Genomic DNA, 133,774 nt, shown 5'->3' with positions numbered 1-133,774 from the left:
TAAACGAAGTACAATGTTTTCAGATTATTGAATCATTACTGTCACTAGAACAAGCAGCTCAAGCAGGCTGCCAAGGCAGGAGATGAAAGAAATCATTAATTTTACGTTACTGGTTCATGCACAAATTTCTGAGCGGGGGTGATTAACTGCTGGAACAAGCCACCAAGGGGAGCAGGGGATTCTCCAGTTCCTGCTGTCTCCAGATGAAGGCTGGCTGCCGTTCTGCAAGGGATCCTTTTGCCAAAGTTGTTGGACACCATGCAAGTGCAACCGGCTGAACCATGGCAGGAGCCCACCATGTGCAGGGGGCCAGTGGAGACAATCTAATCATCTCAGCCACACTTAACAGTTGGGACATGCTCTTAAAAAAGGTCTTGCTATTAACGCAAGTTCTGGATATCGGTGGATCAGTTCATTCTGACCCTTTAAAGAAATGCCTTTCAGCTGGCACCAGCCACTGGGCTAGCGATGCTGTCCCCTGTGCCTCTGGGGATCCTGCAATATGCTGCCGGCCTCCATCCCCTGCAGTGCTCAGCGGGCTGCTGTGCAGGGGCCACTCTGTGCACGCCGTACAGCCTTCCCTGGCAGGGAAATGCAGGTGCAGAGAGGTGCAGCACCTTGTTTTGTGGATTGGAAAGGCCCCAGGGTGGGAGGGAGGCTGCTCTGAGGGTCACAGCGTGGTAAAGCTGCCTTTGGTCAGAGTCAACTGCAAAAATGAGCTCTCCTGCACTGCAAGCGGTTGATCATTTTATATATTGCTTGTGTGCAGCAGGTCACAACAGAGGACATGGGTCCTCATTGCCCTTCATCCCCATCTCTGACCCTGGCAGCACCCATCTTCCTCGCAGACCTTGTGCGGGGCTTGGACGCACCCCCTGCACTTGCACACAGCTCCATAGCTCTGATCCTGGAAAATGGCTCTGATTAATTCTCAGGGCTGCTAATTAAGCAGGATGCAGCTTGGATTTCTGTGACCAAAGGATTAGGGTATGACTCGTTTGTTTTGCTTTTACTCATGGTTAACCTGGCTCTTCAAGGGAGGGCTCAGCATCCAGGGGAGCAAAGAAGATGCAGCCAGGACAAGAGGGGACACTTCTAGTACATCTCGAGAGTGACTTGCTTGGTGAGACCTCAGAGAAGAGCCTACTTCTCAGGTCCCCAACGCCAAGGATGCTCCCTGCCATAGGCTGTTATGTGAGAAAGAGTTTGCTGCTACTCATGGGGCTGAATATTCGATGGTTCCTTCACCTGCCAAGCAGCAGAGATGCCTGGGCATCACATCACATCCCAGCCTTCTCTCTTCCCACGGCTGTTGCTAGGACCTCTGCACTCAGGGGAAAGTCTCCCCCTCCCCAGCCCCATCTGAGCTCCAGGGTGGAGGTCTGAGCTCAGAAGTGCTGAGCATCACATGCGGGGTCCTTCAGCTGGCAGGCAGCGGAGAGGATGAGCTGTTACTGGCACATTATTTACCTGAAGCTATAATGGACCCGCTCTTTCCAGTGTAGTCATGCTTTTGGCCTTAGAATAAGTGCAAAGATAAAAACCAACAAAAACCCAAACCACAAAACTACAGGAGAAAAAAAAAAACATTTATTCAAAGGATTTTTATGTGCTGGCCAGGTTCTGCTTGGTATTCAGAACTGGAAGAAAGTAGGAACCTTAATGTTTACATCCGTACCAATTTAGGCTTTAATTTAGGCAATATAATGCAATCTATCTTTCTCTGGATTTTAATAGCTTTTCTATTATTTTGCTCCACGGATACTTGGAAATGTGAGCTCCTTTACTACGTGACTACTTAGACCAATAAAAGGGCTATTTGCTTAACACATTAGTTTGCAGGCAGGCTTCTATGAGGCTGCTTGTGGAGGCTGCCTGCTGTCCATGGCTGTGGGTATGAATATGCATAATTAATAACCGTTATTTGCTGGACATCTATTCCTGAGTGTCTCAGCTCTCCTTGACCGAGAAATTCTTTCTTTCTCAGATCTAATGAAAGGTTTAGACTTTTTAATTTATTTTCTTAGATTAGACTCAGAAAATAACCTTATTATTCTAATAGGTAGATTAGTCCCTGAGGAAGATATGAATAAATTAAAAAGTGATAGGTGAAAAATAGGCCAGGGCTGCTATTACAGAAGAATCTTTCTGACCTTTCAATTTTTGGTTCAAAAGCACGAGAAATCAGAATCTGTGAGCATGCAAAATGCAGCCAGCCGATCGTGCAGCCCCAATAGCTGTTTTTCTGTGCAAAATGATAGAATCTCTACTAGAGCAAACATTTTCTCTGGAAATACATTTTAAGGGACTGTTGTATTAAATCTATTTTAGATTGCGTCAAGTGCATAAAATTCAATATGTGTATTAAATCTCATTTTGGACTCTACACACTAGAGGGAGCTATGGAAAAACCAATTCCCAGGCTGCTGCCAAGCTCCTGCCCTTCTCCCCAAAGCCCTGGCCCCTGCCAGCTCCTGCTCTCTCCCCTGAGAAAACGGGTGTCTTTGAGGAGCAAATCCTGAAAATAGCTGTTTGGGGATGTTGGAGGAGCAGTTTTGTTGAAAGTAAAGTGTATTGCTTGGATATGCCGATATTTGTCAACGTTTTAGATGGGAAAAAGGCTTTTATTTCCATCACATCAAAATGTTGCATTTTGAGAATGTCCTTGGTTAGGTGATGTTGGTCCTTTTGGACGTTTACTCTGTATTTCTGCTCCACACTGAAACTTTGTGTATACAGCCAGGAGAAGCTTTTACACAGTATACTGCTCTCAGCAGGACAAATTGCCACTGTTGAAGGTATCCAGGACCCAATTCAAATGTTTCAGGGGACTGGAAATTATTTTTGCAGCCTTGTTTCGTCTGAAATTCCAGCTTTTTCTCCTGCTTCCAGCATCTTTGCTATCCTGCACAGGAGCAGGAGTGGACCGCTGTGGTCCCATCACCCGCAAATTTGCCTAATCTCTTCTTAAAATCCACTGCGCTTCCAATATCTGCAGCTTCCCATGGAGGGGAGTCCTGGGGGCTGGGGGAGAGGGAGCTCCTTTGCTTTTCTTCTGCCTGATCACTCTTTGTGTTGGGAAACAGGGAATGGGATTTCCCAGCTCACCAGCAAAATCCCAGCTTCCAACCACTTCCCTGGCCCTGTTTTCCTCAGCTGAATGATGCTCGTTTATAAAGGCTGACTTACGACAACAGAAATGCAGATAATCTTTTTTTTCCTCCTCTGGGAGCTAATATTAGGATCTGGTGATATAATCCCCATGCACTGATGGAGCCTTGAGGAGGTTTATGCACTGCAAGGCCAGGATGTGCCATACAGCTGCTCCGAGGGCTGTATTTTCACAGTGACAACTTGCACCCATGGCTTTACGGAAAAGAGGGGGCTGTTAGTGGAACAAGACTGAAATCAGTGCAGAGGTATGAGAATTTAGCCCATGCTGTTATTAATGGTTGTTACAGTGCTGCATATGTGAGGCCTGAGTGATAACAGGCACAGTCTGTTTGCTTTGCTGTGTTACAGTACAACAGCATCTTTGTTGCAGCTTTCATGAGCTGTCTACACCGCAGCTCGGTTAAGGGCTGCTTTTCTGTCTGTAAGGAAACATCATCTCTGTTAAGGCAGAAATATTTCCCTCTGAACGACAAGAAAAGAAAAGCCGAGCAGTGGTCTTGTCAAGTGCTGTTCCACTGATAAAACAGAAAACAGGACAAAAGTTTCCTCCCATCAAACATGGTTATTCTCGGCAAAGAGCAGACATCTCCTATTTACTTATTTCCTCTCGCTCCTGTGCTTTTTTTGTGCCACCAGCTGTGTAAAGTTTCAAAGGGGCTCTGGGTCTGATGATGCAGTTCCCCAAAAGTCTTGTCACTGGGAATAAAGAAATCCAGCAGAAATCCAGGCTGGGAGAGAGCAGCAGACACTAGCTAACTAGTCAGGAAGGCTTTCCAGGATTTCAGCTGAACCTGGCACACCGGCGGATGCACGGCTCGGCAGGTGGGATACGCACACGGTTGCGTTTTGAGGACCACGGGTTTGAGCCGCAGTGGTGCGAGGAGTGGCAATCCTTCCCGTCCTCTCCCGCTCTCCCACGGTGATTAGTGCACCTTCTGTAAATCACGGGAAAAAAAATGTTAGCTGAGTAATGCTTAAACAAAGCATCTGTGTGTTTTGGTACAGTGGGGAGTATGCAGGCTGAGCTGCCCAGCCTGGCCCAAGATCAAATCTAGAGCAGCTTTTAGCTTCTGATGAAGCCTGGCACATGGTTCTGCTTGGGGCAGTGACGCTGGAGGAAGGAATGGAGACTCATTTGGGAAAGGGAGATACCTCCTTAGCATCAGTCACCTCCTGAGTCCACCAATGACCCAGGGAGGTTTATTTAAATCGGTGATGGAGACAGTATTCCAACACGATCTGAAATGCACACCAGACACAGTATCTGTCAGTGCTGTGATCTGCAGGGAAAGGTCTCCAGGGGGATGGAGCTGGTTGTGTTGGGAGGTGATGCCGCGATACAGAGGGACACACCAGGGACAGTGTATGTTAGGGTTCCCCTGCATGCTGGGCATTTTTGGGAAACAATTTTTCTCCTTCTCAGGTGCACCTCCGGCTCTCCAAAGGCACAGCTGAGCGCTGAGGGACAGAGTTGTGCCCTTTGTGTTGTTCCCCACTGCTGTACCTAGTTCAGTTAGAAAAAAGGCAGCAAGGCTGGCAGAAGCTGCTCTTTGCGGTTTCAGTATGATGCAGGAACTGAAAGTAGAAACTCTGCTTTTTACGGCTCTCATAGCAAGGCTTCCCATTTAGCCCAGGAGTAGCAGCTGTTCTCCCAGTTTACAACACACAAACAGACTGCATTGTTTTTTGATTTGCCTTTTTTATTACAGCAGATATTGGATGGGTAGCTCGTGAAAAAAAGCAGGGGAAGACCAGCCCAGCTGGTTTCCTTTCTGGCATTTGGGAACTGTAGGAGTTCAGCACATGCTCTTCCAGGCAAACACCTCCCAGGCAACCCTGCGGACCGTGCTGCTTTCTCCAGGTGTGTGGGAAGGGGGTCTTCTTTGAGGCAGAGCGTGCAGGCAGGTGGGTTAGCGAGCTGGCGGTCCCAGGGCAGCCTCATGTATACAGGATGTGTGCAAGCGCTGGGAGATGCCCCAAGAGCCAGGCAAGAACCAGCCTGCAAGGTTGGCTCTGCATGGCTGGCGGAAGCACTGCAATCAAAAGGGACTTTTTTCCCTCAAGTCGTCAAACACGACTGCATTAATGCGAGGGAGCAGACAGCTGAGTAGGCAGGGGCCATTTTAACAACATGGTAACGCCTTTTTTTTTTTTTTTTTTTTTTTTTTTAACCAAGATCACACCTGCAAATGGCTGAACTGATTTCTGTAACTCAGGGTCCTCTGTGTCAGGTGCTCAGGGGCGACTGCTTACTTGGCTGAGCCTTCTGCAATAGGCACGGGATTTTCTGAGAGCTTCCTCCAGCTAATCTACCCTCCTGGCTGCTCTCATGGTGCAGCAAAGCAAAGGGGCTTCTGCCAGGGCTTGTCAGGCAGGCCGCTCTGCGGGGCTCTCCTCTGCCTTTCGGGTGACTGGAACGCTTGTGAACTGGAGGCAGGTTACCGGCCCTTGCCGGGGGCAGAGGCTGTGCCAACACGCTGGTTCCTTCAGCTCATCGCTCTGGTGATTACAGCTCCACTCAGCCTTGCAGCGCTGCTGCTCTTCCCTCTCCTGGGGTTTCGGCAGGCACTTCTCCGCTGTAAGGTAGTGTCACTGGGGACTGGGATTCATTTACCAGAACTGTTTCGTGTGCACCCAGATTGGGCGCAGGCTCCGGCCATCGAGGGAGAGGAGCGAATGCCAGCAGCCAGTGAGTCAGCGCGCTCCCTCGGTGTTTGCTAGGCTTGGGTGGGGTTCCTCAGAAATGCCAGTTCACTTCCAGAGAGACATAAATCACTACGTTTATACAAGCTTCAATTCTGCAGATCCCTGTTTAACAGCCAGGATGGGGTTTACAGTTAATTAAAAAAAAAAGAAGAGGGCATGTGAAAGCAAAACCCAAATGTCTTTAATAATTATCCCAAGAGCAAAAAACTTTCACTCTTCCTTCAGATGATGACAAACACTGGGGAGCAGCTGCCCCCGGAAACTTGGGCCCCTCCTGCCTCCCCTCCCTTTGAAGCTGGGTTTCCTTCCCCTCGGCGGTGCGGCGACGTGACCGGGGACAGCGTGTTCATCACGTGCTGGCACTCTCGCTCTCTGCGGGGCTGTGCCCGGCTGCTCCTACAGCCGCCCGTGTCCTCCCTGCAGAGCGGCTCCTCCGTGGCTGCTTAGGAGAGGGGCAAACGGGGCGGCCGCAGCCATTCGCAGGCTGCAGAGAAGGAGCGAGCCCTCCTTCCCCATCTTGCCTGGCTCTGCACATCTCGGCGTGGGTGGCGCAGGGGGGAGAGGAACACTCTTTTGCTGGAGGAAGGAACCAAGCGTTGTCCTGTGGGTTTCCCACCACATCAGTCAGCAAAGAAAAACTCCCAAAGCCTTAGTTTAACACATCTGGGCCTCCCTTATCTGCTCCCACAAATTAACTGGGAGCATCTTTTCCTGCCCTTTCTTTGCTGGTCCAAGTCATCTCATTTAAAAGCCTGACTACCCGATGTTTGGGGTCTTCTCTCCTGCCTGCACCTGATGCTCACAACCACCCATGGCCCATTGCCTCCCTTGTAAGTCCTTGTTCCCCTCCAGTGTTTCTACCTTTGATGTTACGTTCCTTCCCTTGTTAAGTCCAAAGAACAAAGCTGTCCTCCCCACGCACTCAGGTGCTCCTTCTTTTCCTAACTGAGCTCTGCAGTGCAGAGTTATTAATAAAAAATCACAACGTCACCTACAGCCCGCACCATCACATCTGTTAATGTCACCACCATGCGAGATTGTGTGGTTTTTCCACTTTTTAGTGTCTCTTTGCTGCAGCAGTTGTTTAAAAAGAGGAGGAAAGCTGAAAAATCCCTCCCCACCTGCTAGAAGAATTGAGTGATTATTTCAGTTTGCGGTGTGGCGGTTTGATATCATCATTCATGGGTATTAAAAACTGTTATTTGCCAACATTCAGCTGCTAAAAAGAAAAGATTTCTAATAGTCTACCGGGATTTATCTTATTGAAGGTGTCAAACTGATCCTGGCCTGTCAGCCTTTTATGTAAGATGTTGTTTTCTAAGCTGAGCTCATGGCCTGCGTCTCTGCTTACCCCTCGATAATGCATGTAAAGTTAATATTCAATTATGACCATTAAAAGCAGCTTCTGCTTGAGTGGGGTTAGGTGTTGCAGACGCATTTCCCATAGTCAGCATAGTCAGTAGGAGAGTGCAGGAATGCGGTGCAGGACCCTCTCACAGCAAATGCTGGGTTTCACTGCCGTGAGGGTGAGCAATGTGCAGAGCGACTGTGGACCCAGAGCCCCTCTGCCCTGGCTTATCGAGGAATTCAGGACAAAACCTTCTGAAGAAAGCTTTGCAGCAAGAAAATGCAACACAACAGCAAGTTAGAGACCAGGGCAGGACTTTATGGTGGGTGTGAGGGTGGATCTTCTTCTCCACACACTTTCTTTCTGTGTTTTTCTTGGGGTTTGTCGCAGCGGGGATGGGAGCTGTAATGAGTTACCTCCCTGGTGCTCCCCATAGCAGTGTCTGTCTCGCTCTATTGATAGTTTTGCAGCCATTAGCGGCAAGAATGGGAATTAGCTTGTGGCTCACTTCTTAGTACCTCGGAGGATTCATGGTACCAAAAGAATGTGGGACAGGGGAGGGGATCACAGCATCATCCTGAAGCACCAGGTCCCTCCAGCATGGGTTGCAGAGCAGCGCCGAGTCTCACGGCCCTGCAAGGGGATCTGCAAGCAGGTGTGAAGGTGATGCTGGGCCAGGGAACAATCTCAGCCTTCATTACCTCTCTTGGGCCAAATGATTCTGAAATACAGTCTCTTTCTATATATGTGGTGGACTTGGCAGTGTTAGGTTAATGGTTGGACCTGATGACATTAAGAGCCTTTTTCAACCTAAATGATTCTATGATTCTATATATACATTGTCACCGGGGCACAGGTCTGCAGCCTTATTTCTGCTCCGCCTGTGGATTTGTTCATGTTTTGCATCTGCAGGCAGCCCACGGGCACATTAGCAGGGCTTTGCAGAGGGCAAGCAGGGCCATTGCCATGGCTGGCCCCCGAGGAGACGGCAGGGACAGGCGAGAGTTGGCGGCAGCCTGCGTTTCGGGGAGCTGCCGGCGTGGGCGATGCGGCGGGTGCCCTTCTGTGCTGCAGCCACCGCTCATGAAAGTGGGACCCAAATGGGTTTGTTGGGAGCAAGCCAAAGCTGGAATTAGAGCGTGACTGTTGTGTCCGTGGGGAGAGTAACAGCAGCCCCAGACCAGCTCACTGTGTAGGCAAAGAGCTGCCAGGAGGGTTTGGTGGAGCCAGGGGGACAGGGCGATGGAGACGGGGCTGCGATGGGACTGGAGGCTCCATCCAGTCCTCCTCATTCACTGCTACCTGAGGCTACCTGAGAATCTCATCACTTAAAGGGGTTTAAAATCTCGTGGACCTTGGGGGACAAAGGGGAAACTGCTGGGGGCTAGGCAGGAGGTAGGAGATCTCTTCCAACTGTGAAAATCCCCGACTGCCTTGTGCTGCCTTGTGTGAGTGGTCATTTACTTCCCAGCTGGAGAGCTGCTCGGTGAGTGCAGTGGCAGGAAATCCCGCTCCATGCTGGAATTGCTCTGGGTCACAGGGTTTGCAGATGCTAATTTCTCCGGTGCCCTGACAGCCATGCCGGCCTGGTGCTGCCAGTCCTGCCCTCCTGCATGCGTGTGCTTGGCAGCCCTGTGCAGTGCGGAGTATCAGGGATATTTCTTCCTCCATCATTACGACTAGCTTACACCACGTGCTATTTTCTGCTGTTTTATTTAGCAGTAAAGAGCAGAAGGCCGCTTGCTCGCTGCAGCCTGATGGGGTGAGCATGCCGTGGTGCATAATGCAGGAAGGACATCGAATCTATGTGCTCCTTCTGCTGTCCATGTTCGCAAAACCACAATAATATCGCTTCCCTCCAGACATCTGCCAAAGACACAAACCTCTCCTGCTTTGTAATTCTTGCCCAGGAGGTTTTGGGACACAGATGAGAAGCTGGAGACTAAGAGGCCCCAGTCAGGTCCTCTCTGGCTTCCAGCCCCAAGCACAGAGGTCCGGGATATTCCCGTTTCTCCTCTCTGCAGCAGGATTTAAGGTTCACCCAGCTGGTCCTCTGCCTCTTCACAGCGTTGCGTGCACAACCCAGCTGAGCATCCGGCCTCGAATATAGGCCCTTTAAAACCACCAGCTAAACAACCTGCTGAAGCGCTGCAGTTTTGTGCAAATCCCAGCCCAAGTTACCCAAGCATGGGCATGGCCAGGCTGCCTCGAATGGATGCTGTGAGCAGATCATGCGCTTCCAAAGCACGTAGCCAGCTGGAGATGTAAAGCGCCTATACGTCCACCCACAGAGAGGAGCCTGCCTCTCAGCCTGCCCCGCGCCAAATATGGGATGTAGCGTGAGTCAAAATGAGGGACACCAGAAAATAATAGACTTCACATGAAGAAGAGCAGTAATTTGCAGCTGTAAATCACCTTTCATCTACAGATCACAGAGGCGTCTCAAGCACTAATTAACGCAGCCTTGCAGCATCCCTGCCCCATAACTAGCGCGGGGCGATGGTTATTCCATCCACTGGCACGCGGCCACGTGTCCTTGCAGGCACCTGCAAGAGGGAACTGGCTTGCAAGGTTGGTCCTGTTCCACTTCTCATGGCCACACTGGAGGTGCCCAGGCACCCGTGCCAAAATGCTGGTGTGTGTCCCAAACGTGTGCAGGAGGTTTGGTGTCTGCTTCCACAGCAGGCAGGTGAAGATGGGCCAGGGCTTTGCACCAGTGAATGGACAGGGGGAGCAGAACCCACTCTGAATCCAGTCCATTGATGCCTTGGTTTTCCCTTGGTGTTTTCTATGTGGAAATCACTATGTAGGACAAAGAAAACTTGAGCAAGGAAGGTAAGACCCTCGAGCAGGAAAGAGCCCTAGCAGGGTTGTAAATAAATTACGGCAGGAAAGTTTCCAATCTCCTAAAGTTTTCAGAAATTTGTGTGGGTGTATATATATATATATATATATAAAATATTTTCAAAAAAGCTAGGGTTCTTTAACCTTAGTAGATTTCTATGTAAAGTTGGACACACCCAAAGCACTTGTTACCTTGGGCATGGAGCAGAGAAGGCAGGTTTGCAAGGATCTGTATGTGGGGTTGTTCATATTTCTCAGGCAGCGTGTGGAAACCTGGCCAGTCCCAAGTCCCCTGCTTCCCTGAGTTGAGGGATCTTTCCTGGGGAAAATGAAATATGCTTTTCTGGGAAGAATGTAAGTGTGAGATAAGAAGTGGCATAATCAGGAAATTTCCCAGTTAGCTGTTAGTGTACCAGACTCATCTTCCCTCCCTCTGGGCTGGGTACAACAGACACCCTGCAGCACGCCGGTGCCTGAAGGATGTAACAGGAGACTCTGGGCTACAAAACTTGTCTATTTTGAGTTTTCAGTGAGAAAAATGAAGCAGAAGTTACTGGGCATGTGGGAATTCCAGCATGTGGGAATTGAAATGTAAGACTGTGAAATATGGGAGAGTGGAATCAGACTGGGTAGTCTCTCTCTGCATTCAAAACGTTTATGAACACTGTTGAAATACTGCGTGTGAGCATTTTGCATGGCTGAAAATAGCTCTGCAAGGTGCCGGGCGACAGTGCAAGCCAGCCCCTGGCATCGTGCGGCTCCCGGCACTGCTTTACTGTCACGCCAGGAGCTTTGCTGTACAAAGAAAGCACAACTGGAGCCTGCTGCTTTGTCCATGTTACGAGCAGGTAAATTAAAGGTTAGAGAGATTGTAATTTGCTTCAGGACATAGAGAATATTGGGGCAGGAGTGAGACCTGCAAGCCCTAGCTGACAGTCCCTTGCTCCAGCCTGCATGGTGTGGGATTTGTTTCCTTCGTTAAAAATAACCTTGTTTATAACCTCTGTTTCATGATTCAGCTTTTCTGCAGTCAGCAACTGATTGCCATCTGTCCTGGTTTCAGCTGGGATAGAGTTAATTTTCTTTCTAGTCGCTGGTATAGTGTTATGTTTTGGGTTCAGTATGAGAAGAATGTTGATAACACACTGATGTTTTCAGTTGTTGCTAAATAGTGTTTATACTAAGTCAAGGGTTTTCGAGCTTCTCATGCCCAGCCAGCAAGAAGGCTGGAGGGGCACAAGAAGCTGGGAGCGGACACAGCCAGGACACTGGCCAAAGGAATATTCCATACCATGTGACATCATGCCTACCATATAAACTGGGGGCAGTTGGCCTGGGAGGGGGGAGAACACTGCTCAGGAGCTAACTGGGCATCGGCCAGCGAGTGGTGAGCAATTGCATTGTGCATCACTTGTTTTGTATATGCCAATTCTTTTATTATTATTATTGTCATTTTATTATTGTTATTATCTTCATTATTATTGTCTTCCTTTCTGTTCTATTAAACTGTTCTTATCTCAACCCATGAGTTTTACTTCTTTTTTTGCGATTCTCTCCCCCATCCCACTGGGTAGAGGGAGGTAGCATCAGATTTCAGGAGGAAGGTGCAATAGGCTGTTGCAGCTCAGGGATGCTCCTTGCAAAGGGCAGTTCAGCTGAGGAAATGAGGGTTACCTTGTCAAAGGGCTGCTCTTTTTGGAGAGGAGTTCTTTCTGAGATCGCTGTGCCAAATCCTAAACTGCCTGGAGCTCTTGTTGTGCAAATCCCCACCCATGGCTTCTGCCCTGCCAGAAACACCGGTGCCTCATCACCATGAATGTGGCCCTGTGCAGGCCCAAAGGTACAGACAAACGTGGTTTTCCTGGTTCCTCTCCTCCTTCTTGCCTGTAGGTCAGAGCATCAGACATGCGTTGCTCTACATACGGCGACCCGGAGCCCTACCAGTGGCACAGCTACCAGTTTTACGTCTAAAGCGAGACTTAATGCCAAGAAAAACCTCCTAGAAAGTCCCACACACCCGCTTTTATTCCTCACGCTGTGGTGTGATGTGAGTCTCTCCCAAGCAGCACAGCTCTCCTGGCTTTTAAGAATCATGTTGCCAGGATTTGCTCGCTGCTGTATTATCTCGCCTACAAAAATCAGGCTATGCAGCTGCAATCCACATCCCTTTTAGCAGACTTGGAAGCGGAGGCACAAAATGACCAGGACCAGCATTTTCCAAAAGTGTCTTGTGATTTTGGGCTAGTTCTGGATTAAGTTGCCACCTTCAGGTGGGTCAGCAACTGCTGGCCCAAGTGATGTGCCCATGGCCATACAGATAATCGGTAGCAGAGACATAAACAGAGGCCAAACCCCTGAGACACAATCCTGTGATGCGAATTTGAGCTCGTCCTTCCTTTTTAGGAGCTAATCCTTTGTCCTTGCAGGAAGAGAAATTTTCCATAAATGTGATTTTTTTTTTTTTTTTACACATCATTGTGTGTTTAATGTTTAACAGTGGGATCATTACGGTTTTATTAGCAGTATGGAATGCTTTTTCATCTTCAACTGACTTTGCAAACATTAACTAATTGATCTCAGCTATGAATCAGTGATGGTAACTAGGAAGAGAGGCGAAGCGATCTGCTCCTGGTCACTGGGGAAGTGGTTGTCAGAACAGGGTGCAGACATCAGGGCTCCCGCTTTGCTGCTCAGACCACGAACACCGGCGGTTTTATTACAGTCATTTCCATTAGTGCTGCTCTCAGGGAGGGCCACTCTGTGTGCAATAAACAACCCTCGGCTGCTTCTTTCTGCTTCTGGTTGAGATCACGCTTGACAAAATGTAGCAAATGTCGCCGAACCTCATAAAATGATGATTTTTCTTAAAAAAAAGTGATTGACTTCTTTGTTTTCTTCGGTGATCCGGTAGCTGCTGGGTGTTTTCAGTTCACCCTAACAAAATGCATAATTAAATTATATTTGTGGGAATCAGATGCTAAAGTCAGAAATGAGTGGTGTTGCTCGCAGCCAAAGTCTGCGAGGTTTTTAAGGGCCACATTGGCGAAGACTGACTTGAAGCATCCTGAAGACGGCTGCCAGGAAATTAGCTCCTCGTTTGCAGTATGCAGAACATGTACGACGGTTTTATGATTTACTCTCTCATCTGCTTCACATTGCGCCTATTTTCCCTCGCGACTGTCCTGGTGTACGCAATTTTCTGTTGCAAAACAGGAGTGAAAATGAGCACTGCAGTGTGGAAGAGCTGTGCCACTACCCAGGTAAGGGTGGCCAAGCCTGGCAGGGACACGGCCCCTCTGGGGGGGGGGCTGACAATAGCTTTGGGGACAGAGGGGACCCAGCGGGGGGATGTGACGGTGGCTTTGAGGACAGATGAGATGCGGTTGGGGGGGTTGCGATGGTTGTTTGGGGGACAGAGAGGATACAGCTCCTCAGTGAGGGATGCGATGGTGACTTTGGAGACAAGGGTGGGCGCAGTAGGGGAATGTGATGGTGGCTCTGGGGGCACTGGGGACACAGTTGGGGGATGTGGTGGTGGCTTTGGGGACAGCAGGGACAGAGCAGGAAGGTGGGATGGTGGCTTTGGGGACAGGGTGGAGGTGTGACAGTGGCTTTGGGGACAGAGGGGACACAGCAGGGATGTATGATGGTGGCTTTGGGGACAGTGGTGATACAGCCCCTCAGCAGGTGGATGTGGTGGTGGTTTTGGGGACAACGGGGACACAGAGAGGAGGTGTGATGGTGGCTTTGGGGACAGAGGGGACATGGCTGGGATGTGTGATGGTGGCTTTGGGGACAGAGGGGACACGGCAGGCATGTGTGATGGTGGCTTTGGGGACAGGGTGGAGGTGTGATGGTGGCTTTGGGAACAACAGGGACACAGCGAGGAGGTGTGACAGTGGCTTTGGGGACAGGGTGGAGGTGTGATGGTGGCTTTGGGGACAACAGGGACAGAGCAGGAAGGTGTGATGGTGGCTTTGGGGACAGGGTGGAGGTGTGATGGTGGCTTTGGGGACGGAGGGGACACAGTGAGGAGGTGTGATGGTGGCTTTGGGGACAGAGGGGACACGACAGGGATATGTGATGGTGTCTTTGGGGACAGAGGGGACACGGCAGGGATGTGTGATGGTGGCTTTGGGGACAGGGTGGAGGTGCGACGGTGGCTTTGGGGACGGCGGGGATGCAGCCCCTAGGCAGGTGCCTGTGGTGGCGCCTTTGGGGACAGGGCGGACTCGGTGTGCGTGGGGGGGCGCGGCGGCGGTGGTTTCGGGTCCTGCGGCCGGGAAGAGGTGCTGGGCCCGGCTCCCCCCCTCCGGTGCGCCGGCCGGTGCCCGTGTCACGCCGCTGCAGGCGGCGGGCGGCAGCGGCGACCCCGCAGCTGCGGGAGAAGGTGTCCGGGGAGCCCGGAGGGGGCAACGCCGATCGGGAGACCCTCCCGCGGGGCCCGGGAGCGCCGCCGCACGGGTGGGCCGCCGCTCGGCCCGCACCGGCGCCGGGTCGGGCCGGGCCTGCTCGGCGCGGCCGGCCGGTTGCCATGGCAGCAGCCAGGCGGCGCGGTGGCGCGCGCGGCCGGCGGGGCGCGGCGCGGCGCGGCCCCGGAGCGTACCATGTGCGCCCGGCGGCGGGAGGCGGCGGAGGGGCCACGACGGCGGCGGCTGCTGCTGCTGCCCTGCTAGCTCCGCCACGGCGGGCCCGGCGACCAGGAGCCGCTGCGTCAATGTAACGGCGGCGGCGGGGCGGGTGGGGGGCAGGGGTGGGGTGGGCGCCGCCGCTGCTGAGTGGCATTTCCACGCCGCGCGTGGCCGCCCGCCGCGGGGAAGGGGGGGAAGGGGGGGGGCGGAGGGCGGGCGGGAGGCGTTAAAATGGCGGCGCGCAGCCGGCCCCCGCGCTAAACCGGCCCCCGTGGCTCGCCCCGTGCCGCCGCGCGTGGCACGGTGCGGCCGCCCGCTGCCTGCTAGCGCCGCCGCTGAGGTAAGGCCGGGCCCGGGCCCGGGTGCCGGGCGGGGGGGGGACGGACGGCCGCCCTCCGCCGAGCCGCGGGGCGCCCGGGGTCGGGTCTGACGCGCTCCGGTGTGGTGATGATGGGGGGGGTGTTGGAGAGCATGTCTGTGGCGGCGGCGGGGGGTCGTCCCGCGGCCGGGGCTCGGCGGCCGCTGGCGGTTGTCCCGGGAGCGGCGGCGGGCTGGCCCGGGGGTGCCGGCGCGGCTCCTTGGCGGCGCTTCGCTCCTTTGTCTGCCGGCGGGCGGGCTGGCCGGGCGGCCGGCCGCGGCCCCGCTCCGCCGGCGGCGGCGGCGGCGGGAGCGTCTGCGGAGGGCGGCTGGCGCGTCGCGGTGCGTTGCTAGGGTGTCGTTTCGTTCGTAAGAAAAAAAAAAAAATTAAAAAAAACCCGCACCAAAACTAATTTTTGCAGCCGAAAGTGTTCCAGGCGCTGTCTTAACCCGCGAACGCCTCGTAGCGTAGCGAAATGCCTGCTCAGAGGAGGGTGGAAGTGGACTTTTACTTCTGAAAAAGCAGCACAAACTATCTGGAGGGCTCCCCTACTGCTACAGCAATGAGAGAGGGGCCTGAGGGGAGGGGGGATTTTTTTTTTCCTTTTTCTTTTTTTTTTTATTGGATTCGTATGAAGACATGCGCATTTGTTCATTCTTGCCACCGCACTGGAGTCTGCCTAGAAACAAAGAACACAGCCTGGCGAAGTTGATGCTGGCTCTGAAAGTGTCTGGCTTTTTTTTTTTTTTTTTTTGCCTCATTTACTTGTGCCATAGTTAAAAGCCTCGAGATAGTTCCTTAAATTATTTCCATGTGCCTGCTGATGGAGCCCCCCCCCGCCCCCGCCTTTGCCCCCCTCGACCCTACCAGGCCAGGTCTACGCATTTCAGAAAGTGCAGCCATGATAGATAGAGAACTTCTCCCATTTTCACCCAGCCCCGTGGTATGACAGTTCGCAGTAGGTGTGCCTTCCGACGGGGAGCCACCCCCTTGCTGAATCATCGTGGAGCGATGGCCGGACAGCTCGTCCGCTCGGGGAACAAAATATTCCCCTGTAGAGCATGAGGCGGTGGCGAGGCGAAACGCAAGTAAGAGACCTGTTAGCATTCGGCTCAGACGCGGGCGAACGGTTGAAGGGAGAAAACCTTTCCCTTTCACGGCAGCGGGAGCTGCAGATGCGGTTTTGAGCTAAAAGGCAAGATGTGCGATGCAGTAAGGAACGTCCCCTGCCTTTGAGGTAGTGAAACTCTGAGGGCCTGATCCTGCACCTCTTGTTTCTCTGAAAACTCCTTTCTTGCACGGATAGGCTCCGTGCAAGATCAACACCTGGCTTGGGGAGCGACATGCAAATTCGTGGTATTGTGCAGTGGTGGTTATTAGCAGTAATTCTGTAACGTGTTTGCACAGACAACCGTGTGAGCAGTAGTGTTGTGTCTGTGCTATTTGCCTGAAACTAGTTTGTTCTGCACTGGTAAAAGTTGTCGCCTTTGTTACTGCAAGGAAATAATGACTTTACCTTTTGGGGGCTTGGGGTGCGCGCGTGTCAGATGCTGAAGTGTTGCTAGGTATTCCTGCCTTTATTCAAAGGATGCCAAAAGTATCCTTTTGAGGCTACTTCTTTGGAGTGAGAGGTGGGATGAGCAATTTTGAGCTGGGATGTATCAGGCAAGACTAAATTGCAGCAGTTGTTGGACATGTAACATGATCCTGTAATTAGAGCGAGGTAATAGTCTATACCATGTTGAAACTATCGAGTGTCTTGAGTTGGAGCAGTCTGAATTAAGCTAGTTCTTCTGGGATTATGCAGAAGCAGAAGTAATGCAGTTAAAGTTTCCATACGGCAGCTTCCATGAGGTTGCAGAGATGTTTTCCCCCTATGGGTCCTCCTTGCGGGTATTTTGCTTTTAAGGTAGTACGTGGAGGCTGCAATGGTGCTGCTCTCAGGTTGGAGAAACGCCTTACGTGGCACAGTCCTGCTCCTGCGAGCTTTATTTACTAATGAAGGTCCAAATCATGTATCTCAGCCCTGGGGCGGGGGAAGCTCCTGAAGGAAGGACTTAAAGGTTCAGCTTTGGGCAGAACTGAAGGATCTAAAGGACTCTCTAATTTGGTCTTAAAACTTCCCTGCCCCCACCATTCTCTATACCCCCAAAAAGATGTGTGTTAGCAAGTGGTCTGGTGGACAGCCTGCAAGCTGTGGTCTTTCCAGTGCTCCTGCCAATGGGGCAGGATCCTCAAGGGGCTCTCGAGCGGCTCTGGTTTGCTGTAGAGTTGTACTAGTGTGGAGCTGTGGGGGTACAGTCATGCACAGGCAGACCTGGGAGGCTGTGCAGAGTTACGGTGTGTGGGCACCAGCCCTTCTCACGGATGCTAATTTCCCTTGGCGTGTGCGCGCGTGTGTGTATATATATATATATAGACATGGTACATATTTAAATGAAGTCATTTTAAAGTAGTGATGGCCCAGAAAAGTTTGAGAGCTATTTCAGTGTTTGAGTGTTTCTCTTTGAAAGACAATGGACTGTGCAGAAGCTTCTAGGTATTATGGGATACCCTTATAGCAGGAGAAGGTGCAGTCTGCTCTCGGGCGTAGTCAGCCTTCCCAGAAGCGGCTGAGTTTTATGTATGCACCTGGTTCAGCCTGTATACAGCTGTATGTCTGTTGCAGGTCTGGTGCTATCCTCCAGGTGGTTTGGGATATACTGGCAGGGGTCCAAAGTAGACCTGGTGGTCAGTGAGGAAACAAGCCCCTTGGTGCTGTAACCTCTGTGCTGCTCAACCTCCTGCAGCATCTGGCCAGATCTGGAGAAGTCAGGGTGTCATCACTGTGGGGGAGTGAGCAATCCTCATGGAGAAAGAGCAAGCAGATCTGGGGCTGCCATTCTTCCCTCCCAGTGCTGGCCCATGTGCCGCAGGAAGGTTACTGACAAGTAGGGATGCTGGGCAGTTGTCCTTCTGAGGTGCTGGGGTGTTGCATCCACATAGAGGATTTTCTGATGGGTTTTGTGCCCAGTTCCACTTCACAAGCAGTAGTGGCCTGCTCTGCCTCCTCCTTCTCTGTTGGAGAATGGCTGGCCTGAGGCTTAAATCTTATTCTTAGATTTTTACAGACCTAGAAGTTTTCTCCTGGGCTTGCCCCATCTTAGCAAGATGAATACATGGACCTTAGAGTTTTGCACTTGCACTGCCACAAGAAGTGAGGTTTTGAGAGGCTGTTCTGCATGTTTAAGGGGATCTCAAAGTGGGACTTAAAAACTTGTGACTGCAAAGAAGGGGAGGTTGGCTTTCTTACCTTTTGCAGTGTAGCTTGCAAATCAGTTTTGAAGCTGGTGCTGTGGTGGACAAAGTGGTCCTGCTTCCAGCCCTTCCCTCCAGTCTCTTCACCATCCTTGTGGATTAAGAATAACCTTGCAGAACAAGAAGAAAGAAAGTGATGCTCATTTTAGCCGCCACTGTTTCTTTGGTTTGCTTCTCCATGTGGCCACAGAAACTGTTGTGTTGGCGCAAGGACCTGGGGTGCACAGGTAGGACTGCTGCTTTTATTAGCAGCACTGGCTTATGCCGAGTTAAACTGATGGCAAAACTGCATCGCTAGTGTCTTGCAAATGGGTCTTTCTTCATGCACAATTCAAACCACGGCTTTTCTAGTCACCAGTGCCTGCAGCTTAGTCAGGAGCCTGAAAGCAAATGAAGATTTTCTTTGTGGCTAATGCAGGCACAGGTGATGATGATGAATCTGCAGTCAGTATTTGGTGACTGATGCCTGTAGCAGGACACCCCTGCCGTGCCGGTCGTGAAAGCTTGGCTTTGGCAATGGAGCAAACCATTGTGTGACTCAGACGTGTTGGGAAAGAGTACGCAGCCTTCATAGGAGCAGGCTTTTCTGACCATGAACATACTAGAAGTCATGTGTGGAAACTAAAATGAGTACTAGAAACACGAGGCTGCTGATTGAGAGGAAGGCTGCGCGCTGAAAAGCAGGAGTTTGCTTAGATCTCAGTTTCCAAAGGTAGTCATAGGAGCTGTGGCTCTCTTGCTGTGCTCTGAAAAGAAGAGTGCAAACATCCAACCAAAGGAGAACTGCTATCGCAGACAGACATAGCATCCTGCATTTGGGTTACCCAGGTCCAGCCTCCAAGCACCCAGAAGGAAAAATGTGAGGAAAAAATTGTTTGCAACATGATAGAAACGGTTGGGGAGTGATCACAGCCTGCAAGCAGGGGGGAAAGGATGTCTTTATTGAACAGTGTGTGTTTGCTCTTAAAATCCCTTAAAAGCTCTGAAGCTCAAGCTTGCTTGATTTGCTGTGTTTGCTATTTCAGTGAGAAGTTTCAATTCAGTGTGGACGAGTTGATGCAGGAGTTGTTCCCTTTTAGGTGATAGGGAACCAGTTACCCATGTGTAATGCACTGGTTTGCTTGTTGGACTGAGTTTTTTGTGAGTTTCTTTCTAATTGGTGTAGTCCAGACCTCTGGGCAGTGCATGCATCCTTCTCTAGGGCAATGCTCAGGTCCTAATTTGTCATATGATTTAAGCACATACTTGTCTCTCTTGCTGAAGCACAGTTTTTAAGCCGGAGCATTTGTAACAAGATAACATTTTGTAATTCTCTGTTCACCTTTAATGCAGCATCACAGGTACCCCAGACTTAGTACATGTGTCTGCTCCTGGAATGGAGTTCCTCACTGTGCCCCCTAAGTATAGAAACAGTATAAATTGATACTTTTAGTTTGTTTTCTGTAGGTTCCTGTGTGTGTGCAAATTGCTGACCCTGGTTTACCTGAGTTTGTGCTTGCGATGCTTTTGCAGTTGGGCACCTCTTGCCTGCTAAGCTGTGGCAGTGTGTGTTGTTCTTTTAAAAGGTGTGTATCCTCCCCTTTTTCCATGCCATCTTCCAGGAAGGATTGTCTACCCAGAGCGATGTTATCTTCCCCCATTTTAAATGGTGTCAGCAGATACTTATTTTTTCCCTTCTCCCGTTCCAGTGCTAAGTACCCACCATGGGAATGAGTCGTCTTGTATTACTCACATGGAGCAAATCTGTGGCTTGGCCTCCAAATTATATGGCCCTGTTCAGCAAGGGTGAGGTCCTCTGGAGCCCAAGTAAAGGTGCCAGGATCTCTTTGCCTGCGTTTTTTGATGGTTTTTTTTTTTTTTTTTTTGTAAAAGCACGTAGGCTGATAGCGAGCTGAAAAACCGGTGGCCTTCAGAGCTGGGTATTTTATGTCTGAGGGCTTCTGAATGCATAAAATCAGAGAGAATGTGTCTGTGTAATCCGATCTGCTCTTGAAAGCCTTGCGGAGGGCTGCACGCTGCAGACATAAGCTGTGTCAATAAGAACTCTATTCACCCTCGGAAAACAGCCTCGTGATCAGGTTTGACTGGCAGGCTTCCTAAGGGAGGGCCTTTTTTTGAGAAAGAGCTCTGATTTTTTGGCGGCACTTCTGACTGCCTTTTCGGACTCCCACTTATTGTTCTTTCCTTGGTGTGATAAACTTGGATATTTTTTTTTTTTAATTTTTTTTTTTGCTCCGAGGTTGCTGGGGCAGAGGGAGGATTTCATGCAGTGTGATAACAGAGGTGTGGGGGGAGTTTTCTTCCTTGCAGTGCAACCCCTCTGCCAAAGCAGCATTTAGGAGTGCGAAGGTGATGGATTTAAAAGAATATGAGGTAGGACTGGAGGTGGCTGCGAGCTGGAAAACGTACTCATGGGCATGCGTGGGGTACCTTCTTGCAAAACAGTGGCACAAAATACCTGTTCTTGTAAAAGTCTTAGATGGTAATGCACAAAATATGTGGTTGTGCATGTTTATGTGCTTTTTTCACTCAGTTCTGCAGATGTCTGTATTACCCAGAAGTGTTGTTGGGTGAAATTTTGCTTTCGGTAATGCTGGCATAAATCTGCTGCGAAGGCAGTGTTGTACTAATGACTGTAATTTGCTAGTTGCTATTATTTTTTAAAAAAATTCACACGAGTCAAAAATCCTATTCTGCTTTATGAAGTATTCTACACCTGGCATGTAATCTTTTAAAATCTTGTAGGAAAAATCTGCTTGAGCTAGTAAAAATGATGCTTATAAGATTTTCTGAAAGCAGAGTTTTAATCAAAATATCAGGTTCTGAGCTGCTGTTTAGTGTATAGTGTTTGTGTAAATGGCATTTTCTGTTGCATTATATGTGTCATATTCAGTATTTGCTCTGCTGAGGTCTTAAAGCCATTCTCTTTGGGATTGAGTTACCAGTTTTGACAAAAGAGATGCCGGACTGTCAGTTATGCATGTTTCTTTTTTCTTGCAGGTCCCTTGGTCTATCTGTCACTTTTTTCTAAAGCTCGAGCTCCTTACTCAAGTGATGATTTGAAAATTAGCTCATCTGTGTGTCTTTCTGGGTTATTCCTGTAGCTGCAAATGAGGGCTTGAAAACATAATTAGGATGTAATATGCACAAGCTCAAAAAGAAAAAAAAAAAGAAAAAAAAACCAACAAAAAAACAAAGTAATGCAAAGAAATGCAATTATGTTTTGAGCCAATTGAGGCTTGACTTAATTTCTCAGGGTTTTCTGGTGATGATGCAGTGAAACCAAAATTAACTCCTGAAATATGCCTGTCCTTAGTCAGGAATTTGGCTGGTGAAAATCGACAGTGCCACCGAAAGTAGGGGAATTCCCTCACAGGGGAGCCTGGCCCTGTGCAGTTCACAAATGGGTGCAGCATTTGGGGTTATTCCTGCTGTCTCCATTTCCCTGGCTCTCCCAGGCTAATTCATCTTTGATAAAGGCTGGATCTTGCCTGTGAGAGCTTTATTAACAAACTCTGACTGGTTTAGGTGGGACTGGCCCCCGGGCAAATGGCCTGCAGACCCGGGCGGCTGCAGGCGGGCGAGTGTGGGCAGGAAACGCTGGTTTCTCTGCTGCTGCTGCCGCTTGTAAGGCAGGGAGGCCGCAGCTGGGTAATTTGTTTTTACTTCCTGTTCTCAATCTGTTTGGGTCAAAAGTAGCGGTGTTTTTCCATATTAAGATGTTTGGCTTCATTCTGCAAGGCAGCAAGAAATTTCACGCTGTGCACAACGTGTTTCTTATATTGCAGAGACTCTTTATTGCTGCCTTTGACTTCTAATTTGGATGGCGAAACCTTTATTACTACCTTTTTTTGTTGCATAAACCTGCTTTTCAAGGAAAACAGAAAGTTGTTGGGTGTTTGGTTTTTTCTTTCTTTCTTTCTGTTTTGGAAAGAGCCTTTGAAATAGCTTGCAGGTCTGTAGCTGAGGAGAGGGAGGGAGCGAGCCAGCAGGTCTGGCTGCTATGGCTGGCTCCTCAGCAGGCTCATGGGGACATGGGGAGGCCTCAGCCTGCTTCTCTGCTCCTTGGTCACGAGGGGATAACGCTGCCAGAGTTAACTGGGATGCTGGAAGTTAATTCATTAATGTTTGTGAAGCATTTGGTGATCTTTTGGTGAAAGGTCCTGGACTGCGGAAGGGTGGTTGTACTGTGAAGGGCTGTAATGCCAGGAGGGATGTGCGTGGGTTGATGGACCGGTCGTTAAAGCGGTCCTAAAGGCTGGAATGGTGAGCTGCCAAACATCCCTGGCTCGCTGATGGGGAAACCTGCCCTGTAAAGGAAAACCGGCTCCTGCAAAAGAGCATCGCCTGCTCTGAACCATGGCTGGCTGCCGGGCTGCTGCTGGGAGTTGTTCTCCAAAGCGCTGGGTTAGTCCTCAGCATGCAAAGTGTTACCACAGGCCATAAGATACAAAACTGAAGGAGAAGAGAGGATTTGGGTCTTCCCTGGATGGGCTAGGCAGAAAAAGGGTGTCAGGTTTCTCTTTCCAAAATCTGGTCAAAACTTTGTTAATGCTGTTTGCTCTTCTTAAGCTGCTCAGTTGTAGGATCTCCTACCCTGTCTACAGCTAGAAAGTCAGGATGGATAGATCTCTTTATAGCCATACCAGGTATCCATGGGATCCTTTTAAATACAGTCTGAATGTTTTTAAATAAAAGGTAATGAGCACTGCTGGCCCCGGGGGGCTTATGTTGCATCTTCAGCTATGTTCCAGTAAAGTTATTTTTGAGGTACAAAAAAGAAACAGTAGCATGGAGCCATCAATAGGGTTACAGGTGGTCTGTCCTTCATTCTCTGAAGCCTCCAGGTGCTGGCATTGTATCTGACTAAGGAAGCCAGAGCACAGAGATGTCTTGTGAAGTGCCTCTGTGCCCTCAGACACAACGCCCAGGTTTTGGCACTGGCATCTCCACCTTGCCTTTGCACTCGACTCCTAGATGCGCAGCCAAATGCCTCCATCCCAGGTCCTCAGCTTGTTCCTCAGACCAAGTCCACCACCCATGAATTTGGCTTGACTAACTACTCAGTGAAACACTCAGTGTGACAACCACGGTGCCCTTCGTTGAGCATAGCCTTGGTAATGAGCTAATGTCGGCTCTGCCCGGAGTGCCCAGGCGTGGTCTGGCTAATGCAGCGGCACCTTTCACGCGGTGCTTGAGGAGGCTATGCTACAGGTCATGTAAATGAGGCCGACTAGAGTGGGCTGCTCTCCTGCAGGAGGAACAGCAAGGCCCTTCCCTCCTGCATATCTGCAGTGAGGTGACACCTCCCGTGCTGCTTCTGGATGCAACCAGCCTCTTCCACCTTGCTCAGAAGTGCAGGCAGGTTGTCCTCACTCTGCCCCTGCCTGCTCTGTGCACCCCCTTGGACCAGTGTGCCCAGGGCAGCTGGCCTGGGTGGCTCTCGCCTGGTACTGACCTCCTTCACTATTATTTTCAGGGTCTCCAGAGCAGTTGGTTGAATAGCTGTGATCCATGTTCCTTCTGAGAATGAGGAGATGAGTAGGGCATGCCTGGCGGATTCCACATGAGTTTGTATCAGCCCTGCTGAAGGGAGAGACCTGCTGGGTTGAGGACTTTCCAGCTCTGGTGACTGTGTTGTAATATGACGCATTCAGTAGCTGATGATCAGATACCAAGGTTGGAATGAGGATGCTGCTGCTGAAAGGCAAATTCATTCTGTGTCCTGTGTTAGGTGGAAGGTTAGCCTTCTGACAAGACCCTGAGATCCATTCATAAGGTACAGGGAAGTTTCTGGTGTGTCTAACAATGGATTTATTTATTTTCTGTATAGTGCCACCATCTTGTTCCTCTAGAGATACCAGGATTTGTAAATTCAGCGCAGCTGTAGAGTGTGTCCTAGATGCCCTTAGTTGGGCAATTACACCATTTTGCATGCCAGCTTACATGAGAAACAGTTTCTCCCCCAGGTCTTGGAACACGTCCACCTGCTCAGCCAACCCAGGGAATGCAGTACCTGGCGACTTCTGGAGGGGAAGAGCATTTGGTTGCACAATGCTGCGGGATTCATCCCTATCGTAGGGCCTGCATCCAGTTCCACCCGTGTGTTTGTAATGTATATCATTTTCCGCACACAGGAGAGAAGAAAACTTGTGGGGAATGTACGTATTTGGAGGAATTGTGGAAGCCTCTTGAGAGAGGGGCATTGCTGAGGCAGAGCCATTGGCTGCTCAAGCTCCTGGGCTGTGCCGAGTGCCCTTGGCCTCCATGGGTGCCACGAGGAGCTGAGCCTGCCATTTCATGCCCTTCAAATGGGCTTTGGCACTGAAAGATGCACTCTCTTTCCTCCCTGCTGCTGTCCTCATTCCTCTGCCTTGTGCTCGGTCTCATGAATGCTTGTCCTGGCTGAGGGAGAGGGCAGGAACAAGGCCTGGGCCCCGTGGGAGGGCAGAGCTGCCCTGGCTGATGCAGCCTATACTTGGGTCAGCTGGAAATGGTGGTGGAGCTGCAGTAGAGCATCTGCATGGGTGGGGCTGAGCTGGTCACTGATGGCCTTTTGCAAGGTGCTGTGTTTGGGGTTTTGTTTGTTTGTTTGTTTTTTGGTTTTTTTTTTCAATAAAATGTTAACTATTATAGTTGCATACTGATTAATAAGAGTAATGCTTAATACAGCCATTGTGTAAGGCTGTGGGCTAAGGCAGGTGCCTTTTACAAGCAGTAGCTCCCTTTTTGATACAAAAGGACTAGACCGTTGAGTTGGACTGATCCTGTGCAAGGGGAATTCACCACAAACTACATTTCAGATAACTGCCCACTGATTCCAGCTCTGTAGGCTTTGGGTTGTGTTGGCTTGCCTTCCCCATGTGCAGACCAGGAGAACAAATGGGGAGGGCTGGAGCTCGGGGCTGCAGCCACAGTCCAGTAAAGCACTCCAGATTTGGGGCTGACAGGCAGGAATTTGCAGTTTGTTTGCTGTGGAGTTCCCTTTCTTTCAGTAAAATGTAGATGCAAATGTGTGAGAAGCTTTTAGTGGGAACATTCATGATGTTCAGCAGCAGACAGGTAGCTGGTGATTTGCTTGACTGGTGGCTTTCTTCTAAGTGTTCTTAGATACTTGTTTGTCAATAGGATGTTTGGGGAGAGGGATCCTACAGTTGAACTGGAACTTTTAAGTTTCAAAAGGAGTTTTTCTTCCTGAGAGTAAATCTGTGGCTGACTTTGCTCCTATTACTGTGCTCCATCTTCAGTTTGCTGGTGCTGGCTTTAAAAATATTTAAAGTCTTTTTTAGGGGTAGTGCAGAGCACTGTCTTCAGTTTGAGTGTGAATGTTGGCAAGGAGCAACCTGAATTTAAAATCGGATTTTGATCACCAGTGGCAGACGTCTTTTGCTGGTCCCCTTTGCCTGCAATGTGTGCTGATGCTGTGGCATGGTCAGGCTGGAAAGTGCTGTCAGCTCCCTCTCCCTAGCAAGAGCCCTGGGCTGAGCATCACTCACTCCTTCTGCAGGAGTAACACTGCTGCTGCGTGGGTGAAACTTTCCCCTTGCCTGTTGATAGGCTAAAAAAGCCATTAGGACTGCAGAACTTGTTCACAGAGTTATGCAGCGGTTACCTAAAACAAAAAAAAAAAAAAAAAAAAGGAAGATAGGATGCCTGTTAAATTAACACTACAAATACTTTTTTTTTTTTTTTTTTAAGATACCTAGTACAACAAAACTGCTGAGGGGGAGAAGTCCATTATGGTGATTATAGTCCAAATATAACATCTTTGTGATAGGCAGAAAGTGAAGCTGACTACAAATGGGAGTGATACTGGGAAGAAGGTAAAAAACCTTAATATTCTGAATGATAGAAGAGTGAATTTAAATTCATTTAATGTCAGTAATCTTTGTATTATTAGCCATAATCTGCTTCTGAGAAGCACACAGGCTTGACTTTTTTTTTTCCTCTCCATATAACTGCATTAATAAGAACAGAGTGTTTCTCCTGACCTCTGCCTTTAGACTATGAGCTCCCAAGAGCACAAATTTTTCTTCTTACTTTTGGACAGCATCTGCAGGTAGGGAAAGCTGCCACAAATAAATAGCAGTGCTAGAAGCGTGTTACTGCAGTTCCAGATCACTTAGCAAGGGTCTGATCCTGTGTGATGATTACAGGAAGATGGAATTAGGGCTGGAGTCTGATATCGGGTGCATGGGTATTTTTAGGATGGTCTTAAACCTGTAAGTTGCTGAAGTGGTTCTCAGCAGGGTGATCTTGGGAGGAAGCCTGCTAGCTGGGAGAGTGGGGGGGGGGTGCAGGCTGCTGTATTTTTGGATGTACATCTTCCTGGGGGGGTGTACTGGAGGGAAGATTCAAATGCAACAGTATTGATGTACTTGATGCAGTAATGTTAGCTGGATTGTGGAGACAGAGGTGAGACTGGCCTTAGGATTGTTGTTTGAGTCTTTAATGTGGGGAGAGAGTGGCAAGGCACAGCAACAGCATCCAACACCTTTGGGTGGGAGGTTATCACGATTGACTTTGTGCATCTCCCTGTTCTGAGGGAGAGAGCTGGTGCATGCAAGTTTGCTTAGGTTTCTGCGAGAATGTGATGTTGCTTATCCTGGAGATTCAGGCAACCGAAACGAGAGAAAGAGAATTAAAGCATGAGATCTGCTTGCTCATGACCTGAATCCCCTAATCACAGCCTCGCGTAAGTGAAGGTCTTAGGCTGGGTTGAGTAGAGGGCATCTCCACACAAGAAAATGTACATCTGCCCTCCGCTTCCAGAATTAGAGCTTACTCTTGATGAAATGTAGTTGTAAGGGCCTTAAACCCTGCCTTAAACTGGACATGCTGTGTGTGACATTGCTTCCCCTGCAGCAGGCACGTAGTAGGTGCCTCGGTGAAGATAGGTGTGTGCTACCTGAGCTCCCCATCCCCAGGACAGCTCCTCTGGGTGCCAGAAGCATATCCTGGTGAGTCCGTGCCTTCTGGAACTGGTCCTTAATTTGATGGACTTAGATTAGAGTTTTAGTTGTATTTAATTTAAGCTTTGTGCTGTTACTTTCTGTTCTTTAATCTGGGAAGTAAGGTTGAGGCAGTTCATGCAACAGTGTGGCTACTTTCACTGACCCTGTAATTTGTGTTTGACCGTGGATGTTTCTGGTAGGGTGCCCCGCTAACGCCAAGCCAGTGGTAATCCCATGCTTTCAGCTTTGTGTTGGGTTTATTCCAGGTTGTAAGGCTGCAGCCAGCGATGTAAGCCTAGCTGTTTATTCAAGTAGATGGCTAAACTGAAAAATCAATTTAAAAAAAAGAAAAGGAATTTATTCTACTTTGGGTGGCTTCAGCAAAAAACCCTGAAAAAATCGTCAGCCCATTTTTGGCATGGAGGTGAAGGGAAGAGCATTTTTTTGGTGGAAAGATACGTAGTTTGTTTATAAGATGAGAGGTAGAGATGTTTCAGCTGAGGGGTGGAGGAAAAAAGAAAAGGAAAAACAAGGGGGGAAGAACCCTAGTTGCTCCTTGCCTTTTGTAAAGAAATGCTTCAGTTTTTCTTTTGAAGCAGTCTGGAAATTCAGGTTAGTCACTGTAAAACTGAATAAATAATTTCTCTGAAAAGCACTGCCTAGCTTGTACTCGTAGCAGATAGAAAGACAGATTAAAATATTTCATAAAAGGACTTTAAAAGCATCTTTGGCTCAAATCCATGGTATTGTAAACTGAGGGAGCATCTCTGATTTTTCTGTTACCTGAGGATCTGGCTTTTATCTTGTTTTTAATCTCTTTTCCTCTCCCTGCCCTCTGTCTCCCCTGATATGAAAAGGTGCATCTGTATGGAGGATTTCTTGCAGTACATGTTCAAGGACTGTTTTGGAGCCCAGAGAATTTGATCCAGAGACTCCTCCTAGCCTCAGTGGGGTTTTGTTTTTACAGCTCCTGTGAACCAGGAGAGTATTATTGGTTCAGCATCGTATCAGATACAGATAATTAGGATTTTGAACTTCCCCCACAAACACTTAAAGAAAACACCGTGCAAATGTCTTTGAGAGCCAGTAAACACCTGTGTTGCTGCCTGAAGGTTGAATCCACAGCTAGCTGCCTCTTGGAATAAGCTGATAACAGATTAGTTGCTAATATCTCATTCATGGGTTGATATTTCCACTCCTGCTATTGATACGTGACCAAGGTCAAGGTTTTTGAGTCACGAGGTGGAGTGCATGAGCCAGATCCCGCTCAGTCCTGATACCCTGTTTATATGATGTGTTTGGGCAAGACAGGACAAGCTGTTGTCCATCCACCTCCAGCCTGTGACTCCTGCATGTTGGCCACGCGGGGTGGGGACAGCAAGGAACAGGCCAAGTGTGACATATACCGGAATAGCCATAAGCTAGCTCTTACTTTGACCATACTGTTGCAGCAAGTCACTGGGCTCTGCTGGTAAGGTATTGTTGGACAGTGATGTGGTAGCTGGTTGAAGTCCTTTGTCTTCAATTAGTGTCCTGTATTGATGTCTTGTGTTTCTGCTGAAGGATGAATAAGTGCTCAAGGCCAGGTTGTATGGGGCTTTGAGCAGCCTGATTTAGTGGAAGGTGTCCCTGCCCATGGCAGGGGGTTTGGAACTAGATGATTCTTAAGGTCCCTTCCAACCCAAACTATTCTATTCTAACCTTTAGATGCGGCTGGATGTATCAACATGGCTATGGTTTTGGTGTGAGGCCAGGGCTGCATCTGAGGAAACTTTGGGGACTGTTGATGGAAGGTTCGTGTCCTGTTGGATGAGCTCTAGGGAAGGAGTTCACCCAGCAGAACATAAAGCGCGTGTTTCGCATTTGCTTTTTGGCTCTTGAACGTATGTGTGTTTTTGAAGAACACGCAGTTCTGAGGGAGCCTCACATCAATAATCGTTAGTGTTTGTGCAGCATGATCAAAAGAGTCTCTTGGCTCTGCAGGCTGAAGGGGAGACTGAGCGTAGACAGGCCCACATTGGAGTCCCTGTGTGTTTGCTGTGCCCTTAAGGTAAAGGATTAAGCTTGCAGAAGAGGAACGAGGTCAGGTCTAGACCAAGAAGTAGATTCTGGAATCCAGCCAAGAGTGTAAGTAAGGTTTTTCCTGTAACAGCATCCTAGATGTGGCAGTTGTGTTGACTTAGCCAAAATGAGGCTGACATCTGTAGGTCAGGCCTGATTAAAAGGGAAGGAGGGTGGAGAATAGCTCTGTAGAGTAAAGAGGATTTAAAGATAACAGCAGGGGGAGACGCGTGGCCCTTACTTGCAGAATTTGGTTTGGCCCTGGGAATCTCACTGTGCTTGGGAGCAGGTAGAACCTGGTCCCCAGGTTCTTTGTCTGCCCCCAGGGCACTGTGGCTGCTGCTCCCTTCTTCCCCAGTTCATGGATGTCTTCTGATGGATCCCTTCCCCCCCGAGTCTCACTTTTTGGATAGAAGTCTGACTTAAGCTTTCCTCTTCTGCTGTTCAAGGGAAGCCTTCCACACAAGCGTTTGGCTTGCTGTAACACCTTGCCATGAAGACAGCACCCACTCCTCACTTTGTTGTGTTACAGGGTTAAGTGTCTGGGTCTCTTGCTTGGTACAGATGAAAGGTGTATTGCTGAGCTGTGCTGTGCTGCTGAGCATTATGTGCCAGAAGCTGCTTCAGAAAACATCTCTGTGCTCCTTTTGACCTCTGTTGTGTCTTCCTGCCCACCTTCAGTTGTGCTGGCAGCTGAGGATGCTGGAGACTCTCTCCTTGCTGAGAGAGGAGGAAAGAGGAAGAGGATGGCACTTCAGAAGCAATAACCCCTGTGCTTTAGCAGAGCAGCATATTGTGTCCAAAACTGTAGTTCATAATCACTAGCTGCTGCTTAACTTACACATGGAGCATATTGCTCTCCTTTGTGCTTTGGCACCAAGGATCCCTATCATTTGGGATGGGTGACCTGAGGCACAGAGGGATGAGGTGACAGTGCAAACCGTAGTATGAAAGAGCATGCTATCGCCAGAGCCAGGAATGCAATTTAGCTATACTTCTTGCTTGGAGACCTTCAGGGGCTGGTCTCTATTCTGGTATTTCCACGATGATTCCTTTCAGTGGAAAAACGGCTTATTTGATTAGAAGAAAACTTCTGTGGTAAAAATCTGAAAGGAAAAGGGTGCTTGGCTTCTACTTGAAGCAGGGTTTTTAGTTTCTAAATGAAAAACTTTCTTAGCATGATAAAAATAGAGAATTACTTTATGGGGAAAGTACTCGCTTCCCTGCCGGCTCTGCTGGGCGGCCTTCAGCCACGAGGAAGTGGGGAAACAACCCTCAGCTCCCTTGGACTGCAACTGGCCCTGGTGGTTTTCCAGTGAAGTAACTAGAGTTACACTAGGGCTGTGTTATGCCCCTCTAAATTTAAGGGTTATATGAATCCGTATGAAAATTTAAATTTAAATCCTGCCAGGCATGTCTTCCCTCCTTGTAGGACATGCAGTCTGCACAGCACTGCATCATGAAGCACATACCATGTTGCATGGTGAGGTTCTTCATTTGGGTGCTAATTCCAGCTAAGCTGCTGCACTGATAGGTGTGATAACTGCTCACATCAATCCATTAATAACTTTTATACTTGGGGAAATAACAGCATAAGCACTAGTGCCCTTGCATAGAGTTCTGGGCCTGTCAGGAGACTGGCAATTATTTGATGATTTTGTAGAAAATAAATTATCTCGGCTCTCATTGTAGTCCCTAAATTCATTTTCAGCTGTGACAAGAGCCAGTATTTAAGGCTGTGTCCCCAAAAGTAAAATGCAGTTAATTAGCCCACTCCATCATGTAGCCGTTCTCAGTTAACAAAGGCAGTACGTTCAGCCAGACAGTTCTTGCTCACAAGTGATGCTAACCTTTTGAGCTGCATGTATGGCAGAGTGTGCTTGCTCAGAGCCTGAAGTCCTTGTTTGCATCCCTTTTCAGCAGTGCTTCTTAACCCCTCTGGCAGCCCCATTGTAATGCTGCCTGTCTCCAGTTGAGAGACTTCTGGCACCAGTATGTGTTTTAAGCTTTGAATGATGGTTTGTGTTACGGCAATGGCTGTGGGGTCCTACCAAGGTCAGAGTCTGCTGCAGAATAAAGGGAGAGAGGGTTTCTACCCTGAGGAGCTTGTAGCCCTCAGGGCAAATACTTGGGGTGATGTGACATTAATGTTATTAACTGTAACTTGTGAATGGGGTTCAAGCAATGTCAGAGGGGCAAAGTGAGACGTCAGAGGGGCAAAATGAGACTGCTGAAACGGCTTGATTTCTGGGCTGGAAGAAGAATGTGCGAGCCCTCATCTTGAGTGCTGGCTTGCTGTTCCCACCGGACCAGATCTCCTCGCTGGCTGGAAGCTTGTTTGCATCAGACACTGATAAGCAAGAGCTTGGCACCAAATGCTGCTGTGGTGGATCAGGTGTGGTGAGGTGTAGTTTAAAATAAACCAGCAAGAAAGAACTGCTGTCACTGGGGGACTCTGCTGCACTGCTCCTGGCAGATCAAGGGAGGTGTTGGACATTTTTGCTTGCCCTCTCCCCATTGGTTTGGTTTTAGAGGCTGGGGCAAGGCAGCATGTTTCCTGAGCAGGCCAGACTGTTGTGAAGTTTTCCTACCTGGCTACTGACCTCAGGTAGGTCACTTAACTCTGTTCTTCTGCAAAGGGACTGCTTGCGTCAGTTTCTTGACATTTGAGTCCTTTGCAGTAGCATGATGTTGTACAGTTTCAAAATGCTATTTTTCTTCCTTGTGCAAATATGTAAATTTGACTGTTGCCCTTGCAATGTCATAGGATTTAGTAAACTGGGGAGAGGGACAGTCCTTATTCTAGGTATAACCATTGGCTGTAGTCTGTAAGAATGTGTCTGCAGTTTGAAAAGCATGGGGCCTTATTTTCAGACCCTGTCATCTATTTAGATCCAGGCTGTTGAGTACTTGGCTGCTTCCTGAAATTTACACTCGCTGGTATTGTAATCCAGAGCTTGTGTGTGCAGGCAGTGACATTTGGTTGAATGCAATCCTTGCACAAAAAATCATCTGTATGTAGATACTAGAATGTGAACAGTGATGGCTGTGTGAGTGGATAGCGGGTCAAGACCCCCTGAAAATAGAAACATATTGATGTTGTTAGCAAAAGCTGTGGAGCATGTTTTCCTTGAAAATTGTTATTCAATATTGTCCTTGGTGTCCTTTGAATTAAACATACCGTAAGAGTTGGTTTGCTGGAATTTTGACTGTTCTGGAGCATTGGATATTGGGTAGTCATTATCAACAGCCAGAGAAGGTAGCATGACCTACTGAACAGACAGCAAGATGCATAGGCACTAGCAGCAGGGAAATCTAAGACAAGAGAACGCATGGAAAAAATATGTACAAGGTAAAACTTGCGCAGCCAGCCCTTATGCAGCAAATAAAGCAAGGTCTTACTGACCTTGGCAGCTGTACAGGGCAGCCTTTGCATAAGAATGACTTGTACTTAATATGCTAGAGAAATTATTCAGGGACAAATATTCCTGTTTTCTGTGGCGCTGGGGACGCTATCTTCTTCCATCTCCAGTTGCAACACAGAAACACAAATGCATTGCAGACAAGGGAAGAGGAGCAGCTCAGCCTCCTCAAGCACTTATAGTTCTGCTTCCCATGGCCTGGAGAAGGAACTGTCCTGGTGAAGCTGGACTGTTCCGGTGCCTTACAGCAGCCACCTTTGGGAGCTGGCAGTGGCTGGTTATAAAGGCAGTGTGATGGATGTCTTCCTTAATTAGTCTGTGCAGTTTGTGTCTGCTAATAAGAGATCTGCTAGACTCAGGGATCAGAGAAGTGCTTCGCTCTCCATGTTGTGCTGCGGTGAGGCAAGCAGAGGGACCTAGACCTGCAGGCTGGTTAAATGCCGGGAGATACTGAGCTGGTAAGGCTTTGCTTTCCCTGATAGACCCATCAGCATTTCCTGTGCCCGAGTGCTTGCCTGCAGCTCTTGGACAGGCCAAGCCCAGCTCACCTGCTGCTCAGCGTGGGCAGGAGTTACGATGGAGCCTATACATCGTGGCTCCCCCCATCAGAGCCCAGTCCCCTTCCAGCCAAGATGGAGCTGGGACAGATGGATGGCAAGCTGGCTGGAGTCTCCGCTCCCCATGACCTGGGGCCAGGCCAGTCCCTGTGGCACCACCGGGGCCAGGTCTGCGCCTGCGCATCTCTGCTGGTGGTGTTGCTTACTAAACCTTGCTACTTACTCAGTACCACTGTTTTTCATGGGTTTTTCTTTCTCTTCCTCTCCCATGGGAGAGATCAGTCCCATAAACATACATGTTCAAGAGCAAAGGTATCTCAAGAGTTTTGGCTGAGCAAGGTCTCCGAGGTCTCTCTATCGGGAGAGGGCCAGAGACGGTGTTTGTTGATATTGATCATGGGAAATGTAATTAATGTGGGTATAAAGTGTTAAATGTTAAATTAAAATGGGAGATTTAAAAGCAGTCAATAGATCAATTCCAAGGCTGGGATGAAATGCTCAGACGTTCAAACAATAATCAGATTTCCAATAAAATCTCCAGTGTGTGTAATTAAAGGGGTTGAAATATTAAATCAGGTGTTAAGGGAGTGATATTTAGATGATGTTGAAAAAAAAAGATCCAGGCAGAAAGAGCCCTCCTGTCTGCAGGCAAAGCCTCTGGCCGGGCAGAAATGGTGCGGAGCTTGGGGGAGGTACTGAACTAGCAACTAAAACCCCAAAAAGAGGAGAATGATGTGAAAATGGAAAAATCCATGCTGCAGTGCTGAACATCTGCCTGGATGAAGACGAGACCATTTGGACCTCATAGCTCCCTTGTAGCCTGATAGCACTTCTAAGACCTTGGTCCATCCATGTGTACAGACATCTACACTCAGGGTCCTCTTGCTGGCGAGTCAGCCTTCCAGAGCAGTGAGGACAGGATGTTAAAACCAACCCCAGCAGAAGTACTGCCATACAAAAGACTTCCCAAGAGTTAAAAATACTAATTACTGACTGCCACCATGTTTCAGTGATATCCCAGCTAGTCAGTAAGAGCAAAGGCATGCAATTGATGTTTTGTTAAGAGGTAGAGTAGCAATTAAGGAGGGGGGTAAAGTTAGACTCAGCACTACTGCCAGTGGGATATATGGGGTGTCCTAGGGCATGTGGCATTTCCAGGACATTTCTTTGAAGTTTGTGTTTTTCCGTTGCCTTATAATCCATAAAGAAATAAGCAGAAAAAGCTCCAGAGTAGCAACTCCCTACTTTAACTGGCCTATGAGTAATGATACCAAACAAGTTCCGCTTTAGGGGCAGCATCAGGCTTTGCTCTTCCAGCCAGCTTAATTTTCTGATGCTGCGAGCTGTGCAGGAGGCTGTAGGAAGCATCCATTCCCCGAATATGTATCTTTGCTGTCATCCCTAAAGGGATAATTCAGAATATGGGACAGACATAGTATTTACTGCAGGCACTGCACCTGTCAAGGTAGCATTACCATGGGATGTAGGGTAAAAAACACTTCTCTGCTAGCTGAGACGCATAAACTGGCTCATTAGCTCTGGGCACTTATTTGCTAACCTTGTCCTGTACCTGTGATGTGATTAGCTGTGAAGATGTAGCTGTAAGGCTCTCCAGAGCCTTGAAAGACACATGTTTTAAGAGTATGTTCTCATTTTGTTTTATAATCCCGGTGGCAGCCTCTGCTGTGTAGTTCCTGAGGTTTAAATGCTGATTAAGTTAATGGATTGTAATGTAACCCCACCCAGTTGGTCATCAGTCCCTTAAAAATGCCTTGTGATTGTGATCATTATTGCTTAATTGCAAGCCCTACCTTGCCCATGGATTGAGCCAGGCTCGAGTTTACCTTGCTCCTTGCAGAGTGGAGGGTGAAGACCTACTGAACAGGGAGGTGTCTGCAGAGGAGCACTCTCTTGGAGCTTTTATATAAAGGTCTCTAAAATTTCCACCGTGGCATAGCTGGGCAGAGGTAATCTGATCTTTGGAAAAGTGCCTTTGTGCTGTAGCTTACAGAAGAGCTTCTTTATTAACAAAGCCTGAATGCGGGTTAAACTGTAGCTCTTGTATTCAGGGTCACTGTTAATTTTTTTAATTGCAAGCTTTCTCCCAAGTCTGGGGTTGCAAATGAGACTTGCTGCGTCAAGCTCCCAGAAAGGGTTGGAAATTGTGGCATTTTATCCTGCAATTGCTGTGTCACCCTGACCCTCCCCTTTATCTAAAACAAGCTTTGTAAACTGTCACACATAGATTTTAACTTCATTGCTGATACTAGAAGTCCCTCAAAAGATGTGTCTGGGAAGAGACTGATGCTCATTCTGCAGCATATCATAAGACCAACCAGGGGGAAGGCAGGGAGATAGGGGCGTGATTGTGGCCAAGGCTGCCAAAGGAGATCTTCCTCCTTCACGGGAGGCATGGTAGAGCTGTGGAGGTCCTTACCAAAAGGTGTTGTGGGCACATGAAGCTTGTGCAAGTGTTGAGGAGATTGGGCAAGTACTAAGTGAGGAGTTCGTTGGGGATTAGTGAGCAGGCAAACTACAGCAGGCTCAGGAGGTCCTCAGAGTTAGAAATAGTGGGAGGCTGGAAAGCGTCAGGGTGGGAGATTGTGTATGTCTGCCTTGCTGTTACTCTTGGGCATCTGTGGGTGCTGCTAGCTCCTTGTCTCCAGCTGGAAGAAGGGTCATTCCTCCATTCTCCTGCTGCTTGTCAGGCTTGCCCTCTCTCCTTGCACCTGCCTGTGGATGGGAGCAGAGGAAGGACTCATAGGCAATGTACACTCTGAAAGGCTGTTTGAGGACTTGCGTGCTGGAGGGCAAGTCCAGCCTCCCATGACTGCCTGTCAAGGAGCATTTTCTTGTCCTCCCTGAACCATTCCTGTGGTTCTGGTTCCAGTCTGCTGGGTTGTTTCCACCTACATCTTCAGCACAAGCAGGAGACCTGCAGCTCTGGGCAGCACAAGAAAGGTGAAAGGGTGCTTTACACCTAGTCCTGCACACTTTCCTCTTACTTAGCCTTCCCTTACTCCTTTCCTAGAGATAATATCAAGGAGCAGAGCAGAAATGCTAGTGTCCAGTCTTCTTGGATGCCTTGATGCTCCCTAAACTATATCCCCACCAGATATGCTGCTGGGTTAACTCTGTCCTTGCAGATTTTAAGGTGAAGCTCCTTGCAGTCTCATTCCTAATGGGCAGAGTTGGCTGCTCCTGCACTTTAGGCTCTGGTGATCCTGGCAGAGCAATGTGTGTATGGTGCCTGTGTCAAGTCCCAGTTCTGTTTTTCCTGACCTGAATGCATGGAACAGCTTGTTCTTTGCTGTCTGTTAACCCTTACAAAGATGCTTCATCTTGTTCTCCTTTGCTCTGTGTTGGCTATGCTGGGCAGGGTCAGCTCTGTGCTTTGGGTTTAGGGGCAGAGCCTGTGAGGGAGTTAATTGCTGAGTGATGATGGCTCTCCCCAGCTGAAGATCTGCTCCCATGAGCTATTTAAGCCTCTGTTTCTTGTATCTCTGTGCCAATCAGATTAGCTGGTGCCAGGAAACAGACCATGGCCTGCTTGCTCTTGAATGCACTCTTTTTCCTCCTTACCTGTTTATCCCAGTCAAGCCACTTCCCGCTCCGTCAGGGTTCTTTTATTTAGCTTTGTTCCTTTTCATTTTCACAGCCTTACTCTGGCCCATCTCTTCTCTCCCGGAGGCAGTCTTGCTGGGTTTTGACACCCAGCCTTAACAACAGAGTAAATCCTGTTCCCTGTCGTACTGCTGGCTGCTCCCTTTGCAGTGCTGTGTGCCCCCATGCGCTGCTGCATCAGGCTTTTCTTGCTCTTGATTCCCTCCACAATGCTTACCCTGTTGTAACTTGGATTCCCTTTAATGTGCAGAATTAGAGAGATCTCCAGTTCAGCAGAGCCGCTGAAGGCACTCTTCCCAGGAAAGAAAGGGAAACAGGCTAAGAGCTGCTCAGCTGCAACCAGTCCCTGAGCCTGCTTCTGCCCCGGCTGTCCGTGTGCCCCCAGGCATTGCTCTGCTCTTCTCCCAGTCGGACCCTTCCACTGTCTTGTTGCTGATTTTTGGCAAGGGATTCGCTGTTGCAAAAATAAGCTCGAAAGCCCCTCAAGCTCACAGGACCAAGAGTTCCAGCCTGGCCATGTGTGCCAAAACAGGCCCATCCCCTGCCTATTGCAAGGCCCCACCTTTATCCTTATTCTAAAAATAAAATGCAAGGACATTCCTTCCTAGTTACTCTGTTCTGTTATTCTGACCTCATTAGACTTTCCCAATAGAAAATTTCATTGAAGTGCTCTATTAGCGGTGAAAACAAACAAGACCATTGGACTTCCTCTGGAAAAAATGCATCTACATCACAGGGAATTGCAGGGAGCCAAATTTCCACTGCTAAGTTTGTGCTGTATGCATGTGTTCCCTCATACACATTTAGTAAACAAAGTTGTCTTCACACTTAGAAGAATTTAAAACAATTTATCTTTTATATCTGAACTGATTTCCCTCCCCAATATGAAATAAATTGCTTCTGTAATGTTATAAGGAGCAAAGTGCTGTTAGCTGGGGTTGCAAGAACAGCTGCTTTTTTCCAGACCCCCCGAGTTAAATATATTTTGAGGCTTATGTATGTGCATGTACATAGGAATGATAGCCAGGTGATGGATTGCTAAGCCACATCATAAATTCAGTTCGTCAGACACCTTTGATTACCTCCTCTGCACTCTGCCCGTAATCATTCTCCTTCAAACATCCTTCTAATGCTCTTAACAGCAGCCAATTAAAACAAAGACTCCAGCTTCCATCTATCCCCTCTGCCATCACCCAAGCTCCTTCCCTTGGGTGGGGGGAAATAAGTGCATTGATATATGGTGGCTCAGAGTCCGCACTCGAGGTTTGAGGGAATATATCCTTCTGGTTTTTTTGCTTGCTGCTTTAAAAGTCAGCCTGGACAGACACCCAACCAGGCAGGGGTGGGTGCTTGTGTGTTTGCATGTTGGTGACCATGAGTGGCTGGGGGCTGCAGCATGGTGGCAGGAAGGATGGGGCACATGGAAGACACTGTTCATCTGTACATCTGCCCTAGCTAGCTAGAGTCCATCTTCTCAGGCTCTTGGTTTTGATTCAGTAGTTTCATGCTGAGTCAGATGCTTTCTGGAAGAAAAGCTTACCATGGTCCTTAAGTGGGAAATTGGAAGTAATTCAGTTCACTAGGACTTCCACAGAGGAGAGAAGTTGGAGGCTGTTGTGTTGGAGATGCAGGAAGGTAAGGAGAGAATCGAAGATCTGAGGACTTCAGTTGGTGTCCATGACTCAGGCATCTCAGGGAAAACAGAGGATGTTCAGTCCCTGAAAAGTTGATTCATCCACCTGGCAGTGAGATGAAGAGCAATGAATAACAGATTTTGAGGTGTGTGGAAGGCAGGAGAGGCCAACGCACTAACTCTGAATGGCTTGGGAAGTGCCTCAAGGGTGACTTTGACTTCCTCTTGCCTTTTCCAGGACTTAGCTGTGTTGGCTCCTCTCCGCATGCATCCCCGACCCCTCTGTGTCCCACAGGCGCACAAGGCAGACAACCCCTGGCGACTAGCTGAGCGGGTAGCACTCCATGCCAAAGTACGCTGCCAAAACCAGCCCTTATGCCTTCCAGGTGCCTCTTGGCTCAGCTGCTCCCGTGCGTGTACTACAGCAGTGCTTCCTTTCCACGCTGGGAGGGTGCTTATTGCTGCGCAAGCAAGATTGGAGTTGTTGGACATGCCTTTCATCCTGTTGCAGCCTGCTGGATTAATAGGGCAGATATATGTGTGTGTGTGCATGCTTTCAGCTCCCCTTCCTGTTTCCTATATCATACTGTAATGGCTGTGGGGTCTGAGACAGAACTATTCATCTAGTACTTACAGAGCCTTTACCATAGTAGTTACTTGTGGTGCCCATGGCTGCAGCAGGGTTTGAGCCCCCGTTTCCAGGGTCCCAGTCTGGCACTGACAGACTAGAGCATCTTTCCTGTCTAAGAAGTGACCTGCAGTGACTACCTTTGGGCTTTAGGACTAGGCTGCTCTGGATTTTCACTAGCATATGGAAGTAGAAACTACAGTCTCAGTTGTCACTGTTTCCTGATTTCCTGCATGTTCTAACTTCTTTTAATCCTGAAAGAAATTATCCTAAATACATTGGATGCTTTTTCAGTCTCCTTCTGTCATCATGTATTTGATTTGCAACCTGAGGATGCTGTTAGAGGTCTGAGTTGAGGAATAAGTCAAGGCTTCCCCTTTCCCGAGTCCCGAGTTGTTTCACAAATGTTTCCTGAGTACCTTTATGCATGGTATGTCCTTCCGCGTAGCCCATAAATGATAGGTGTTTTCGTTATTGTGCGTAAGTGCTCGTTTTTAACACATCGTGTAATTCAGATGGACTTGAATGTAGCAGCATAAAGACTTTGGAGGCCTGCCCTGTGCGAAGGGGAAAATTACTGTCTGGCCCAGAGCGGTGGCTTTGTGATGACTGCATTGTGTTCTTGTGTTCTGTGTTTGTACCAAACTGGTTTGCTGCCAAGTTACTTATGGCTTATCCAAGTGCTCAGTACAAAGAATGTTAAAAGAAAAACTATTTTTGTTTTCTGTGAATTCTTCCAGCTGAGAAAGAATTCAAACCACTGTCCAAATGCTGTCTCCTCTTTCTGCAGGCCTGTGGTCACCAGGTAGGACAACTAACACATGAATGCATGAAACTACAGTGTGTGTGTAGGAGCACATATGTGCTTTGAGGAGATGCAGTATGGGACCCGAATGGAAAATGCCTTTCTGTTAGAGAAAATCTGTCTCCTCGAGCAGCAGGCTCTGTGACTGAGAAGTCTGGAGTAGGAATTTTCCAGGCACAAGTACATGCGCATGGGCAGAGGCACCTGTGAAGCACCAGACCTGGGCAGGTCTCCTCTGCCTATGCAGCAAGTCTGATACCTCCCAAAAGCCCCAGGCCTCCTCTGCAGCATGGTGAATGGCTGAGCTGGGCTCCTATTTCAGTATTTCTTCTGCTTAATGGAGTATATTGCCTGGCTTGAGGGCTATGGCCATGCTTGGAGCTTAGTAGAGGCCCGTGGGTCGTTCCTGCCAGCAGAATCCCACATAGGCCAGTTGGGTAAAGGCATTCCCTCCCCTCAGCTGTCCCCATCGGCCTGCCCAAACACACACAGACACTTATCTGATTGGCAAGGACCTTGGGGGTTTCTTGAACACTGAGTAGGATAATCAGATAGATTGTGGGATACATCTGCTTGATCCTATTTCTTACGATTATGTGGTGGGGAGCAAGCCTTAATGAGCCTTGGCCTTTCCTGTCTCCTCTGTAAATTTGTTTGACTCAATTGAGCTCTCTTTGTGTGAGACAGCTCGCTTTGTGGTTGGAGATGGAAGCATCCACCTCTGAAGCTGGCTGTGCTTTGAGACGGGGTTTGGATTAGCTGACCTCCAGAGATTGCTGCCAACTTTTTTTTTCTTTTTTTTTTTTTCTTTTGTGTTTGCAGCTGGTGTAATTGTGGTCCTAACCCCTCCCAAGCAGTGCTGGCACTGGAGGGGATTTTAGCACTGCTTCACAGCAGTGCAGTAGCTGCTTTTGCAACACAGGGGAAATGCTTCTTTTGGGTTAGCTACCCTGCTCTAACGTGGCTCCCTGGCCCTTGGCACCGGGAAGCTGCCTCCCGTAGGAGGCTAGAAGGGATTTGCTGGGTGGGTTCCAACAGAAAGGAGCATCCTTCTCCGTGTATCTGTGGCGGGGGAGCGATGGGCGCTGTGCTGGAGCCTGGCTCAAGCAAAACTCCCGCTTGGCTGCCTGATCAGCAGAGCATCCCCCAGGAATGCCCATATACCGCAGATGTGGGATCACAGTGCATCACCATCGCTTCTAGCGGAGAGCTGGAGTAGGAGAGGGGTCTTGTCCTCTAACTGGTCCCAAATAAGCTGACGGCAGGAATTCAAAAGCCCAAAAGAACAAAAAAGCGCACGTGTGGTTATTCTAACAACAAATCTATTCAGCGAAACAGAGGGAAGTTCCCTTTGAAGCACTGCACTGCATGCTGCCCTGGAACACCCTATGGAAAGGTATTTGTTCTGCTGAAGCACGTGTGTGGGTCCAGCACAGCAGCTTCTGTGACTTTGTTCAAAGACAAACAAATAAACAAAAAAGCTCCTTAAATTGCAATGTTTTTGTAATGCATTTTTGGCTTAGAAATCCCCAGCAGATAGTGGCAAATAGCTCCCCGCCCTTTGCCTGTGGAAGCGTTTTGGAGAAGAGCTAATCCCACAGGAGAGAAGGGGAGAGGAGTTCTTTGAACTTTGGTGGACAAGAGGTGGTGGAAGTTGATGAAGGAGGAAAACAGATTGTGAAGATTTCAGGTGGCTGAGGGAATAGGAGCACCACAGTCCACAGTGAAGAATGGTAGATTTCAGAAACAAAGGGATTTGGGTTTTTTTCCAAATATTTCCTTAAACTTAGCATTTATTTTTCCTGTGATTGTTTGCTGCAGGGTGTAAATGTGGAGAATTGTATGTACGCAAGGGAGGATAAAGTTCCCCAAGTTTATTTGTACTTTTTTTTTTCTCTGCAGTGAAGGGCTTCCTTCCCTCACAGTGCTTTATTTTATCGTTTTTATCTTTTTTCTTTTTTCCCCTTGGTTCCTCAGCTGCCACCTCTCCAGGTAAGAAAGGTGCCTAGGTCATGCCAGGGCAGTTAAGAGCAGTGGGGAGAGCCCAGAGATGAGTGATGGACGATCCATTTTCCCGAGGATGGCAGCACTGCTGTCCCTGCAGAGCACCACAGCTATCTTCTGGAGTGCCATAAATCCAGGAGCTTTAGCAAGCTTGGCAAGCTTCCTAAGAGGTAGGATGCAGTATGGGCAGCCTTCCCCACTGAGAAGCAGGAGGATTTTTCTTGTGCTGCTCTTCCCATAGAGGTCACGACCAGTAACCCACGCTCTGCGAAGTCACTCTAAGCCAGTGGCATGAGCAAGTGTGGGGGAAGAAGGACGAGCAGTAGTGGCTCCTTCAGTACAGAAGTGTGTGGTATTTGCATGCCCAAACATCTGCCTTGTGCATGCAGCCACTTCTGTAGTGGGCTTGTGTCCTGCCAGTGAGGCTTTTCGATTGCAGCGGTATCGGGGGGTTGTTCTATTTGCACGTGGGGCTTCTGGGTTCTGCCGTCCTCTTCTGAACAGATGGCACTCAGGGCTGAGTTGACTCTTTGGCACACGGTGTGATCCCTGGTGATTCACGGCCCCCAACATCTGTGATTAGACCTTGAACAGAAACTTTTCATGCATAGCCATGGTAGAGGAAACCTGCTCCTTTTCTGAGTAACTGGTAGAACAACAAAAGAAGGTTTATTTTCTTCTAGCTGTAAAGGTCTATCTTAAATTAACTGTTCCCCGAGGGACAAAGTGTCCAGGTACAGAATGTTCACAAAGGAAATATTCAAAGTGTCTACTGCATCCCCAAAGTGTTTGCTTTAGCGTATGAGGGCCAGAGCAAAAAATAGAATATTATTTTCTAATTTGAAAGCAAAAATACCTCTTGCAGGCAGCAGAAAATAAATTGACCTTCTTTGGGCTTGATATTGCAGCCCATTAAGTGCACAGGCGATGAGAAGCTATGGAGAAGCTGCCATTTACAGAGATGGCTCCTGTCCCAAGTGCACAGCCTGTATGAGCGTGGGGGGTGGGGGCTGGCCCATGTCGGAGGCAGCCCCGCTGCGTGCAAACTGTCGGTGTTGCAACAGCAGAGGAATTTGAGTCTATAGGACTCTGAGCACTGCTGGGTTTTATGTGATATAGGGTAAGAGCCTTCCTAATCGGGACTTCAGCAATGGAGGATCCAGGCCTTGACCTTATAGGTGTTATTTTTGTGGTTTCTTTTGCTGTTTTAGAGCACTTTTGAAGTAGAACCAAGCAAAACAGAGCTGCCCTGTGATCCTATCATGGCACCACCTAACTTGCCATGGGCTTTTCTGAGGCACAAAATGAGCTTCTCTAATGTCAGCTAGCTGAACTAATGTCGTTGTGTTCCTGGTTCGATGGGTCCTAGCTGAAGATTTTTTTATTTTTCTTTTTTTTCCCCTCCTCACTGACTCTGAAAGCTCCCCACAAGTATGGGTTATCTTATCTCATGCATCACTGCCAATAAATGTACCAGTATAGCACTCCCCAGTAAAATCTTGCCCTTGACTACACCTTTTCGGTTCCTTTGAATAGTAAAGGATGTAGCTTCATGTATTCTTCTTTATTACTCCTGTGAAAGTGGAGGAGAAAGAAAGGACAGGAGAAGATGCTCAGACTTGGTTTTCCATGGGCATGTGAAAATGCTATTGGATGGGTGGTGGTATTCTCTTAAAAACTTTTGTTTTGCTTTCAGAACAGAACAGTTCAATGTGCTGTTTTCATTGTTCCCGTTTCTCTTTGTCATGCAGTGTTTCCAGGAACACAGCATTTATTTGGATGATTGTTTGATAGTGGAAATATCTCTCTTCTGTTTGAGTGAGGAGTTCCCCATTCTGGCTTATCAAGGAGAAGGTGGTGGGTGCAACAAGCTTTTCCATACCCATTAAGGTGCAATGAAAAGCTGAGGTTACAGAATAGTCTCAGAGGTGCAAGGACTGATGAGTGAGAGTGTCTTTTGTGCTACCAGCTGAATTTAGCGCTTTGAGGAAAGGCCATTAAAAAAAAGGTATTTTTTTGGCTCCAACAGTATCTAAACACTCAGAGAACATTAATAGTTCAGGGGTGGGATGTAGTTGTAGTGGAATTGTTGAAAGATTTGAGGTCTGAAGTTTGCAAGCTTAAGAGCACAGTTTCTCTGTTGCTGTGCCTCCAGGGTGTCCATCCATCCACGTTGGCTGGGTCTGAGCTTTCACTGACCATAACTTGCAAAACTAGGTAAAGCATGCTGCAGCCTGGCAGTATAGGGCTGAGCTCGGGCTCAGGAGAGTGGGTCCTCGGTTCCTCTGTCACGTGCTGGTGGTTCATGTTGAGGAGAGGAGCATGAACAGCATCGCATATGCTAAAGAAAGGGCACAGCTGGAACTTGGCTTTGGGAAAGCTCCAGTGTCCCCTCGCTGTCAACACTGTCCCTGTTCCACTTCAGGTGAAGGGGAATAGCTGCTGTTCTCGCTCACCAGGACTGTCAGTTAGGACAACAGCACTTTTGCCTCTCATCTGAGCAGTCATGACCCAGAAATCCTTGAGGAACAATAAATAAGGAACCCACCTTGCTAGTTCTGAGTAATTTTTTTCTTCTCCAAAAAAAACCCCCAACTCTTTTAAATAGCATCATTTACATTTGGGAGCTGCTTGAATCCACCCTGTCACATAAATTACCATCTCTGAACTCGGCTGTCAGGAAGCATCCTCGTGAGTTGACATCCATGGGGGGTGTCAGTGGAAGGGGATCGGTTTCGTGGAAAGCAGGAGGAATTCAAGTGTCAAGTGAATACGCTTGTCCTCACGTTACCTCAAGCAGCGAGGGCATCTCACTCCTGCCAGAGGCAAGCCCCGGTGTGACCTTTGCTCCTCAGACTGCCCTTGTTCCCCTTCACTTCAGTAGCTGCAAGGCTGGGTCTGACATCTGGAGCAAGCCCCATCCTCCTGCATCTCAGGCAATTAGAACCTGGCCCAGCAAGTGGCCCTGGAGCAGGGGCTTCAGGGATGTTATAGTTTCCTTAGAGGGATAAAGGCCACAGGCTTCTCTCTCTGCTCTGCTGCTTTCACCAGCTTTGATGCTGCTGCTGTTGAAACAACATTGGCCCATCTGGTAGCGGAGGAGATGAGCTCTGCCAGACGATCTGGCTTGCTGGGAAGGGTTCAAAAGGCAGCACCTAGCCTTTGTTGTATTTCCTGCACGCTAACGAAGCCTGTGTTTTCTGGAACTGCTTTTTATCCTTGTTGTATGTTGTTTTTGGCGTGGATGCTTTTATTCCTCCCATTTGAAATAAGTGGGAGAACAAAGTGAATTAAATGCAGTTCCCCCTCCACCCCCTCCCCCAAAAAAAAGGGTAATACAAGGGAATCGTAAGGATGCATCATAGTGAGAATGGTTGCAGTTATTTGCTGCCAGGAGTTGAAACGTGGAGAACTGAAGCTTTATAGTGTCAGTGGCAGGTTCCTGTCTGATGTGTGTTATCCTTTGGTGGCGTGCACGGGAGCCTCGCTGCAGCAGTATACAGCACTCGGTGTGATGTCAGCCCTGCATGCACGTGTTTTCAGCTTTCCCTGTGGCCACATGGAGAGGGAATTTGCAGCAACCCAAACACTGACAGAACTGTATTTGTTGACTTGCAGAAAAGCATAACTCGTGCTCCTCTGGGCTGCGATCACGTAAGCCAAAATGCGATGACTGCTGCCTGTGCTTGCTGGCCTCCCAGTCCTGATAAACCTGTGAAGCAGATTCATTTATTTGGGCCCTGATTCAGCAAAGTACCTAAGTAAATGCTTCAGGTTTTCTTCTTGCCAGTAAGATTGTTGGCATGCTTAAAGTTAAGTGTGTGCTTAAGTGCTCTCCTGAGTGCACAGCAAACAAATGATGGGGGCAGTGTGTGCTGCTGCTGTGCTCTGCTGGTTGGCATGCAGGCTGCAGAATTGAGGCCCCCAATATTAAAAATTTATTTATTTATTTATTTGGCTCCCCCCAGTACAGGAGCCCTAGTCCCAGGGTCTGAGATGATAGTCTGTCCTTCTGCAGGAAGGTGGGTTGTGCCCGTAGCACAGAATATTCCCTGTGTCTCGCTCTTGCGCGTTGAATGGATGAGTGTGCCCTTCTGCAGGGTGTGGGGCAGGGGGTCTCAGTTGCCATCAGCAGGACATTGGCAGGTATTTCTTCAGAGTTTACTGTTTATTTTTTTCCCCCCTGAAGAGTTTTAAAAGCAAAAATGTCAACCATGTTACATGTATCTGAATGTCTTGATATTTGTAGTTTAATGTTTTGTAGGATTCATTTGACTTATCTTCCATTAACATGATTCCCTTCATCTTGAGGACTGAGCAGCTTAGTGCAGGCATGTACCTGTGTGTCTGTGTATCACGTGTGTGCTCCTGAGCTACATGGGTGAGAGCAAGATGAACATTTGGTTTGCTACATTCTTTGGAATTTCTCAAGGTAGAAGGGCTGGGAAGTGGCAGATGTTACTACACTGTGTACATCCTGGTGTGACTGTGTGTTAAGTTCAGACCCGCCATATTCGGGCCCCAGTGTTAACAGACCCTCACTTCCCTGGGAGTCTGAAGCTGTGGAATAGGTACTTAATCCACAAGATGGTTGTATTTCAGTCTGCTCAGAGGAGCTTCTGAGAGAGCATTCTTTCTAATCCCCACCCATATCTGACCTGTTCTAGCTCGTTTTTAAAAGCTGCACCCAGCCAGGCCCTAGATCCCTGCAGAAGGTTTCTGCACATCTTTTCCTGCTTGCTGAGCTCATTTGAACAGGGAACCCACACATCAGTGAATGGGATTCCTGTATAAATTTGCCTCGTTTGCAAAATTGGAATTGATTTAGAGCATCTCTGATCCTTACAAAACCCAGAAGACATGAGTGTGGCTACATGTGCTTTTTTTCCCCCCTTCCTTTTGAAGTTTAAAACATGCTTAGCAAATCTGATGTTTGCAGTCTCTGGTCCCCACCTGATGTGCAAAAATGCAAAGGTCCTTCCAGAAGCATGGGTCAGACTAACCTTTGTGCTGATGCTGCAAGGTGGATTGCAAGGATCTGGGCAGTTTTTGTTATGAACTTGACTCTACTTAGTCTAGAAAATACTTGCAATGTAGGTCTAACAAATGTTGGGGTTTTTTAATGTGAAATAATTCAATCTGTGAATCAAGCAGCCCCTGTGCCCCACCCCCTGCTGCTGCTGACAGCTTCTTCCCACACTTCTTCCTTGGTAGCATTGTTTGACTGTTCCAGCTCCAGTAGGTTTCAGTTACTGATCAGTGTAATTGCAATAACACACCAATAATAAAAGAGGAATTTAAGCTTCCTTTTCTTGTAGTTGAAGGCTCTTCTCCTGCGAAAGCTTGAAGTCTTAATAGCAGTCACACGAGCAACATCCCGCGCCTGTCAAGTGTTTGCAAAACTGGGCGGCCGTATTGCAGGAAGATAAAGGGCTGGATTTTGGGAACTTGGAAACAGCCCAATCCTATCAGGCAGCATTGGTACAGCTAATATTAGAATGGGAAACTCTGGGGACGGCTTAACATTTTAGTGGATGCCAAGGAAGCCTTGAATAGGAATGCATTGAAAGTTGCTTGTTGTATAACACGAGTTGCTGGAGTTGGAGTAATTCGAGTTGCCTTTAGTCTGGTGGAAAACTACAGCTGTGAGCAATGAGTTAATTTTTTCCGTGTGTGTGTGTGTGGCTTAGGTTTCCCTTTCGGGTTTGCTTTTAGTTTTGTAGGCTCTGAATCCATAGAGGAGTGACTGTGAACCAGTCGTTTGTCTTCCTGTGCTATGCCAGGCTGCTGCTGAACAGCTCTGCAGCTAGTGATGGGTTAAATAGAACACCTTAAAAATGCGAAGTGGTTATGGGGCTGAGCTGTAGCGGCTCCTTCTGCTTTGTATACAAGAAAGCCACCGGCTGTTCTTCCTGCCTGAACGTTTCCTACAGAAAGGGGGGGGGGGGCGGTTAATGAAGGAAAAAAAAATACTGAAAAGGACTAAAGAGCAAAATATACCTTCCCAGTCTGGGAGGGCTGCTTGGTCGATGCAGCCCACCCCGCGCTGCTGGCCCTGCGGGACGCCTTGCCGGGGTGGCCGGGGCATCGCCGGCCAGGCGCGGCGCGGCGCCGCACCAAGGCTGGGTGGAGGCTCGGCTCGGCTCGGCCCGGCCCGGCCCGGCCCGGCCCCGCCCGGGCGTTGCCGGGCGCCGCGCGGGGCCTCGGGCCGGCCCGTGGGGCTGAGGCTCTTTTCCGTGCGGCGGGCACAAAACCCAGCGTCTACCAGCCTGGGCCGCTATGAAACGGTCTCTTTTATTGGTCGGCTGCCCTGGCCTGCTGCTGCAAGGATAAACGCCATTGGACGCTTCCTCCTCCCATGCGCAGCTTGGTGCGGGAAATGCCCCTGGTACCGACAATGGCTGCCGGGGCCGCGCCGCACCGCCGGGGGCCGGGCAGCCTCCCGCCCGCCTGAGCGGGGGCGACCGTCGGCTCGTGGCTGATTCTATTTCTCTTTTTCCTGCAGGTTGCTGAAAAGTGCCTTTCCTGAAGCCACCGCTGCTTGGATTTCTGTCTAGGGCTGCCTCTCTCTGCCCCTCGCCCCCCTCTCTTTTTAATTCGGCGTTGCTTGCGGTTCGTGCCCTGACGGCAACTCCTCCAGCCTTGCCCCCCCCTTTTTTTTTGCTCCCCATTTACACGCAGTTCGCTCAGCCATTTTATTTTTTTTTTCTTCCCCCGAGTATGTAGCAAATATTTAAAAGAAAAGAAAGAAAGAGGAAAAAAAAATTCAGACGTCCTTTTGCTCGTTTTGATGCTCGCGAACCGTAATTTTTAGAAGCAAGAAATAGAAGGAAAAAAAAAACACCAAACCCGAAGTTTTCTCCCCAAGGACCGAGACCATTCCACAAACTGAAGTGCTGCCAGCAGCATATGCTTTTTGCAAGAATAATTGAAACCATTAACTGGAGAGCACAGAATTCTTTTGAAAGTCTGCCAGTTATTTGCAAGTAACTTCGGCAGTGGCACAAAATATAACACTTATATTTTAACTTCTACAATTGCACTTTTAGGAGCTGGCCTCTAATTTGATTTTCAGTTGTTCTGATAAGATTTCTATTTTATGATTGGCTTTATGTTTAATTCTTGTTTAAACAAACACGATTTGACTTAAATGAAAACCTAAGTGCTGATGAATAGGAGTTCTACCAAAGCAACAAGTTAGTTATTTCTTCACGTTTAACTTGAATTCACTTTTTTACCCTTTTTTTAAAAAAAAAAAGAAGAAAAAAAAAAGATCAGCAGTAAATATTGCCCTGAAGAAGGGTGCGATTGCTTGCATTTTAATTTTTGTTTTTTAATATGGCTGTAAACGTTTCCCTGGTTCGTGATACAAAATGGCTGACGTTAGAAGTGTGTCGAGAGTTTCAGAGAGGTACTTGTTCTCGGTCTGATGCAGAGTGCAAGTTCGCCCATCCGTCACGGAGTTGCCATGTGGAAAATGGTCGAGTTATTGCCTGCTTTGACTCCCTAAAGGTGAGGACTGTCTAACGCGTGCATTACCTAAGCTCACTTGCTTTTCCTTCTCTTCTGAATGGCTCGGTGTGCTGGGGTGTGGGATGTGCAGAACAACTGTTTATTGCTCTGTTTCTGCAGGGAGGATGCTGCTGGTGCGGGATGTAGCTCCTGAAATCTAGGCTGAGTCTGACATCAGGTGCAATTGCCTGGAGTGCCAGGCATTGCAGGGAGAGAGGATTTTATCCAGAGCATTTTCCGATGGTAGCTCAGGTCCGATATAGCTGTCCTCGAAATGGAGAATGCACGTTGTGGGCAGCAAATGAAACTGAAATGAGAAAAGTAGAGAACTGAAACCCAGTGCTTTAATTTGTGTCCAGAGCACATCGGCTGTGCATTCGGTGCAGGGATCTGAAATGTGCTTTTAATGAGCAGAAATGAAAGCAGCATTTTAAGATAATGAATCAGCTTTATGTGTGTTTCCTGGAGACAGAGTCGCAGATGCACTCTAACGCTGTCCTGTAGATGAGGAACAGCCAAAATATTTGAAGAGCAGCGCTCCCAGAAAAAAGGGCGTTGGGAAAACGCTTTCTGCAAGGGACATGCAAACATGATGGCTCTGCTAGGCCTGTCTGATTTACAGCTGAGCCTTTTTGCTAGTGCTTATCTTTGCAGAACAATTTTGCAGGCAGTAAATGGCTCTTGGTTGCTTGTCTCTATTGGAGCTCCAGGGGTGACTTTCAAAATTTACCAAATAGCTGGGGTCTGAGTTGGGGCGGGAGGATGGGGGGCTTACAGGAGGGAGAGGTGAGCATCTCTGTTTGGGGTTGCTTCACCATGGTTCTTGGGAAAGGAATGTCCACTTTTTTCTTCTTTTTTCCCAAAAGTGTGTCTCCTAAAAGGTGTTTTAAATAGGGTGGTAAAAACCCTGAGACAATATGGGTAACTGATTGCTTTTGAGAGCTCTTGACGTTGTATTTTATGTTTTGATCAGAGTAATTAACCTGTTTGAGTTCCTAGAAGGAATCTGGTAAATTTTACAAGCTTAAAAGTTTTCCCTTGAACTTCAACTGTTGCTTGAAAAGATTTGGATTTATTTTTATGAACATAACGAGTAACAGAACTGGTGGAATTATGTATGCACAGGTTCAGACTGGGGCTGGATCCAGTCTAACATGGATTTACCCATTTTATTACTGTTTGTGGCTTCTTCATATTTTGACTTCTCTTCCCTTTTACCAAGAAGCTCAAGCTTCCTATTTGCATTCGGTTTTGTTCTTTTTAATCTGATTATATGCAATGAGTCTTAGTTATACAGTGACTTTCAAATGTTCATTTGCATTGCTGGTTTGCTGACAGTGAGAGACAAAAATATTTTTATCGGAGGGAAAATAACTCATGTTCTTTATGCCCTTGAAACTTTTGAATTGTAGCCAGTGGCAGTGCAGATACTTCGAATGAAGAGATTAATATGTTTACATTTTATAGCATTTATTTGTGAAACGAAAGGAGTGCTCTCATGCTGTGTAGGGTAGTACCATGCCCCTTGCAGAACTCGCCTAATGTTTGCAGCGTCCTGGGGAGATGTCCCCTGTGCAGCCACCCAGCTTGGCTCAGCTCTGAGCTGCGCTGTAGTCCAGTGTCACCTGGTGGGTGACACTTCCCCATGGGAAATGTCTGTTTGTGGCGCAGTGTCTGCAGCATGCTCAGGCTCTCTGTGCCGACCCTCCTCCGCACAGCTGCGGCTACGAGATGTGCAGGACCAGGTCTATGGGTAGCTGGGGTTCAAATCCTACCTACTGGCACAAACAAGCACTTCTCCCGCTTCAGCAGCGGGCAATGAGATGGGGAACACAGTGTTGAGAATGCAAAAGAAATGCCAAAGGAGTAGGTTATGATCTTCTACAGCTCAGCGTGTTTCCCATGTAACTGGCTGTTAAATAATGTTCTTGTTGCAGTTTCCTCTTGACACAGTAGCAGATGCCCAGTATGTGCTAGTTAAGTGGCCTGAATTTTCCAGGGAACAGATTTTCTAGATTTTTCAGGCTTAGGAAAGCCTTGTGGAGGGCCGACAGCTCTGCCTTTGGGAAGTAGACCAGGAGGAGAGGTTGGACTGTGCAGAGCACTTGGCCAAGGGTTGATGATGGGACTGTTTCTGCACCCCACTTCTCAGACAAGAAGGGGGTCTCGGAGTACTTCCTTCCTCCAGACCCACGGATCAGGTAGCTGTCACTGGGCATAGCCCCAGTTCTGCTGTGCCATGGAGAGGTGTGGTCTCCAACGCTGCAGTCTGTGTGTGTGCGTACACCATGTGTTTTGCAGTGGAGATAACCGCCCTGGTGACTAAACTCTCGAACAATGGTCTTTCTGTTTTTGAACTGGAGCTGGGCTTGCAAAGCCCTGTGCGCAATAGTGTCGAGGGAATCGTGGTCATAACGGTGGCCTCCCTTACTGGTGACGAGAGAGATGTTACATTCTCAGACCTGTTAAGAAGAGGCTTTACTTGCCCGTCCTGTGGATGTCTTTGTGCGCACAGCCGCTGTTTCCCTCCGACAGCTGTTGAACACTGACCCTCTCTCCTGTGAAGGGCTCGATAGCTGCTTAGTGCTCTTTTCATCTTTTCACGCCCTGCATTAGCAGAACATCTGTGTTGCTTTATTGGAGACAGGATATAGGATGCTTGCAGCTAATAAGTTTTCCCGTTGTCTTGCAGTCGCCCAGGGCTTTGTTCAGAGGTTGCTTATCTGCATCCATTGTGTAGTGCAGTTGCTTGTGTTTTTTTCTCACAGACCTCTTAAGCCTGAACAATGCCTTCATACAGGAACTTCTGATAACCCAGCATACAATGGTTTCACCTCGCTGGTCAGGTCATGCACAGCATCTATATGCTTACCGCATCTCACTTTTTTCTTTTTTTTTTCCCCTCAATCTCATGTAGCGGTTCTGCCTCTGTTGCAGTGGTAAGAGCAGTAATGCTTTCAGAAGCAGTCAGACTGCCTCAGTGTGGGTTGTTTCACCGGTGAATGTGTGCTACCTGTAAGCTTGTGAAGAACACGCAGGACTCCTGAAGGTAATGGGGGGGGCTTCGCTGGTGCTCGGGTGGGGTTCACCAGGGCATGCTCTGCAGGAGTGTTGTGTCGTTGTGCAACGCTTTGGTCGTGAAATACTGGGTCGTAATTAGGTTGGAAGTGCAGGACTGGATCTTGCTGTCTTGAGCTGTGGTTCTTCGAAGGGGGAGGTTGCACATTTGTAGGCAGCAGAAGGAACCTTTCTCAAGCAGATTGATAGGAAACTTAAAAATAGTTCCTTGTGAGAAGCTGTTCACAGATTTGAATCAGATGCCAAGAGAACTCTCATTCTCTACTCGCGCTTCCCCCCTCATTATTCTGAAAGAACAGTGTTGTCTGAATTAATTTGTGTGAATGGGAGGGCAAGCTGCACTGCTTTGTGGAGGGCAGTGCAGAGGCACAAGAGCCAGCTGCTGCTGGGCCACCCGCCTTCCAGAAGTCACCACAAGGGCTGCTGGGCAGCAGCCGATGCTCTGTGGTACCTCCTAGGCAGGTCCCATGGCACCTCTGAGATGCTTTGAGCAAAGGAGAGAAGTGTACTGTCATTGCTGTAAACCCACATGGCCTTTGGATACATTCATCAGCTGCTCTCCTGGGCTTGGTTGGTGTGTTCCGTCCCGTGCATAGCTGGTGCTTTTTGCAAGGGTCAGGAAACAGTTTGCTGGCTCGTGGCAATTCATACAAAGACTTGTCGTGGTACTGTGGTGGGCTGTCTGCAAGTGCTCATCAAGTCATTAACCTTCCTATTCAGGCTGGATCAGGCAGACTGGGTAGGAGGCTGTATGATTCTTAGTTCCCTGGCCAGCAAATCGTTAGTTGTGTTCTTAAGTTTCTAAAGATGTCAGCAAGGAGAAAAGCATCATCTTTGGTCACTAGAACCACTAATGGAGCAGTAAGCTGAGAGATGGGGCATTAGGACGTAGTGACGTATTATATAAAAATATGTAGGTAATGCACACCAGGTGTTCACAGAGGCTTTGATTTATATTTCTCACAGTTTGGGTATCTGCACTATGGACTCATGGATTAAAAAAAAATTTACAAGCCCAACTTTGTGACGTGTGGTGCGGTTTTTGTTTTTTTTTTTTTTAAATTTGCTTTATGAATGTAGATGTTTCCATATGCAAATCAAAGTTTTGAGGAGCGTTTTGAAAGACAGAAAATAGTGTGGTGAAAATTTCAGGGGTATGATTTTGACTTCGGGAGGTCTAATTTAAAAAACATTGTTAAGCTATTGCATGTTTCAAAGCAGTTCTGTATTTGAAAAAAAAAAGGCGAGTTGTCTGTGAACAGGCATAAAATCAAGAGTTAAAAGTACAGTTTTGTCTAAATTGTCTGTTTTCTAAAAGAAGTGTTATTATCAGTAATAGTATGCAAAGTCCCATGGCAATCTAAAAAGTTCACTGTGCTTAGGCAATAAACGTACCATATGATCTTGAAACTGGTATACCTGAGGCTGTTCCTTATAGTTTTCATGCTAATTTGTACCTGTTTTATGCTGACTTCACTAGAATTATTTCTGACTGTTACTGGTTTGCAATCAAATCTATTTTTTTTTAATTTAAATAAACTCCAAACTAGGAAACAACTAAAAACACCCACTAAACTTAGCATATGGTTACGCTTTTACAGAGGAAGAAGAAAGCAAACAAAGCCATAGAGATATTTTTGGAGACACTCTGACTGCATGTCTCAGCTCAGTGTAATGGAGATGCAAATAAACCAGAAGAACAATGTTGAGCCAACTAACCTTTGTAAGAAATCTTCATTTTTCCATTGGTCATTGAGGCACTTAACCTGCATGGCAATAGCATTTGGCAATGAGAGGTAGATATGCAGCAGCTTTCTGCCTTGTCTGGATGCTCATGTGTCTTATGGCACATCATAAGTGCTTTTTTTAACTACTGAATCAAACACTGAAAGTCAAGGAAAATGTATTTAGACTCAATTTTATTTATAAGAACTGTTGCTATTGTATTTCTCAAAATAGAGTGGTACTTCAAGGGGAATAGGAGAGCTCATGAAAAAAAATAATATTGAGGCCTGATCCCTTCTTGTCTATGGGTTACAAGCAGCTCCACGTTTTCTCAGCTCAATTTAATTGGCCCACATGCTGTCTATACTCTCTGCAATGTCTCCAGAATTTTTTTGGCACAGCTGTGGGATGGAGACTACTGATGGAGGTGCTCACCTGGCAGTGCCTGTGGCTGAGCACCTTCCAGTGTCTGGACTGCAGATGCTTTCTGTTGGGGTCAGGCTGGTTACTTGGATGGTGCATAACCTCCCTAGACATATTCAGCTTTCCAGGGAAAAGATATACCTTGTTGCTTTAAACTGCCTAGCTGATCTTTCTGTAGGACAGAGGTCTGTGCAGAGCATGTTTGCTTTATTTAGCATTATCCATAGGTTTCTCTTGTGTCCCAGCAGTGTCACTTCATTTATCTGTGACTTGTTGACAGCTGAACCATGACAGATGAGCACTGGTGAATCTTGCTATTGTGGTTTAAAAGGTTGCTGCCCTGAGCTGTCCCCTTGCTTCTCTGTTGCAGGTTACTGCCTCTGCAACAGGGTTAGCAGGAGGACAGAGCGACTTAGATGCTGAATATGAAGTCCAGCGTCTGAGCTGAAGTCCCCTTGGTCCTTGCTCTGCGTGGAGGTGTTGGGTGATGAATGCATGTAACTGGAGACAGGCTGGTGTTACCTGGTGACTCTGCTGCAGGCACAGCAATAGACAGCAAGGGGCAGGAAGGTCTTACTCGTTGCCAGCCATTTGCAAAGATGTAAGGCAGAGTCCTTGGCAGGAATTCCTTGTCTGTGCTTTAAAGCAAGCAGGTGATTTTTGAGGCATGCTATGGAGGGAGAAGAGGTTGGCCCAGTCCTTATCTCTACTGGTTCTTTTTGCAGCTGAACAGCCTCAGTAGAGAACACTTTATCTTGGCCTTTACATTTCCAAGGATGTGTGCTTTGTAAAACCTGGTGTTGTCCAGGGGTAACATGGCAAGAAAGGTGGGATGTCCGTAGGTTTCCTGGTGCGTAGTCTAGTTCTGGTGCTACCCTGGAGGGATGCTCCCTTCTCGGCTCATGGCTGGAAGAGTGGAGGAAGTCCTGGGAGTACTGCGTAGCTCTGATGGAAACCGTGAGAAGTGAGCACGTCCCAGTATATAGGGCTTCTTGGGGACTCCTGGAGATATGAGCTGGAGGGGGCCACACTGTTAACTGGCAGTCAGTTGGTACAGAGTTTGCTGCCATCAGTGCAGAGGTGGGTATTAAGAGCCTGTGAGGAAGCTTGCAGGGAGTTGTCTGAAAGGAAATGCACTCTAAAGCTGTCGGTGTGACACTTATAGTAGTAGCAGTAGTTAAATACTTGGAATTTGCATTTTCTTAATTGATTAGGCTTGGACGAGTTCCTCCTGAAAGTTTTGGTCCCTCAAATGCCAGATTGGCCTACTTAACAGACCTCAGACTCTTACTCATGTGGAAGGTGGATATTGGATGACTTTGGGTATGATTCCATCAGGCTCAGGCTTCAGGTATTTGCTTTGCAGTGGATGCTCGGCAAATCTAAGCATCTGTGTTGCTTTCCCCTTCTAAAGCTGTAGGACTGTTGTACAGGCTTGGTCAATGTGAACACATTCATCAATTAATATAGATAACAGTGAAAGTCACTTCTGAACACTTTTCTCCCTGTCTGGTATGTTTTCCTGTGGAGAGGAATATGTCTCTTCCCACCATCCTCTCCCACCTCCAGCGGATCTGTTGCATTGTTCCACGTCTGACTCCTTTGATGGCATAAGGCAACGTGACTCGTCCCGTGCCCGTTGTGTGGCATTGCTGAAGCCAGGCCTGGGAGTGAGAGTCTCCAAGGCAGTCGTCTTGCCCTCGGGGTGACTTTGGCCTGATGAGTATCAAAGCATCGGTGGGGAGTGACCCTGGTGGGTCTTTGGCACCCATCTTGTGCTGCAAGGTGAAGTCATTGGGACTCTTCTGCCTTCCCATGGACACCCGTAAGCAGAGTCTCTTGGCAGCCCTCCTGGAGGGCCTGAGGGGTGCGCAGCCCCCGCTGGGGCAAGGCCGGGGTTTGACTCATCAGGGGGACACTGAACCGATCTCCTGGCTGTGGCAGTGCACCGTCACAGGGTAGCACCAGATCTGGCCTTGCATTTGTAGAAATGTCCTCTGAAGGTCTTTTCTTTCTGAACGTGGAGAGTACCTTCTGTGCCCCAGACCTCCTGACTCCATGTATCTCTTGAGGGCTTGCCTGCATAGGAGCAGATGCCTTTGCTGTTACCTGATGTTTGGGGGTCCCACTCTCATGCGTGGTGTCCCTGGGTCAGGTTCAAGAGGCTGGCAGAGGTGTGGGTACAGGCTGGCACGTTGGGAGGCACTGCCGGTGCAAGGGGCAAGCACAGGGCCACCGTCCTTTTCTTTATTCCTGCAGCTAATGAATTTATTACAGCTTTTCCTTAGGCCTCAGACTTTGTGTGCATTTTCCCTTGAACGTGTTGGAAAGCAGAATGTGGCCACAAATTTGTCCTGAGACCGCACTTGGGAGGCCAGCCTCTTCAGGAGACCGGCCAAGTAAATTCAGCAGTGGGGTTTTCCTGCCAGCCTCGCCTCGCCTCTCCTCACCAGCCAGCCCTGGCAGTGTAGGGCCTCTGCTCCTGTCTGCAGCTCCCGATGCCCTGGTCTTTTCCCTGTGGCGTGAGCAAACCACCATCCCCAAAGGATAAAGCCAGCAGCATTTGCATTATTAATATCAGCCAAGAGTAACGTTGGTTTTCTGGTTGGGAAGATGATGGTAAAGTGCTGACTGCTGCTCACACTTGCCTAAAAAAGCAGGAGAGAAATTCTTTTGGGATGTGACTCTAAACCCTTCTGAGCTGCTGTGTGCGCTTAAGCAGATACATTCTGAAACCTTTTATGGGCATATTGCAATGTTGCATGGGCCATGGCATGCCATCTCCTGCTCCTGAGGCTTACTTTCCCTTTTTTAAGGGCAAAGCCCTCCAGACTGAGGTTCCAGTTCTGCGAAATACTTAAGCCTGCTTTTAAGCACTGTAGAATTCCTGTGGGCAGCAAAGAGCTTCTTGTGCTGAAGTGAGCTGTTGCATCAGGTTTTGAGAGAGGGAAATGGCCTTCTTGGCCATTCTCCAAAGGGGGAGAACTGCCTGTGGTCATTTCCTCTGCCAGCTTTGGCTGTCCACCTCCACCTGGAGGTTGTGGTCCCACCAAGTCTGCTTGGATCTGCAAGCAGGAGCTCTGTGCCTGTGACCCAGTTCAAATGCAATGCAGTGCTCTGCAAGCCCCGGGGGTTTCCTCTGCACTGGGAGGAGGGAGATGGGGTGCTGAAGCCCAGCTAGCAAGCTGCGGCAGCGCTTGCATTTACCCTTGCATGGCTGTGAGTCAGAAGTTGGCCAGGGGAGCACGGAGGGGTATGTGTTTGTACGGTAAGCTCTGGCACCTCAGTGGGTGCCATGTTGGAAGCTGTGGCACTGCCAGATCCACCTGGGGAAGGAAATTCAAACTTTACATCTTCCAGGCCTGATCTACAGCAGTAGCTAACACTGGGATTCAAATAGATACCCCAAACCTACAAGTCCCTATCCCTGGAGAGAGTTTGGGGCAAAGAAGATTGTTGTAAACATGGAGCCACACTTGGCCATTGTCTTGCTGCAGTGTCAGTGAAGCTACCTAGCTACTTCTCTTGCTCATGATTGCATTAGCCCAGCGAAGCCAGCTGGGGAAAAGGTGGTGGAAGATGCCTTCGAGGAGAATGACTCTGAATGAGCATGTGGAGTTGGTGGATTTCTTCAGCGGCGTAGCATCAGTTTGATGTAATCCCTTTGCTGACAATAGCTTTCTGCCACTCGGTTCACCCATCTGAAGGAGGGTGCAGTAATGTGCACTTAAGTAATTGAGCTGTTTGGAAGCCTTAAATATAAACAAGATGTACCAGGCTTTCTGGAGACCCCATCATCTCACATGTCACGCGGAGCATTTAAATAAGTGGTTAGATTTCCAAGTGAGGAGCTGAGCTCTTTGAAAATCTGCCCCTATAAATATTGTTATGCTGATATTAAATGCTTTGAGGCACTTGGGTGAATGTTGCCCCATACAGGCACAGTTTTACTTATGGCTTATTAATGTTGTTTTATTGCTGTTCATAAAACAGCAGAGAATGAGGCACTGACCCCCTTCCTTGCCCTGTGTAGCCTCTCACGCTATGTCTGATGATGGCCTTTTGATTAGAGGAAAGGCCAAGGATTTGGAAAACCGGGTTTCAAAGCCGTGTGATGATACAGGCTGCTTTAAAGTGTTGTAATGTCAGTCTCTGTGCCTAATTGCACTTTTTGACCTCACAGGAGCAGTACAAAGAAAATGTCTTTGAAGGCTGAGTGGAGCTGAGCTACTGTAGTAACAAGACTCTGGGTGTTTTAGACAGATGTCCTAACTGAGTAAGCATTTCAAACCCTGGCTCCTTCTAAATGAGTAGCTATCAAACATAGTTAGTTCTAATGCAAGCTTACCTGTCTGTTATGAACGCTCCCTCTCCTGTAAAGGCAATGAAAATATTCAGATTAACCATAGCTAACGTGTTAGGATAGTAAAATCTTTCTGCTGTGCATGTGGTAGGAAGTACATGGCACAAAAGTAATGCTGAACTCTGCTCCCAGGAGCCTTGGTGCTTTACTTCTGACTCTCTGAACATCTGGTTAGTGTTTGGCCTTGGTTTTGGGTTTTAGTGACGTGGTTACTTGGTGTCCCCACCATCAGAGCAGTTGGAGGCTGTGATGCTGAAGTGGTGGGTTTTTCACCTCTAAATCTGTGTTTTTACCTCCTCTATCTGAAGCCAGCACCTGAGCATGGCTCTGTGTTGTCCTCTGCGTGCTTGAGCTTCAAGATGGAAAGCTGGGAGCTGGAGGTACCTTTCTGCAACATTTAGCTTAAAGCTGTGGGGAAGGTGCATATTCCTGAGAGGGGACAGTTGGCTTGCTGGGACATGATCATACTCAAACCAAGCAATTCCCCAAGTTTGTAGTGAAATGTTACGGCAGATGGCCCGCTTACAATGCGGGATATTATTAGAACTATGATCAGTGCTAATAAGGTCATTGGCAGCGGGGGAGGAGGTCTGTGTCTGACCTTGTTTGAAAGGTGGCAGCCTGTGCTCTGGGGGAGTTTTTCTCTTACAAGGGTGGAATGTGGACGTTTAAAACAAGCTACTTTGTTTATTAATCTGCCTGCACAGTAAAGAGAAAGACCCACTGCCCAGACCAGTGTGCCTCCTGCAAGGATGCTCGGGATGCTGCTGGCCCCCGCCCCTTGCTGGGGTGGCTGCGCAGAGAACCATTAAAAAGTGGAGACGAATTCTGCTTTAATTAACAGTCCTGAGAGTGGGAACCAGGAGCAGTTTAGCTAGTCTTGCAGAACGGGTATGGTGTCACAAGGCATTGCCCAGTCAGATGGCTGGTTAGTGGTGTGCATTGAGTCTTACCGTGCCTCTGAACATACTTAGCTGAACATACTCTGCATTAACACAGCACTTACTTTTAGCTGGTCTCTTCTACACAGGTATCAAAAAAAGCCCTAAAACAACCACTACAGACAGGAGTGTTGGGATCAGCTGAGTTGCATTAGTGATGCCAGCCTCTCTGCAACTGTGCTGCTTTAACTGTATTTGTCTCCTTACTTCTGCTTTGAGTGAACAGCTCTGGATGCTTATTGAGCGAAAACGGCTTTCAAACAGAGGGGCAGTTGGGAAAGCATGGAGTATCTAGCTGGGATGGAGGAGATGGCCAGGGGCAGCACAGACATGGCAGTGCTGCAGCCAGCCTGCCTGAGAGCGCAGCCGTCATTAGGCAGCGCTTCCTTAAGTCCTTATTATCCGCAGGGGCACGGCTGGTGCTGGGAACAGTCACACGGAGATTAGGTCCTTAAAGAGCCCTGCTACAGCCGAGCAAAGTTTGAAAACAAAACCTCAGCGTGTAATCCTAACCGTGCTGGCTGATCCCGCTGACTGGCGTTTCTTCCTCTTGCTGTCAGTTCCTGAAGGATCAGAGTGTGAGTAAAGCTTGCTTTCTCGCCGTTAAGTGATTCTTGATCCCGCACAGTCGTTTTGTGGTGTTGTGCTGTGTGCAGTGCTTGGGCTCTGCTCCTGGGGTCCCTTCCATGTGGTGCTGCAGATGCCAAGTGCCGAGTTTGGCAGGAGGAAGCAAGAGCCTCGCAGGGTTGGACATTTCAGCCCATGCAGTAGCACCTGAGTAGCCAGGGCAGTGGGGAGTTGAAACCCTGACATGTAGATGAGCCTGCAAGGAGGGCTTTGGCAGGCCATCCAGGTATGGCAGAGGTGATGGTGTTTGAGGTCAGCTGTTAGGAAGGAAAGCGCTTTCCTCCCCATGAGGGAGTCTTGTTTCATAAACCAGCGGATTTTGAAGACAGAGAGTTGTCTTTGGAGGGGATGTCGCTCCCTTGCAAATGCTGTAGGGGAAGGCATTGAAGATGCACCTGGTGCTTTCTGCAGGAGCCCTCCCAAATCTTGCTTCCCATGGTGCAAGACTTGCAGCCTTATGCCCTGTTTCTCCTTTCTGCTGTTTCCTCCTCCCTTCTGGGTTTATTTGTCCCCTAGCCCTCCTGCAGCTCCCCTGTCCTCTCCGTCCCTGTCGTTAGGTGTGGTGTCTGCAGGGACTGAACAAGGCAACCCAGGAAGTCTCTTGCCCTCTGCCTCTCCTGTTGCTTCAGCAGTCATTTTTATTTCTCAGTGCATCTGCAGATGAAGACGTAATCATCATGGTTACCTCCCAGCAGACTTTGGCTCCCCACTGTGTCAGTCGTGTTGCCTGTAAAGCCTCTGTGGCATGCTGCAGGGTGGGAGCTGGAGCAAGGCAAGCAGGCTGAGTGACTCAGAGGCATTTGGAGTAGGAGAGCAGTCAGGGTTGATAAAAGCAGGACAGGGATGTCTGAAACCTTCACCAAGCTGCAAGAGACGGACTGCGAGGGAAGGAGGTGGGGGTGACTCTGGGGAGGAGCAGAGCGGCTCCCGAGGGCACTCTCCCACGGGATGGGGGAGCTCAGGGATGTGGCAAGGACCCCTGCCACCCATCAGTGTCGGCTTTATCAGCTTCTGCTGGCTGGCGCAGCGCAGCAGGGCACGGATTACCCTGCAGCACCAGCACAGCCTCCCTGCCAGCTCCACGTCATGCTTCTGCCACCGGAGCCCTCTCAAACTGCTCCTGCGCCATAGTTGGGAGAGTTGAGGGGGGGGAAAGGTCCCTTGGGGGCTGAGAGGCAAATGGGCAGGGCAGGATTGCTTTTAGCTAGCGATGCAGAGATGGGAAGGGCAGGCTGCCTGCTGCCGGGAGGCAGGAGCTCAGAAAGCATCAAGGGCATCGCAGTTGCAGCTCCGCAGCTGCAGCAGTCCAGCACGGAGTGGCTGGCATGCAGTCTCGGTGTTGCTGAGGCTTCCCCTAGCCACCTGGGGTTTTTCCACCAACTCTGGTGTATTTAAACTGAAAACTCTTCAGGCTGGGACTGTCTCATTCTGTGTTTGGGTAGTAATTGGAGAAGGACCCTGAGCTGTAGCATCGATGAGTATTTGTATACCCACAGCCAAAAATCCCCTGCTGCGGCCTCGCACGATAAAGCACAGATTGAATTAAGAGGATTTTCGTTGTTGTTGTTTTGTGTTTCTCTGCATGGGTTTTTTGAAGAGTCCACAGTAATGTAAAATCTTTAGAAGTCTTTACTTGGAATAGAGCTCACATTAGCTAGAACAGAAGTGCCACTGAAATTTTTTTGTTGTTGTTTTGATTGTACTAATTCTCGGAGAATGATTTTAAGCATCCTGTCAGAGTTTAGCCAGCCAGAGGAAAAGTGTTAGCACTTTCCTTAATAGTCCTTCTTTCTTTGTATCAGAGGTACTTGCACAAAAGTTTGTGCAGGGATTTCCGCTGGGGCCCTATCAGAAGTCCATCTATCTTGGTTTAAGCGAGTGAGAGCATTTTTTCCAGCCGGGTGTTCGCTGACGTCGGCACCGGTCGTGCTGCATTCCAGACTCGCTAATGACACTGGAGCTTCTTTGCAGCTACTCCTCTCACGTGGATGGGGAGGCTGCAGATGTCCTCAGGAAAGGTCACTCTTCCTTGCAGAAAAAAATCTCTCCTAGCCCGATCTGGTATGGGCCCATCTCACCTAAAGCAAATGAATGCATTGCAGCTGACTCATCCTGCCAGCACCCGATCAGGGTAGTGAAAAGTCTATTTCTTGTTGCCCTTTTAGGAAGGGATTGTGCTGTGTCTGAAAGTATCTCTTGTCAGTGGCAGAAGCAGAATACATGGTCAGGTGTCTGCCTGCCTGCCTAAGGAACTCATGTTGTCAAGACTGCTTTCTAATAGAAAACAGACTTTAAAAGCTAATCCTTGCATTCCTCCTCGTCTACAAAAGGTTGAGCATCAGGCGGTCTGTACTGCACCAGTGACCGGGACATGGATAAGCAGCTCAGAGTAGAAGTTGAGGGCAGGAGTTTGGAAAGCAGAGCAGTAATATGGAAAGGGCAGAAAAAACCCACAGTAATTTGATCAGTTTGCTTTTTGTGACTGAAGCCTGAATAAGCAAGCACGTCCACATGGCTATGCTTTAGTTGCGTCTACCTCCCCCAGCTTTTCTCTTGTGCTCTCAAACCTAAATAAGTGAATCTGGCAGTTATTAAAAACACAAACTCCAGAAACTCAAGCAAATGAAACGAAAGCCCTGATCGGTTCCATTCCTGTTGGTCTGCTGGGACAGATGGACAGACGGACATGCATGCACGCACACACATGACACATTCCTTTCTTCAGCTGTTCTGGCACTTATACCAGTGCCACTCAGAGGAGAATTTAGGTCAGGATTTCTGGCAGGGCAAAAGTTGTATCCTGCAGGAGAAAGTGGATACATCCACCCAGTAAGGCTGTATAACCTTTTCAGTCTCCTGTCCTATAGCTCGTTACAGGACAGGGAACAGATCTAATTAGCAGCTACGTGGAATTAACCTTTCAGCATCTGAAATCATGGTTTCTACAAAATGCGTTCTCTGTTAATCCCCATTCCTGGCATTATATGGAGAAAACAGAACTCTGTTTCTAGATTTTGGGGTCTTCGGGCTCTACATCATGCAGTGACTCCGAATTCTGGGTTTGTAGGTCAGTGTGGAGTACAGGGTGAGCAGAAAACCTCCTTGAACAGGCTGCCTTGCAGCCTCCATGTTGACTCATGTCCTGGGAAGGGTTTATTACTTGACTGTGCGCCATTAGGAACAGGAGCGTGCTTTGGCTGGGTGCGGTAAGGAGCGTGAATCTGCACAGACCATCGTGAGACTTGATAACAGACTGGGGGGAACAGGGGTCTGCAATGAGTATTGTAATTAGGACAGGTAGAAGTTTTGCTCTGGCTGAGGCTGTTTTAATAAATCCATCATAATTTAACAGGTTTTCACATACTGGCACAGAATTTGGCATCCTGTCTGTTAAGGCTGGCTGCCTGTGTGGTACTTGTGACTAGTGCATGTGAACTGTGGTTAAATATGTCCCCCTGCTTGCAGTTTTAGCCCAGAACTGTGTTATTGTAAAATTCTTCTTTTGCCCATAGAGATGTCAGTGCATTATCTTTTGGCATTGCAAGCGCATCATGTTTACCTCTATGGAAAAAAGCCTGTCCTGTTGCAGCTGCAGCTTGCTGCACTGCTCGGTGGGCTCAAGTCCTAACGAACATTTACGCTGCCTTAACCTCCCTCTCACTTGAGATGGTAGCAAAGATCAGGCACATATCTGCTTTCTAGTGCCAGGCACTTCTTAAAGAGCACTTCTGACGGTGTTTTCTTAAAAGAAAAATCCCCTCTGTGACTTAAATGTGCATACGTTACTGGCTGTAATAACATGGTAAAATAGATCAGTCTGCAAAAGCTAACTGAGGTGGAATATTTGCCTAGGGCAAGGCAGGCTTTCTTTTTGTTTGTTTTTTTTTTTTCTTTGTTTGTCTTCCTTCCTTTCTCTTCAAGCCTTGCTGCGTCCTAGATGGAGGGCTGTGATTCAATGTCGCTTGGCCTGGATGCCCTCTTTGGAAGCCAGGGCCTGTGTGAGATGTGTGGTCCTTGCCTGCTGTGCTTAGCAGGCTGCAAGAGCTCTCTTGAAAGGTGCTTTTTGTATCTGCGCCTTTAATCCTCTGACCAGCAGCAAGTTCATTACACCATAGGTGTGAAATTTGAGGCCGGGCATGGACCAGAAAGATTTGGGGTCCTTGCTCAGAGGTGAGTGAGAGCATGTGGAGTTAGGGGCACACAGTCAGCCCTTCTCATGGTAGCCTGGTAGCTTCTCCACAAAGCCAGAGCGAAGGGGAGGCGGAGGGAGTGCTGTGCACAAACTTGCCCGGCACGTGTGGCTGAAACAGGAGCACGAGGACAAAGCTTGGTCTTTGGTGAACCTAGCTGTAGCCAGAGAGGCACTGCTATGGGAGAAGGTGGCTGGAGGGGTGGGCTTCGGTGTGCAACAGGGAAGAGATGAATGGGAAGCAGTGAAGGGAGCTGAGCAATGGGACGGAGGAGTAGAAGTAGGAGAGGAGCTGGTGACATCAGGGTGAGGAGCAGGGGTAGCTGGCTTTGCCTCTCTGCTGTTAGGCAGATCTCAGCCAAGAGGAGAAAGGTGTCCTGTACCTTGGAGCATCAGACCCCTGGGCTCTGATGGACGTCTGGGAGCAAATCTTGCGGTGGCAACTGAGGGTATCACCCTCCTGTATTGCTGCATCTGCTTGCTCCGCTGCAGTTGTTTCCTTTGGTGGCTTAAGCTAATGCACAGAGGGACTGTCGTGTCCTGTTCTGACATATCTTGGTGTTTCCAGCTGAAGGGTGGAAAGCCAGGGTGGCAGTGCCATGGCGTGCCCCAGCAGGAGTCATCAGCATGCTTGGCAGAGCCCAGCCAGCATCCTTCCCCGCTCAGGGCACTGCTGCGTTACCCCCTGGCAGCCCCTCAGTAGCTGAGGCTGAAGCACATCCTGCAGAGTTATTTTTTCCAGACTGAAGATTCTCCCTGGGAATTGTCAGCCCAGATGGAATTAATATTTTTTTTAAAGTTTTTTTCATTATTTTTTGAAAACCAGGAATCTGTTTGTGCCCATTAAGCTGTTGCTTTCTGAGCAAAGCAACAACACAAACAAAAATTGGGCTAATCCTTAGTTGGTAAATTGTTATATTCTGCCAAGTTCTAAAAAAAAAAAAAAAAAAAAAACAAACCCACAAAACAACACAGCAAACGCAGCCACCCACAAATCTTTTTATTTGCAACTTCATTTTGCTTTCCAAAACACAGCAAGAATGAGGTTTTCTGAGCATGGCTTTGCCCTCTGCAGGACAGGAGGGAGGGTTTGGGTTGGACACTTCGTTATCAATCTCTGCTCTTTGCTGTTTGCCATCTCCCTTGTGTAAACTCAAGGAGTGAGGCTGACGGAGGTGGTCACGCGTCCGATATTTGTATTCATGAACACAGTGCTTTAACATTTATTCTCCTGGGCTTTAATGTACTTTGCTTGCTTCTGTCTACGTGTGGTTTGCCTGCTGCAATTGTAATATTCAACAGACACTGTAGGTAGAGGAAGGTCAGAAGCATCAACTTTCCATATGACCTTGACAGATTCAATCAGCCGGTGAAAGTTGTAGAATTGAATTATGGGATTTGCAATGAAAAAGTAGTTTAAGGGACAAGAGAATCTTGTATACACTTGGTATTTTCAAAAGCTGGCCTGGTTTAATAGCAATTGGGAGGGACAGAACTGAGGGAGACAAAAGGTGGAAGACATATTAGAAGTTTTATTTTGTTTGTTTTTCTGTGGGGTTTTGTGGTGTTTTTTTTAATACACTACTTGTGCAATATTGTTCCAGAGACTGGTGTGGTTTTTTTTGTAATTTATTACAAAAGAAAAATCAATGACACGCCAGTGTTTCTATCTTCCAGGTAGAATTGATTTCTTTACAAATAGTCCCACTTTTAAACATTCACCCACAGGAATATTAACATTGCAAGATGTCATCTGCTTCGCATCCTACTTTAAATACGTGCAGTGATCCCAGGGCTAAACATGCTCCTAAAGGTGCTCTTTTTACCAGGTGCTAAATGCCGTCCTTCGTAATTGTTATTGATCAGTTCCTTGAGGAGGTCTGTGGCCAGGGATGTCTGTAAAAGCTTATTCCACTTGGAGAGAGACTGTATTTGATACTGTATTAAAGAAACTTATTTTATTGTGCTTTTAACATTCCTGAACCTGGGAGAGTAGTGGAATAATACTTGGAAGACATTAAAAATGATCAGTTCGGAACTCTAAATTGATGATACTTCTATTCTGTTTTAACCTCATTTCAAATATGTGGTGGTAACAGACTGATACGGTTCACAAAATGTAGCCTAATCAAAATGTATTGGCGAATACAAAAGAAAAGAGCTCGATGAAGTCTTTATTCCTCTCTTTTGTGGAAAGAGATTGCTGTTCATTGCAAGTAGTAATCTCCCAGATAAACGTGTTTTTCTGCACTGTGGCTCTACAGCTCATAAAAAATACACTTTGACAGTGCTGTACTCTTTTAATATATATTTCTTAGACTTGGTAAACACTGTCCATTGCTTGGAGCAAGCAAAAATGTTCCACAAACCAAAAATGTTAAAATCAATACACGTTTTTCATTGAGCATAACAGAGCATACCATTGGCCTGAATGAAGAGAGCTTGGCAGGAGAACAGAGCTGGAAAGAGTTGTCAAGATGTAAAAATATAATGAAGGAGCTACAGGGCTTTTCCCCAACAAAATAACTGCTCCGAGTTTGTAAGAACCTTCAAGTATAACAAACAACTTGGAATGAAAATCCTGCGTGAAAGCAGGAGGACAGCCACGACCTCTTTGTGCTGTCCTGGGGAAATTCAGCAGAACATTGCTGTATTCAGCAATGTGGAAAAGTAAAACTTCACTCAGAGCAGCTCTCGGTTTCCCTAATTGCCAGGTGAATGAGGATTTGGGAGTTTAGGCTGGTGCCTGTGGCTGCTTAGAGTCTACTGGAATACAGCAGTTGTATGTCCCCCCTGTTTCTAATTAAAGTAAATAATAAAAAAAAATGCCGGGGTGATGGTACTTGCATAAATACTTGAGCTCCATGCTAACGAGCCATCTTTTCTGTATGGAGCTGGATTTGCCTTCTGAGTTCAGTGGTTTGAAGTTATTGGCAAAGCTGTGAGTAACTGTCACTGGTTAAGGTGATACCAAAAAGGGAGACAAGGATGTAGAAATGCTGCTGTTTCTGCTTTGTTTTTCTCTTCTGCTCTGGTTTGAGCTGTGTAACAAAAACAAGCTTGACAAACATTTTGAGGCTGCAGAGTTTGTGAGAGAGTCCTAGATAAGCAAGTTTGAATCCTAGCAGAGTGCATCTGATCTTGAGAAACCTGTTGTCCAAGTGCTTTGCAGTTTTATACACACTGTTGGAACGGGCTGGCATCTGCAGTGGGATTTGTCCACGCTGTGCACCTGTTTGTTCCCAGAATTTGCATCTGATGACTGTCTCTTACCCTGGTGTGAGTGAAGCAATGTTATGTGCTCAGTATACTACTTTTATATATGTATATATATGTATATATACGTATACACTGGTGAAATTGTTCAGTTGCTAAACTGCCACGCAGTGGGAAGCATGTCCCCTGCTTGGGCAAAATGCTGCTGTTCCTCACATAATGCCTATTGATGGAGACCTGTCCATTTGTATGATAGGTAGATGACCAAAGCCCCGTCAGCTTGGCCATGTGCCACAGTGGGTGTGTGTCTGGTGGCAAGGGGCAGCTTGCTTTCCAGTCCTGTGATGGAGAAGAGGTTCAACACAGTGTATTCCCCTGAGCCAGTAGCACAGGGGCACAGCCTCTTCAGCCCTGGTTTGTGTCTGTGATAGAGGTTGGCTTTTATAGACAAAGGCCGGAATGACAAAGAGATGGAGGTGTTACAGGTCTCTAGCAGTGTTTGTTCAGCAGTCGCCTCAGCTGGCTGTTGGCAGCTTTTGTCTGGACTCGAATACATTTGCAAAAATGATGCTGACGTTTTCTTCCTCCTGTCCTTCCTTCCATCTCCTTGCAAAGCAAAAATATCCCAGCAGAGCGGTCACGGGTGAGATGGGGAGGCTGAAGAGCAGCACCGGTGTCCTAGAGCCAGGGATTTTTGTCTGTTTCCCACTCCGTCTGTGTTTTTCTAACTCACTGGACATAAAATGAGTTAGACCCTACCTGGACTGAAGTGGCTGTGTTTGACCTGCTTTTTTAAAGTTGCAGAGGGATATAACTTTTTTTTAAGCCTAAACACCTACAGTTACTTGGCCTGCCAGGGCACTGCCCCACAGCTGTAGGGAGAGAACTGGGCAGACTGGGACTGTGTAAAATGCACCAGCCTCGCTTCAGCAGGGTGAACACAGCGCGTCTGCTTGGTTTGCTCTAAGGGCTTTCTAGCTGCCTTGCACTTGCACGTGCCACTGAGCTTTGCTCTGAGCTCTCAGTTCAAAAGGACCCAAACCTCTTGTCATAGCTGCCCAACGTCACCTGCTTTCATTTGAAATCATGCAAAACATCAAGGTTCACTCATTTCAGTCAAAATCAAGTCTAGGCTTGCTCAGAAAGGGCTTGACCTGACATTCATTGAAGCTATGAAATTCAGTCACTGTTTCAGTGGCAAGCTGGGGCTGCCTTGAGAGTGCTGGGAGCGTTGGTAGCCCTGGGAGCTTGTGATAGATACTCAGGTTTTTCCACTGAAGCTGTGTGGAAAGGCAGGTCTGACTCTTGTCCGCTGTACCCCAACAAAAGACATGTCCCTGTTCACCTGAGCAGCCCCAGGTCAGAGCTGACACACTGCTGCCACAGCTTAGAGCATAGTTCAGAACAGCATAAAATCTGAAGAGGTTTCTTGAACAACTGCAGGGGAGCTCAGTGGGGCCAAAGTAACACCTGGGGTGTTTTTAGCAGTTTTCTTCTCAACTGTGTGCGCAGGCTCAGGGAGGTGGCTCTTTGGACCCAAAGGTGGGAAGTTGAAAGAAGTTAGGCAAAGCTCATCTTAGAGATGTTGCAAAATTGTGGTTTGTGCTTTTTATGGGCTGTTTGAATCCTATTTCCGGCAAATTATGTATTCATGAACTGTACTTATTCCTGGCTAGAACATGCATTTCACAGGGTCTATATCATCCATACCTGGAAGCTACCAGATTAACCTTAACTCTCGCGTTTTTATCCACATACATTGAAATTGAAACTTCTGCATGATAGGAAGTCTACATTGCTTCCCTTCCCTTCGAGGCTGATTGCCATCTGGTAATGCTAACTAGAAGATACGTTTTGCTTTTTGTTTTCAGCTATGATCTGTTCACAGCAGGATCCACACCATAACAGCAGTCTTTGGGCTCTCTCTAAATGGGTGTTACACCTGCATTTGAAAAATGTCAGCAACTAGCTGTGCTGTATTTTTTTTATTGCTGTTACAAGTAATTTCAGACCACCAGCTTCTTTGTACCCAACATTGTGTGCAAATGCATGCTTGATGGCAAGTAGAGATGCTGGCACAGGAGGGGTGCAGAACACTAACTCTCAAGCATCCCTACAGGTGTCCAGAGAGGAGCAGAAAAAGCGGTAGAACTGGAAAGCATTTGAGATGGGCTATTTCAGAGAGATAGGGAGGATGGAGTGCTGGCATTAGATTTGGGAGTCTCTGACATGGCACAAATCAGTTTCTAAACAAGACAGGGAACAAAGCATTGGAGAAACTTTTATGTGACAACCCACAACAGCTTGGAAAAGTGAGTTCAGTGGCCGTCTGAAAGGATGTGCTTGGCAAGACTTTTCAGTTTTGTTTTGTTTCGTTCTGATGACTTGAATGATGGAATAGAGAGAGAGTATGCTTGTTAAATTGGTAGGATGCTCTGAGCTGGGAGGAACTACAGCCACTTTAGAGAACCAGATGTGGAATTGCAGATAATCTTGACAGGTTGGAAAAATAGTCCATAAAAAAGGGATGCAAGTTCAATAAAAGCATACAAAATACTGCATTTAAGCGAATCAGCTGCATGACACAGGGTGCAGCATAGCTGGGTAGGCAGTAGTTCTGGAAAAGGCTTGTTGAGAGTGAATCAAAAATGTTACACTGTTAGAAGGAAAGAAAATGTCATGCAGGGCTGTATAACCAGCAGTGTTATCTGCAGGACATGTGAGAAAAACCTCCATACCTGCACAGCACTGGGAAGGGGTTAGCTGGAGCGCGGTGCCCCATGCATGCACACACATCAGCAGGGGTGCAGGCTGACTGGGGGAGCAGCCCAATGAAGGGCTTGGAGAACACGCTCACGAAGTTGAAAGAGTGTGGTTTGCATAGTCTAGAGCAGAGAGGTCTGAGGAAGGGGGATAGATGTGACTGCAGCCATTAAGTATGGGCCCTTCCTCAAAGAGGAAGGGAGTAATTCCTGTTCTGGCCCTCTGGGGTAAGACAAGTTTTAGGCTTTGGTTGCAGGAGGAGCAAAACTGCAGTTGAGAATCAGGAGGGGCTTTACAGCTGCAGGGAGAGTGATGTGCTGGAGTCCCTTGTCTGGGGAATACACAAGTAATAGGTACAAAGGAAATAGGTGAAGTTGATCTGTGTAGGCTTAGGGGTGATGTGTCACTTCTCTACATCCTTCTAGACCTGCTTTTTAGGATCCTTGTAGGTGGGCTAACAGCCTTGCATGAGAACACATCCGAGGAGTGCTTTGTACATAATTACACTTTAAAACCTCTCTGTAAAAGTGAGCTGCTCCAACACTGTGAGGAGAAAAGCATTGCTATTAAGCAGAAGTTATCTGATGTACTGTGCCAGGGTCAATGTTCAAGGGAGGTTGCAAGGTTATACTTCTCACTGACTCAGCTGGCAGCATAACTTTTAACATTTCATTAGCCTGTAGAAATGAATTGCAGATAAGGTATGTACAGAGCTAGGCTTTGAACCACAGTGAGTGACAGCTTGGCTGCATGAACACCTATCTGTGAGATGTAACACTAGCTAATGATCAGGCTGACTTGTTGGCTCCAGCGTCCTTTGTTTTCTAGTTGAAAACATGCTATTTCCATGCTATTTGATGTTGTTTGCTGAGCAGAAGCTGTTTGCTCCAGCAGCGAGAGGGACAGCCATCTCCCTTCCTCCCTCTGGCACAGCTCTCTACCTGTGTGGAAAGACGACTGCGATGCAGCATTGGAGATGGCAGGATGAGCCGTGCAATCCAGCCAGCATGCCAGTTGCTCAGCCTTGGAGCAAATTGCTAAGGACAAACCATACTGAGCATGAGGCACTTGAGTTGGGATGGTGGATGGACAGTGTTCCCAATACCATGGTGGTTTGCTTTCCTGGAAGGGTAGCTTTGAAGCTGCAAGTCCCTACAGGGTGGGCGAAGGACTTGGCGCTTGGGCATTACCAGATACCAAGTCTGCCTCCCAGTATCTCTCTTTTCTTAGAGAGCAGATGGCAGTAGGGGTAGACCTGGAGCAGCACATGCTGCTCAGTACATGTTCTTAGCTGTGCTGCATGGACACGGGGATGAAACCCAGAGCTCCCCCCTTTCTGCCTCCCACTGTTGCATGACAATTCACACTTTGCAGGCAGTTCTGCAGCCTGGTCTCTGTGTGCCCTCCAGATGTGGGGGCAGACACCATGGTGGCTGAGGTTGTATTGCATATGTGAAAGCCATGCAAGACTCTGGCAGGAGTGAGGACCCCTGGCCAGGAGAAGGCCTCTGTGTGCATGTGTTGAGTGGGATGGAAAGCAGACAGCATTTCATGCCTCAGCGCTGGAGCGACAGGCACTGAGTAAGCAGGGCCAGCACATCTCTGAATGTGCCTCCCCACTGAGTTACTCTTAGGGAGGTGGAAATCTGCTGCTTCATGCAGGGAAAAGTTATGTAGACAAGCTGTGTTTTGGTGCCTGGTTTTGTGCAAAACATGGAAATCCTTTCCTGCCTGGTCTCTTTTCATTCTTTTTGCTGTCAGTCATTGCACATGTCATCAGTGTCTGTGGAAAAGACAGCACAGTCAGGGCGCAAGCCTACTGCAGCCTCCAGTGTGTGAAAAGCAACATTAGCTTAGAGATTTTCACATGAGAACTGCTGATGATTGATGGGACATACAGTGCAGTCATTAAAACCAGAAACGTGTCTGCTCTGGAACCCCTTGCTGGCATCCAGGATTAAAGAGACCATAACAAACTGCATTACTGGTGCAAACGTGAGCAAGCCTTGGATTTGTGCTGGAAGCCTTGTTTCTGCAGCACAGTTCAGCTCGCCTCAGGAGCCACCAAGAAGAGAATTTGTGCAGCATGCTTAGAGTAGGTTCATCCAGCCTGGTGCAGTATCCAGCGTGCTCTTATTTGCACCCCTCTGAGCTAGGATGCAGATGACAAGGTGCAGCCCAGCAGACTCCAAACAGCCAGGTGTAATGCAGGTTCTTCTACTGGATTTAAGTCTGCTGCCATCAGTGCTGCACTCAAAACAGCTGGCTTTGTTGCACTGCAAGCTGCTGTCACGTTCACTAGTGTCAGATGCCAGCCATTTACAGTATGCGCCATCACAGCATGACTTAAGTTGGCAACACAGAGTCAATCACATGCCAGCAGCCTACTGTAAGGGTGGGGGAGTGTGTGGGAAGAAAGGGGGAGAAGATACTCTTACAAAATCTTTTAATGATTTATTTTTAATATCCATTTTTCAAGCCTTGGGAAGTGCAGTCCATATGCTTTTCCCTCCTGGTTGTAGTTGGCAAAGAAGCTGACGAATATGGTCCTTCAGACTCCTTCCATTTTGCGAGGAGCCAGAAAATACAGATATATTTAGCATGTTACCAAGGCCAGCAGCAGAGTCTGTTGCTGGGTGGTGATTCCCTGGCTGCAGGCTCGTGTGCCACCCCGGACAGGGTGGGAATGTGCCTTCCCTGGAGTCAATACTCATGCTAAATTAACACCAACAAACTCCTCCAGTTGTAACAGGATGGCTGCACTGGTCCCAGCAGGCTCAGCATGCCGCTCGCTGACACAGGTTCAGTCTCTGAGCACCATGCCCCTTCCCAACACATGCAGCAACCCACTCCAGGTGCTAGGATGGTGCTCTTTGGTGCAACGCTCAGCTTGGAGAGTGTCTCAGCAAGTCTCTGTGCAGGGCACTGGGACTGTCCTGTGCCCTCTGCTGAGCATTCAATGTGCTGGAGCCACAGCTAGTCACTGCAGCAAAACTGTGCCTTTTAGCATAAAGATGCTCATCTGAAACTTAGAGGCCTGACTCCTGTCATATTGTATTCCTAGGCCACCCAGGTATAAAATGGAGTTGTCCTTATTTGTCCCCAGCCCGATATCCACACAGCAGATTTGCTACCAGTTCCCTGTTGTTTTCCCTGCTGTGTTGCAGCTGGTACTGAGAAGTGAATAATGGCAGTTCTTTTGTCCTTCTGGTGGCTGTCGTAGAGCTGAAGTTGGTCTTGAAGAGTGTATGTGTTGCTGAGAAGTCCTGAGAGCTGTGGGCATTGCAACAGAAGGTAGAAGGGATCACCCCTACCAGTGTTGGAGTTCAGAGGATACTAGAGGTGTCCATCACTTTAGAGCGAGACTTCTTGAAAGTTGTTTCATACCTGGATGTCTAAACTGGGAACATTTTGTGTCACTCTATCACATCATCAGTTCCTAAAATTCGTTGTCTGAGAGACGAAGAGCCTACTGTGGTGTTGGGGAGGGCAACCCGACTCAGCTGTGACTTCTTATCCATCCTAGTGAAATGCAGTGGTTGATGATGCTCAGGATCAAAATGATGGCGAGGAGGAGCTAGACTGAAGGTGTGGTTTTGAATCCAAGTGCAGCGGTGATTCATTTAATTTTCCTGGAGCCCTAGAACGCCTGACTGACAGCCGTGCTGCACTTCACAGCCTTCACTCTGCAGCAGCATCTGCACAGCTCGCAGTTCCTTGTAAATACATGTCCTCATTGAAACCAGTAGCACTCTGTGTGGGCACTGGTTTCTGCTTACAGCTCTGCCTGCAGGATCAAGGCCTCGTGCTGTATGGGGTTTTTTTTCTGGTAATAAAAACGTTGTGTTTGTAAAACCCCCTGTTGGAATTAAACAAACAATGTTTTGAGAAAAAAAGTAGAACAAAGCTTCACACCAAGCTGGGGTGGCTGGTATCAATGACATGCAAAATTTCAGTTGGAATAGCAAAGTCCTTTTCAAGTTGAAGAAGGCCCTGTAAGTATTGTTCACAAAAATAGTAGCTCTTTTTTCATCTTCTCCATTCCTGCAGTGTAGAAACATCTACACAGATTTATTCCAAATTTGGTAGAAATTAGTGTTTTCCCAACCCAAAAGCACTTGTGCCAAGTTTCAACCAGGAGGAATTTCTAAGGCTGATGTGTAAGCCCTCGAAGGCTGGAGCTTAGAGTAGAGCAGCTGCCTAGCCATCAACAACCCACTGCTTTGCGGGGTCTGCTCTGGTCCGCAGCAGCCTGAGCAGCCTCGCAGAAGTTGTGGAGGTGGGATGCAGCAGGTATGCTCTGAGCCTGAATGCCGGACTCTTGTTGGGTCCCAGGTGATGGGAAGGGCTGTGGAGGGACCTGGTCTCATGCAGCTGGAAAGATGCCCTGAGAAGGATGACCCAAATCTGCCTAGTGCTGATAAGTTTCCTTCTCCTTCCAGATTAATGCCGTTATTTACCTTGTAGTAGTGCTGGGTTGTCTGAGCACCAGCCACATGTGTAGTGCCATTTTACCCTCACTTTACACAGATGTAAGAAAGTGTCTGGTAATGAAGATTCGTGTCCTCGGGGCCTGTGAGCAATTAACTTGCTGCTGGGGATCTGGGGCTGTTGGACTGCTGAGAAGCCAAAACAATAGCATTAAAAAGCCTCTTTCTTTTTGAGTTGGGTTGTTGGGAGCCACTGGGCCCTTCTAGGAGCAGGGCAGAGAGTTTCCTTCTGCAAAGGCAGCCTGCTGGAGTTTGGGAGTGGTTTATTTCCTGTCCCAGTGGGTTTAGCCCATCACTTCTTGCACTTAATTATTTGCCTCCAAATAATAACGGGGAGCCAGGGGTTTTAACTCTTATCTCCTTGGAGCAGGTAAGAGAGGAGCCTGTTTCTCACAGTACTCCATCATACAGCTCCTTTCACGCTGCAGTCAAGCTCTGCAGCCCTCTCCCCAGTGAAGACGTTATCCCCAGCAGGCAGGGGGGCAGAGGAAAGCACGCCTAAAGCTTTGCAAGTCTCAGGCTGCTCTACAGTGACCTGTCCCTCTCCTGGCACACCCAGGAGCCTGGCTGGGGGTTCAAAAACAGCTTCTGCAGTCGCTCACGGTGTAGGCTTTGTGCAGTGGTACTCAGACTGTCCAGTGATTCCACCTGTATGTTTGTACAAGTCTTAAAAATCCTCAGGGGAGCATCCTGGATGCAGGTAGGAGCCCATCCCAGGGGGTTTCTGTCCGTCTGAGCCCTGGGTGTGGTGGTGTGTAACCAGCAAACCCCTGTGGACCTGCTTATGGGTTACAGCTCTGCTGTGTGTGATCCTGCTAATGGGAGTGGGTACATGGGGTCACCTGGTGTGCCCCTTTTTGAAAGCAAACTTAATTATATTGAGGCTGAGAACTCGGTGTCCAGCCTTTGACAAGAGTGCCTGGGACAGGCTGGGTAATGGATGGTCCTGCTGCTTTGCTGGCTGCAGGAACGATTATTAGTTATCTGTCACGTAACAGCTCAGTGGCCCCAAGGTCTGGCCTTATTTTAATTGGCTCTGAATAGCTCCAAGGAATTACTTCCTAAAAAAGTTCACCATTTTTGCGTAAAAGTTATTTATGAAACTTAAGCATAAAGTTGCATAAAATGTTTCTTGCATTCTCTATGCCTGCTTCTTGAGGAGAGAATACACAGAGAAAGAGGGGGGAAAACCCCCTATTTTTCAAGAATTTTTTCATCTTAATGACAAAATTTGTTACTAGTTTTCTGTGTTCAGTAGACTATTACTATTTATCTTCCTATGCCTACTTGCAAACGCTATTAAAAGCAAGGCACAGTTTATAGATGTTTTTTAAAAGTGATGGTCTCACTTGATTTGAGGTAATCTGCAACATTAGTGATCCTTTGTTTTCTAGGAGCCACTGGCTTCCCCAATGCTTATGTTTATTGGGGGGGAGGGGGGGAAGTAGTCAGTGATGCAAGATACTGTGGCTTTTGACAAACGAAAGCATGAAGGGGGAAATTGTTTCAATTCTTCCTCCTGTGACTACCAGTTCTCGGCATCTCAGGGTACGTGCATGTTGAAGATCAGAGGTGCTGCTTTACACAGCTGTTGTCTTCATGTTTTACCTAGTACAGCTGGGGAAATGGTGGAGACAGTTTTGTTTCTTGCTGTCTGGTTGTCAGGGCCAGTTAAGTGGTCTGCTGTTGGGAGGGAGGGGAAAAACAACCCACACAAGAAAATGGGGAAATTTTGTTGTTTCTGGAACTGTTGGCACTAGCTTCTGAAAGTACTGGTATTTGTGTTAGATATTGGGTTTTTTTACAATTATCATTTTGGCATCAGGAAGCCTAGCTTTTGGGTTTAGATTGATAGTATTCAGTTAGTGTTACTGCGGAAGAAGTCATGTTGCTCTTCACCGAAGTATTGCATTGCTATAGAAAAATCACAAAAGAGGCACAGTAGTTACCAAACTGCTTCTGCCTAAATGATTGTGGTGTTACAGTAACCCAAACAATCCTCAATTAAATTCTCTGGCTGCCCTGAGTATTACATTTGCTGAAATGCTGTTTCATTTTGTGTTTTAGGGCCGGTGTACCCGAGAGAACTGCAAATATCTCCACCCTCCCCCACACTTAAAAACACAACTTGAAATAAACGGACGCAACAACCTGATCCAGCAGAAGACGGCCGCAGCCATGTTTGCTCAGCAAATGCAGTTTATGCTACCAGGCGCGCAGCTACAGCCAATTGTAAGTTACAGCAATGAATCAGGTTCACACTGCTCCACGTTTCTTTCCTGTTTGCTCACTGAGGCCCCAGCCCTGTGCTTGAGCTTGGGCAGTTGTGCTGCACGGAGTTGGGCAGCATCTTCTGTGGCTCTCCTTTCCTCTGATAACTTAAGGAGCTGCGAGATTCAGGGCATCAAGTGGAAGGGTCTTAGGCCAGGTGGATATTTGACCAGTTAATTCACATACCTCCTAGAAGTCTTGAGTGGCTCAATTCCAAGGGATCCTATTTTGGGTAGGTGTTTTACACTGGGGCGAGGATGCTGGAGTTCTTCCACACTGTGGCAAGAGGCCAGCTGACTCCCTTGGACTAGATTCATTGTATTGGTGGGCTAAAATTGGGGACGATGAATCCTACCCAGACCTTAATACTTTTTTATGTCTGGGAGTGAGACCCATTTCACTGCAGTTGTCCCAGCAAAGAGTTGTGCTAATGTCACAGCCCTGTTTTTCACAGTAATGCTGTTCTATACTCACAGCAGGAAAGATTTGCTTCTCTTCAGGTAGGGAGGGAAGCCTGTGGGATATAGGTGTTTGCAGAGCAGGTAGTTCAGAGAAGCCTTTGTTGCCGGTCCCTGCTTTTGCCTATTGGTTAAAACAGATTTTCAAGCTGGAGAACCCTGTTATGCCACGGAGAAGATGGCTCGTATCTGCTGGTTGGTGTATCTGGGAGGGGGTGACATTTGTCAGCTGAGTTTGAGTCTGTTGCTATGTATATTTTAAGAATTGTCAGAGGTCTTCAAGCAGCTCTTCAGTGCTGACATAAGTTGCACATTTTTAACCAAGAGCTTAATTAGGAGTTCTCCATTTAAAGTTGGGCTGAATATCTTTCCTGGGGCAATGTGTACTTGACGTGCAGTTGCTGGGTGAGGTTCCTTGTGCTGTGCCACACAGGAGGTCTCGCTGGATCCCTAGGACAAACTCTTCTAGCATTAAGGTGTACAAGTCTGTAAACCAGCCTACAGTGGCCTCCTGATGTCCCACCTACAATACCTGGCTTCTCTGCCCAAATGGGGCTTCAGACTCAGCATCTGTCACCCTGACTTTGAAAAGCTCGGGTGTCTCTGGTTTAGCCTTACAAGAGACCAGTGAAAGGTTCTTCCTTGTTGGAGGCTGTTGTGCTGTTTGGTGTACGAGCTCGTGACAGAGCTGTGTTTCAGCGGGGAAAGCTGGCCAGTGTCCCTTCATGATGGTGCTCTGCCACCGTGTCGGGGCATTTCCCCAGTCTGGCATGTTCCTCCTGTCTTGTGAAGGATTTTCCATGTTTGCTCTCACTCTGGTCATCATGTGTGCGTGTTAGCAGTTTTATCTTCACCCTGCTATGTAAGCTAGGAAAATGCTGTTTATTCCCATTTTGAAGATGGAAAAGTGAGGCAGAAGGGAAATTGTGCCACAGAAAAAGTCTTTAGTTGCTCTGCACATTAAGCTCTAATCTGCTATAATCTTTGCACCTCTTGTGGAGTTTGAAAGTACGTGCACATCAGAAGGAAATCCTGAATTCCCACAAAATGGTAGCACTGGTTTCCTAACCTTGTACCAAAAGCAAACCTTTCCTGTTTGGGGTTTTCCTCTGTGGGGAATTCAGAGTGGACACTCTTTGACTGGCTGTTCAAAACATCTCTGGGATTTCCTCTTTGGAAAGTTCCCATCTTCCCATTTTGCAATCTTGCAGGTCCAGTTCACTCCTGCAGTTTCGCTCCTGCCATTTAAATTGCCTCTGAGACTGAATCTGTCAGTTTGTCTGGTTAGTGCTCTCATTTCAGAGGTAACCTTATCTGATGAGAAAGGTCCCTGGTTTCTGAATTGTGCCATGAGGGAGACATGGACAAAGAAGAAAAATAAAAATTTGTTCTGCAATGACTGCTCCCTTTCTGCTTTCCCACACTTTGCACAGAGTAAACGAGCTCTTGGTCTAATTCCTGCTGCCCGACTTGCTCCACACCAATTTCAGGACAAACAAGAGATTGCTCTTTCAACTGCCTTTGATTTCCTGAAGATGCTGCCAGTGGAAGCAGGCTTTGAGATTTTTTTTTTTTCTTTCTAAATGAGAAGGGTGGGGCCTCCTTCTGGCTACACATGAAATTCTTCAAAGCAGAAAGTATTATATCAGATGCAGCAGCAGAACAAATCCCATGTGATCAGAAAGCTGATCAACGGGATGCCTGCTTAATTGGGATGCTTGCCAGAGATAAGATTTGGAACAGCGTGCTTAATAGCTCCAAACAATAGCTGAATGCTTAGACATTTTAAAGTGCATTTTTACCAGAAAAGCTACTGTGTTAAAAAAAAAAACACACCAAAAAACCACCAAAAAAATCACACGCAACACCAAACCAGCACTTGACATAGCAGCTTTTCACCATGCTTCCTGAAATGGCATTGAATGTGTCTGTCTGTGAGCTTGCACCTAAACATTCACTGCCCCATCTTCTTGCACCACCACTGACATCCACCAAGAGCTAATCATCCCATTGAGCCAAGAGCTAGGATCCTGATGGTGGCTGGTTAATGAAGGTGCTGCTTGGAGAAGAACCATGTCCCATGTGGGCTGCCTGCTGCACGCTGCTCACGGAAGCCTACTAGGTGTGAATTAATGGTTTCTAGTGTAAGCTTATTTCTCTGAAGTCTCTGGTTACTCTCTGATGTTGCTGCTAACCGTTCGTGCAAAGCTGAGAATCACATGAATGTTTGGTGGCCATGATGCAGTTTTAAACAGGCTGCTTTGTACAGCACTTTAAAACAAGTCAGGCAAGGAAACTGAGCAGAGTATTTGTTCAGCATGGTGTATTTGTCTGGGAGAGACCTTGGAGGGACCACATAGGTGCCAAGTAGGAAGACTCTAGCAAAGTTCTGACTTTTGAAAGTCCAAATTCACCATGACTGCTGGCTTTGGTTGAGCTGTGCTAGAAGCTCTCTGGGCTGGTTTTGCCTCTGTCTCTGTTAAGACTGCATAAAAGTCAGGTTGAAGGTGGATAGAGCTGGATCTGGCATCGATACAAAGAGCCATTTTGGTCAATGCTGTGTCTGGTTTCTCAGATATGGTCACTCTCAGCCCTGTGTGTGCCAAAGCAAGGCCACCCAAAAAGTGCTGCACCCTGGGCCTGATCCACACACTCTCTATTCTGCTTTATCCCTTTGCAGCAGTGAGAGACAGACTTTCGGAGCTGGCCGTGGAGGTGCTTCAGCACAGGCTCCAAATTGACCTGGTGGAGCGGGGCAGTGGCTTGCGTGGTGCTGCCCTGCTAGCTGTGTCTGAACAGGCAGTTGGATAGAGCATGGCCGTGTTGACACACCTGCCTCCACTCCTGCCCTGCAGCTGCCTCTGCTGCTGCTCTGGGAAATTGTTTCCCCTCTCTTTGTTTTCAAGCTCTTCATCTTTTCTTCCTGTCAAGGTATTTGTAGCCAGGACTGTCTTGACAGCTCTGAGTCACCCATGCCCCTGAAGACAACCCGGACTCTAACACAGCCGTGCATTCCCTCCTGGGGCAGCAGGACCCTGCTGCCACCCCTTGGTGCTGATGGAGGGGTTAAAGCACAGGGTGAGCAACTTGCTTGGCCAGTGATGCTTGGAACAAGTGCTGGAGCAGATTTCAACAGGTGTTTTGGGCATGCATTTGTTCCATGCAGCAAAAACCTGATCTATATCTTAGCCTCCAGTCAACAGCACACTAGGAATGAATAAACACATGTACCCTGGCCCACCCAGGAGCTGCTGTCTGCCAAGACACAGTGCTGTGGGGCATTAATACCTGACTTTTACACTACAGCAGCCCAAAAATGAGATATCCTTTCAGTGATGAGTGTGTCTTTGCAGTCTGATTGGGGAAACGAGCACCTGTGGTGGTGGGTAGCTGAATGCTTTGGCCGCTTGGACTCACTCCAGCATGCTCAGCCATCATGTTAGAGAGGTGGTTTTACAGCCAGCCCCATGCAGTTGCATTGGAGGGGAACACAGGTTTTTGCTTTTTCTGAGCAGCATCAATTATGTTTTCAATGTCAGGGTCTTCAGCCTTGTCAGTACAAGATCTTTATCTTCTACGTTTCTCTCACCAGACTGTAATAAAAGCTGCCACTGTTTTTTGTGTGCTTTCCATGTGTAGCTGCTTGGCAGTGACCTGTTTCCCCTCCTTCAGGCCATCAACACCTCTGTATTTTTGCTGGGGGTCTCATTTTCAGGCTTTCCCTTTTTAGGATCTGAGGTAACTCAGAATCAACACTTCCCGGCTGAGACAGCGCTTGTGTTCGACAAAACACCAGCCGCTCATCTGCCTTCCTCTTCACACCCACTCTGTGTTTCTTCTCTAGCTTTAGCACAATTTCTGCCAGGCAAATTGAATGCAACTTCTAGTTTGTTAACAAAATCAGCTGTTCCAGGTTCTGTCACCACCGGTGGTGACAAATGCCCCTCCCTGGGACAGTCCCTTCTCACTGCTCACACCTTCAATCCAACAGCTCCCATGCTTGGGGTCTGTGGGCAGCTCAGAGCTGTTGAAGTCCTTGGCAGCCCTCCTGTGAGATGTGTTCTCACAACAGCCATTTCAGCTGCTGCTTTTTTTTTTTATTATTTATTTATTCTCACAAAGATTTTAATACTCAGTAAACCAGTCTTGTGAGCTGCTACCAGTCTGAACCCCTCTGCTGCTGCACTGTAACCTGTTTTCCTCTGCTCAGGAGTAACTGGTAGTGTCTGCATATGCTACGGTCAATAAAAGTTAGTTTGCAAGGAAACCTGCCCCTGTATTTCCTGAATTTGCAAGAGCTTTAAGGGGGACAGCAGGGGTAATTAGTGATACTTTTAATCCCTCTGTTTTGCCCTAGAGCGCACCAGCAACTAAGTTGAGATTTTTTTTTTTTTAGGATACAGTCATAATATTGATCTGTCAGGTCTCCTGGCTGGGTGCAATCGCAAGAGGTGAATGGGAGGCATGTTGAGGAGAACAGTGCTGTTTGGAGTAAAAATTAGAGTTGGATTCTGGCTGCAAGGAAGAAACTCACTCAGATTCCCTCAGGACAGGCCTGGCATGGGGGACTTGCACAGACGTAAAGGGAGGAGAGATTTGGCTGGCAGCATCTTTATTACTGGTACTGATGCACAAGCCAGACTGGATTTCCCAATCCAAGACAGGCAGTCAGGGCTGGCAATGAGCGCAGCCCATCTTTTCCCCTCATCAGCCACAATAAATACAGAGCTCCCTGATGCCAGCTTACAAAGGAGCAGTTTTCAGTGCGCTTAGCACACTTCAGACTTCAAACCCCAGCACTTCCAGGTTTAATGTGTTGAGTGAGGTCTGCTTGTTCTCTGGCTGTGCATCTGCTGAAAACGCCTGCCTGGCTGCCTGAGTGTCAGTCCCCTGCCTGCGGGCAGGGTGTGGAGCAGAGCTGTCACTTTCAATCAGTGGCACCAGGCGCACAGTTCAGGCGGGCAGAAGAAGCAGTTGTGAAACCTCGGGAACACAGCAGCAGATGCTAGGGCATGCAAATGGGTGAACAACCAGTGGCAGCGATAAAACCCCATCCTGCTCCTTCACGTACCCCTCTGCAGGTCTCCAGGACTGCAAGTAGACTGTAGTCCTCAATTGTTCCTCATGGACATCTTTCCTCTGCTCTCTTCAGCTTGGGTTTGGATCCGTTAGCCCTTGCCGATTGCTCCCAGTGAGGAGAGGGGCTGCTTTTAAGGAATTGCCTTGTAGATGGAGACTGTTACAGGGAGCAGGACCTGCCTCCCAGTTTGTCGTGGCTTTGGTGGAGAGGCTGGTATATCATCTCTTCGTGAATGTTTTGCACCCCTTCCCACTGATTTCTGGTGAATTCACTCAGTGTGAGGTGTTGCAAGACTCCAGCCTTCCTCCCTGGCTGCACAAATGCTCTGGCATCCTCCGCTTGACCAGTGGGAGGAACATCTCCCCTCTGTCTCAGAAACCAGCTAGGTCCTTGGGCTGGCTCCTCGTTGTGTTTGAGCCCAGGCAGGGGAAGCCTGCTTTAAAGGATCTCCTGAAATTTTGGAACAATGTCTGTGTCACACCTGCTCTGTCAGGATACGCAGGACTCCTGCTGTATTAGGTGCTGGAAAAACATAGGGTGGATTTGCCCACGCATTTCTGCAAGCTGCATGTGCTGCAAGGTTTGGGCTACAATGGGTACGTAAAAAAAGTGCTGACAACATGTCAGGCCTCAGCATGACCCTGTGCAGACTGGTCAGGCTGGAGAAGCTCCTTAAAATAGCATTTACAGTGTGAGTAGTGATAGAAGTTCAGCAGATGCCACTGTAATTACTAGTGCTCACACAAAAGAAAACAGTCTAATGGATGCTGCCTTCTCACTAAAGTGTTCAGGGAGTCGCAGCATTTGAAGATCCTTAAAGAGCTTTTCTAGCAGCAAAAGGTGTAAAATGTCTAGGAGCCACAGAGAATTGAGAAAAGATAATGATTTAATAAAGGGCCATGGACTGGAGGATCTCTGGGTTTAATGGTTGAAGTCTCCCATCAGCTGAAGCAGGGCTTGACTCAGACTCAAAAGAAGGAAAATTGGAAATCCCTCCCAGAGAGGATTATTTGGTTCTGCTACACTTAAAGCACCCAGCGCTGCTGATTCAGGAGGCCGTGTCTCCTCGTTGAGGAGGAGAAAGCAGGACGTATGCTGGCAGCGACCTGTCATCCCCTTTCTCATCAGCTCAGGAGCTGCTTGCTGTCACTCTGACCTTAGGAAGGGGGCATCATTAAGCTAAAGATAGGTTAGGACAGCTTGGCTGGTGTTACTGCAGGCTAGCTTCTTCCAGATTGCAACAAGCAAAGTGTTTCCTAGTGTATGAAAGTCTTGGGATGAAGATGCTGTCAAGAAACACACTGTCCATGTGTAGTTTCTTTCAGAAACCCACATGACTAGAAGTACCAAAATAAAAGCAAGGAGGGAATGATGTGTGTGGCCAAAAAAAAACGCCCCAGGCCATTTTGTAAGCACACTTGCTACAGCCTCTGCTTGGCAATAAATGCAACTGAGGAGGGCATCACATATGCCTGCAAACATGACCAGCTGTAACTGTAACCCAGAGTTCCTAATGGAGCAGGTGACAGAAGGGAAAATAAAAATGGCTGCAAGTTGCAGGCTGCTCCCCTTGGGGGCTGCTCGAGCCCCTGCTACAGGAGCAGGAGTGCTGCCTTGCAGGCTCTGGTCTTTGGGGTGAGCAGAGGGGATATTTCAACAGCTGGAATTGGTTTAATTCCCAAATACAGCTCTGATTTGGTGCTTCAGTATCACAACCTCCCTGGCTGTAGGGGCTATTCACAGACTTTAAACTGAGCATCTGCTTAGGAGCTTTGTGTGATCTCACCTGCCTGGCACAACGGCAGCTCCTTTCCCAGACCAGCACTGCTGGAGCAGTTCAGGCCGGGGAAGTGGCTCTGGCCACCAGCACTGAAGCTCTGCTGCGCTTGGAGAGCCTGCTTAATGTGATTTAGGGATCTGAAGCTGTCAAGATCTTTAAGGCTCATTGTTCTGTCTCCTCATGGGAACGTTGCTTCTTGCAGCACAGGTGGGGTCCTAGACCTTGTACTGGCCCACCTGAGCCATCTCATCTGTGAACGCTCTTCCAAGCCCATGACCCACCTGCTTTTGCCAAAGCCACAAGGTCTGGCACATGTGACACTAGTGAGTTTGGTGTCCTCTTGCTGCCATTCACGTGGAGCATAGGCTTGGGATACTCCTGCAAAATGGCTTTTGTCCGGAGGTTGTTGATAGTCTTGAAACAAACCCCAGATGTGCAGAATGCTAGACCTTCAAGCGTGCCATAGCAGAGATGCCTGGCCTGACTCTAAATGATTGCTTTTGTCTACCTGAGCCACACTAGCCATGATAACATGAAGCTCAGTGCAGGCTGATAGTGAATTCAGCCATGTAGCTAATGGGGTTACCTGCTTCCAGGTCCTGAAGCTGCAGTTTACCTTGGGGGTCTCTGTATAGCATTGCGGTGTAGACATAGAGAAGCTGAGATGTTTATTTGGGAATGAGAAGTCTGTTTAATTTGGGCCTGCCCTAATTGCTGGCATGAAATCCTTAATTGTGTCATTAAACTATAAAGATCATCAATATGCTTTGATCTGACAAAGAAAGATGCCTTGTGTTCAGGATGAGTCACAAATCTGTGAGTCAGGAGAAGCAAATGGATCACAAGTAAACGGCGATAAATGAATAGATTGGAGAGCACAGCATTTTGATGTTGCTAATCAAATTGTCTAAAAGGATTGAAATGATGCAAGGCTTTGATGGGTAATCCAAGACAGCTTTTTAACTAATATTTTGTTTGTCCTCTTTCTATCCACAGACAACGTTTCCTGTGACTCCATCGCTTGCAACAAGTCCCACGATGGCTTTTAGTCCCTACCTGAGTCACGTTTCTCCTGGGATGGGCTTGGTTCCTGCAGAGCTTTTACCAAATACTCCTGTCCTGGTTTCCGGAAATCCTACTGTTACAGTACCAGGAGGCTCTGCTGGGCAGAAACTGATGCGTACGGATAAACTGGAGGTATTTGGACGTCTGATATGATACTGCTGACGGGAATGAACAGGACATGTGGTCCCAGCTGCTGCTCTCTGCTAGAATGACCTGGTGCACCACAGTGCAGAGTTTAACTTGCAGCTTTCCTAACATAGGGCTGCTGCTCTCTGCTTGAGCAGACTCTCCTGTGGGATCTGATCCCAAATCCTTGGAAGTCACTGGAAATTTGGGAGCACTCACTCTTCTGATTTCAGTGGGCCTTAGAGCAGGGCTGGGATTGTTGTTTTCTCTGTGTGATCTGCCACACTTAAAAAAAATGCAAGTAGATGGTCTACCTTTTCACTGAGTTGAGTGGGAGATGTTTTGGAAGTAACAGACACTTTCCTTGTCTAGTGATGGGCTTACTGAGCTTTTACAGAAAGCTTTAAGCATTACACTGTTGGGAGTGGTGAGTATGGGGCATTGGAAAGACGTCTCCTCCCCCCACGTTGGCTGGGCATGCTGGGACTTAGTGTTGGAGGAATTGTAAATGTCTTTCAAACCCTAAGTAGAGGCTCTGCAGGAGGTAAGGGCTGAGGACCTGAATTCAGAGGCCCCTGCAGGTGTAAATTATAACACAGGAAGGTAGTGGAGAAGGGTGTAATTTCAAAACACGTTGTTTTGTGTTATGTACTTTGTATTGCCTTGCTGACGTCTCACCTTTCCCCACACTCAGTCTGATAGTGCACTGGTACGTGATCTATACCACCAGCTATAGTCCTCAGCAATTTTTCTCAGTTCCTCAGACAAGGAAACCTTGCAGATCCATTTTGTAATACCTTTTTCTCTGCCTTTGATGCTTCGGTGGTCATAACTTAGGAAGATCTGCAAGATCTTCGTAAAGCTAGCCATTTTTGGCAACATCTTACGAACATGTTGCAGTGTAATCAAATGCACTGTCATGTAACCCCAGGGTTGGACTTTTATTGTGGAGGGCAGTGAGACTATTTATGTGAAAGAGGCTCCTCGTTTAAGAAAAGGTACTTGTTGCAAATAACAGTAGCATGCAACATTTAGAATTAAATGTCCTGCCCAAGTGTGTGCTCCATAACAAATACATAATCCAGGTGAGACACAAATGGCAGAGTTATTAACATTTAAGCTTTAGAGGCAGGGGAGGAATCCTGAGCTCCAAAAGTTTTGGCAAAACAACATTGACTTCCTGGGGTCACTTTGCATTCTGCACAAATTCTATACTTCACTTGCATTAGGTAATTGGCCTTGGTAATGTATTTTTTTTCATACCTTGAACCAGTTGTGAGTAGCACCAGTTGCCCCTGTGACTGTTGGTACATGTGCTACCCAAGATGAGTATGGATTTAGAATGCACACATGGTTTAATGTGGCCAACTGAACTGATATTCTGTGTTGAAAATACTGAATGAAGAATAACTTGATGTTTTGCTCAACAATGTGACTTTCTTTTAAGGTTTGTCGAGAGTTTCAGCGTGGAAATTGCACACGTGGTGAGAATGATTGCCGCTATGCTCACCCTATAGATATTGCAATGATAGACACAAATGAAAATACTGTTACAGTTTGCATGGATTACATCAAAGGTCGATGCTCTAGGGAGAAATGCAAGTACTTTCATCCCCCTGCACACCTGCAAGCCAAAATCAAGGCAGCTCAACACCAGGTGAACCAGACAGCTGCAGCTGCAATGGTAAGTAGAGCTCTTCTCAAGCTGTATTTCCATTGCTAAGAGATTTCATTTGTGTCACGTGTTGTTTGTGGAAAAGTAGAGTGCTTTGTAAATGGCTGACTAGAAACCTGAGAGCATGTGCAATATGGATCCCATCTTTTCATCCTTCCTATGTGCTCACCACAGCATGAATCCCTGAGTGGTGCTGCACATCTCGCCAGTTAGGGACATGGTGGCGAGTCCTGTGATTTTCTGACGTGTCATCATGACGTGACATGAATGCAAGTACAGCAGCACTTGGAACCAACACCGTTCCTGGCTAAGTCGCAGGTGTCAGTTTAGCTTCCTCAGTACACAACGAAAGGAAAGACTGCCTATCCCATAACACATCCTTTGCAGGAGATCCTGGCATGTTGAAGTCAGTAGCAAAATCTCTACTGACTTAAAAGCAGACGAGATACCAGTTGTTCGAGCTTAGCAAACTTGTGCCCGATACATTTGCCAAGGCTTAGTGAAACGGCGAGACTCAGATGAAGGGTGACTTCCTGACCTGTTCAATACTTTGGACCTGGCAGAGATGATCCCACCTGCATTTTAATTTGAATTGTGACTTTTAATACCTACAATTCTAAAAACGAGTCAAGGAAGACTTACCAGATAAAATTCCTAGCTGGAGTAAATGTTGCTATTCTGTTGAATTCGGTCTAATGGCACCTATTTATTCCAGAGATGAGAGTTGGGATGTTCAGCCTGGGGAGGGAAGAAGAGGCCCAGGGAGATCTTACCCATGTATATAAGTTCCTGATGGAAGAAGAAGACAGAGGCAGACTCTTCTCTGTGGTGCCCAGTGAAAGGACAAGAGGCAGTGGGCACAAATTGAAATTCAGGAAATTCCATTTAAACATAAGAAGAAACTTCCTTACCATGAAGGTGATCAAACACTGCAACAGGTTGCTCCATCCTTGGAGATACTCAGAACCTGCCTGGACACAGTCCTGAGCAAGCTGCTCTACCTGACCCTGCTTTCAGCAGGGTGTTGGTCTAGATATGATCTCCAGAGGTCCCTTCCAACCTCATCTGTTCTGTGATTTTTTCTTTTTTTTTTTTTTAACTAATATTAAAAAGGTTCTTGCCTCCTTTTTGATTTAGAAGTAAGGCTACTAAAATTTTTCTAAAACCTTTTTTTTTTTTAAGACAGTAAAAGAGGTTGCTTTTCATTCATGGTGAAACATAATCAAAACGAGGATGATTCTAGAAATTAAGCAACTGCCCTCCTTATACCATCAGTATTACCCAAATGTAATTTGAAGAACCAATTCATACTGCAGCATTTATTTGTCCTGCAGAGTTTATTTTTTAGATTTCTTACTGTTTTTATTACTGTTGAAAAAAGAGCCCAGGTCTGTTGAAAAAGAACCTTCTGAAATGAAACTCTTGTGTTTTTTACAATTGAATTTTTACTTTTTTACTAATTATCTAGGACACTGCTACTTAACCAAAGCCAGTGCATGTTTTATTCATGCTGCTGGCTTCTCTTAAAAATGTAATTAACCTTATTTGTATGCTGTTAACTAGAACCTTTAAAATATTTATTGATGGCTTGTTGCATCACCACTGCTACCAAAACAGCTTACATTATTCATTTACTTTTCAAGGCTTGATGCATTTACTGTACCTGTTGAGGACTAAGACTTTAATAAAGGGAAGAATGGTGCCCAGTTTTCTTGGATCAAAAAACATATGCCAGACAAATGGGTGTACCTTCTAAAATAGATTTGGAATGACTTCAAATCTAAATTCAGAAGATATTTCTGAGGGACCCACTCCTGCAGTTACTTGACATGCACAAGTAGTAGCTTTACTCACTCCTGCTTAGCTGAAATCAGTGCAGCACAGTCAGATGAACTGGGTCAGGCTCAGTCCCCAGTTCAGGATGGCACTTAAGCATGTGCTTGAACACCCCTTCTTTACTGGTGGTCCTTCCCTTGCCACAAGTGCTCTTGCTGACCTCTGCATGGCGTGTAGCTGCAGAATTAGGGCTGAAGCCCAGTGCAAGTCCACTTGCAGGTGCTAATCCCTGAGCGCTCCTGACCCGCTGTGCCAGCTGCAGTGAATATGCTCTAAAGCACGTGTCCCATGATGACATTTCTTTACTTTTAAAACTTACCGAGGCAAAATAGCTGACTAGCCGCTAGGCCAGGTAATTACTCAGCCACCCCACGTTGTGCATGCCTCGTCTTTTTATAATATATTGTATAATGCATTCACTTTTTTTTTTTTCTCTTCGCCTCCCCAAAATGTTGCTCTCTTGACATACCTCTGCTTGCTGTTTTTGTTACTGTGCTTGATCCCCCCTCCCTGGCCCATTGCCATCATGTGCTCGCTGCCTGCTAATTAAGACTCAGCCAGCTGTCAGATCACTGAAGCGACCGCTCGAGGCAACCTTTGACCTGGTACTTGGACCTTTCACCTTCTCGCTTTGCACGTAACCATCTTAGTCTGCATGAAAGCCTTCTGCACTTGGTCTGTTGTGTTTGTGCCTGGGGAGACTGCCCATCCCGGCCAGAAATGTTGCAGTGTGCGTTCAGACATGCCAATCCTGTGCCCCACACACCATCCATTAACTGTCTGAGCTTTGCCTCCTGAAGCCTGGATGTTTTGGAGGCAGTGCATAACCTTGGGGGGAGGCAGCTCTGGGTTTTGAAGTGTTTTTCCAAACAGTGGCAGCTCTGGAGTCATGAGATGCGATGTTTCGGTGAGAATTTAACTCATTAGGTCTGCAGTGTGCTTGGATATGCCAGGGGACTGGGTGGCGCAGGACGGATCCCGCAACTGTTCGTGGTATGCCCAAGAGCACAGCCTTGCCTGGCAGTGTTATGCTGGTACTGCCCTGCAGAAGGGTGGTCTGTGCTGTGGGCACAACTCAAATTTAGGAGGGAGAGAGCTAAGCAGCACCCTCAGAGATCTGTGCTGGGAGCTGAAGCAGGTGCAGTACAGGACTTTGGTGGCATGTTCAGTAAGTTGGGGAGATGGCTGCCACTGCAGCTCGCTCTGTCTCTGGTTCCTTCCCCCAAACCCCAGTGGGACAGGTGTCAGCAAAGGGACCTCGCTCTGGGTGCCTTTTGCTTCAGTTTCATGCACAGAAGCTGCTCCCCAGGCTTCTATCTGCAAGCTGTCCTCCTATAAGCTACCTTTGATTATTTTCTGAGTCTCAAATATGTTTTACCTGTTTTTGTGACACTCATAGCAAGGAAAAAGCCATCCTCCCAGTCTACTGTCAGTCCTGGCTCCATAGAAGCCAACTCCTTCCCATTCACCCCAAATAACAAGGGATCTAATACTTCATAAAAAAAACCATCTCCTGTCGCCCCACCTTAGCGGGGGAAAGGGAAGAGTGGACACAGAGGAGCCCTGAAACCTTCAAGCTAGTGTTTCTCCTCATTCCCAGAGCTAAGAAGCAGACTGATCCGTTCCCCTCTGAAGGGTTTTTTTAAGTAGTGAAGAGGCTTGTTTTAGGCAGCAGCAGTAGGAAACCTTGCTAGGGACCAGCTTCCACCAGCAGTCATGGAATTACACTGTAAATGACATAACAGCCTCTCACTCCCCGCTGCTCACGGCTGGCACGGACGCAGCCCCAAAGCCAGCGCAGGCAGTGACCAACACCGTGCCTCGCTGCCCTCTCCAAGAGCCACCTCTCTGAGGAGACGTGGTCTGGCAGAGAATAGGAAAAGCCCTTTAACTCCCCTACCCTCCTAACCTCCCCCACTGAACAAAACTCCATCAGATAAGTTACTTTTAATAGTCTTCCTGCTCTAAAACATCTGAACCAGATGCAACCACGTTGTTGAAATACGTCACCTCCTCTGAACCCTTTGGGAAGGCTGCAGCAGAGAAGGATTCACGGTGGTGATAAAAGCATGTATAATCTTCAGAGGAAACTGCTCAGATTGCTTCTGCTGCTTGTCAGAGAATGGGCGCTCCCTCTGCCCTCTCTCAGATCATTTTGTATTTGTCATGCCTTGGAGTGAAGCAGCAAGTCAGATGCAGACCCAGCCCCTCTTTGCTAAGTGGCAAAGGGGTGAAAGTGTGATCTGCTCCCAGGAGATAGCGATCTGAGGGGAACTTTGAGGTGCAGTTAAATTGTTTGTTGCAAAGACTTAATCCAGTTCTTGTCTTGCAAAAAATAACAAGAGAGTGTTGTTAACCAGCACGTGGGAAATTTTGACTTTGGCAGTGCATTTTTATCTGTCAGTCATGCTGAAAGATTGCTTTCCATGTCATGCAGAAAAGCGGCACAAACCTTTTTGTTCAGATGCTTGTGTTCCAGCAGGAATGTGGCTTTCCCAGCCCAAAAATGGGAAGCTGCCTAGCATTTTTATGGTGGGAATTGTTCATTGGGATCAGTGCAGACTAGCACATGGATGCTGAACTGAATTAACCCTTTCACCAGTGCAGGTGGTCTGATCATGTTGCATAGGTTGCATACCCATGTGTGCACACAAACACACAGGCAAAAAATATTTGGAAAAAGTTACTGTCAAAGGCTACCGCTACATCTGTGATGGTCAGAGCTTGTCCAGAGGGAAATCACAAACAGCAGGATGAGATAAACTCACCAAATAAGTTCTTTGCTACAAGGGTTTAGTCCAGCTCCCGTCCTGCAGTGGGGAGGCGCTTGCTACAGAATTCGGTAAGGTCAAAATGTGCTGAGATTATTGCCGTTTGTGGGTGCTGCAGGACACGCTTGGGGGACTCCTTCAGAATCAGGACATGGTGCAGGACAGAAAAGTTGTATCCCCACGAGCTGTTGTAATTCCTGGAGGTCCCAAGACCGATACAAAAATTCTGGCCTGTTTCAAATGAGACACAGTTGTTTGCTCCTGTGTCCCTACCAGATCCCTGCGCAGGAGCTGTATTGGTCCAACTTCATCACGTGCAATTTTAGACAGCTTTCCTGGGCATTTGTAGATCGACTTTTCAGTGAGTGTGCTCCTGGCTTGGGGCTCTTACCTCAACACAAGGACTGGAGAAGTGGTGAAGCCACATCCTTCTGTCCTCGTGGGCCTTCCTGCACCTCTCTATCTAAAATAAGATAGGTTGGCAACAGGAGGAGCGCCTCTTCAGGGCACGCTCCTGTACGAATGCTCCCCCAGCTGCTGGGATGGGAGAGGTGACCCAGAAGGCTGTGTCAAACCAGAAGCAGACCGAGACGGGCTCCTGGCTCCTGTGCCCAGACCCCACGTGGCAGAGCCGGCCTTCAGGCTGCACAGCAGCTGCTACAGTGTGCTTGTTCCTTTAGAGGACTCTGGAAATGTTACGTTTATTTGGGTTTCTCCACCCAGCTGCTGTTCAGGGAGCAGTAGCGGGACTGCCGTGGCTCCTTTCTCTCCCTTGCTCCCAAGGGGCTGTAGCAGGGTAGGAGGAAGAGTGATGTTAGAGAGCCGATGGGGCGGTCTGCTGTGCCTTGACATCCCCATGGCCTGTTGGTGTTTGTATGCTCCCTCTGACTGCAACGCTGGGCTCAGGAATCATCCTGTAAAGAGCCAGCACATCACCGCAAGGTCTCAAAGCCTTCAGCTGTTCTGCTTTTGGCACTGCCATTATGGGATAATGGGATTTTCGGGGTGGTGACAGCCTTTGGCCAAGAAGCAAGGAGTCAAAAGTCCATTATGTGCCTGGCACAGTTGCTTTGCTATAATTAGTAATTTTTTTTTTTTGAGGCAGATTTTGGAAGCATCCAAAAGAAGAATGTTTAGCAATCAGGCACAGTAAGGAATGTGAATTTAAGCAGCAAATTCTTCAGTCACTGCAAATCTGTAAAACACCTCTGATGTACGTGGAGCTACTCCAGTCTTTGCAAGCTGCAGATCTGTCCCGTGCCTGGAGGAACATTCGTATAGCTGTCATTAAATAGACGAGATGTAGATACAGTCAGATTTAACATAGATATCAATGAGGGCTTACCTGGAAATGGAAACTCTTAGATCTTTACCTAAAAGACCTCATAGTAAAATACTGATCTTAAGCAAAAGATTTTGGTGTCTGTTTCTGAGAGTGTTGTCCCATGTTTGATTGTTGTCTTTTGGTACTAGCCAGAAGAAACCTGGAATGATTAACTCCTAGTGCTGGCACTGGATGCCTGCTAGCATTAGCAGAGGATGTGTGCATGTCTGAGGGCAGTTTTGCAAATGCAATTTCTTCTTCTAATTTTCTTTTTTTAATATTAAAACCACCCAAAAGCCACCATGTGAATAGAGATAGGATGGACTAATGTTTTGCCTGGAAGTATCTTGCTTAACATTTCTCAGATGAGCAGTCTCCTATAGCAAGTTAAATTTAAAGTGAAACCTGTTTCTAGATGGTAACAAACTGTTGCAAGCTTTCATTTATATTCTGTTGTGTGTTGATCTTCATAATGCTTTAAAAATCTCTTTACTTGTGTCCTTTCTTCCGAGTACTGTGTGTTTGTAGCCTTAACCCTTCATTAGCTAAACCTCCTCCATTACCCACTCTTCACTGTCACCTATTAAAGAAAAAAAATAGGAGCGATAACCCTATTTTTAAGCCATTGCTTTGCTACATGGTAGACTAACAACTAGGCAGAAATGACCTGATTCTGCATGACTTCCACGTGCGTGAATCTCATTGACGTCAATGGGAGCATTACGTGCAAAAAGGACTGCAGGGCATAATTAAAAAGGACCCTTTTCTATCACAACGTGGAGAAAAAAATGTGGTTTCTTCTTGGGTACAATGAAAAGCTGTAAATCATTAGAAACATTCCTGTCTCCTACGAACCTGACATACTACTTTGCTGTTGAGACATGCTTGGGTGAATGATGAGTAACTCACTGAGAAAAGTTCCTGAGTTGGGTTAATGCTTTTTACCAAGTCTGATCATGAAACAGGTTTGACCGGCTGGAAGAAGCTCGGTGGTATGATAGAACAAAAAGAGGGGATTTGCCTGATAGCAAGGCCCACCCAAATCTTGTTCGAACACCAGATTTGTCAATGGCTTTTTCCACTGTTAATAATGAGTGAGCAGTATTTAACTGTTGGAGGCCACCTTCTAGAAATTGGGAGGAAGTCCAAATCTGCTGGTGGTGAGTTGTGCCGCCAGTGTGAGAGGCGGAGAATCAGGCCTGTTGTTGACCATGTTGCTCAGCCTCTCTACTAACAAGTGGAAATGCATTTTACTATGAATGTAACGTTATGCGTGTAATTGGCAACAGCTGCTGCTTTATCACCTGGACACATGGCTCGGCTGCACACAAGCGTGCACACTTCCACGTGTGCGCACATACATGTAGGCAGGTGTTGAAACAGGCAGAGGCAAGCATCCCTTTTTTCCTTGGCATTTGTTGCTTATGCTAATCTTTGTGTTTTTAAATAGTCATCTACTGTATTTCTTTTACCTGGTATTTTTTTTTTTAAATGCTTGTTGCCTGCAACTGTTCTTCGTAGTATCCTGTCCAGGTGATTACCTCTCCCCTTTCTTCTCCTTATGCTTTTTTTTTCCCCTGTGCCCAAGTCAGTCCTGCTGAAAAGCTCCCTTAGCATCCCTCCTCCTTCTGGACTCTGCCCCTTCTCTTGGTGCATTTACTAACTGCTTATCTAGTGAAGTTGTGGTTTCACCTACTACTTCTGCTGTGATTTAGCTGCTCTTCTCTTTCCTGTCTCGCTAAGTTGATACAATTGCAGGTGATTTGCAGCCAAGACCCCCTATTATTTATTGCATGCTTGATCTACATCTGGGCCCCTTTTTTTACTCCACTTGTCTTTAATGACTCCCTTATCCACAGGCCCTGCCGCCTGGTGCACTTCAACCTTTACCAAAGAGGCCAGCACTTGAAAAAAACAATGGTGCCACCACAGTCTTTAACCCAAGCGTTTTCCACTACCAACAGGCTCTAGCCAACATGCAGTTGCAACAGCCTACATTCATCCCTACAGGTAAGTGTCTTCTTGCTTTCCTCAGCATCATAGTTGTCTTTTTTTATGACCTAGGCATTGAGCTAATGAGCAGATTTGTAAGGGTCCTTAGCAAAAGAGTATCAGTGTGTAGTTTCGTGTTAAAAATGGATGAAAAGTTAACGTTTGTTGTTTGACTTTTTTTCCTTCACCTACTACAATTCAGAGCTTTTTACTTGTAAAGATCCCTTCTTAGCCTTTTTTGTTTGGTTTTGGGTTTTTTTAAGCGGTCAAACTAAGAAAAATGTCTGCATGTTTCTTGAATTCATACTTTCTGTTTCTCCTCCTTATGGTTCAACTGGTTAATCCCAAATTAATTCTTTGACTCTTACATAGCACTCTCACAGACTCATGTTAAAATGTCTTGTGGACCTCTGTGCCTGCTCGCTTGAAGCTGCAGGTATCTTTCTGAGCTTCTATCTCAGTGACCTACATATTCCAGCAGCCATGATGTTTATGGAGGGAATGGTTCATCTTTAGTAAATACAAATTACATAATCCTCTTTAAAGGCATATATTTCCCTCTTGTTTGTCTTTTGACCAGTACGATAGCCTAAGCTTTTTAAAAGCAATTTAACTCCCAGCTTTTATTGTACCTTTAAGGTCTCGGAGTAAAATTGAAAGATGCAGTTCAGTAATTCATACAGGACTCGAAATATTGATGTGGCAGAAGTGACTGCTGACTAGCCAATTAACCTCTATTCCTGCAGCCAAATGAAAAACAAAACCTGCTTAGAGTAGTAAGTATTATAAGTGGCTGAATTAGGAATATTCCAGAGCTGATAGGTTGTTTTTTAGTATCGTTATTATCATTGCAGAGCATCATAAGAAAACAAAACGCCCAATGTTTTTAATGTTTAATGCTGTATTCACTTGCCAGATGATATTTATGAAAACATACAAAGTGTTTCTCTGGGCTGGCCCCTCAAGGTGAACACATAGTGAACCTGGATCTTGGCCGTGCCATTCCTTGGGGTCAGGGGAAAAGCTTTAGAGACAGTCCTATACTGAGACCAGACTGCGTCAGGTGTGAGCATGGGTCCAGAGAGCTGGGACCTAAACCCTGTGCTCGTGTGGCGTTTCTGTTATGAGGGCACTTGGAGGCACTCAGAACTCAGCAGCCGCCAAGATGTTCTTCCAGGGAAGTGGAGTCTTGTACGGAGAGACGGAGGGAGGGACTCGAGTAGTAGCCGTCTGCTCTGCAAAGTGCTCTTGGAGGGGATCGGCTGAGCTGACCTTACCACAACTCTGTTAATGTGCCAACCGAAATACTTCTTCAGGAAACACTGACACCTTTGGGAATGCCAAGTCTCCCAGCTGGCTACACGCTCCTCTTCCTTGAGGTCGCAGTTGCCAAAGTTGACATAAGGACATGTATTTCTGATGCGAGCACCATAAATTAGCTTTTACCCAGCACTCTCATTGTGCTGTTGTGCCCTGTCTCATGGCAATGAAATTACGTGCAGGGCTGATGCGTAACAGGTCTATTTGCTGGCACCTGCTCTCGTCTGAGGACATTAATGCTGGTCAGAGCAGCAAATTTCCAGTCAGGGGACGGATCTCTGATGAATTTACGTTATGCATCCCTGTTTTCCCTTATGCATCAGACTGCAGATCTGGTCTCAGCCTTTGCAGTTGTCTGGAAAGCAAAGCAGAGAAGTGGCACGTAGTAGCTCACACTGTGGGGAGGGGAAGCGAGCTGTTGCTTTTCTTAGTTTCTTCTGTTCAGTTATTGAGAGATCAGCATTGTGGGTTGCCATGGGGGGGAAAGTCAGGATGTCTATTGAAAATGGCATCATCACTACAATTGTTTCAAGCCCAGAAAAAACTGCCTCTTTCAGCTTAAACTAGAGACTTTGAATCCTGGTCCCTGCTTGCAGGAGTAAATTGCTTTTGGAAAGTCGGTTTTAACATGAGTGTGACGTTCCTCTAAGGGCAATTTGTTTTCTGCTGACATGATCAGAAAGAAATCAACATAACCCAATACAAAAACAACCCTGATTTCTAGGATAGATCATATAATTTAATATCAGGGTGGTAGAAGAAATATATTCTCTACTACCCAAGAATTCAAGAATTAATTTGGTTTGCTATGATCTCTTAAAACTGAGTTTAAACTATTTATGTACCAATATGCAGAATCTGTTTGCATGTGCTTAAATACTGAATGCTGCAAAGAGAATACCTGCTTTTTAGTTAAAGTGATTTCTAACACTGAAGCTTCACTAATGAAATATCCCTTTTGTTCATCTTTCCACGCTTCAATGCATGGTGTGCAGGGTCAGTTCTGTGCATGACACCCACTGCAAGCGTTGGTAGGTTTTTCTACACAAACTTCTCAACTTTTCCTAATCTGAAAGAGACAGCAAGTTAGTATGCATCAGTGAGAACCTGGGTGGCTGAGTGGTGTGACTGTCTATCTGCTGTCTTCTTTGAGGCTTAAATGGTTGTATCCCTTCTAATTTCTGTGCAGTGCAGTGTTTCGTGTGACTAATAAGAGAATCCAAGGTGATGTGTTTCCACCCCTATTTAGTTCCGCTGCAGAGACAAAAATTTGTCACTTAAATGTCTTTACAATCCATTGAAGTTATCCAACAAAAGGAAATAGCAATGGTAGGATCCTGTTGGTTTATTTTTTTGTATCAGGCATCAGGTGGATTACAGCTTGGATTTTCAGTTGTCCTTCTGAGGACATTTTAGGAGACTGGTTTAATAAAGGCGCTAAGGAGGAACACATCTGGGGTCAGCCCCTCTGCCAGAGCAGGGCGCTGCTTGTACAGCGAGAGAAGCAGGGCTTAGACCATGGACTGGCTGAAGATTCATCACTTTAGTGAAGTGTCAGCTGTGCAGGTACAAGGGGCTGTAGGGAGGTACTGCTGCTGGTGCACATGGGATACAGTGAGGCGACAGGGCTGAGTACATGCTTGTTGCTGCTGCAGGGGTCCAGTATGTTCAGGCTCAGCATCTGGGTCTCACTGGGAACCTGTGCAGGTCTTTGAGGGACCTTCCCCTCTGCCTACAGCTGCTGGGCACAGCAGGGTGGGTGAAAGCTGAGCTTTCATCCTCCAACCAAGGTTATACAAGACTGTCAACATCCAGGTGTATGCCGGCTTCAGCCAGAGGGAGGAAGGTGGGAGCAGGAGCCCTGGGGAGGGTGCAAGGCTTTCAAGGAGCAGGTCTGAAAGCTTTGGCAGGAATGGCTAAGCACTCTGCTCTCGAACCTCCCCATCCCTATAGTGCAGGGAGGACACACCGCTTGCATGACGGGGAGCTGAGCCCTTCAAACACACCTCTGCCTGTAGGAAACCCCAACCCACACGCTCCAACGTCCTGTGGCTGAAGCGTGCCCAGCCCGGAGGCATGCACGCTCCCCGCTGGGGCCGGCCGTGTCTGCTGGGGTGGAGGGGAAGGCAAGCCTGCTTCCCTGCCGCATGTTTGCAGGGATGGCCGGGCCTTCTCACAGGCTCCCCAGCCCCGCAAACCCCCCCCCCGGGTTTGGGGGATGCCCATGTGCGCCCAGGAGCATCCCCTCCAGCACCGTGCTCTGCAGGATATGCAGCTTTAGGAGGCTGCCGAGCTCCCTGCTGCCGTGTTCTTTCGGATGCTCTTTCTGCAAATTGTAGCTGTTCAGATGCATTTGTGTATTTTTCCCTCTTGGCCCCCTCCCCTCTCCATCCCCCCACCCCCCGCAAGAGGGGAATTGTGCCAGATCCTCTAGAATTAGGGTGGAAAGGAAGCACGCTGAAATTGTATGGAGAGAGCTCAGGCTGCCAGCCGCTCGTATGCTGCGCCTCCAGCTCTGTCCCATGCCGAAACATCGTCCCTGCTAGAGAGAGGCAAGAAAACCCCGTGAAAGGGCTGCGGCAGCCGCTGCAAAGTGCATCATGTACCTCTGGTTGCTGGCGGGGACGGGGTGGGGAGGGAAGGGGACAAGCTTTCCCAGGCGGGTGGGAGGGTGCGCTTGCCAAAATGTCCCCACCCAAAGGAACGTGCACTGGCTGCGTCTAACTCCCCACGGGTGCGAGCTGACGTGGGCTTTTGCTAGCACACCCGCCCTCTCCCCCCTTCGGAAATTTGGCCCTTGGAGTCTAATACATCATTGTTCTGCTTATAAATGTACTAAGTGTTGAGAATGTTTTGGTTTTTTCCTTAATTATAATTGTAATTGGCTTTTCCCCTTCTCTCTTGTTTATTTTTTTTCCCAACGCTGTCTTGCTTTGCACTGTGATTGCATGCTGCGCCCCGATGTGTCCTTCATGACGATGTCACATGGCTTGTTGCTGTGATTCCTGCCACGCCCCCAAATCCACCACATGTTGCCATGGTTACATTTAAAAAAACCAAAAAAATATATATATACGCTCCACCCTCCCGTATGTCGCTTCCATGGTTCCCTTCCGAAAGTGCCCATGATGCACGGTGCTACGCCCACCACTGTGTCTGCAGCAACAACTCCTGCCACCAGCGTCCCCTTCGCTGCAACAGCTACCGCCAATCAGGTTTGGCCCTTTCAATGGCTTTCTTTCACGTGTTCAGATCTCGAGGACCGGGCGAGGGCCGGATCCTGCGCGGGGCCGAGCGCCTTCCCGACCCGCTCGGCTTGGCGTAGGCTCGGGCGCGCAGAGGCAGCGTGTGCGTGTGTGCGCGCGCGTGTGTGTGTGTACGTGTGCGTGTCCGGGGATCGGTGAGGGGGCACCGGCCGGTCCTGCCACGTGCGGGATGGGCGGCGAGCCTGGCCGGAGCGTAGGGATGGGCGATTGGCAGGGGTGCAGGCGCTTCTCCAAAAAACAACACCCTTCGTGGGTCCTGAAAAAATGGGCTGTGAAACTCCCAACCATACTGTCACACAAGACCTGCAGCACTTCTGCTTTCAGTCTCAAGCAGAAATACCACCCCAAGCATCCTTCCCCGTGGTATTTTGGCATGTCCTCTCCTGGCTGGAAAGTGGAAGTGAAAACACAAAGCAGCCTCCCCACACTGCAAGATTGGACTCTAAAAACAACCAAAAAAGCAAAAAAAAACCCAACCACCAACCAAACCCCAAAAAATCAGGGGCGAGGCTATGAAGTCTGAAGCTTATTTATGCCAGTAACGTCACCCATCCCTACAGAAATGACTCTGGATGTGCAGTACGTGCCGTTGTAGCACTGCCATAAGTGTACAGGATTTCATGCATGTCTGCCGAGCCATAATTCTCTCCAAAACTTTCCTCTGAAGATACTGAGTTGTGATGGCTGCTTCCGCACCAGTCCTGAACTGTATATGCACAACCTGTCCTAGTGATGCTTCCTGATAATTTGGTGTGCCACAACTTTTCCCAGTCAGACCAGAGACATTTCAAACACTTTTTTTATTTTTCCCCCAATACTAATTTTAGCATTTTTATTTGTCATGCTCTCAGGTTTAGAGCTATTGCAAAGAAAATGGGGTGTCACTTTGTTCTTTAGGAGGCTGTTAGCCATGCTGACTGTCAGTAATATCTCAGGGGGCATCCTCTAGTCTTTTGCTAGTGTGAAGTCACGAGGCTTTCAGTAGAATATTTGCCTGCATAAGTCCTAGGCAGTGTTTTACTGCTCGCAGTAGGGATTGCTAGTCTTTTTCTGTGCTTTGTTGTTATTTTCAGGTAGAGCAGGTCTTACTCATACTCGTATTGGTCATGAGAAGAAAGCAGAAATTCTTGTGCAGTGTTGCTCTGTGGCTGTATGAGTCCTGTTTCAGCCAGATAGTTTCAGGGCATATCTGTCTTACTTGTAGTCTATGGAGTTAAAATCCCAGTACAATCACCACATACTCCACGAGGCATCAGTAATGATGCAGCTATGTTGTACTTAATGTGTGGCAAAATAAAGATATCTTGGGAATGGATCCTGTTTTATAAGACACTGATGTACTTACTAACCTGATACTGAAGACAGAATGAGCAGCACAATCTCAAGACAATGTTTTAATGTATTGTGTTCTTTGTTTTTTTTGCTGTAGATATCCCAGTTATCAGTAGATGAACTGAGTAGCAGCATGTTTGTTTCACAGATGTAGAAGTTCCCGATAGAACAGTAAGTTCCTTTTTGGTATTTCTCTTTACGGTGGACTGCTTTGTACAAGGGCAGTACATCCCCCAAAAGGAGGGCTGGCTCGGGCAGAGGGACCGAGCCTGCAGGACCCCAGTGGCTTCACGCTCTGCCAACTCAACAGAAATTCAGCAGCTGCAGCACAGATACGGACCAGTCCTGTGGTTTATAACAAGCAGTGTTTCCTTGCGTCTAAAATACCCGTTTTACGGTGTTCATGGCCTCCCTTCTTACATCCCCCCGAGTCTGATGGCTGTGTTTACAGATTACTCTTCCTTTGCACAGCTCCCAGCTGCCTGCAGATGCCTCAGGGGTTTGCACTATTGATGGCAAAGACTGCTCTGGTAATGAGTCAGCTGAAAAGGTGTAACTTCTCTTTTGCTGTTAGTGGCATATTTCCTTTCCTGGGGTAAGCAGGACTGGGTCATCATCAGCTGCTGTGCATCTGCAAGGCTGGCTTGGTCTGAGCAGAGATCTGCTGTTCAGCTGCAGTGGGGGCCTGGCTTAGGGTGGGTTTCTTCAAGAGGTCCTTGTATGTGTTTAAGACCAGGATGAATGCCACAAGCAATATATCCTTCACCCCGCCTACAGATCCTGGGCTTCCCTAGGCTGCTAGGTTTCTCTGAGTGGGAACGGTGGAGGAGTTTGTCGTTTTCTTTGATTTACAAACTATTATTTCACAGCTGTAGCAGCGGTGTCATTTTTCCGTTGCTTTTCTTTGTGAGAGTTAGCTGATGATCGCGAGAGAAAATGCCTTGAGGGTTTCAGTTCATCACTGTATTTTTTTTACCCCAAGAGACTAAAGAGCAGTTCACTTCAACAAAAGGTCACCAGTTTTTCCCAATGCAAGCCATTTAGTATACACAGATATGCAACCCATTTCTTCCTTAGGTCACATGTTACAGGCAAGTACTTAAATGCTGGAAATTAATTTGGCAAGCAATTCTCTAATGATGTCTTTAGCGATCGACAGAAGTTACTCATCTTGATGGTGGCCCTTATCTCTGCTGACGTTAATAAAGCACCGTATGTACAAATGACCCGCAAACTGTGGCTATGGACCCTTGTCTACGTAGGGGTGAACACCAAGCTATCCCCATTAGTGAAAATGTTCTGTGTTACACAGTGTACTGCTCTCCCAAAGAACAGACAGACAGACATGACACCTGACATGTTAACCCATTTCCATAACACATGCAAAATAGCCTGTTCCACCCCACAAGGAGATCATTTGCATTGGAAGAGCCCCATTTTTTAACTCTTTGAGATTGTTTTCAGCATTTATTTCAGGAAACTTCTTTTTTCTGAATTCTTTTCACTTTTACATGTGTGTGTGTGTCTGTGTGCTTAAACTCACACTGATTTCAGACCAGGTGAGGAACTTCCATGGGATTTATTTCTTTACTAAGTAGGGAGCACGGCACAGTCTGTTGAGAAAAGCATTGGCAGTGCTGTTAAAGACCATAAAAAACCTTTGCTTGAAAGAAGTAGTGTTAATGTATTGAATTTGATGGGATTTCTTGGGGATCAGGCTACTGGTCTGGGTCAGAGAAGGTCTGGGTCAGAGAAGGAGCCTGTTCTTCATGAGGGCAGTGTGAGCACGTGCATAAGCCATCGCTCTGCCAGAAGCACTTGTCCTCTTAACACCTCGCAGCTGGGGGACATAAACCACCTTTGGAGGCTGGTAGAACAGGGCTATGTCCCCCAGCATCCCCAGTGCTCACAGACCCACCAGCGACCATTTTCCTGCAGCAGCCTGCGTGTTTTGATCCTATTCCTGGGTTGTTACCCACCATCTCCGTGCATATACTAAAGGCAAGCAAATCTCTTGAGGACACATCGTTTCACACTACCACCCAAGCATGTGAAATTATGCATGTGCTCAAGTGTTTTGCCAGATGAGGACCTTGGCTGGCACTCTGCAGTGCTGAGGGGCAATTCCCAAAGCTGCCCTGAGTGGGAGTTGGGTAATTGAAATACTTGCTGCTCTGGCAGATGTTTTTCTTTTCCTCCATAGTTGGTGAGGTCCTGGTAGCCAGGCTGGCTAGTCTAGCTCTGCAGGAGACAAGAGTTGGGTCCTTCAGGAGAGTGTCTTCATGAGTACATCTCAAGAGAGGCAATTTGCTCCCAGAAGAGGGTCTCCTGAGCACAGGGTTTCTGTGTCTGTGTTTTGTCTCTGGGCCCTATTTGCCTTTGGCTTGTGGCTCCTTAGATTTTAATGTGACTGTGGCTCTCTCTAAAGGAAACAGGAGCTAACAGGGGTCAGGGATCCCTTTGGCCCTCTCCTTAGTCACTCTCTACCTGCCATTCTGTCCAAAAATAAGACTATTATTCGCCCACCTCCCTCTTTCACTAATTGTCTTGTCAGTATGTGTGTGAAGCACACTGGAAATGGAAAGCCCTAAGTGCAGATTAAAGAGGATGCCAAGTGTGTTATTAGCAATTTCACCCTACATCAGAAAATTAAGGGAATAAAATGTTTTCTCTCTGCAACATACTAATGGCAACCTCTTGGGCAATGCAGTGAGGATGTAAATGTATCTTACTAGAATGACTTTTATTACAATATAGATATCTCTCTCTCTCTAACTTCTCACTCTTTCTTTGTTGTTTTTTCTTTCCCCTGCAGCAGACCATGTTGAAATTCTGAACAGTAAAATTATGGAGCACCAGGACTTCTTGGTGGGAAGCTGCGCATGGCCTTTCTGTATATATCCCCTCTTCCCTCTATCGTTCTCTACCACCTCTACAGTAAGCCTGTTGCAGCCTACATGTTAACCAAAAACTGATCAATGGGAATGTCAAAAAAAAAAAAAAAAAAAAGCACTATAGAAACAATTAACAAACAGCTCTCTGTTATATGAGATATACAAGTAGAAAATTATAATAGACTTTTATAACACATTACTTTAACACACTTAATCATTTTATGACTACCATCCTGATAAGTGCATCTGCACAGCGGACTGTTGGTTTACTGTATACTATCGATGGATAAATGTTTGTCTTGTTTTTAAAGTGTTATCTTACTGTTTTGTTTACATCATAGTCTATTGATTTGTTTTAAAGTGTACATCATTATCAAGTATACTCAATACCGTTTTTTCATTATTGTTATGTCTTAAGTTTTCATATACTGTAGGTTTTATGGGTTTTTGTTTGTTTTTTACTAAAAATGTTATTGTGGGAAACAGGAATTATGTGCTTGAAAAACACAACACAGGAATGTTCTGCCCTTTGCTGGATTTTGCTGTTAACGTCAGCTAAAGTTGCTTGTGTTAAATGCTCCTTTTATCATTTAAAATTTGCCTTCAGATAGACTCCAAATTTTTAGTACAAGTGGTATGAAAGGACAGCTGTCATTTTAGTCCAGTTCAGGGTATTGCTTTCAATACAATGAGCTGATTCTGGAAACTTTTGGAAAAAAAACCACAAAAGCCCAGGCTCAGTAAGGGGACAGGAACGATTTGCTCAGACAGTGGTAAGCATCAAGGGATTTCTGCAGTTCTGTTGTCCATTGAAGTGCATTCTCAGCTGCAAACGGCGCACAATCTCTCTTGCTGTTCTCATGGTACAGTCAAAAAAAAAAATTAGATGGCGAAGTGAGACAGCTTCAGCTGGGCAAAGACTCATTGCGTTGGAGAGGAGCAAATGCCAACCGTTAGCTGGAGTGGGCCCATAACTGCAACTTAGCCCAAGCTGGGTTGTACCATGCCCAGGGGCTTGTCTCCACTAAACGTGCTGAAACATTTTGGCCTGAAATCTTATGTGGCTTTTCTTGAAATTTTGTCAGCGTGTACCTATTATTTAATCACCATTTTCCATAAGTGGGTGACTTTTTTGCCCCATTATCTCTGGCCCTTTAAAGCAAACACAACAGTAACAAAGCAGGAGAAAGCTCAGCATAAGCTTTCTACTGTATATAAACATTCATCTCAATGGAGCTCCTATAGATCAGTGGATTTATTTTGGCACCTTCTACTTGATCAAGAGCAATGTTTGCCGCACAACAAGGGCTAGTTCTCAATACCTCCTTTACATATGCATGAATGAAACGATTTCCAGCCCGTGCACCCTGGACAGCCCCAGTCTGTCGTTATGCTGCGTTGCTGAACAATCTGGCTGCAGAATGCATTTTGGTTGAGGATACAGCCAAATTTATCCCGGTCATAGCTCTACAGTATCATTGGCATTATGGAAGAGATGGATTTGCTACTGTAAATCCACGAACTCCGTACAAGGAGAAAGAGAATCGTTATTGAAACCAAGCAAGAGGCCAGCTCTCTGCGTCCGGAGGGCCAGCCACCCCGAGCTCACGATGGTTCTGTAGGGTGCCAAATTCTGACAACCAGGTTTTCTTTTCTTTTCCAAGCTCCTTGGCCTTGGTTAGAGACTTTCCTTGCCCCCTCTCCTCTGGTGTGAGCGCAGACAGTTTACTAGATGTGTATCTCCACGGACCACAAGTGATGGAGGGGCATCTAGGGCACAGCTGATGCACCCCAGAACAGGCTCTGACCATCTGCCTGTGGAGACTCATTCATAGGAAGAACCTTTGAAGAGCCCAGCTCAAAAAGGCCTTGAGCCAGAAGGAATCTCTCCATTCATTTCAGCAGGCTTTGAACCAAACCCTGAGAGAGGGGAAGAAACATCCCCACCCCCCTTATGAACCCTGTGCTTTAACAGTCGCTTGTGTCCATAGATGTTCCCCAGCCATCAGCGTTCACAAGCAGCAGCATTGCCTGAAATCAGTGACTCTCATTTATATTGGTGACCGCATACCTGTTCTTTTCACCACTGAGTTTCTGTTTCCCAAAACCATAACATTGTTAGTGGAAAAAGTGGATTTGAGTACTTCCTGTTTGAAATTATTTGTGTATCAAAAATGGGTTTTGCACAACCTGTGCCAGTGCCTCAACAAAGAACAGAGCTGATCTTAAGCCAGAAAGGATGCATTCAAGCTTGTATGGCTTTATGAGTTCAAGGAGGTTGGAATTTTTTCAGTGCTAAATGGATTTTTGTATATCTTGACACTTTGATGTAACCTCCTCTTTTATTTATCGACTTAAACATCTGGCATAGATGTGCATAGAATGTAAACCTAGAATACAGCTGTTTTCATGTCACATTTAAAGCACTGAAAAAAAAAAAGCATTTAAGGATTATTTTTTATTAAAGAGGTCCAATGAGGGATGTTCAGGGTAGTTATATTAGGTGCCACAACAGTTTTTATATTGCTGGCAAATTTAGAGTTAATTTGTAAATGAGTTTAAAGAAAGAAAAGCTTGAAGCACTAAACTTCACCAAATTCAAAACAATCTCGGCAAAAATGCCATTTTGAGGTAGCACTATTTAAACTAGTTGTGCAATGACTTGCTCTAATTTTCTTTGTTCAAGAAAGAAAAGAAAAAAAAAAGTCGCCAGACTATAAATTTCCTAAATAGACTATTACAAAGTCACCGAGCTAGTTAGTGACTCTAAACAAATGTCATAAAAGCATGAATATCATCCTTTATTTGACAAGAGATGTATGTAAGTTTGTTTAAATCGATATAATTTTAGTGACATTTTTATAAGCTTCCCACTTTCCATGAACCTATATTTTTTATTTATCCAAAGTTATTTCTCTTTGTCCATTTCTCTCAGCCTTATGCAAACAATATGCAAGAAATGCTGAAACTTGGATAAAACGGGTCATGCAGAGGGAAAATGAAAGCTGAGATTGATCATTTTCACGAAAAAAGGTTGTTAGTAGTTTCAATAAAAAGTACTACTACTAAACTGTAACATAAGCAGACAATAAAAGAGGGATTTAAAATAAAATGGATTCATAAAACTATTAAGATTATTTTTGTTAAATACAGTGTTTTTAGTAATTTGGAACATGATTTCACAATCAGCCGTGTTTTTTAGTTGGAAATTTCTAGCTGATGATTTTTGACTGTGTATTTTTGCATCGCGATGTTCTAGAAACCGTTACCTCCCTGGCCAGCCTGCGCCGGCCCCCTTCCCGAGCACTCCGAAGCGCTTTTCCTCCCTGCCATCCATCCTTGCCGTCTCGCACCACGCTCGGAGTGTTCCCGAACGGCGGCACCGCCAGGCTGGCCGCCGACCACAGCCGCACCGGTGCTCCGGGGTCCCGCGGCGGGGTCCTCCCGGCGTGCCGGTGGCGGCGGACGTCCCACCAGAGCCGGGCCACCACCGTCGAGGCGGCGTTGGAGATGGGTATGTGTCTCGTGGGTGCAGCTGGCCGGAGGAGGATATGCGCGTGCCTGGCGAGATGTCTTCTCCTCCGCCTCGCGGGCTGCCGGCTGGCGCGGTCGAGTAGCTCTAGGACACGCGGGTACACAATGATTGAGAAACTGGAGTCCTCGTTTTGTTTATCCCTTGTACATTTCACAGACATGAAAATTGAAAAAGGTGAAATTTATGAGGAAAATCTAATTTCCCATTCCTGTTGAATGGATTTAGTTTGATATTGACCTGATTTTACCATGTGCCTGTTGAAGGCCTTAGAGTATATACTGTATGTTAAAGACTGTAATAACTTTTAAAAAAAAAAAAAATAGTTGATAGCCTAATCCAAATGTAAATAGAGCTACAACACATTGTTACTAGGCTACAACGCATTAATTCATGTCATATATTTTCATTTCTCTACCATTAGTTTTTAAGGTTTTCATTATTGCTTTTTTTGATATCTTTAGTAACTAATGAATTTAATTTTGAAGGAGAGTTAGAGAAAGTTTAAAATTTTTAATACATGTATTCAGCCCATTTAGTTATATTCTAAACCAACACTGAAGCATGGTAAGGTATAGAATACAGTCCATAACTAGTTTGTATAGTTTACAGTTTAAGAACAAAATTAACTTTGTATGTAACTCCTACAATGATAGATTCATTGTTAACTAATTATATTAAGTTGTTGTTGCTATGGCAACAAAACTACAACATGGCTACCTTTGTATACATTATTTGTGAAATTTTCACATGTAAATTAAAAGTGATGTGTAACAGTATGAGCTTGTTAAAGGTACAGTTCGATACTGTCAGATAAAGATATGATTGAATATTTTTAAAATCCCAAAGTCCCATGTGAACGCTGAATTTGTGTCTTTAAGGTCACTTTTTCAGTCAAGAAGTTTACAACACATGGATTTAGAGTCAGGTTTTATAGCTTGTAGAAATTGTTGTGTGGCAAGGGTTATTCCACAGTATTTTCACTTCAAAAACACGACAGCCTGTATTTACGACGTAGTGACCGGTCTTGCTTTCATTTCACATTCATTCACACGATGGGAGTTCAGAATTAATCCGTTTCAGTACTGTAGCTCTGCCTGCAATTTTCTTTTCTCCAGAAATTGAGCACTCACGCAATTACGTTACGATCAGGGCTAAATAATTAAGCATATAACTATTTTAATACTAATTTATATTAGCAAAAACTGTACATAAGAAAAAAAAATATTGTGGAATGACCCCGTAACAGTGTTGAAGATACAAATATGCTGCAGTTAAACTGATTCAGTTAGTGTACGAATGTGTGAGACACACCTTTTTTGCACTTATGTACATAGTCCACGAAAGAAATCCTTGGAACTTATTTTGAATATAAAAAGTCTGTAATAATACAGGAAAAGTTTGTAAAAGAGATAGGTATTACTAAGGCTTTGAAAAGGAGGAGTTTTTTGCTATAAAACTTATCTGAAAGCATGATGTTGCTTTGCTGTTGTAAAAGCTTTGTAGTTTGCCATAGCTTATTATACAGCAGACTGATAACAGGTCAGCTCCAACCTGCAGCACAGAGAAATGGGAAACAGTGTGTAATTAACTAGTAAGGTCACTAGCAAAGATTTGAATTACTTTTTTTTGTTTTTTAATCGGCCTACATTTTCAAACACACCCTAGGTCATGTTTCTGATAGGTTGTGTTCTCGGTGAATCCTATTAGGACCGATAGGTCCGTGGCGGCATACACACATTTTTCCTAGCACCTAATCCTATTTCTAGCTGGAAGTGTTTATCTGTTAGAGGTGACTGTCACTGCAGCGAGTGTTTTAAATCCCAGAGGGAATTTGAAATATCACAACTTACTGGTTTTTTTGGTTTTGCGGTTTTGGTTTTTAGTTTTTTTCACCCTTTTGGGGCAAGGTAACAAAATGGAAGGGACTGATGAGTGGATGGACAGGGGAGGTTTTGGATTGTCTCAGGCCATTTTCCTCTGCTGTACGACAGCCGTGGTGTTCGTTTGAGAGAACCGGGTGGCAGCGCTGCCTGGTGCTGCCTGCTCCGACGGCACTGCCTGCTCCGACGGCACTGCCGGGTGGATGTTGGCACGGGGAGGTGGAGGCTGAGCGTGGCAGCATGGCCAGCTTGGTGCTCCCGGCTGGGGTTAACAAGCCCCATTGAAATGCCACCAAAGGAGAGCACAGCCGTGGGCCCCCAGCCCGCCAAGCTTGGTTCCCTTTCCACTGTGTTGGTGGTACTGCTGGGGCTCAGCAGTACAGGGGGGGGTTTGGAGAAGCTGAAGCACCTGTGTTGACCCATTTACTTTTGATTGGAACAAGTTTTTTTTTTTTGCAAAACCCAAGCCCCAGACTTGCTTCAGAAAGGTCGCTGGTTTTGCCATGAGGCTGGTCCCGACTCAAGCAATGAGTTGAGCACCGCAGAGCGGAACCGGTGGGTGGTGGCACCCGATGTCACCGTCTCCCTTTCCTCCCATCCCAGGGTTGGGGGCTGAGGTGTCGCTGCCAAGCGCAAGACCTGCTCTTCGGCCGCTACTGCTGGCATCTCGGAGGCTTCCGATGCCTCACAATGCCAGCAAGTGCCCAGCCAGCCTGCTTTGCACCAGGGGTTTGTTTAAGTGGGTGGTTTGCTGAACTGGAGCCGTAGCATCGTGCGGTCCCAGTGTCTTTAAAACAGGGAAAAATCAGATGTTGCCTCTCTTCATGGGTGTTCTAATAACCTAGATTTGAATACAAAATAATCAGCTAATTCTAGCCACCATGCTATTAAGGCTTCCCTTTGCCGTAATCGATTTCTATAATCGAGCTCTTTCTCGCTTCTAGGGTTATGAGAGAAAAATACTTTGCACTATGTGAAATGAATCGTAGCTGGTCAAAATTCTTTTCTTTGGGGTATGAGCATGATTGTGACAACGCTGCTAAAATCTTTGCTAGTGATCTTTACTGACATCCTCTATCATCAAAAATATATGCCTCTCAAATGCGGTATTTAAACATGCAAAAATAACACAACTGTTAAATAAAATGAAGTTATTTTTCCAAACACACAACAGAGAGAATTACCTGACACCGAATTACAAGGTTCCAGTTCTTTATTACTGTACACAGATGCTATTTGATAGTGGTGGAAGCCAAATGATTTTGTTGCCATGGCTTTTGTATCCTAGCAGATGAGGGGATGATAAGACCATTCTTAGATTGGATTATGGGATTTTTTTTTCTTTCCAATTAGCTTTGTTTTAATTATATTTTTATTTTAAATCATGAAGATGAACCAAGACTCCTCACACTCTTTATTGTATCACCTGACAACAGATCACTATTTTTTTTTATAGATAATTGTATTTTAGGCAATCACTAAAATAAAAGAGAGAATGTTCTCCTAAATTGTCAATTTTTAATTTAAATATATAAAAACATTTATACTGTACTGTGTAAAGTAGATCTTTGAAGCACATTCTTCTTTTCATAGGCATTTCTGGTAAAACAAAGTAAGGGAAACATTAGATATCAATTTAATGGTATAGTTTAGAAAATATATACAAACAATTACAGTTAGCCCTGTGGAATTGTAAGAAATTAAAATATCATCGGATCCAGACAGGCGTAGGCTAATGCAATATTTCAGTTCCGTAACACGATAGTTCATTCCCTCAACTGCTACCAACAGGGTGTACGCTTTGAATTTATTTTTCTTTTTGCCACGTTATATTGCTGTAGTGCTTGTACGTGCTTTAGAAATGTGCATAATGCTACTCATTTTAGTATGTTACTTCTATATTGTTATTGTTTATTTTTTGATCTTTTAATAAAGTGTATAAAATTCTTGGTTATGTTTTTTATGGATCCATATCTACACATTAATAGGAGTTTACTTTAAAAACTTTTCAAGTTCCAGTTTATTAGTCCCAAACTTCAAAGGTTCTGATGTAAAAATAATAACTAATGAATTTGATTCAATGTTATATCTAAAGTGTAGAACAACAGAATAAATTTCTTTCCAGAAAATACCTTCAGTATTTTGAATTCTGTAGCCAGTGCCTCCTTTTTATCGGATGCATTTGGCCTATCATATTAAAGTTACTAACACAAGAAAGACATTTGTATTTTAGAAAAATAAAAAGTAAAACTTTCCAGATGCTGCCTTTTGGTTTCTCTTGTGCCTTAGACCTTCTGAGACACATGTGATGTGGTATGCTTGGTTTGTATTTTTCCATGCTTCCTTTCTGACCCTATCTGTGATGTGATTAGAGAGGAGATCAGAGCTGTGCATTTGAAGATAGCCATGAAGAATAAATTGACTATCATTCAAAGGCCTGCAGCTTTTGTAGCACAGTGATGTGTGTATTAATTTTTCTCTTTCAGCATTTGTGTCAGATACCGTTTTGAACGTCCCAGTGCAATAATTCAACAGTAAGCTCCCTTTGGCAGCGGCCTGGATTCCCCAGCTCTCCTCCAAGTGCCCAACTCATCCCCGGGCTGCTTTGCCAGGCTCATGCCTCCGGCCGCCACCGGCTGGGGATGCCTCTCGCTGCGGCGCGGAGCAGCCACGGCTAAGCTTGGTCTAGACTTCTGCAAGAGAGAATTGCTTCTTGCCGAGTTTGTTTGTCCCTTCTGTAAGGTTGCGTAAATTTAGAGGTAAGAAAATTGCTCAGCGGCGTTGCCACCTTGGTCGCCACATGCATGCCAACAGCATTGCCGTAAAAGCGGGCTTTTACCCTTAGACCCCGCTTGAGATTGCCACTTGCTCCCGAAAAGCTTTAGCTTTTGCTGGCTGGTCTCAACATATGTTGGATCTAGCTGGAGGCACCAAGCCAGGGAGCGTGGCCAGGCCGGGCGGCAGCATCGCTCATCTCGTGGGCAGCAGAAGATGACATCAGGAAGCCCCTGAAGACGTGAGCAGCTTGACTCGGCTAACGTCCGAGCGGTGGTCTGGCCTCGGCACCCAGGCTGCTGCGGCACGGGGGACACCAAGGTGATGGGTGAGCCCAGATGGTGCAACGCGAGGGGTTTGATGCCAGCACGAGGGAGGGGAGCGCAGCATGGGAGGCATCGCTGGCCGTTTTCCCAAAGGAGTTCAACAATCTGACTCGGGGAAAATTAGGAGTTTAAAAATAAGTATTGCGGGGGCTGCAGGTCTGCTAGAGCTGCTGGGGCAGGAGCGGTTCAGCAAGGAGGCACACTGCAGGAGGCTGTGCAGACACCGCTCCTCCCCATCACTCTTAGTAGGACAAGCTGTTGACTTTGAAAAAAGGCAGACGGAGCCCAGGACAAATTATATAACTTTCTTTTTCATCAGCCTGTTCCCCTGACTTCTCCTTGCAGGTTAATTGACTCCATTTGTGTGTCAAGGCCACTTACAGCTTTTTTCTATAAATGACTCCTGCCTTGTCTGATGGCACAATTAAATGTCTGAATTGTTTCTAAACCAAAAAAACCCAGAAACTTTTCTAAGCAGTGGATGTTGTGGAAGGATGGGATCCTTCCTGAATGGTTACTCATGAGTTTTTGTTGCCAGCTTTCCTCTGGTTCACTTTCTCTGTGGGAAGGGGACAGGGGCTTGCAAGGGATGCTTTCCTCGGAGCTGTGGGAAGGGCTGAGCCTTGGCTGCTTGGAGACACCAGCTCCACTTGGGAGAAGCATCCCCCGCAGGGAGGGTTGGGGGTGGGAGTCCCACACTAGCACCGAAATTCAAGGGTAGCCCATTAACAAGAGACTTTAAATTGTGTTTCAAGGCCAAACAGCATCCTTGGGCCAGGGATGGGGGATTTTACCTGGGGCCCAATTCCAGAAGTCACAGGAGTAGCTGCTGGAAACCGTTTTATAGATGAAGTTGTATTAAAGGATCTGAGCAAACTGTACACGATACTGTATTTATGGCATGTGTCATTTGGAAATATTACAGCACCTAGCCTATCTATCTTCCTCTCCACTGGGGCACATTTGTGCAGGAAAGCCAAGTTTAATAAAAAATCTCCAGTTAGCTCTTTGGCTGTTGAAGCTTCAGTGGGAAACATGGGGGGGGGAAGATCTATTTTTCAAGGCTTGCTCCATATTCAGATGGGCCTCTGTGGTCCAAAGCCAGTTTTTATTCAATCTGGACTTAGTGCTGGATAAATAGGTCACTTTGATCTATTTATTATGAGAAAAAGGAGACCGGAGAAAGAAATGTTTGGCTCATCCCCAATGAGTTGTGGATTTAAAATATCCTCTCCAGCCCTTCCCAGGAGGGGTTGCGTCAGAGCGTGGGGCAGCATGAAGTATAGCCTGTACCCTCTTGCTTTTTCTCCGAGCTGTTATTGCAGATGATGGACCAATGCACCTCTTCCAGCCCAAGTGGGACCCTGCCTCAAGTACATCTCCGAAATGGCAGCACATCCCGAAAAAGGATCCCTGTGAACAGCCTGGGAGGCCTCTGGGATGTCTGTGGGCAGGGGACCTGCACAGAGACAGAAAGAGCCACAGCCTGAAGGCCATGGGAATGGGCCTGGAGGAGCAGGGGCCCAGCCAGGCTTGGCTCAGCTGGAAGAGGTTTGCTGCAAATGCCTTCGCCCTTTCCTCCTTGTACCTGGGATATGGAGAAGGCTGAGGTACTCAACAACATTTTTGCCTCAGTCTTCACCAGCAAGTGCTCCAGCCACACCGTCCAAGTCGCAGAAGGCAAAGGCAGGGACTGGGAGAATGAAGAACCACCCACTGTAGAAGAAGATCAGGTTTGAGACCATCTAAGGAACCTGAAGGTGCATAAGTCCATGGGACCTGATGAGATGCATCCGTGGGTCCCAAGGGAACTCGTGGATGAAGTTGCTAAGCCACGATCCATCATATTTGAGAAGTTGTGGCAGTCCAGTGAAGATCCCACTGACTAGAGAAGGGGAAACATAACCCCCATTTTTAAAAGGAGAAAAAAGGAGGACCTGGGGAACTACAGGCCAGCCAGTGCTGTGCCCAGCAAGATCATGGAGCAGATCCTCCTGCAAACTATGTTAAGGCGCATGGAAAATAAGGATGTCACTGGTGACAGCCAACCTGGCTTCACTAAGGGCAAATCGTGCCTGACAAATCTGGTGGCCTTCTATGATGGGGTTACAGCATTGGTGGATAAGGGAAGAGCAACTGATATCATCTGCCTGGACTTGTGCAAAGCATTTGTCACTGTCCTGCACGACATCCTTGTCTCTAAATTGGAGAAACGTGGATTTGATGGATGGACCACTCAGTGAATAAGGAATTGGCTGGATGGTGACATTCAAAGAGTTGTGGTCAACAGCTCGATGTCCAAGTGGAGAGCAGTAATGATTGGCATTCCTTGGGTCACTATTGGGACCGGCACTGTTTAACATCTTTGTCAGCGACATGGACAGTGGGATTGAGTGCACCCTCAGCAAGTTTGCCAATGACACCCAGCTGTGTGGTGCAGTCGACGCTGCAGGGAAGGGATGCCAACCACAGGGACCTTGACGGTCTTGAGAGGTGGGCCTGTGCAAACCTCATGAAGTTCACCAAGGCCCAGTGTAAGGTCCTGCACATGGGTCAGGCCAATCCCAAGCACAAATACAGGCTGGGCGATGAGTGGATTGAGAGCAGCCCTGTGGAGAAGGACTTAGGGGTGCTGGTTGACAAGAAGGTCAACATGACCTGGCAATGTGTGCTTGCAGCCCAGAAAACCAACCGTATCCTGGGCTGCATCAAAAGAAGCGTGACCAGCAGGTTGTGGGAGGTGATTCTCCCCCTTTACTCTGCTCTGATGAGATCCCACCTGGAGTACTGCCTTCAGCTCTGGGCCCCCAACATAAGAAGGACATGGACCTTTTGGGGCAGGTCCGGAGGAGGGCCACGAAGATGATCAGGGGGCTGGAGCACCTCTCCTGTGAAGACGAGCTGAGAGAGTTGGGGTTGTTCAGTCTGGAGAAGAGAAGGCTCCAGGGAGACCTTACAGCAGCCTGCCAGTACTTAAAGGGGCCTACAGGAAAGATGGGGAGGGACGTTTTACAAAGGCATGTAGTGATGGGACAAGGGGTAATGGCTTTAAACTGAGAGAGGGTAGATTTAGGTTAGATGTAAGGAAGAAGTTCTTCACTGTGAGGGTGGTGAGGCACTGGGACAGGTTGCCCAGAGAGGCTGTGGATGCCCCATCCCTGGCACTTGAACACTGCCAGGTTGGATGGGGCTTTGAGCAACCTGGTCTAGTGGAAGGTGTCCCTGCCCTTGGCAGGGGGGTTGGAACTAGGTGATCTTTAAGGTCCCTTCCAACCCAAACCATTCTATGATTCTGTGATTTTTCAGGGTGGCTCTGCCAGTCTGTTTAGCAGCCGTGTGCTCCGTCCTCTCCCAGGCTGTTCCCACTGCCCTTGCCCTGATCCTAAGGGGTAAATCCAGCCCCGAGGCGACGGCACTGCAACACCCATGCCGGCTGCCGCAGCGAGGATCACTGCAGCTGGGCGGGAGGCCGTGGTACAGCGCTGCTGCACCGTTTATCTCTTTGCAGCTGCAGCTGGGTTTTGCAGAGGTATTTCTGCTTTGCTCCATGGTGCATGTAAATTATTTGCTTGTAAATGTTATCTGCGCCTTCCCAAGGGAGCTGCTGCCTTCATCCCCTCTGCAGCCATCATGTGCTCAAAGCCTGTGTTTATAATCGATGCGGCTTCTGCTTTAATGCTTTATGCCACCGTAATTCAGCTGATCTCCGTGGCAGCCTTTCTGCTGCAGCTCCGGTATGTCCTGCACGCACCATGGCAGCCGGCGGAGGGCTTTGTAGCCGTGTCCCTGGTGGTGTCCCCGCTCACCCCACAGCCCTCTGTTTTGCCCCCACGCATGCAGTGTGGAGGCACCCAGGCGCCTGGAAGGGCTCCCGCTGGTTAGCAGCTCTGTGTGGTCACATTGGGGTGTCAAGGGGTGCTGGGTGGTGTTTTGGGGTGCATGTGTCTGCGCCAAAGCAAAAGTGCTTGTGAGTACTTTACAAAGCTTCTGGAAAACTCCTGTTGAATAAAAATACTGTTTGCTTTTCCCTGCAGAAACACAAGCCTGAATCAAAGTCACCAGCCATCTCGCCCTGCAGGGTGAGCCTGCCCGAGGGTCACACTCCACCATGCCAGTAAGGAGACGCAGAACGTCGCCCCTTAAACCAGCAGTGTTCTCAGAGCCGGTGCGCAGCAGCACCAGCGTGGGGGTAATGCAAAGGTAAGTCTGTGTATTTGCTGGGGTGCAGGCTGCTGGCGGCCACCCCAGCCCAGTGACGTCGGGGTGCGCAGGAGCAGCGGGTGCTGGCTCAGCACCTCCCCAGCTCCGAGCATCCTTGGGGGTTTTAGGAGCTGGGTGTGCTCAATCCTGCTCCCCCGGCCCCGTCGTGCCCCGCAGCAGGGGCTCGGGGCAGGCAGGGGCAGGCAGGGGCAGGCAGGGCCCCAGCAGCGCCGGCAGCGGGAGGACAGGGGTGACGCGGGGAGGTGGGAATTCACATGTGGTGATGCTACTTGTGCTATTGCGTAAATCAGGGGGATTTTGGAGAGGGTGACGAGGGCAACTGGGGGCTCTGGGCTCGGCAGGATGAGGCCTTGGAAGACTTTTTAATTCCCCACGTCGCGCAGTCCAAGGGTGGGGGCTATGGCTGGATTTGGGCCAGCGAGTTTGGGCAGAGGGTGGCCTGTGCTGGGGAGGGAGGTGGGCTGCAGTTCCCCCCGCCAGGCTCTCGCCCCGCTGCCAGCTTTGCTCAATTATGGGAAATCCTTTAAGCTTTCGCATTAGTGCTGTATTTAGGTCTGCACTGTATTAGGGCTTGGCATGGGGAGCAGAGTCAGATTTCTCACTTAATAAAGAATGTTTTAAAGGCATTTGTTATCGTGGGCCCGGCGCCGTGAGGCAGGATGCTGGGATGAGCGGGGTGGGTGCCGTCGGAGGTGAGGGTGCTGGGCTGGCTCCGCGACCTGCCCCGCTTGGCCATGGCCAGGTCCCATCTCCGCCTGCCTGTACCCTGCCTGCACCCTGCCTGCACCCTGCCTGCACAGCTCCCGCACCCGCAGCCAGCCCTGCGCTCCCACCCTGAGCGTTGGGGCACTTGCTGCCAGGACAGAGGGACCTGGTCTGCCCCCATCACCCACCCGGCCAGGGGTGCACAGGGGGTTGTGCATCCCGGGGCTGCAGCCGGTGACCTCCCAGCCTGTCTGCATCGGCACAGCCGCTGGCAGAGCCCAGCCGCCCTCCCGCAAGGCTCTGGGGCTGCCGTGCTGGCGGGAGGCCCATGCTGCTGGCAGTAAATGTGTCATCGGATGGTGATGAGGGATAATGAGTCACGAACGCCCACCGCCAGCCAGCCAGCCAGCCTGGCCGGTCCTGGCGCAGGGCTGCAGCGTGCAGGCAGGAGTGGGGAGAGAAGATCTGCTCCAGCCCGAGCTGCCTCGCTTCTCTGCCTCTCCCCGCCTCCAGCCTCATGGACCTGCATCTTCCACAGGACACCAAACGATGGAGCATCCCTCTGGCGGTGCTCGCCTGGGGCTGGGGTGACAGCTCCGCTCCCCTGGTCCAGCGTGGGGATGTGGTGGTCCCCCCCGTACCCCTGCTCGCAGGTGTCTGTCACTGCCACAGCTCTGCCCGCCGCTGTCGGACAGCCTGGTGAGGATGGGGCTGGGGGGCTGCCTCCCCAAACGTGTGTCCTCCGGACTGCAAGTAGCTGAAGCTGGGGCTGGACCAGCTCAGGGTGTGCTGGCAGGAGCGGGAGGACTCTCCAGAATCCCCTTTTCAATGTGGGTTTTTCCTTTAATCTGGTAATCATTGAGGCAACGGAGTATTAGAACCAGATTTTGAGCTGCTGCTGGTGGTGTCTGTGGCAAACATCCCATGCTCTTGCGGGGGGCAAAGCCCAGCCTTTGGCTTGTGTTAGTGGGCGGCTGAGGAGCCCTCAAGTGCCTTCTCTCCCCGCTCTGCCCCATGAGTGGCACTTTGGCACTTTGCTCCTCGTCTCCTAACTCCCACCCGTGCAGCGCCGCGAGGGCCCCAGCACGGAGAAAGCCAGGCTTTTTCACCAGACCGTGGCTGTTGCAAGAAGGACAGGAGAAAGTTGTGTTGTGGCTCAAGCGATGTGCCCTGGACAAGGCCAGTGTGAGGGCACGTGGCAGCCCCACGGCCAGGAGCTCTGTTAGCCACCCTCCCTCTTCCCCTTCCCTCCAGACCTGCCGAGTGAGCAGGAAAAGCGAAGTTTTGTGGGATCCTCGCAGATCTGGCACTGAACTAGCCCCAGGAGCAAAAGCAGCCCCAGCGCATCCTCTCCCAAAACCACCGCTGGGGTCCCTGGGTAGGGCCTCAACCCCAGGCAGAAATCATCCTGATGGGGAGAGCTTTTCTTTTCTTTCCATCTTTGTCTTCTCCAGGGCTGGGCTTGATTATTCCTTTCAGCAACACAAAGTGCTAGAGAGGCTCAGCAGCCAGAGATCGATTTTCTTTGCTCTCGGCGCAACTTTTCTGTGCACGGGGAAGCAGCTTTTTTTCTCCCCCTTCCCATTGTGCTGAGACTTGGCGGGTGATGCCAGGGATGGCGGCAGCCGCCTCGCCAGCGGGAGGGCAATGGGGGACCCCGCAGAGCCACGCAGCCCGGCTACGTGCCAGCCCTCGCCTGGTGCAGTGCTGATGGAGGGTGTCAAAGCCTTTCGCTCGCGGCCATTGAAGAGCAACTAGATATTGCTGAGAAAGAAAGCCCAGCTCAGCTCAGCCATCAGTGTCGCTTCGAGGCACAGCGCAGGGTGGGGACCCTCGGCGGCTGCCTCTGCTCCTGCTATGCTGTCCCTTCTCATTCACTGCAAAGCGCTGGCTAATGGAAGATGATTTTCTTTCTAGGGAACATGCAAAAGTTTGTGTCAACAGGCATAATGTGCAAAGACCTCATGTTTAAGTGATTGGAACATAGTGGCAGCACAAGGTATGAAGACTTAACACAGAGGGATTCAAGACGCTTCACAATTATGCAGCCAAGCTAAAAAAAAAATAAAAATTAAGAGACTTGCAGAATTTTAAGAGGATGGGGAAGAATTTGGTGTGGGACTAAATATGGGGAAAAAGATTGGAAAAGCAAAAAGCGGGAGATGAGAAAAGCTTGAGGGATGAGGCAGTTGGACCAGCTCAAGGAGAGCTGCCAGCCCGTGGACAAGGACTAGCCAAGGAATGAGTCTCGGCACTCTCCTCCCAGCATCCCGAGTCCACATCCCCACACTGCAGCTGCCTCCAGGTCTGCTGTGGCACAAGACAGAGGCAAGAGCATCCTCTCGCCGGCACTGGCATAGCTGGGCTCGCTCAGGGGCTGCTGATGCTGAGATGCCCATGGATGAATGAGGCAGCGGACCCTTGGCGTGAGCGGTGGCTCCGTTCGTGCAGAGCTCTGTTTGTCTGTCTGTGCAGGGACGGCGAGGCAGCTGGCTGCCTTGGAGGCCAGGAGGGAGCACTGGCCCCATCAGAGCCACGCTCGCTTTCACCAGCCAGGAGTTTGATCCTCTCCAGACGGCGTAAATTAGGAAAGTCTTTGAAATGCCGAAGCACTGCTCTGCAATACCAAACCAGCCAGCAACCCCTTGCTGCTGAAGGTAGAGATACAGCTGGAGTTTGGATCACCAGCTTTTATCCACAAAATGAACTCGAGCAAGTTCATAAACTGCAGAACAAAATAATAAAGACCGTGGGCAATTACAGTAGAGACCTCTGGAGTCATCCCCAGCACCGGGAGCCCCAGCGAGGCTGTCAATGGCCCCTGCTGCTTCTGATCCTGTCTGGCAAATATTAATTCTGTTTTTTTCAAGTTGAGAAATTAACTGCTTTGCAACTCCATCCAATTTGAATACTCTAATTAAGCAGCGTTGGTGTTTTTCTCCTCCAAGGACCTTCCCTGGCCAAGCACTTTAACCCCTTGGCTCCCATGCCGGGCTCCTGGAGCAGCCAGTCTCTGAGGGCTGGTGGTTCAGCTCCCTTGGATGACGATGACGGATGCCACATGTTATCCAGGCTGCAGCTTTCTGGGGTGTTGTGAAGACCCTCACCGGTGCCTGGACTGCCTCCAAGCGGCCAGGTGTCATTTCCAGGGGAGCTGACAGGCTCTGGCACAGAGGGACACGCAGCTTTGTTCCATCGGCCTTCCTTGCCAGGAAGGCTGATAAAGTGTCTCGTAATGAGCTCGCCGTGTTCTCGCTTCGCAGACAGTTTTGTTTGTTAGCTTTTTGCAAGTGCAGCCTGGGGAGAAGCTCTGCCTGGCTGGCTGTTGCTTGCAGCTCTGCCGATGCACTTTTCTGCCGAAGAAAAGCCTTTTCCTCTGGCCTCAGGTTGATCTCCTCCAGAAGCATCTCCACCCTCATGAGAGCCACGTGCAGTGTGGCCGTTTGGGGATGTGTGCCTGGCACGGGGACTCTCCAGTGACATTGCTGTGTATATGCATCCTCAGCTGTGGCTGGGGAAAAGTGATAAGCATGGGCAACAGGGCCATGCCATGCGGATGTGCCACCCCGCAGCAGTTGGTGACGGTGGCATTGCCCACCTGGGAAACGTAGCTCCCATGTCTCATGAGTGCTGCCAGGACCCGGTTTTGGGGGGTGTGTGTGCATCCCATCCCAGACAGGAGGGTTGCCCCGGGAAAGAGGCACCAGTATTTCAGCAGAAACATCCCCATGTCATCAAACCAAGGTACGCAGGTCCTGCCGGCAAGGCAAGGCGCTCAGGCGTCTCGGTGACACTGCCTGTCCCAGGGCTGGAGATGAGACCGCACGGTGGTTGTAATGTTCTCAGGTCAGCGCACAACCTGGCAGCTCCCGCCCAGGGATTCAGCATGCTTTAATGAGCTCAGCGCTGGAGTCTGCACGGAGAAATTAACCATTCGGGATAATACTTGTCACTTTGCTACGAGGAAATTGTCAAGTGAAAAGTAATTTATTATAAAGAAGAAAGAAATGTTTTTGCTTATTAAAATCGACATCATATTAAAGTACTTTCTCAATACCCCAATTTGGGTTGAATTTTATGTTTTCTCTCTCTCTTTCTCGCCAAGGGGAGTAAAGCAGAGGGTTTCACTCTGATTAATTGTTGGCCGCTTCATTTTGCTAGTGCATTTCATGCACAAGTTTGCACATTTCTGTAGCATTAAATTGCAAATGCTGCAGGAATATGATAAAAAAGGAAAACCCATGGAATTTTAAAAGTGAATGGAAACTCTTCTGTTAGATGTCAGTTTAAAATTGCTTTATTTTCAAGCACTGTATTTACCTTCCCCCCTCCTTTCTTTTCATTTGGGGTTTAAAGCAACAGGTTTGGTTTATGTGTTCACTGTTGTCTTCTGGCTTTTGAGCCTTAAGGAGCTGTATTTTCAGTTTTACTCTACTACAATGTTGGCTAGAAACTTTAAAATATGTATGTATGTATATTTCTAGGGAGAGGCTGTCACATGTGCTGGTGATTTGACAAGGTCAAGCCTGAGGACAGCCCCATCCCCTCAGCTTTGCAGAAATTCATGGAAGCGGGTATCCAAGGAGCGCGTGCCGTGCTGGCATCATGTCATGTGCTTGGAGGACAGGCCACTTTTTGGGAGCCATGGAGCTGTGGCTCGGCACAATCCCAACACGGATACGGTGAGCAATAGCTGGAGGCGCTTCCCGGGCACTGCGGTACGGATTATATTAGCTCGGACCGTGAAGGGCAGTGAGGAGATAGCTCGATGACTGGAGAAAATAGGAAGAGGAGTGACCCATGAAACCAGCTTTCTGGCTGCACCACCAGTGTCCTCACACAGAGCGGTGACTCGTCACCACCTGGAGACCCGCTTGCCGGCCCTGGATGCTGATCGTGCAGGCAGGAGATGCAGCATCAGAGGGGATAGCCAGGAGAGAGGGCTGGTGCGGAGGCGAGGGGCTGCAGGCTGTGAGCGTGGCAGGATGTAGCAACAGCATCTTCCCCTGCGGTGCTGCTCATCAGCAACAACCAGCTCCCGGGCCAAGCTTTTCTAAATGGCTGGTGATCTGGTACCATGCCTGGGGACCAAAGAGAGATGCTTCTCCTCCCAGAAATCCCAATAAACTCCTTGTATCAATTATAATTCAGTGCAGCCCCACTTCTGCTGCCGAATCAGTAATTGCTTTGGAAAATGATCTTTACCTTAAGTGCCGGCATGTCTTTTGTTGCTACTAAAGTAATGGCTAAAAGCTGACGGATGGCATAAAATAAGAAATTTCTGAGAAAGGTCCTCAGAATTTGCCTCTGAGTCATCTCTAGGTTGGCAGGAAAAGCTGGCAAAGAAGAAAAGTATCTCTGCAGGTCGTACTGCCTGAAATAGCCCAAGAATTAGGTGCCTGGGCCAGGTGAACACATCCAACCCCTAAGACATATTTCACCATAATCTGATGGAGCTGAAATCAAAAACCGTCATTACGGTTACGCGACTGGTATGACAGGACCTCCTCGAAAGAGCCGCATGTGAGAGCAGCCCCCAGTGCTCTGGCAGCCATACGAGCCCCGAGCAGCCAGTCCCTTCCCTGCAGCTAACATGCTGAACACCATAAGGCACAATAAGTGGATTAGCAAAACCACTGGAAGAGGCGGAGAAGAAACGACACTAGGTCTTAAGCTGGTTTTGCATGTATTTGCGCAAATGATGTGCCCAGCTAGACGGTAACTTAGGTGAAATCCAGGCCATCCCTGCTGCGTATCTACCCAGCCACCTTCGCTCGGCAGCCTGCTGCAGGCTTCCTGGCAGAGAAGAGCCTGGTTTATAGCTCGGGCAGACACAATGAGTCAGAGCAGCGAGCGGGTCGATAATGACAGCACGGACAGCCTGCAACAGGCAGCAGCAGCAGCCGGGCAGCATCCACGCCGTGGCTGGGGTGAGGAGGTTTTGGCTGGTGGGGAGGTGGTGCAGTCCCACGCTGGCAGCCATGGGAGATGCTCTGGACTCCTCACTCCCTCCAGAGCTTGGGGATGCTCCTCCGTCACCTCTTGGGGCTGGCTCTGCAGGGCGGGGTGCTGCCTGCCCTCCCTCCTGCCTCCCTGTTGGACACAGCACCAGGCAGGATCCATCTCTCATGTCGGTGAGGTGGGGATTGCAATTATTCCTGGCCTTTGCTTGTGCCATCTGTCTGTTCCCTGAACATCCCTGCAGGATCTGTGTCTTAGCAGGTTAATTTAATAAGAGCCTGCTTTATTGTTGCTGGCTGCAGGCATGGCATAGAGCAGCTGAGCCCACCAACAGCACAGAGCTGCTCTGGCAGCATCAAACCCTGCCCAGATGCTCATTTGGGAGGTTTGTTTTGCTGAGAGAGGGCAAACCCTCCTGGGGCAGCTCCGAGGTCCGAGACTGGCGCCTTTCTGTTTGGCAGGAGCGGGGAGAAAGTGGCAGCAGAGATTAGATCAGGCCTTTGACCCGGGATGTGCCACACCTCACCGGAACGGAGATGGTGATAGCAAGGGAGTGGCAGAGCGGCGGTATGGGCAGGACGTGCCCTGCGTGGCTGGCTCAAGGCTTGGCCATTTATGGCAAAAGCGGCTATTCCCATCTGGAGTTTCAAAACCTTTTACATCACCGGTTATTTTTGTGGCTCCACGTACGTGGTAGAGTACAAGGCGGTGAAAGAGCTGTGCAAACTGTTTAATGAAGGGAACGACTTGTCTTAAGGATAATGAACAATTGGGTGCACTTTGAGACTAGCCTTTTTTTTTTTCAGCTGTAGACACGTATAGCCAAGTACAAAGTGCTGTGAGTTGGGAAATAAACCTCCGGGAATCCAAATTGATATTGATTTTGCACCTGGAGGAAAAAAATCCAGGTTCCTGATCCTGCGCCCACCTGCTTGGGCTGTCCACTCAGCCCAAGAGTGAGGCATTGCTGGTTAAATCAAACTGCACAAAAATGTATTTCTTTTTTCTTCTGCTTGCCCCATCGCTGTGCTCTTTGCCCCGATTCCTCTCCCTTAGTCATTTCTCCACTCATCGTAAACATAATGGCCCAGCAGTGCCACAAAGACATGCGCATAATGAACCTAAGTGACCGTGTAATCTCATTATTGTCACCCTCATCCTCCCTTGCCCCTTTTCTCCCTCCCCCCCCATTTGTCACTGTCGCTGATTGTGTCATGGTTAAAATTAGATGGGAAGCTCCTCTGCGAGCACCTTCATCTTTCCTTTATCCTGAGCACCTTGAGTGCATTAGGTACTTTGCAACTGCTCACGATTTATAATAGGGTTGAAATAGGAGGCAGCCTGTTTTAATGCTCACCTTTCTACATTTTTGAGCTGATTCACCAGCCACGTGAATGTCTTCCATCCAGGCATGGCTACCTCATGCCAGCAATTCACTTGACAAAACAATTTTGGAGGCAATGGCAAAGGAAAGAGAGGAGTTATTGCTTACATGCAATAAAGAAGAGTGACTCAAATTTGGTGTAACTTATGTAAGATGTGTTCTGGTGGCTATAAGTCCTCACTGAGCTTTCCCCATAACGGACATATTCTCTTTATGGAAAGAAAGTGAATAAAATAATGCTATTTGCAAAAACAACCACAAGCAGAGCCACCTCTACCGTACCTTATATGCGTCTTTAGATGACGCTTAGCCTTGACCAGGCACCTCTCTAGGACCTGCTGGAAGCGCAGGACAGACACAAGATGGACACATGGCAGTGTCTGCCTCAGACTTTCAATCAAACAGGTAATGCACAGAGGGAAGGGACAAATCCTGCATCTGACCTGTCTGCTGCAATTCTGCAGATCGTGAGAAGCAGCATTCTGGTGCCCAGAAACAAATCTGGTTATATTAGAGGGCAGCTTCTCCTATGGGCGGGAATGCTTTGTGCAAACTATCGAGCCAGTGACTGAGGGATTTTATTATTTTAGAAAGAAGACAGCTGTTTATTCTTCTTAGTTACTTCCTCTTAACAACGAGGGAAATTCATTGATGGGGGAAACGCCAGGGCTAATTCCAAAAGTGCCCGGGCATGCATTTGGGTGGGCTGGAACGCCGAGCAAGGCGGCCGCTGCTCCACCGAGGTCACGCCGGCAGCTTGGCGGCTTCTGCTCCCGTGTTCGGTCCCTTGCTGACACCTGCTGTCGGCCGGCTGGAGTGATGAAGCCGCCCAAGCGACCGAGCATCCCGGAGCCACCACACACTGGTTTGTTGTTTGGGAGAGTCAGTGCCGGTTCTGGCAGGCTTTTTGTGTGAAAAGGGCTCTGAGGGAAAGAAAACAGGACGAAAAAGCAAAACCTCTGCGGAAGTACGTGACAGCCAAGCAGCGAGATCTGGCTCTTTTGCTGCGGCCGGGAAGGTGTAAGGACACAGGACAAAGCTTGTAAGTAGAGGTAACACCTTTTATAAGCCCACTTTATCAGCAGCACGCTTTTAGGCATGTAAAATCACGATGACGGCGTACTTTCTCTCTCCACCCTCCCTACTGCTCACCGACTGTGCCACAGGCCGTCTCCCTTTCCCCACAGGCCTGCGCCCTGCCTTGCCCCCACCGCACCGCCAGCCCTTCCTTTCCTCCACACCACCACCAGCCCTTCCACCACACCACCACCACCAGCCCTTCCTTCCTCCACATCACCAAACCCAGCAGGTCTCTTCCCGGCCGGCAGCCGAGAGATGAGTTTTTCTCAAGTTCGTGAGAGCCGAGCAGGACTTGGCCAAGGCGCTCCTCAAGAAAACCGCCTTTTTATGTAACTTGCGCCGTGATTAAGAACGATTTCTGTGCTGGAAGGCTCCAGGAAGGCGCCGGTGCCCGGGAGCAGCTCGGCCTCACAGCGAGCGGCCGGCGGCTGAACCGGGCCCGATCGGCCGCGGGGCCTGCGCTCACCCCGCGGGGTCGTCCAGCCCTCCGGGGCCCGGCGTGAGGGGACACCGAGGAGTCAAGGCGTGTGTGGCCGCACCGCTCGGGGACCGCCCGCCCGCCTACCGTCTCCCTCCCCCCCGCCGCCGGGCTCCGCCGCAGCGCCCGCCCGCTGCTGCCAGCCGCCATGTCGCGGCGGCTCCCCGCTGCGAGGCCAGGCAGGGCGGACGCCTCGGTGCCACACGCAAACCCGTCCCCCCCGCAGGAGGCGAGCGACGCTGCCTCGGTGCCACACGCAAACCCGTCCCCCGCGGCGGGTGTGGCCGCACCAAGCGCCCGGCCCCTTGTTGGCGCGGGCCGTGACGCGGCACGTCGATGGGCGTGCCCAGCCGGCGCTGCCGGAGCTCCGCGCCGGAAGTGACCGGGGAGAAGCGGCGGGGAGGGGCGCGCTTCCGGGTGCCGCAGCATAACCCTTCCGGGCGGGGGCGGCCGCTGCCGGGCGGTTCCCGCGGCGGAGGCGCGGCGGGATGGAGTGAGGCGCGGCGGTAAGGAGTGGGGCGGCGGCGGGGCCGGGACCGGGACCGGGACCGGGGCCGAGCCGGGCCCTAACGGCTGTCTCTCTCCCCCCTCAGGGCGGCGCGGGAGCAGCGGGGCCTCGCCCTTCTCCTCAGGCGGGCCGGGGCTATGCGAGGGCCGCGCTGCCGCCTGCCCTAGGCCCGGGCCGCGGCGGCGGGCCCGGCGGGGGAGCGGCGAGCGGCTGCGGGGCCCGATGCGGGAGTACAAGGTGGTGGTGCTGGGCAGCGGGGGGGTGGGGAAGTCCGCCCTGACGGTGCAGTTCGTCACCGGGACCTTCATCGAGAAGTACGACCCTACCATCGAGGACTTCTACCGCAAGGAGATCGAGGTGGACTCGTCCCCCTCGGTGCTGGAGATCCTCGACACGGCGGGCACCGAGCAGTTCGCCTCCATGCGCGACCTCTACATCAAAAACGGCCAGGGCTTCATCCTTGTCTACAGCCTGGTCAACCAGCAGTCCTTCCAGGTAACCTCGCCCGGGCCCTGGGCGGGGGCGGCGGCTGCCCCGGCAGCTCGGGGGGACGGGGAGGCGGCTGCCCCGGCGTCCCCTCCTCGGACGCAGCCGTTCCTGCCCCGGGGAAGGCGCTGGGCCGAGGAGGGAGTTTCAGGGCTAGCCGTGGGTGCCTTAAGCTCTTTACCTCCGAAGGGGCAAAAGTGAAAATGCCCTGCATGAAAGTGCGTTGACCAGCCCTGTTTCCCGATGGAAAAATGCTTGCTTCGCAGGTACTTATCAGGGTGCCACCATTGTTAAATCCCACGCAGTGTTGGAGAACAATGACCCGCTCCTACTTCCCCAACAGAAGTCTTCTGGCAATCCCCTTTTATAAAGAAATCACTCGATATTAAAATCGAGACTTCCCTTTTTCTTTTTTTTTCTTTCCCCTTCTTCTTAAAAGGCCTGTTTCTTCAGTTGGTCTTGAAGAAGAGAGTCTTATTGTTCTGCAGTTGTGACTTGTTAAGTAAGCTGCTATTTTCCGCCCCCCTCCCCCCCAAATATATTCCTGTCCAGCATAAGCTCAATGCTTTCACAGCGTAGGTGGTGTACTGAGAGGAGAGGAGAAGCAAGCCATATGTGATAATTTGTGGATCTGGATTTCATTTCTATGTTAAAACTCTCCAAAAAATGGAAATATCTCAGCCAGTAACTGGTCTAAGCTGCCTCTAGACATGAGGCTTTATTTGTGGGGAATAAGTGGATTTAGCAGCGCTGCATGCAGTGCAGGGATTTGCAACTACTGCGTTGGCTTCAGTTGCCGAGTTGGGTGTATTCCAGCTGCTTGGCAAAACCTTGCACACCCCCACTGAAGCAGTATGTTTGCTTCTGCTGAAGGCTAAACTTTATCTTAGCAGAGGCCTCGAAATAGCCCGAGTACAAGCTGAAGACATACCGTCTTTGGAAAACAACAGCAATGATATTGGGATGCTTTTCCCCTCATTTTCACTTGTTTTGGGGATCAGCAAGTCCCCATTATTGAAGGAATGGACATACAGTTAGTAATCCACCCTGTTAATATTTAATTATTCCTGTCTGTCTGTAGCATGTTTACTCTGAAGCCTGTAGGTGTAAACCACTCTCTGCAGTTCTTTTACACAGTGGTAACTTCAAACGCTTTCATTGCTTTGTCTCGGAACTATGCAAGTATTTGTAGAACTTAGTAGTACTGATAGTAACTTAAAACACTCAGGGAGCAGAGGAGGCTGACTCAGATTTTCAAGTGTAAACTCCCCGATGTTAGCTCAGACTTGAATAAATGCATCTCTAGGTAATAAAATCTCTTTACAGCATCTAATTTGGTTACTTACATGTGATTAAATGTGTTCACAATGAATTGTTCTAAGCATTCCAGAAGCAAGAAGACTTTATTTAAATAACTAGATTTCTCAAGCTGTAAACTAAACACAAACTTCCTAAATGATTGTGTAATGGCATGCTGCTGATGATGTTACAGGTCATTAGACTTGAGACAATTTTTTCAGAAAACCGAAATCAACTCCCAAAGCAGCTATGCTGTATCTTCCTCTAGCTGAACTGAAAGTCTCTCTTAGAGTACAGCAGTCGCTTTCTGTTTGTATATACGCACACATTTTCTAAAATGTGTATGCATTTACCTAAAATAAATAACTTTTATTAAAGATGGGTAGTAAACTTTCTCTGAGTTCTAGATCTATGTGAGTATGAATTTAAGAAGTCTTCTGATGTATTTTGAATGTCCAGTTGCAAGTGAGGGTTATTAAAATGTGCTTCTGTAGTGGTTGTATAGTAATTCCGTGTGATTACTTAAATGTACTAACCAGTTGGATTGTTTGATCAGGACATCAAGCCGATGAGGGACCAGATTGTCCGTGTGAAGAGATACGAGAAAGTTCCTCTGATCCTAGTGGGGAATAAAGTGGATCTGGAGTCGGAGAGGGAGGTCTTATCTGCAGAAGGCAGAGCCCTGGCTCAGGAGTGGGGCTGTCCCTTCATGGAGACATCAGCCAAGAGTAAAACAATGGTGGATGAACTGTTTGCTGAGATCGTCAGGCAAATGAACTATGCCTCCCTGCCTGAAAAACAAGATCAGTGTTGTACAACTTGCATCGTCCAGTGAGAGAAATTAAGAAAAACCTCAATCATGGCCATACAGAGCAGGTTGGTGGAACAGTCATAACTAGTTGAGGTGCATAGGCATGCTGTTTAAGTAAGCAGATAAAGTGTGACAAGGAGTCTGAAATTAAGTAGTCTAACCTGGAGGTGGCCTTCCTCTGATGGAGATGGAAGCTTGTGCATTCAGTTGCACGTGGTTACTTGAGTCAAATGGACTTCTTGCATTACTTCAGCAGGGTTAGTTGGGGAACATTGCATTTACTTGCAGTAATTTTACAGTGAGACAGAGTGTATGATCTCATCTGCACCTATTTTGACTGTCAGTGCTATATTTGACATTACATTATCCTTAATAATGTTTTGTGCTGTTGCAGTGGGTTTCTTCATTGTAGTTGGTATCTGAATTATTTTCAAGTAATGGGAATTACCTTGGGAGCTCAATGGGATTATTGTGACCTAAGCGTCCCAATAGTTCTGCTGAGAAGACTTCAAGCTTGTTTAAAAAAAAATAAAAAAAATTCTGTGGTACAGAAACTGAATGTAGTTAGAGTACAGTTCTGCCTTATCAGTGGAATAAGTTTAAAAGAGAACCACCATGAGCTGTGAGGAGTGACTTGAAGCCCACATGTACTAGTTGAGGACATGTGCAAAGTGCTCTTCATCTAAAATCTCCAGAGCAGAGAACACACTATAAAATGGCTTCCCAATGCAGACTTTTTCCTTTCCCAGTGACTCATAAGAGGTGTGGCAAGAGTGCAGTGTTCAGAGGGGCCTCTATGAAGCTTCCCCTGTCTCGGGTATTGCTTTGGTTTTTATTTTTATCTGCAAGGATAGCTGCTCTTGGCCCTTCACATGTATGGTGGTCTTCTTCAGTACCTTTTTCACCTGTTTGTGTAAATTAATCTGCTCCTCCTCTGCATGCGGCAGCACTGTCATTCCTGTGTGAGGTGGTTCTGGACACCCCCCTCCCTGCTCTTGTTTTTCTTCTTAGCCGTTGCAGGTCTAGTTTCGCCATCAGCTTGAATCCACGTTACTGAAGAGGGCTCTTCTACATCATTGTTACACTCTGCGTGCAGCCAGCTGGTCCATCAGACCTTCAGTTGTCTGTTGGACCTGTCCTGGCAAACAACTCAACGTGATCTCGGAGGGCAAGTGCAGGGATGAGGGAGGACATAAAAATTCAGGGGAAAGAACTGTCCCTCTTGACAGCTGCACTGATAGAGGCTTAGGCTCCGACTGCCATGTTAATAACTCTTGCTTGAGTCAAAGGAGCTTTTTGTGTCTTGAGTGACAACAGGGAAATTAGGTTATTACTGGAAGCTTTGGACCATGTATCCTCTTTAATCTTGAGTGCAAGGTCAGAGTGAAGTCTCAAAGCTTGTCTTTGAGATTGTTATCAAGTGCTTTGTGAATGTAAAATTTTACATACTCATGACCCTAGCACTGTCATTCTAAAGATAATACATGATGTTTTTATCTCCAGTCCTGTGAAATTAGGAAAGGCTGCTGTCACCATGTAAGGGGTGTGTCTAAGTTCAATATTTGCTTGCTGAAAGGCGAGGAAACCACTTGTGTTGGAGCAGCAAAAAATACAAATAAGGTCTTTCCTTGTACGCTAATCCGTAACACCTGCAGAGCCTTGTAGGTTCTAGGAAGGAGTAAATCAAAGCAATTACTGCTTTCTTAACTAAGTGCTTACAGGGTTAATATCTTGAGTCACTTATAGTAATGCAAAGTTTCAGCTAGTTCTAAGGCAGCTTCACAAACAAAGAGTATGTGGGCTTGAAGTATCATGCCAAAGGTTATGGCAATCCCCTGGGTTACTAGTGGTTTATCCTGTGCAGGTTGTTGTCTTCAACACTGACAAAATCAGACCCTTTGTCCATGAAATTTATGGACAAAGAATTGTCCAGAATTGGTTACTTCAAAGGGAGGCTTCTTTGTAACCTGGCCAGTTCTGGGTTTAGCATTAAATATCAAGTTTAATCTTAAAAGTGAAACTGAGGCGGGAGGCAGGGCCATATGTTATTTCTCTGAATCCTAACTTATGCCTAGATTTGATGAGTTTTCTAAGCATGCGCTTGCTTCAGAAGAAACAGCTGTATTCTTGTGTCTTAGTGATCTCTTGAGGTAGAGGAACCTAAGCTTCTGTAATACACATTTCCTCCCCTTCATTCTGCCTAGTTCATAATGTCACATCAAGCCTCTAGCAGCAAAATACTTCCTTGCTTCTAGGAGGTGCTGCTTCCGCCCAGTGCAGTCTCATCGCCTGTGCCAAACAAGTAAGTCTGTCCTTCCTAAGCAGCTTCCTATTCAGTCCAGGTCTCACCATGCCCAGAACGTCTTTCCTTATTATTCGTCCTGGCTCTTCATAGGCTTCATGCTCCGTATCTTTCATTTCAGCCTCGCACTTTCAGGATATTTTCTTCCTGGCTCCCACTCTGTCCTTGTTCTTTGATTGAGTAGGTGTAGGATCTCATTAACTTTATGATAAGCCTTTACTGCCTGATAATTTCTGTCTGATGTGCTCTAGTGTAGAAGAGCTGCTGATGGTCTCTTGTGATAGCTGTAATCAGCTTTGTAATTCTTCTGCTTATCTGTGATCCACAAAACAGTTGCTGCTTCTAAAACATCTGCTTTAGCAGTGACCCCTCCTAGGTAAAGTGAAACTGAGGAAGTGGAACCAGCTGCCTGAAAACCTGAGTGTAGGAAGTGGGCTTGAACTATAGCTCTGTCCTGGCATAATCGTCATCTCTCAGTTCATTGACCTGTCTGTGCCCAGGAGGAGTCTTACGTCTGGGACAGTTAGTTCAGAACAAAGTTTGTGTCTCTACAATTCTGATGGAGAAACCAATGGGAGGGGTGGGGGGGTGGGTGGGCCTGGTTTTATCTGAGGCTGTTTCAGTGTCAGTGTTAACTAGCAGATACCACTTACCTCATTTTGGTACCAATACCTCAACATATCTGTCAAGTATGATGATGTGTAGGTTCTACCATGGCATTTTTGAGTAGTACTAGCTTAAATTACTGTTCCGTCAGCCACCTTGGGTGAAATGAAGGATGGAACATAACTACCTAATCAGGATAACCCATAGTTCTTTTTAAAAATGTGTGTTGTTCTTGTATCCTGTTCCGCACCCCCCCCCCTTTCCTGCCTCTGCAGTGGTCTTCTGTCATTTCAGTATTGCGTTCAGAGATGTGAGATTTCCAGTAGCTGCTCTCTGTTCCATGCTCTAGTATTTCTCTTGAATTTTCAGTATGACAGTGTTTTGTATTTTAAATCATCTTTAAAATATGGCACCTGTTGCAGTGCTGCTGTGTTAAAGGTTTTTTGTAGAGGTACTAGTCAGATTTGGAACACCTTAATACTGGGGTGAAAGACTGATGCTGATTAGTGATTTCTGTCCCCTCCATTCATGAGTGGTATTAGCAAGCACTGAAGGAAGAGTAGTCTTTAGGGATAAAAACTGAAAGTATACTGTCTTCTGGTCTGTGTGGCTATACGACACAGATAAATTTATTCCACTAGATTGTCTAACAGCCCCTTCTCTCCTGCCTGCTTGCTGAAGAGACTAGAGAGTGCTATAGAAATTTCATGGGCAAGTGAAGCCAGATAAGGTACTTTGGTACTAATTGTAGTAACTAAGCACAAGTTAAATGGAAAGATGACAAATCTGAATTGGGAGGTCCCTAATCTGTAAATACAGGGATGCTGAAGGAGCATGTGGAAGAAAATACCATT

The 133,774-nt window shown here is 47.8% G+C and overlaps 2 protein-coding genes across 6 annotated transcripts; both read left to right on the top strand.

Annotated features, from left to right (window-relative positions):
* The first annotated feature begins 14,689 nt into the window (after window positions 1-14,689).
* Window positions 14,690-108,858, top strand: MBNL3 (muscleblind like splicing regulator 3). 5 transcript variants are annotated; one of them, XM_075054298.1, is made up of 9 exons: window positions 14,690-14,791; window positions 48,552-49,558; window positions 77,441-77,605; window positions 85,959-86,159; window positions 87,601-87,837; window positions 95,619-95,769; window positions 100,192-100,286; window positions 101,767-101,840; window positions 104,485-108,858. In XM_075054298.1, the coding sequence occupies exons 2-8, from the start codon at window positions 49,385-49,387 to the stop codon at window positions 101,821-101,823; spliced, it is 1,080 nt and encodes a 359-aa protein (XP_074910399.1). In that variant the 5' UTR covers window positions 14,690-14,791; window positions 48,552-49,384; the 3' UTR covers window positions 101,824-101,840; window positions 104,485-108,858. The 5 variants fall into 5 exon arrangements, 4 of the variants coding, with proteins under 4 accessions (XP_074910399.1, XP_074910401.1, XP_074910402.1 ...); XM_075054300.1 differs by lacking the exon at window positions 14,690-14,791 and adding an exon at window positions 14,929-15,043; XM_075054301.1 differs by lacking the exon at window positions 14,690-14,791 and adding an exon at window positions 16,042-16,149.
* Window positions 108,859-127,319: 18,461 nt separating this feature from the next.
* RAP2C (RAP2C, member of RAS oncogene family) lies at window positions 127,320-130,077 on the top strand. Its single transcript, XM_075053668.1, has 3 exons — window positions 127,320-127,414; window positions 127,502-127,911; window positions 129,758-130,077. Exons 2-3 carry the CDS (start codon window positions 127,639-127,641, stop codon window positions 130,034-130,036), a joined length of 552 nt encoding a protein of 183 aa, XP_074909769.1. The 5' UTR covers window positions 127,320-127,414; window positions 127,502-127,638; the 3' UTR covers window positions 130,037-130,077.
* Window positions 130,078-133,774: the final 3,697 nt, after the last annotated feature.

The sequence above is a fragment of the Buteo buteo genome, chromosome 22 (assembly GCF_964188355.1).
Source record: "Buteo buteo chromosome 22, bButBut1.hap1.1, whole genome shotgun sequence".
NCBI classification, from domain to species: domain Eukaryota; kingdom Metazoa; phylum Chordata; class Aves; order Accipitriformes; family Accipitridae; genus Buteo; species Buteo buteo.
Note: the sequence above shows the minus strand (reverse complement) of the source record. Positions and strands in the feature narration are given on the sequence as shown.

Coding starts and splice junctions, on each gene's coding strand:
- MBNL3 (XM_075054298.1), top strand. CDS start 49,385: ATGGCTGTAAACGTTTCCCTGGTTCGTGATACAAAATGGCTGACGTTA. Junction 77,606..85,958: donor GCGCGCAGCTACAGCCAATT/GTAAGTTACAGC, acceptor TTCTATCCACAG/ACAACGTTTCCTGTGACTCC. Junction 100,287..101,766: donor CAACAGCTACCGCCAATCAG/GTTTGGCCCTTT, acceptor TTTTTGCTGTAG/ATATCCCAGTTATCAGTAGA.
- RAP2C (XM_075053668.1), top strand. CDS start 127,639: ATGCGGGAGTACAAGGTGGTGGTGCTGGGCAGCGGGGGGGTGGGGAAG. Junction 127,912..129,757: donor TCAACCAGCAGTCCTTCCAG/GTAACCTCGCCC, acceptor TTGTTTGATCAG/GACATCAAGCCGATGAGGGA.